This window comes from Camelus bactrianus, chromosome 16, assembly GCF_048773025.1.
Source record: "Camelus bactrianus isolate YW-2024 breed Bactrian camel chromosome 16, ASM4877302v1, whole genome shotgun sequence".
NCBI lineage: Eukaryota > Metazoa > Chordata > Mammalia > Artiodactyla > Camelidae > Camelus > Camelus bactrianus.
Genome location: NC_133554.1, coordinates 37,176,413 through 37,320,591, shown reverse-complemented (window position 1 = coordinate 37,320,591; position 144,179 = coordinate 37,176,413). Strand labels below are relative to the sequence as shown.

The 144,179-nt window shown below is 38.9% G+C and overlaps 4 protein-coding genes, 1 long non-coding RNA gene and 1 pseudogene across 8 annotated transcripts; 1 reads left to right on the top strand and 5 right to left on the bottom strand.

Moving 5' to 3' along the window:
• Window positions 1–12,236: 12,236 nt before the first annotated feature.
• On the bottom strand, window positions 12,237–17,970 carry COPRS (coordinator of PRMT5 and differentiation stimulator). Its single transcript, XM_074343078.1, has 4 exons — window positions 17,763–17,970; window positions 15,516–15,582; window positions 13,159–13,380; window positions 12,237–12,664 (listed from the first exon to the last, which is right to left on the bottom strand). Exons 1-4 carry the CDS (start codon window positions 17,859–17,861, stop codon window positions 12,495–12,497), a joined length of 558 nt encoding a protein of 185 aa, XP_074199179.1. The 5' UTR covers window positions 17,862–17,970; the 3' UTR covers window positions 12,237–12,494.
• A 1,310-nt stretch (window positions 17,971–19,280) lies between these two features.
• Window positions 19,281–41,044, bottom strand: UTP6 (UTP6 small subunit processome component). 2 transcript variants are annotated; one of them, XM_010958309.3, is made up of 19 exons: window positions 40,983–41,044; window positions 39,255–39,339; window positions 35,943–35,984; window positions 35,615–35,707; window positions 34,875–34,922; window positions 34,355–34,418; window positions 32,871–32,989; window positions 30,942–31,019; window positions 30,085–30,166; window positions 29,537–29,618; window positions 28,556–28,740; window positions 27,805–27,884; window positions 27,399–27,476; window positions 26,607–26,786; window positions 25,679–25,759; window positions 25,364–25,473; window positions 24,522–24,588; window positions 22,228–22,300; window positions 19,281–21,277 (listed from the first exon to the last, which is right to left on the bottom strand). In XM_010958309.3, the coding sequence occupies exons 6-19, from the start codon at window positions 34,380–34,382 to the stop codon at window positions 21,120–21,122; spliced, it is 1,401 nt and encodes a 466-aa protein (XP_010956611.2). In that variant the 5' UTR covers window positions 34,383–34,418; window positions 34,875–34,922; window positions 35,615–35,707; window positions 35,943–35,984; window positions 39,255–39,339; window positions 40,983–41,044; the 3' UTR covers window positions 19,281–21,119. The 2 variants fall into 2 exon arrangements, with proteins under 2 accessions (XP_010956611.2, XP_010956610.2); XM_010958308.3 differs by having other exon boundaries at window positions 40,827–41,029.
• A 15,605-nt stretch (window positions 41,045–56,649) lies between these two features.
• On the bottom strand, window positions 56,650–58,395 carry LOC141573528 (small ribosomal subunit protein eS24-like; annotated as a pseudogene).
• A 6,218-nt stretch (window positions 58,396–64,613) lies between these two features.
• SUZ12 (SUZ12 polycomb repressive complex 2 subunit) lies at window positions 64,614–103,119 on the top strand. Of its 2 annotated transcripts, XM_045519072.2 has the most exons (16): window positions 64,615–65,133; window positions 67,447–67,493; window positions 67,578–67,642; window positions 71,475–71,543; window positions 80,219–80,268; window positions 83,955–84,040; window positions 85,665–85,896; window positions 87,341–87,434; window positions 91,625–91,730; window positions 95,259–95,436; window positions 96,899–96,990; window positions 97,212–97,355; window positions 97,816–97,973; window positions 98,367–98,565; window positions 99,028–99,107; window positions 100,764–103,119. In XM_045519072.2, exons 1-16 carry the CDS (start codon window positions 64,860–64,862, stop codon window positions 101,107–101,109), a joined length of 2,220 nt encoding a protein of 739 aa, XP_045375028.2. In that variant the 5' UTR covers window positions 64,615–64,859; the 3' UTR covers window positions 101,110–103,119. The 2 variants fall into 2 exon arrangements, with proteins under 2 accessions (XP_074199177.1, XP_045375028.2); XM_074343076.1 differs by lacking the exon at window positions 71,475–71,543 and having other exon boundaries at window positions 64,614–65,133.
• Window positions 100,099–107,509, bottom strand: LOC141573623 (uncharacterized). Of its 2 annotated transcripts, XR_012499532.1 has the most exons (3): window positions 107,498–107,509; window positions 106,978–107,012; window positions 100,099–100,439 (listed from the first exon to the last, which is right to left on the bottom strand). It is a non-coding gene; the product is annotated as an uncharacterized LOC141573623 (long non-coding RNA). The 2 variants fall into 2 exon arrangements; XR_012499530.1 differs by lacking the exon at window positions 107,498–107,509 and having other exon boundaries at window positions 106,978–107,159.
• Window positions 107,510–108,823: 1,314 nt separating this feature from the next.
• Window positions 108,824–141,121, bottom strand: CRLF3 (cytokine receptor like factor 3). Its single transcript, XM_074343077.1, has 8 exons — window positions 140,911–141,121; window positions 129,183–129,390; window positions 126,185–126,272; window positions 124,501–124,678; window positions 122,362–122,584; window positions 121,503–121,635; window positions 111,300–111,412; window positions 108,824–110,284 (listed from the first exon to the last, which is right to left on the bottom strand). Exons 1-8 carry the CDS (start codon window positions 141,025–141,027, stop codon window positions 110,028–110,030), a joined length of 1,317 nt encoding a protein of 438 aa, XP_074199178.1. The 5' UTR covers window positions 141,028–141,121; the 3' UTR covers window positions 108,824–110,027.
• Window positions 141,122–144,179: the final 3,058 nt, after the last annotated feature.

The window sequence follows — 144,179 nt, the reverse complement described above, 5'->3', positions numbered from 1 at the left end:
AAGGCACCCAGTGAGCTTGAAGAAAGGGTTAAGAAATAGAGGCCAAAGAGGAAGGGAAAGCAGGAACCCGGAGAGGATGTGGAAGCTGGCTTTCTCCCCGAGGATCTGTGCCAAAGCCAAGCCATCTTAAGCACCAGTTTCCAAGGCCTGGGAGAGTGCGTGAACGCTGGTCCGGTCAAGGTGGAGAATAGAACGCGGAACTTCCTGTGAAGCTGGGCCCCATCTCCAGCACGAGAGTGGGCTAGAAATAAACTCCTGCTCCCCTCAGAGGAGCCAGGAGAATTGCCCATGCTAAACGCTGGAAATGGGTGGAAAGAAAAAAAAGAAAGAAAAACTTTTACCCTCAAAATTCTTTAACCACAAGCCAACTCTTATGTGTAAATTCACAGAGAGCGAGCAAAAAAATCCTCAAACTGATTGAGTGAAGGCTTTAAAGGGGGCAAGAGACTCAGCCATGAGAATCTCCGGGGACAGAGCACTCCAGGCAGGCAGAGGTGATTGCCAACTTAGAAGCCCTAAGGCTTGTTCCAGGAACGAGAGGGCCTGAGGGGCTGGGGCGGAGAGAGCCAAGGAGAAGTAGAAGGAGATGAAATCACGGAAGTAACAGGAGATCGCACTGGACTCTTGCTCCAAAGTGAGGGTCCATTGGAGGAGTTTGGGCAGAGGAGTAAGACGGTCTACCTTACATACGAAAAAGATCACCCTGTGGTGATGGTTGCACAACAAACATGGATGTACTTAGTGCCACTGAACTGTACACGTTAAAATGGTAAATTTTATGTTATGTATATTTTACCACAGTTTAAAAGGAAAAAAAAAAAAAGATCACCCTGTCTGCTGTGCTAAGACCACGCTGAATAGAAGCTGGGAGATCAAATAGGAAGACAGTTCAGGCATCTAGGTGAGAAATACTGGCTCCAGCAAGGACGACAGCAGGAGAAGAAGGGATGCAGTCATATTTTGGAAAGAGTTGCCAAATGTGTTGGAAAGAAGAGCCAAACAGGCCCCTGACATTGGACGTAAGGTAACAAAAAGGGGACGATCATGGTGACTCCAAGGTTTCTGGCCTGAGCAGCTGGAAAGACAAAGTTGCCATCGACTGAATAGGGAACAGGTCTGTAGGAGAACATGAGTTAAATGCTGGGTTTGTGACATCTATTAAACATTCAGGTGGAAATGGCAAGTGTTGGTGAGGATGGCGGAGCTGTTGAAAGTTTCACACACTCCTAGGGGAGTGAAAACTGGAACAAGCTTGGACAACCCTTTGGCAGTATCTACTAAATGAAGCACATGTGTAATCTGTGACCCAGTGACTCCCCTCCTAGCTATGTGTCTGATAGCAAATCTGCACGTGTGTTCACCGAAAGACGTGAGCCAGAACACTCACAGCAGCATTCTTTTTTTTTTCTATTGAAGTATAGTTGATTGACAATGTTGTGTTAGTTTTTGGTGTACAGCAGGGACTCAGTTATACACACATATGTTCTTTTTCAAAATAGTTATTACAAGCTATTGAATATAGTCACCTGTGCTGTACAGTAGGACCTTGTTGTTTTTTCTATTTTATATACGGTAGTTTGTATCTGCTAATCCCAAACTCCTAATTTATCCCTCCCCACCACCACCTTTCCCTTTTGGTAACCATAAGTTGGTTTTCTATGTCTGTGAGTCCACGGCAGGATTCTTCATAATAACCCCAAACTAGACAGAACCCATCAGCAATAGATCAGATAAATGGTGATATATTCACATAATGACATATTATTAAGCAATGCAAACCAGCAAGCTACCACTGAGCAACAGCGTGGATAAATGTCACATCAGAGACTAGAATCTTCACGAAGAACAGACTCGGACAGAAAAAGAATATGAACCATGCAGCCAATTTAAGTTTGGAAATAGATAAAATCGGTGTTCAAACAAAAATTTGTACACGAACGTTCACAGCAGCACTGTTCATGACTGCCAAACGGTGGAAGTGAGCCAATGCCCGTTAACTGATGAATGGATAAAGAAATGCAGTATCAAGACACCAAGGAATGTTATTCAGCCATAAAAAAGGGCTGAAGTCCTGACACAGGCTACAACATGGATGAACCTTGAAAACATTCTGCTAAGTTAAGGAGGCCAGACACAAAAGGCCACACATATTGTGCGCTTCCATTTATAGGAAATGTCCAGAATAGGCAAGTCCATGGAGACCGAAAGCAGGTTAGTGGTTGCCAGGGGAGGGGCCAAGGAGAATGGAGGATGGGGAGTGATTGCTAATGGGTACGCAGTTTCCTCCTGAAAATGTTCCGAAATTAGGTCGTGGTGATGGCTGCACAATATTGTGAGTGACTAATCGCCCCTGAATTGCATGCTTTAAAATGTTTAAGACGATACATTGTGTATGTATTTTACTGCAATAAATGAAAAAAGATAGAGGGTGGGGGGTATAGCTCAGTGGTAGAGTGTCTGCTCAGCAGGCATGAGGTCCTGAGTTCAAACTCCAGTATCTCCATTAATAAAAAAAATAAAAGATAAAACCAATCTTTTATCAATGGTGTTATAAGTTGGGATAGCAGTTATCTTGGGGTGGAGAGAGGGGTGAGTGATTGGGAGGACAGGGTGTCTGGGGTGCTGATAATATTCCTTTGTTTTTAAACCTCAATGGTAGTCATGTGAGTGTGTTCATTTTGTAAAGCTCTGTTGAGCAAAAGAGACAAGTACAGACAATTCTTTCAAGGTGTTTTGCTGCAGAGTGGAGCTCAGAAAGTGGGCAGGAGCTGGAGGGAGAAGTGGGATCAAGGGAGAGATAACCATGGCTTTTGTGCACACGAGAATGATCTAGAAAGGGAGGGGGAAATAGATGAGGGAGGGAAGGTAGGTGAGAATTGCTTACGCGGTTCCTGAGCGAGGGAGAGGAGATCAGATCTCCTGCGTGAGTGGGGGTTCTGCAGTGAGTCTGTCTAGAGTAACAAGCAGGAAGCTGATCACACGGGTGTCAGTGGGTGAGGAGAGCAGTGGAGAGTCTGCGGAAGTTCACTCTGGGTTTATTATCAGGGTTACTGCCCCCGATTTACTGACGAGCAATCTGAGACTCGGAGAGAAAAGAAGATTGCTCATGATCGGACAGCTGGGGCCAGGAGTGGAGCCCAGGTCTCCCTGACGCCAGGTGCGCGACCCCACACCCCAAGTGCAAGTCCGCCTCTCGGCTATGCAAAGAAGCACTTTTGATTGTTTGCCCTGAAACAACATCTCAAACGTTTAGGAGTCGCACCCTCAGCTTCTAAGGGTTCTGGGATTCGAGGAACAAGTCTGTTCTGTCTTGTGGATGCGCCTTATCATATAGAGGACTTCACTTCGTCCCCTTGTCGGCCTCCATCTTTCCCAGCTGAAGAATTCTAAGTGTGGAGCTTGCCCTGATGGTAAGAGCTCTTCATCACGCCATCCTCTGGCCTTTCTCCAGTTCTATTACGTCTTTCTTGGAATGCAGAGGCCATAACAGAAACCACAGTGGCAACCATTTTGAAGAGCCTTTTGCAGGGACAAGGGCCCCATTTATACATTCAAACCGATGGTCAGCGAGCCTGCGGTTTGCCCAAGGTCACACAGAGTGTCAGCAATAGAGGAGAATTCCAATTGCTGCGCTCTCTCCCCCACACCCAACTGCCTGCATGCAGGACTCGGAGGGGCCCGTGTCATCAGTCAGGGCACATTCAGCAGCAAGAGACCGGGAGCGGGAAAGTCACATCCAATTGGCTTAAAGCAGTAAGAAGGATTTATTGAGTTACATAACCACAAGTCCTAAAGCAGGCAGGCTTCTGGGTTGGTCAACAGGGACTCGGAGATGTCATCATGGTCCCAGTTTCGTTCTGTCTTGCCACCCACAGAGGCTGTGCTGGGCTGAATGGCAGCCCCCAAAAGATAGGTCTCCCTCCTGACCCTTGGACCTGTGAATGTGACCTTATCTGAAAGAAAGGTCTTTGTAAATGCAATTAAGTTAAGGATCTTGCGACGGATCATCCTGGATGACCTGGCTGGGCCCTACATCCAATGACAAGTATCCTTATAAGAGACAGAAAAGGAGAAGACAGGTGAGCAGCGACAAGCCCAGGATGCCAGCAGCTGCCAGAGGCTGAGAGAGTGAAGGAACAGAGTCTCCCCTAGGGCCTCTGGAGGGAGCACAGCCCTGACTTGATTTTGAACTTGATTTTGAACTTCTGGACTCCAGAACTGTGAGAAAATAAATGTCTGCTGTCCTGAGCCACCAGGTTCAGGGTAATGTGTTAGGTAGGCCCAGGAGACACATATGGAGGACCAGAAATACAATTATTCAGGTCAGCTTGGGCCTGATCCCCATGCCCCACCCCTATGTCCTGGGGAAGGGTTAGCTTCCCTCAAGGTCTGCGAGCAGCACAAGAAAGGGGTGGTGGTCAAGAGGAGGGGGATGGGTGTAAGAGAGGCAACCAGAGGGTGCGCCCCAGACACCATCTGCAAGAAAGGTGCCTGAGCATCCGCTCTCTGAGGCAGAGAAAAGCAGAGGAAAGACAGAGGGTACCCCAGATGCATGATCTTCCCATGTGAAGTTCAAGGTGCAGGGCTACATAGCCCCCAGTGAGTCCTCCAAACCCTGAGAACAAAGCTGAACATCTGGAACGCGGAGCACCTTCCTCTTGAAATAGTGGATGGGAAAGGTCTTAGGCATCTACAGATCATTCACGCACAGTGGCCACTCTATCCACCTGGACGGACCGCAAGGTCATCCCAGGCTCCTCCCTCTCTCTCGCTCTACCCTTCCAGGCAAGAATCCCTGGCCCAGATCTGGCCCGGATCCCGTCGGCTCAACCTTCTATAAACAGTTCCAATCTGTCCGCCTCCCTCCATCTCCGTAGCTGTCCTCTTTGTTAGGTCCCCATCCTCTGTCACTAGATTACAGCCCCCAGACTGGCCCCATTGGCTCGAGTCTCAGCCTCTTCCTACCACTCGCCACCAGGAACTAGAAAGTTCTTCTGAAAATGAAAACTTGCCCATGTCACATTCCTGCTAAAAACGCTTCAAGCCCCTTGGCATAGATTTCAAGTACCCCTGCTTACCTGACTTCATCCCTCACCACATCTCCCAATACACAAGACCTCTCACACCTGGGGATCTTTGCACACACAGCTCCCTCTGCCCCCCCCTTGCCAGGCCAAGTCTTCCAGGACTCAGTTTCTAGACTGTGTCTTTGAGGGGCTCTCCTTGACCTCCCACCCCTTCTTCTGAGTTCCCGCCACACCCTGGGCTCACACAGTTCTCCTGTGGTGATGTAAGGGTCCGTTTGTGTGCCGTCAACTTCCCCCTAGACTCTAAGCTCCCTGAAAGCAGGAACCTGGTCCATCCTCAGTCCAAAGTACATAGCAGATGTTCGGAAATCAATTGATGGATAGAAATCAAACCTACACTGGATTCCTTTGCTTCTTCTGTAACAAAATTCATTCCAGACTATTGCCAAATCTAGGTGTTTCCAACACCAGCAGAGCAAACGTACAAGCTCAAAAGCTTAGAGTCAGATGACTTGGGTCACATCCCATTCTTGTGACCTTTGGCCAGTCTTCTTACTTCCTTGAGCCTCAGTTTCTCTTTCTATAAAATGAGAATTATAAGCCTTATTTCATTGGGAAAACCACTTAGCGTATCATCTGGCAGAGGAATGCACAACGATGTAGTTTACTTTCCTTTGCACTTACAGACACTTTGGTTGAAGTTGGCAAGCAGATATTAAGCACTTACTATGCGCCAGACTCTGGGGTAGCTGTTGAAGGTGGTTAGCAATGATGACTCTTACCCTAAATTTCACAGTAACCTTTTCTGAAAAAACGTATCTATCAAATCAGAAGTAAATCCTGCCCGTGAATTTGCAAGTGAGTTTGCCAATCAGCAGGAAACCCACTAACAGGAAGGTAACCCTGAGCCGGCTCCGCACCTCCTCCAGGGCCCCTCACTCTCCTTGTGGGTCGCGCGGAGACAGCGCGTCAATGGGTCTTTACTGCCACCTGCTGGAGAAATTCAGTAAGGCCACCAGCGGGAGCCAGGAGAAATTCAGGCGCCTGCTTTGAGTTGCCGAAACACAGGGCCGTAACTTCTTTCTATCTGCCTCATTTGTTCAAAAGCTAATGAGAAGTTTTCCGAGGAAATGGCTTTTGAAATCAAAATTACCTCACCAGAAAAGGGCAAAAAATAATAGTAAAAATAATAAAGAGAAAGAATAAAAAAGGGAAAGCCAACTGTACCTTGCCAGGGTCGGAAGATGGGAGCGTTCCTCCTGGGAAACTTCCCTCTCTGACTCAAAGGGGAGGACCAGAAAACCCTGTAAGGTGGAGAGAAATCTCTCCTTCTGAGACTGTGGCCGTGTTTTACTCCCCAGGCCATCAGCAAGGACAAATCCTGGTGAACCGTCCTCCTGCCCAACGACACCTTGCAGGATCTAGCCCCGTCCTGGAACCAGCTCAAGAGAAACTGCTGGAAGCTGGGAGGCCTTTCTTTCCAAAGGCCTTGGCTTTGCAGCCAGACTGCCTAAGTCAACAGTGCGGGAGCCAGCCGTGCTGCCTGCCTTCCTGTTACACCCTCCAACTTCTCCCGGCTCTGCCACGCTCACACACACGTGTGCACGCACGCGCGCACAGAGTCCTCTGGACACAGCGTTCTCGGTTATTTGGGTGGGGAATCTGCTCTGGGAGAACGGGGGTGCAGAATCCAGATGGACTACAGCCAGGGTGTTGGAGGTTTTTTTCTTCTTCTTTTTCCCTCTTTTTCCATATTCCAACCATCCTGTGAAAAGTTGGGCCCAAAAATGCAAACTCCGGAAAACCAAGGGCAGTGCAGATATTTACTTAGCCAATGAGTGTGCTTCCGTCTCCCTGGAAGGTGGTCTCAGATTTCCAGGCGGAAGGGGAGCCGTGCTTCTGTACATAAAGAGGGTGTTCTCTGCAGCCTCCGCAGTCAACCCACCCGGCCACCCCGGCGTCTGAGAGCAAAGCTTGGGGGAAACACCATCCACCATACCCCCTGGGGGCTCACGATGGCCAAACTGTCCCCACCATAAACACCGTACCAAACTAATGTAGGGGTGCGGCTAAAGGATACATTCCCCCAGACTTTCCCGAAGGGAAGAAGTCGTAACAGACAGAAACCTGCCAGAGCCATGAAAAATACACACACAACAAATCTGTTTGCTCGGCCACAGTACCAAAGTGGCAAGTTTTTCATGCAGATAGAAAATAAAAATGAAAAAAAAATTATCAGCACTCTGGTATTAATCAGCCTATGAGGAGACTTTCAATGCAGCATCCTCCACCTACCTGATGATCCAGCCCGTGGCCCCCAGCAATTACTCCTTCCCATCTCAGCTTCTGTTAACTTCCTATCTCCTGCATCTCAGGGGTTCAAGAAACGAAACTGTCTTCTCTGACCATCCCAATTTCTGACCCTGAGCTTCCACTTGGACCCTCTGGGGTTCTCCTCACTCCCTCAAGCAGTGCCTCACGTCATCCAATGTCCATCTTCACAGGTCCTTCTGGTCCCACAGCCCCTCTGGGTCCATCAGGTTATCTGCATGCTCAAGGTCTGGGCATCTTCTGCAAGATGGTTCTGACTGCGTAGAAGCCTAACATCTATCTCTCTCTGGGACCTAACTCCTCAGGGACACACCAGGAAGCAGAGCTCATAATTCCATCTGCTCTTAACATCTCCAGATCTCTCTCTTTTATCACCATCTTTCTTCTCCTAGCCCAGGGGATTTTTTTTTTTTTTTTTTGGCCTGGGGAAAATTCTTCCTTCCCAAATTTCTTTAAGACTTGTAATCTGTTGGCCCCAAACTCCCTAGCCTCTTTACCAGGAAAAAATTTTTTTTTTAATTTTAATTTAAAATCCCTTTTTGTAAAACAAAAGCTAGAAAAATTTCTTGGCTGTTTTCAACCCTGTCACATGCCTCCACTAAGGCAATGAGCCTGCTCGCATGGAAAGAGAGCAAGAGAGAAATAAAGGCACAGCTCAAATGTCATCCAGCCACCCGATAAACACATTTTTATTCTTGTTTCCATCACCCAAGGTTTTTAAAGTGGTCAGCTGTGGTTTCCTTCTTGGTAAATGATATTGTCTGAAAAAACACAAGAATACGAGTTTCTCTTTTCTCCTTCCTAACAGTCCCGTCGTACCTGTACTTCTCCAGCAGCCTCTGCCCACTTCTGACCGCACGCCCACCCCTCCTCCATTCCCTCAGCTTCTCTCCCATCGCTGCCCCTTCGCCACCTGGCTTGCACATTCTGAGAGAAGCTGGCCGGAATTCACCATGGTCCCCCCAGTCAAGAGAAACAAGAGCATCAGATGCATCCCCCAAATTGTGTTAGCCCGTGATGCCCATGTCCTGCACCTGCCCCAAGTCAGTACATTATCCCACACCCCAAAACACCCTCTTCAACCTTCTCCTTAAGAGATGGCCACTCCCTCTTCCTTAAAACTCTCTTCTCCTTAGATTTGGCTTGAGTAGTGCCCACACTCACCTGGCTTTCCTCCTCGGCCACTGGCCACCGCCTGCCCTTGGGATCCGAGCCTTCCAAGTTACCCTGTAACTGCTAACGCTCCCCGGGGTTCTGTCCTTGGCTTTCTGTTCCACGTGCCCTCACTGAACAATTTCAACCCCTCTCAATGCTGCAACACCTGCCAAAAGCTCAAAAATCCCCAAACAATCATGTTCCCTTTCCCCTCCTCCTCTTTCTCCTCCTCCCCTTCCTCCCTCCCTCTCCCTCCTCCATCTTTCCGCCCCTACTCGCCTTCTCCCTCTTAATTCCAGACACCTGTATGCAATTGCCTGGTGACTGCTTAACCTAGAAAATGGAAAGCCAGAGAGAGGATAAGGTTGCTAATTTCCTACATTTGAAAGAGTGTCAGGACCACAGGGCAGACCAGGACCACCAAATGGGTAGACTCCAACTCAGTAGAAGGAAGAACTTTCCAACCCATGACACTAGCCATCAGTGGTGGGTTCCTTCAGAGGTAACGAGCTCCCCGTAACCAGAAGTGAGCCAAGAAGATTCCTGCACATACTTCCAGGCTGAACTCAGCACCATCTGTGTTCTCTCCCTATTCTGAGATTGTAATTCTCAGCTCAGCATTCAGAGATTCAGATATATACTAGCTTTTTGGTTGGTTTTAGGATTTTTTTTTTTTTTGAGTACCTAAAAGTACAATTCTTTGCTACAGGATACTGGTTAGAAATCACTGTGCCATTTTCTTTTTATCCAACTATTTTTTAAATAACCATGATTTGTGATTTATCCAACAAACAATTTGTATCGCAAATTAATGTGTCATACACACACTCTAATTTTTAGAGAACAAAAAACTTGGTCATTGACTGAAGGCTTTCAGAGTAAAGCACGGTTTGCAAAGCTCACTGCTTCGGGACAGTGCTGTCTGCTCTAGTCCTATACACTGTTTTAAAAAGTAAGTCACTATTAAAATAATCCTAACTAAATCCTAAAGACCTTTTAAAGGTTCTTTTTTTTTCAATGAGTAGTTTATTTACAATGTCAGTTTCAGGTGTACAGCAAAGTAATTCAGTTATACATATATATACATATATATTTTTTGTTTTCAGACTCTTCTCCATTATATGTTATTACAAGAAATTGAATATAGTTCCGTGCACTATACAGTATGTCCTTGTTGTTTACCTACTTTACAGAGTTACATGTATCTGTTGATCCCAAACTCCTAATTTATCCCTCCCCCACCCTTTCCGCTTCAGAAAACATTGTTTTCTACGTCTGTGAGTCAACTTCTGTTTTGTAAATAAGTTTATTTATATCATTTTTTAGGTTCCACCTATAAGTGATATCATGTGATATTTGTCTTTCTCTGACTTATTTCACTTAATATGATAACCTCTGGGTTCATCCATGTTGCTGCAAATGGCATTATTTCATTTTCTTTGAATACTTTATTCTTTCTTCACCCTAGCCTGGGATGTTGTCAGTCACCCCTAAACACGGCCTGGGCAAATGCTGCTCCATAACCAAAGAAGAATGAATTTGTGCCCATATTTACTGAACATTTTCAAACCGGGCACCATGCTACGAAACAGGGAGGCTGAGGAATAAAACTGTCCTGCCTTCAAAGAGCTCACACCCTAAGGAGAGGGTTGGATCCGTAAGCCAGTGACTGCAGCGAAGGAAGGCAAGTGTGGTGATGTTTGTCAGATAGAACAGGGAAGACTGGGCAGACTGTTTCAGAATAACACCTTGTCTTGATTTTAAAAACCGTATTGCAAAATCTGTATTAAAATACCAGAAATATAAAAGCAAATTGCCATGGGGGAGGGTATAGCTCAGGTGGTAAAGCGCATGCTTAGCATGCACAAGGTCCTGGGTTCATTTCCCAGTACCTCCTCTAAACATAAATAAATAAATAAGCCTAATTACCTCCCCCCAAAAAATAAATTTAAAAAAATTTTTTAAATCTTTAAAAAAAAAAAAGCAAATTGCCACCACCACCACCATATAATCAAATTGTCTCCATCTGTCCATGTTAACCCGTATCACTTACATATGCAATTTTTTCACATTTGCAATATTAGCAGAATAGTTTTATAGTCTGTTATTTTCACTTACTGTATCATTAGTGTTTTTCCATGTCCCTACTTTTGTCCCTTACTCCCAACCTTGCTCCCCCTTGAGATAACCAGTGCTCACAGCCTGGGGAGGGCCCCTTCTACTTTCAGTTTGATTCATCCTAGAGGCACCATATCGGTACCTAAATCAAAACAATTGACTAGCGCCCCACCCCCTTTTCTTGTTCTGTCAAAACCAAATTTCGGCTGTAAAAGACATTCTAATGTCTTTAAGAGAGTATTGTTTTCTCCATCCTTGCTCCAGCAGACCCTATTCCTCTCCCACCCACTTTGCTGGAAATAATTAGGAGGAACTGCAAAGAATAGCTTTTAAAAAGCAAGAGTCCAAATTCACAACAATCCCGTGGATCATAGCAGCAGAGGCTTGTAATTTTCCTCTGTTCAGTTACTCACACACAAGTGCTTTTCTTACTATTTCCTCCTTCCCTCCCTCTGACATATAGGTAACCTCCCCACCTCATGAATTCTGCTTTTACTCAGATTCAGCTGCCTCGTAACCGCATGTGGGCCCACGGAACCTGTCAGTAACACCTCTACTTGGCCATTCTGCCATCCTCCCCAAGTCCCCAGCGGTTCTTGGCTCAGTTTCTCAAGTGCACCTTTTCATGCCAGACACTCCCTGCCTAATAGCCGTGGCGCTGGGGGCAGTAAAGCAAGAGTGGTGGGGTAATGTGGTCTATAACTGCGGAGGAACAGTGGAAGGGACCATTTCTTTAACCCTCGGACAACCTTGGCCATGAGGGCTCCTCGCGGCCAAAGCCACTGTCCTCCATCATGAGGTCCTGCCTTATTCTCACACTTCTTGTGGGGTCTTTCAAAAACAGCTTAAGTGATTTTTTATTGAAATGCTGTGGGGTTGGCTCAGATTTCAGATCGTAAACTTTTTCTTGATTCAGCTTCAATCAGGAGGCAGGGAGATAAGAAGCAATCTGTTCACCTGCCAAAGAGGCCAGGGTGACTTGGGCTGGAGCGTCACAGAGCCGCCAAGGTGCAGCCCCCAGCCCTGGCTCCAGGCTCACCCATGCATGAGGGCAAACCCCCCTGGGGAATAGGCTTCAGAGTCGTGTGTGGGTTCAGGCCACAGTTCTGCCGTTTCCTGGCTGTGTGATCTTGGAGAGGTCCAAAAATTTTGAGTTTTACTTTCCTCATCTCTAAAATGAGGAAATTTTTTGTTGTTAAATGATTTATATAAGTAGTAGTAAAGATGAGAAGATTAAATGGAAAATAGAGTTTAAAATCCTTTCATGCCAATCGAGGGTTATACAATTGCTGATTTAATTCATCTGCCATTTCGTTTTCCGCTCTGCAGAAAATCCTTGTTAACCAAGTAAATGGTCAATTTTCCATCTGACAGGAATAGAAATCAGTCATCAAGTCAGCAACGTCCCTTGGGTTCCGATCTCGGGTCAATAGGCCAGATCTACAGAAGCAAAACTAAAAAATCATTTTGTTTCACAGAGTAGTTTCGTCTCCAAGGACTTCAATCCTAAAAATCTAAGTGAGGGGCTTTAAGGGAAGAAGAAAGGCCTTGCTTAGAGGTATCTAGTTAAAAGGGGCAGGGGGAAAAAAGCCGACAAAGGCATGCTGATTTTTTTTTCTACTTTTATTTATAAAGAACACGGCTCCTCCTCCTGACACAGACACAGACATTCACACACTCCAGGAGGAGCTCACTAAAAACAACAGCAAGGGAGGCAGGGGACGGCGGACCTTACTGAAGACCAGGCTGTGTGCCCAACTCGGGGATCAGGGAATGTTTCCTTAGATGTGACATCTCACCTCAAAGAAAGGAGACCTTGATCTGGAGGGCGCCCCACCCACCCATCAGGCAAAAGCTGCACCCTCAGTCTTCTGCATCGTCAAACTGTCCCGTTTCAAAGACCATCTTGGAATAATGGGGCATCAGCGGCGGTGGATGGTGCCAGCTGGGGTCATAGATCATGTCTCCTTGCGGGGCGCAGCACACCCAAGGTCTGACCTCTTGAGAAAGGCAACCCTGGATGTCGTCAGCATCTGCAGTTTTAAAAGACAGATTAAAGGAAGGAGGGAGGGTGAAAAGGGATAGCTGAAAAATCTAGTGGACAGATCCTTGCACTTTCTTGGCTTAAACACACTCACACACAGAGTCCTTCCCTGAAGAAATGCAAGCACTTTCATTCATTCAACCCACAGTTCTGCGTCTCAGACATCAGTTCTTAGCAGCGCAGAGGAAGCAGCTAGTGGGCAGAACGCTTCTGTCTGCAGCTGCTCAATCCACGTGAAGATGTATGGAGAGAGTAACACTGGGTTGATGCTAAAACTAACCGATACATCATGTAATCAAATGCAAAACTGGCATTTGGCGCGCACCCCCTCCCATATTTAAAGAGAAGCTGTCACAGAAATTTCAGACCTGTGACAGCTATCAGGCTAAGCTCACAGATGTGGGTCCGTCTGCCTATTAAGAGGTTAATCTGGTAGGAGGGTCTCAGAACCCTGGCCAAGGGCCCCAGAAACCCCACACCTACCATATGGATTCCCCTGATCTGCTTTCAGCTCCAAGTCCCAGTCCTCGTTAAAAAGATCAGCAGCCTGTTCCTTGGGTGGGTGGCCAGACAACCCTTCTGACAGCTCCCAGGGATTCAGTTCCCCATCAGAATCTTCATCATCCACAGCAAAGCCTTCCTCTTCAGAATGGGCGCCCTCACCATGGGCAGGACTATCCTGAGGGATGCTCTGTGCTCCATTGGCTAAGAAACCGACAAAATTTTTAAAAAGTCTTTGAACAACTGGCAAACCAGAGGGGGCCTCGTTGTGTGCTTGGGAACTTTGGGGGAGACTTACTAAGAAGACAGCAGTAAAAAAGTGGACAGAGTTCTGTAGTCACCAGAGCACTTAAAAAAAAATTGTTCTGTTTACAGTTTTAGAAGTAGAGTTGATCAATTATTTTCAGTCAGATGCTTTGCCTGAAACAAGGCCATTAATTACCAGGTCTTCTAATTCACATGAGGAGTCAGGCAGCTCATACTTTCAGGCAGTTTAAATGTCAATGAGGCAAAGAGCCTCTGGCAAAGGATAAGCTTTCACATTATAGGCTTGAATTGAATTTTTGCTCTTCTGTCCCTCCCTTCATCCTCATGGAGCAGGTCAGAGGTGAGCCCAGGACAGGGATGGGAGAGGAGGGAGGAAAGCAGCTGGAGAAGCAGAACCCACTGGTCACAATTCCTCTTTCCCTGATATCAGGGAGGGGCTGGAAGGGACAGTTACTAAAGGTCTCAAAAACTGGAAGAAAAGTCTGGGGAGGGATAATGGACCTCCGAGCATATAGTGCTATGGTGATGCCACGTCAGAGCTGGGGAAAGAATCAGCCTTAGAACAGCCATGCTACTAACCCTGTGTAATGACGACACCTATAAGCTATAAAGTTCAGGACCCGGGTTCCGGAGCCCAACTACCTGGGTTCAAATCCTAGCTCTGCCAATTACCAAATGTGTGACTGAGCTGGAATTTTCTCAGCAGACTCAATAACTTCAACACAGGATGACCAGACAACCCCGCAATTCCATTCCTAAATGTGCGCCCAAAAGAAGCGAAACAGGGCTTCAAACAACACATCAACAGGAATGTTCAGGGTGGCACTGCTCACAATCGCCAAGGGGCAGAAACCACCCAAATGCCTCTCAGCTGATGAACGAGTAAACAAAATGTGCTGTCTCCGTCTGATGGAATAATTCGGCCATAAAAAGAAATGAAGTACTGACATCCGCTACAACAGGAACCCTGAAAATATTACGCTGAGTGAAGGAAGTCAGACGTAAAAGGCCACATATCATATGATCCCATGTCTAAGCAAGCCACATGTGCCTGTCCAGAATCGCTAAATCCAGAGGCACAACGCAGGTCTGTTGCAGCCAGGGGCTCATGGGAGCAGGTGATGGGGTGTGACTCCTCGTTAGGTACAGGGTTTCCTTTCGGGGTCATGAGGATGTTCTGGAACTAAACAGTGGTGGTGGCTGCACTGTACTGGGATGGTGCTAAATGCCACTGAGTTGTACACTTTTAAACTGTTAAATGGTAAATATTGTGTTATGTATCTTTTACCACAATTTTAAAAAAACGTTTTGCTCTGGAGCTCAGTTTCCTCATCTCAAATGCAGATAGGATTGCTGTGAGCATTTTAAAAGAAAAAAAGGGAAAGAAACACTTAGAACTGTGCCCGGCCCACAGGGAGTACTCGGTAAGTGGCAGGTGCTATGACTGCTTTATCCAGACCAGCTCTATGCAAGAGAACTTTCTGCAGTGACGGTCACGTACTTGCTATAATCTGTGCCACCCAACGGCTACCACGAGCTACGTGTGACTACTGTACACTTGAAATGTGGCCTGCATGACCAAGGAACTGAATTTTTCATTTTATTTCATTATCATTAACTTAGCTTTAAACAGCAGTTTATAGTGGCAATTACAGTTCCAGATCCTATCATTCCATCTTCAGAACCATCCTCTGATGTAAGTATTATTATCCCCATTTTACAGATAAAGAAAGGATAAGTAATACAAGTCCTCAAAACTCAAGCCCAGGGGTCTGACCCAGAGCTGAAAGTGAAAATAAGTTTGCCTGGCTGCAAAGCCTGTGCTTTGCCCGCAGCCCTAAGCTGTCTTCCTCGGTAGAAGGGATGGGTAAGTCCAGGACTCCCTTAAGGAAGCTCCAATACGGTTTCCAAATAAGGGTTTGGCTGAAAACCTAGGCAGAAAGGGCAACTGGGCAGCGAAGAGGACTGGCTAGAAAGAGGAAGTAAGGGACCAAGATGTCCTCTTGTTGGGACTGTCCCCCTCGTCACTTCATCTCTCCCAACACCCACCCCAGCCCCTGCCATCTACTTGCCTAGTCGGTCAGTGGCCTTCTCAGTCTCTCTCTCTTGAAAGGAAGGGTCAGCTGGGGCAGAGGCAGCCTGCGGGAAGAAGAAACCATTACCCAGGACGTGGGTATCTGGGGTACACCCAGTGTTTCAGGCCCACACCCACTCTCCCATACCCCCCACCCCCCTGCAAAGGTGAGGCTGAGGCAGGGACTCGGCAACCCACATTTCTGCTCTGTCCTGTTAACCTCCACAAGGCTGGAGGGAGAAGGGGCTCGCTTCTTCCTATTCCTGGAGGCATCACCCCTGCCACCAGGATCGCCTGCTGCCTTCCTAGAGGCCAATGAATCTAGTTTACAGTTTGCCAGCAGCTGCAGAGACAGCCTCATGGCTGGGCCCTCTCTTGAAAGGTATGTGTCACAGGCCCTCGGGACCCCTCCTCCAAGCTCAGAGACTCCCACACCCGGGGATGCTGTGGCCCCTCCTCAGAGGGCGGGATTTCAGCAGGCTGCAAAGCCTCTCCTCTGAGCCTGTACATTTCACTCATTCCAACCTTACCGCTTTGCTCCCTCAGCCCTCCAGCTGGGAGCGGTTTCCTGCAGTTGCTACTTCCATGTTCATTTTTACCTTCTCAGTTACTTAACTTTTTACCTAGTTTACAACTCTATCACACTCTCTGTCTCCTGACTGATACATGGGGATAACAGACCTTTGGTTGTTGAAGGGAAATCTTCCCCCAGGGCCAGGCATATGCTTCTAAGCTCCCATCACTCAAAAGTTCTTGAAATCCTATCACCAGTAAGACCTCTTTCTAAGTGGAATAAGAAATGTTCAAGACCTGATTTCAATCCCATTCATTAAGTGTACCTTGGGCACGTCACTTCAGCCACCATGCCTGGGTTTCCTTCTCTGGAAATTGGGGATGACTGTTCTGACCTTATAGGAGGTTGATAATGAGATAACACTTATGAAAACATCTAGCACTGAGCAGGAACAGAACATTTGTTGAATTTAAATCCAACTTTTTTGCCCCTACATCTAAACTGCACTTGGCATCTGCCCCAGTTAGCTTACGACCTAGTCATACCTGGATTTAATGAGTCAATTTAACCTCCTATAGTCAGTGACAACCCTGGTCACTACTGCTGACCAGTAGTGGGAGCTCTCACTTCCACCACTGCAGGAGCCCCTAACTGCCTTCTCACTCACCCACACTGCCCGGCCCTACACTGTTAACCACTACTCTGCTCAAAACCCTCAAAGGCCTGCACTGCTGGAGCACAAAATTCGCCATGGCATCCACACAGACCCCTCATATACCAGCAACCTATGGAGTACAGTCCTCTCTCCCAGCTCTGGGACCCAAGCTCCCAGCCATTTGCCCTGCGCTTCCTCGTCTCCACGCCTTTGCCAGGACCACCAGCCTCTCATCGTGGAGAGGAAGTGCACAAACCTTCCTGCTCCGCCCTGACAAAATCAGTCTCGACCTATCTGCATCCCAAAGTAATTTTCTTTATAAGCCTATCACTACATTTTTCAAATCTTACTTTGGTTAAGTACTTTCTTTGATGCTTAAACAAGCATTCCATTCCTCCATCCAATTAATAGGCGATGGTCCCAGGCACTATGCTAAATGCCGGGTTACCACTAAACAGAGGGTTCCTACCCTCAAGGAGCTCACTGTCTAACACGGATTACTGACTATCAACAAGGGTAGGTGATGACTGTAATAACGAACGGTCTTTGAAAAACCAGGAGATGTCTGGCAAGCAAATGAAAACAAGTTTCTGGAAACCCTGCGTCAAACGCGGCCTTTTGCTTGCAGTAAAGAGAAAAGGAGAGAACGCATGAGACATCATCTGGTGGTGCTCAGGGTTAGCCGAGCATCCCCACCAACGGACATAGATCCTTCAGGGAAAGTCCCTCTCCTCGCCACCGTCACCTGGCCTCAGTCCAGGCCACCCAGCAGCGGCCCCACCATCACCTCCCATCTAGCAAGAACGCAGAGGCGCTCCGGGGCCGGCAGCCAGCCCTCCCCGCCCGGCGCGCCCACCCACGTCCTCTGGGTGCCCCGCCCCGCAGCCCCGCGGCCCGGCCGTTTCCAGCTCGGGCGCGCGCCCAAACGGCGCTCCTCGTTCTCGCGGAGGCCCGAGGCGGGCCCGAGGTGTTTCCCCCAGTGCCGCGGCCCCTCGCCCGGCCAGCCCCGCGAGCCCCGCAACTTCCCGCCCCGGGCCGCAGGTGGTGGCCGCCCCCGGCCCCCGCGCCGCGCTCACCCCCGGGCTGGGGGGCGCCTCGCGTGCGCTCGGCAGCGGCGGACCCCGCGGCGGCTCCGCGGCCCCCAGCGCCTGGGCCCCGGCGATCTGAGGGTCCATGCCGGGCGGCCCGCTGCTCAGCGCCCAGGACGCTGCTCGGACACGTGACGCGCCGGCCTGGCTGCCAGCCCGAGGATACGCCGAGGAGGGGCCAATCAGTCCGGGGTGTTCCCGGCCGGAGGGCGGGGCACGGGGTCACGAGGAAGCCAGGGGCGGGGCGGGGCGGGGCAGGGGGCGGGGCGGAGCAGGGGGCGGAGCGCGCCCGACAGCGAAAGCCCCCTCCCTCCCTTAACGGTCCGCGAATCTGATTTTTGCAGCTCCTGCCGGGATCCCGGGGCTGGATGAATAGCTAGCTGAGTCTAGAATGCCAAGTGTTATCCTTCCCCAACCACACTGGATATGCTTCCGCTTTAAAACCTCAAATTCCTGTTAGAATAGTCAATTACCCAGGTCCACCTGATTGTGTACAAAACTCAGCTCTCTAAACTTTTCATGCTCCAACCCCATCTCACTTGTATCTCTAAATAGGTTTCTCTAAAAGTCCGGCTGGAATTGGACTATTACTCAACCCCAAATGGATGAGACAACTTGGCAGCCCCGTGATTCTCCACCTTGAGTTAATGGCAGTTCTTCAAGTTAACCCATTAGAAACCAGGGTGATCAAAACAGACTCCTACAACCTGCAGACAACCTATAGGATGATACTTGGTCACAGTGACCCTGAGCATCCTGTGTTGTGCCTGTACAGTCTCGCCTGGGCCCGTACCTTTTCACACTCAAGCCTGGCCCTCTACAACCTGAGGGCAGCAGAAGATAGGCAGGGCCTGAGCTGGGGACAAACTAGACAGCCTTCACTGCCTAAACTCCAATAACAAATCTGCTCAAGGTGTGATAACCGTGTTCATCTTTAAGTAGCAGAAAAGCTGGAAGCTGGGATCAGGCCACCATATGACAATCTGAGACATTAGAGGGCCCATTCCTTCATCTTCCTCAAAGAATGTGTTGTTTAGGCACTACATAAGGCATTTGAAAAACTGTAGCCTAACAGTTGACCCCATGAGTTAGTTTCCCCAAATCTAACCGGATCTAGGTCAACACTGTCCAGCAAAACCATATGCAACGGTGGAAATAAAAGTTCTGTAAGTTATCTGTGCTGTCCAGTATGGTAACCATGTGGCTACTGAGTACTTGAAATGTGGCCAGTGCAAATGAGAAACTGAAATATCTAATTTCAATAAGTTTAAATTCCCACATGTGGCTAGAAGCTACCATATCTAACACCGCAGCTAGGTGACCTAGCTAGATGCATTTTCACAACCTGCAATGGTGAGAACCAGACACAGGGTTGTAATGACCCCAGGGTGACCCACCTTCATAGCCTTACTTTAAGGAGCCAACCACTGACCTCATTACTAACCTCTTATGTGCAACATGTATCTCTTTACTAAAATGAAAAGAGCCCGGTAAGGATTGACAATGTTGAACTTACTGGAATTTAATGAAGAGGAGAAAGAGAAAATTTTTCTTGTTTTAAAACAAATAACATACAAACACCATTTAGGGTACAAAGGCTTATAATAAAAATGCCCTAAAACAGATTAATCTTCATAGGAGTTTAATATATAATAAAGGTAGTACTACAAATCAGCAGAGAGAAAAATGGCCACATTTAAATGGTGGTGTGGAGAACTGAGTTAACTGCTTGGGGGAAAAAACTGAGTTATCCTCAGCAAGAGGCAGGGTTCTCAACAACAAATCACACACACACATACAAAACCACTGAACCTCAAAAACCATCAGAAAAAAGAGCTGAGGGAAAACTATTTGCAATAAAGAAGAAACAAATTAAAGATTAGTATTCTTAATATACAAAAAACTCTAATAAGTTAGTAAAAAAAAGTTCAAAAAATAGTCAAACATGAAAAGACAAGATAACCAGGAAAAAATACATTAACTACACTAATACCAAAGAAATGCACTTTAAAATAATGACATACCACTTTTCACCTATTAAAATGATAAAAATAAATGTAATACCTACGGCAGGTAAGGGTGTTGACATTTTCATACAGTGTTTGAAAATATTTTCATACATTGCAAACTGGCAATACTTATCAGTATTCTTTAAAATAGTTATACTCTTTAATGCAGTAATTCTATTGTCAGATGTCTGTCTCCTAAAGAAATAACCAGGGATATGGGCAAAGATTTGCAAGAATCTTCACCAACAGCGTTAATAAGAAAAAATGAGACATGACAACGTCCAACCACAGGGTATTAGTAAAATAAGTCACGGCTCAGCTATACAATGGAACGTTATGAACATTAAATGTTTTTAAGGCTATTTAATGACATGGAAAAATAACATAATATTAAGTGAAATGTTTAACAGTAAGGAACACTGCACTGAATGCTTCTCCCAGTGATATCATCATGTTAAGTTAAGATATGCAAGTCAAATAACTGCTTCCCCTGCTCCCAAAATGCCCTTCTCTGCGCCAAGACATCCTTCACCCTGCCTCTGGAGCCCTTCTCTTTCTAACCTACCCTGTACCCCGCCCTTCTTTGTTGCTGGGCCTCTGCAATGTAAACACTTCTCTGCAGATTAGTCCCAGAGATAGAAGGCACTTTTATAAGCTCTTAATCTTCTTAAAGGACAACTTTTGCCCCAATACCCAGCATCCTTCTCTGCTGCTTCAACCAATTCAGGACATCCAACTCTGTTCCTCCAACCCCTACCTCCATCCCAAAAAGCTTCCCTTCTTTTCTACCCATCATGGGCACTCAATGAATGAATGAAATGATCTAACAGTATAAATCCAATTCTAATAAAAGAAAATCAAATTACTCAGTTTAAGTCCCAATGATGAAATCACAGATTGCTTTTATTTTCTTCTCCACATTATTCTATTCCTTGTGTATTTTCTAAAACAAATGTATACCACGTATACTTTCATAACAAGGAGAAAATTAACAAACAATTGTACTTTTTCCTCCATTTTAACAGGCCCCTAGGCCTAGATTAGAGATATTCAATGCTTGACCAGGGATTTAAAAAAGCAGCTTGGTTATCAGATTTCCATATATTTTGGAAAACACTTAGAACCCACGGTAAGCCTGGCCTCAACAATTGGCCTTTCGCCACTGAACAAGCAGTTCTCTTTTCTGGAATTAAAGATGAACACATTACAAAATTAAAGCATGTCAAGGTCAGCCATCTTGTCTGCCATCTCAGTGAAGTGCAAATGAATGCACAATACAATCTGCCCAGAGGGCTCACAATTCCATCTCACAAAGTTGGCTGGGTTCTTCCTCTCTTCACAAATGGCCAGCCTGATGCATAGCATGTTTAGCTACAAACTGCTCTGCTGACTCTCCCTGCAACATTTTCATGGCTCGCCAGTAGATCTGTCCGCAGTTCTCAGGTCTACCATGAGGGTGGTTCAATTCTTCTTTGATGTAATCCATCCAAAGATCTTTAAAGGGAACCAAAAAAATTAACTATAAACATACAACTAGATAAATGACAAGGCTTTATTAGGTAAATAGAATTATTTAATATCAACACAATGCAAGATTTCTAAGAAACAGCTTCCTGCTGTTGTTTTCCTAGAACCTTATGTGATATAATACCTCTCTGAGCTTCTTTACAGTATGATATATATCAAAGCTGTTTTTTTTGTAAGTACAAAATTTTACTTATATCATAACATTATAGTTTTTCACAAACCTAAAAATACTAAATATTTTAGAGGGAGGATTTTGCTGAGTCTCTTTCATGGCGAATATGACTTCAAGTGAGTTCACTAGAACCTTGTCGGCATGCTTAATAAAACGCGCTCGGGTTAGTAAAAATGCTATTTTCATTCATTTCACCAGAAGGTCTGCTGAAACACTGCAAAAGCTAATGTAATTTTTAAAATCTGAATTTAACAACTATACGTACCAGTTTTTGAGTCATAAGTAAACAGACTTTACATGACAAGCCCATACCCAGAAGTATGTTTCCCAAGTCCTATAAATGAGGACAGCATGACAACAGCCAATGACAGCCTTTGTCAATTAGAATCCCACTGCCCCTTTGCTATAACTCCTACATTGTGTTCTGACCTACATTATTAACCTTTTTCTCACAAACATCACATTTTTTAAGAGAATCAAACCAAGCAAATTTTCCCCTAATCCAGAGTTCTTAATAGTAGGGCCATGGATTCCTGGGCTTGTGAACTTGAAATTATCAACAAAATTATGTCTGCAAGTATTTCTGCACCGAATGAGGGAGGAAGCTAGGGGAAAATGCCAGGTTTTGTTGTCAGAGAGGGCCATGACCTGAAATCAGCTACGAAACTCTATTCTAACCGTTAACGACAGGTTACAGACCATACGTGCAAACATACTCACGTGTCTATAACTGAAGTTTACTTACCAGAATCTACAGATCCGAATTCCCTCAAAGCCCTCTCATAATACTCCCTTAAGTTCGCCATCTTGCAGGATTCCTAACAAAAATAATCAGACAGTCTTGCCTCAAAAGCCTAATTTATAACGTCTCAAATTCATTTCACCCACATTGTTGAGCAGCTACCATCTTCTGGGTAATAGAAGGGGAGGAGGGCTGGGTTTAAATGATCACAGCCTGGCTCTGAACTTCACCAGAGAAAAGTCAAATAGACTACACAGCAGAGTGAAGTAAATGTCAAACAATGATAAAAGCACTTTGCCGCCGTCACATGGAAAAAGCCTAATTAACTATCAGCTGGGGGACATGGGCAGCTCCACAGGGTAATACATGTGAAAGCTCTGAGGGAGGAGTAAGATTTAAATAAATAAAGGGGGAAGGTTCTGTTCCCTACGGCAGGGACTTCTTCCTTTGAACTCGGGCTCTGGCACACGTTAGCCATACCCACCCCCAAATTTTTTATATCAAGACAAAATATATAGAAATACTAGTTATATGAACTTCAGCAAGTTTTCTGAACCCTCTGACCTTAAAGTTTCCTCACCCGTAAAACAAGGATATCTCTTTGGGCTACTACAAGGATTAACTTAAAATGCTAATTATGCACCTAGCAGAGTAGCCAGTGCTAACTTTACAATCGATAAATGTTCATTCTTTACCTCTACAACTCTTTGTTTCATTTTCAAAGCAGATTATTATCTTCAGTTTAAAAATCTTTTTGTGTATTCCAGTTTCTCTTCGCTGAGACTACAATTTTATAAAAAGCCAACCTAACCTCTCTTACATACACATGAAAAACAGAACCACACTTTGCTAAGGACTCATCACGTGCAGGGACCTGTGCAAAGCACTTTCTATTCAGTCTCCCACTTGGCCTTGTAACCCTGACACCCCTGAAACAGGTATTACGACGTCCTTTACAGGCGAGGATATCGAGGCTTAGAACCAAGTGACGTGGCCAAGGCACCTAACTATCATGTTATTAATCCAGGCCTGGCTGCTAATTATTATGCTAGACTATCTCCTGTCCTGTAAGATAAGAACAGATAACTGACCTACACAATGACCAAAACTATGAAAATAAGAGTTCAACCTATTAATTTTTCAAGTCAAAATAATAAACACCAATCAAAATACCAAAATGAACGAGAGAAAGCAACACTGAAGTGTGGAGGAAACAAGATATACTAAGATACATGTAGATATAGATATATATATGCTGATTATCACTATAAAGAAGTAGGATAATTCTTTTAGAGGACTATCTGGCAGTACGTTAAGAGCCATTTAAAAAAGCCAGTACCTGACACAACATTGTAAAATGATTATAAATCAATAAAAAATGTTAAAAAAAAAAAAAGCCAGTACCTCCAATCCTAGAAATTAATCTCAAAAAGTAATTCGAAAGAAAAAAAAGCTACATAAACAAAAGGCTCACAGCACTGTTTTCAATATCAAAAAATACGGAAACAACTTACATGTGATGGAACAGTTAAGAGAACTACATGTTTAAAAGCAATACAACTATTAAAAATGATACCATGTAAGAACATGGGAATGTATTTACAAAATAATGGTAAGAAAAAAAGAGAGAACCTCCAAGTGTCATGTAAATCAGAAATAAAATGGTACAAAACTGTGCATATATATGTAAATGGAGGATTAAAAAAACAATAAAAATAAATATGGTTGGCTGTGTTACTATAATGGGATTATAGATGTTTGGATTTTCGTGTATTTTTTTTTAACTGACAGTTTCCTATATTTTTCCTCATTCACAAGTTCAGTTAAAAACATCCAAAATAGCGGAGGTGGGTAGAGCTCAGTGTTAGAGCACATGCTTAGCAATCCCCAGTACCTCCACTTAAAGAAAGAAACAAACAAGCCTAATTACCCTCACCAAAACAAAAACAAAAACACCTGAAACAGTTATGCATGCCTACTCTCTGCCTCTACCTCATAACCACAAACAAGACACAAACAGGGCCCTGTGGAGGCAGAGAAGTAGCACCTCACTCAACCTAGCAGGGGGGACTTCCTGTAAGAGGTGATATCTGAGTTTTCTAGTTTCCAAACATGTACCTTTCCTTCTTTGCCTGACTACCATTCCTAAAACCACATCTATGAAAAGGGGGTTGAAGGAAGGGACCAGAAATTATACTGTGTTATAATGAGAACTTTTTAAATAACAAAATGCTGCCAGAGATTAGTAACCACTAATCAATTTTCCCAGACAAGAAATACAGAGACAGAATACTCACTTGCTCCTTTTCAAACTGGATTATCTTCCTGAAAAAATCAACTGAAAATGGACGGCTTTCCTGTAAACTAAAGAAGGTGAGGGGGAACCGTTATCGTCCACAGTGATACATCCTGTGACTATAAACACCTATGCCAGGGCCTCCACGACAAGTGATTAATCAAGTCCTGGCCGCAGTTCAGTGCGGGGACTGGACCTGACCACCAGCCCCTCACCACCCTGTCTCCAGTGCCTCACTGTCCACCACCCAGTTCTCTTCCTGTTCTCTTCTTTCTCACTTTTAGAGTCTTAAGTTCCCTCTACTTCATCTCAAGGCTTTTTGAAGACCAGTAACTCCATTTCTAAGAATATATTCTAAGAAAATAATTTCCAACATGGACAAATAACATTTGTGGAGAAATGTCCATCAGAGCAGTTACCGCAGCCAAGTAAATCATTGCACATTCACAGGGTGGTATATCATAGGGCTATTTTTAATACACATTATTTATGAAGAATTGTTACTGACAGGAAAAAGGTCAGTTTAATGTTCATCAATAAAAGTGGTAGGAAATATGCAATTATAAGATAATCTCAGACATGTGAAAAACACATTTTAAAATGATATATTAAGATGGTTTTCCTCTTGATGATGGAATTACAATGAATTATTAATTACCTCTCTCTCTTTTTTAAAAAACTTTGCACAACAGGTATGAACTGCTTCCATTGTTCAAAAAAAAAAAGGAAACTTAAAAAGGCTCTTAGATTTATTCCTCCATCTATCTGTGATACATATAATCTGGGTGTGAGAGGCTAAGCACACGGTGGAGACTGGAAACAGCTGCGAATGTCTGTGGGTACCTTTTAAACACAGCTCTGGCCTTTTTGCAGCCACCACTTCGGTAAGCCCAATCCAGGTACTTCTCCTTCAGAGTGACTGAGTCGACACCCGTGACAGCTAAGATAGCTTTCTAAAATTTAGAAGAAAAAAAAAAAAGCAAGCTATGTGAGGCAATGTCTAGAGATCAAAACAAATTTTCCCAAAACCATCCCTGGCCACTCAATTAATAGTGCTTTAAAAGGAACATCTTTAGAAATTACCCTTTGAAAGCTAGCCAGCTGGCAAAACTACTCGCTCAGTCCCCACACACAAGACTTCTAACCTGGAACCTATACCTTAAAGATTGCTTCGGTGTCTTCTTGGCTTTTGGCACCTTCACTCCACTCTGCCCAAGAAATCCATAGTGGCAGACAAATCTGCTCACAATAATAAAAAAAAAAAGTTATAAAATGACAGCTTAGTGTTCTGCTCTGAAAACTACACTATAAAAACAGGTTCCTGCTATGATAATCAATATGTGAAATACGGAGTCACTCCTGGTCTGGCCTCGCCGGGACAGAACTCCCAGCGCCCAGCAGGAATGGTACGCCAGAACACAGCCTTCTGACCAAGTCACCCAAAGCAGTAGTCTCCGGTTAACTCTACTTCCCCTCTGTGGGGGAATACTGCCTGAAGTTATTATCATCAATTATCTGTTAGTTAATTAAGCAATTTACAGCCTTCAACTAGTCAGGCACACAGCTACCCAGGTCACATCTCTGCCGTCCAGGACCACAACCCAAGTACTAACTGAACTGTTCTGATCTTCTCTCACGTCTCAGCAGCACACACAATGAGCAGTCAAGTTAAAATTTTTTTCCCGCTTGAATTCCTGGAATACTTTTCTCCTGCTACTATAAAAGATTCACTGTAAAAGCTCTAAGGTTTAGTCTTTTAAACTATGAAGTTTAGAAATGTATGTGTGTTTAAAGCAGGCTTAATAAGTTCAGCTTTGGAAACACATGAAAATAATAATTCTATGAACGTTTCTCACTTATATAAATAGGGACAGAAAAGTTTACATAATTTAGCCAACTTTCAAACAAAGAATTAGCAATAGGCTAGTAAATGGAAGTAATTCTTCTACCCGTGATCCCTGAACCATCACCACAAATGCACTCTGGGGCCAGCTCTCCTCAGGCAAGTCTCCTCCTAATGAGCTTTGGCTGCAGTCTGAAGAGGTTTCCCGAATAGAATGAAACGCGAAAGACCCAACTCACAGACCTGGGGCTTCAGGTGCACAAAGGCTTCTTCAAAGAGCACGGCTGTGTCAGGGCTCTTTGAGTCGATCAGCACCCGCAGCTTCATCTGCCACATCGTCACAGAGTCTCTGAACAATTCCATCCCGGCTTCCGCCACCTCCAGAGCTTCCTTAAAGAAGTCCCGGCGCAGCAACAACTCGATCTAGGTAAGGGATCAGGTCACTGGAAGTGTAACTATGAGAGCTAAATTACCTATGTAAATGGGGACAAGTAGAGACCTCATTTGAGGCAATAAATTCAACAGCCTTTCCAAATAGGCACAAAGTGAACAATGGGGAATTTCCCCTCCATTCCCTGCTCCTATCCCCAAAGGCTGTCAGAAAACAGGGTAGAGGTGAAAAGCAGAGGGCCTAAATAATTCAGATTGAAAGTTAAATTTTTAATAAAATAGTTCACTAGAATAAACTGATACCCGCCAAACAGAATATAAAAATCAGTAAAGGTAAAAGCAGTATTTATGAGGCCTTTATTGTACCAGTGGTTAATCTGGTCCAGGCATTACATTCAGAATGTTCAGTAAAAGATGAATTCTGAGTGTTTTCCACTACACAATATTTCTCCCCTAACCGGGACAGATTTCATTTCTGCCATACACCAAACACTCCCAGCAAATTAAACACTCCCTCTATCTGTACCAATCTTTCAAATGGGCTTAGTCATAAAACTACATATTTTTAAACACATGACACCAGTGTGAGCCAATCAGAATTAAGTACACATAATTTGGCAGTGAATGTGTTCTCCATGTCCTTACCCACTGCTTGTACTGGAATTCCGGGAGAAGTTTGAGTTCGTGTGCCTTCCTGAAGGCAACCATGGTTCTTTCCAGCCTCTGAAATCAGAACATGTCTCTCAGTTCATCACAAAGATCTCAGCAGGGCCCTTTGGACTCGGACAGGAACCAAAGAACTTTTACACCTTTCTGAGAATTGAGAGAAGGGACGGAGGTGGTTTCACTTATGATTAAATGATGTGGGCAGCTACATTGGGCACAGTTCTAACCTGGTGGCCAGAACTAGGGCAAAGCAGACCATGGTCTTCAGGAGGACAGGTCACTTACAGGACAAAGAGCAGTTATACATGAAGTTCTTGGAAGCAGTCTTTCAGAAGACAAGTCACTTTCCAGTCACCCACTGTAACCATGCAACAGAAGTCATTACCTTCTCTCTGAGGAGCCGACTATTTGTCTTCTTAGCAAACCTTTCCATGCAAAAGTTGATGTAGCACTTCCACATGGCCTCTGGAAAAGTCAGCAATATTACAGTGATCAGGTCACCAGTTCTCGTAGTTGAACAATCATGATATATCTTTTCTGGGAAAGGAAAACTCCTCTGAGAAGAGTTTAAACTCGTCTGATGAAAAAAATAGGTATTCTGATTACAGCCAATCAAACACCTCAAATATAGAGCAAAAAACAACTGAGTAATGACATAAATATGAAAGTTAAAAGTCTTATCTGTTACATATCCTCTCTACCTTTATTCTCCAACATTAGAAAGCTACAAAGTAAATCTGTAAGAAAAGATAATTAAGAAACGATAATTATATACGTATGTACATGTATGATTGAAACATTATGCTGTACACCAGAAATTGACACAACATTGTAAACTGACTATACTTCAATTTAAAAAACATTTTTTAATGATAATTAAACAATCTTCCAACTTATCACTTCCTAAGTATCATTTACTTCCCCAAATAAATTAACAGAAATGCCACAGATGTAAAAGACAGTCATAAAAATCTCCATCTTTTACCATCAGAGCAGGGACAACTTGGAAAGCCAGGCACACAGTAAACGACCACAAAAAGGTTCCAGAAATCAATTCCGGTCACGGGAACAGAGGTCCTGCTTCACGCTCAGGAACACGATGACTCCTCCCCACACCTGGGCCTGGGGAAGCTCACCTGTGGGCAGCGTCTTCACCGCCTCTTCGTACACAGCACAGCACCTCTCCTCCCTGCGGCCCACCTCCGCTGCTTTAGCCTGTTTCATCACAGGTGGCTCTTCTCCTGGCTGCGACTCGATCTCTAATTCTCGCCGGGCCACATAATCCCAAGTGAAGGGGTCATCCGTGTGCAGAGCCTGAAGGCTAAAACATACTGGCATCAACCCAAGGACATGAGACTGGCCCTGTGCTCTGAAATTGTACCCAGGACACCCTTTAACAATTCCAGCACCAAAAGAGCTATTTGCCGACAGGCTCTCCAGATGTTGTCTCCCTAAATGTTGTTCATGGATCAGAGCTGTCACACACTGGTTAGTTTCAGACTGTTTCAGACATCATTCATAAATGTTAACTTGCAAGTTAGCTCTCAAAGTCAAATCAGCAGGAATATGTGACTAGATATCTAGTCCTTGAACCCTGGAGAACCTTATTATACCCAGACTTGATTTTCTCTAATAGAGGGAGCCTAATCCTCCACCAAAACCCTGAAGGTATCCAGAGAGCAAACTGATCCAAGTTCCACCTCATCTCCTATGAAAGGAAGAATGCTACTAAGGGTGAAGTACCCACAGGCAGCCTGCAAATAACTGCCAAACCACATGCTGAGACATTGTCTAAGTACCTGCAGCACTCAACTGTGAACATTCGTGAGTACAACTCTCACCAAAAGACATGCCAGGAGCGCACGAATATAGATTTTTATATAAGCTGTAGGATATATCTGTTATTGAACAAAAGCAAACTACTTCCCAAGGGAAGCCAGTGAGTCAACCTCTCCAAAAATATATTTTTTATGTACTACGATACAATAGTCCTAAAATTTAGCTTTCTTCCAAGGATTTCATGTGGTTATCTTCTTTCCCCCTTTCTAAATATCCAGCTTCAAATCCTTACCACGAACTCAAAACAGACACGTTCACCTTGCCACTACTTTACTTACTCATCATAAATTTCTCTTTGCAGATCTTTGGCAAAGTCGAACAGCTGTGCTATTGAAAGCAGTGACACATGAAATTCTGCACCTAAAATTTAAAAAGCGGGGAAGGGGAGTAAGACTCTAAAGCAGCACTTTCTTGAGGTACTGGAGTTAGTTCTGTTTTTTTATAAATTGAAACATAAGATAAAATGGGGGGAAAAATCACCCGTAGTCCTACTACACAAGTAAAGTCATTATTAATACTTGAGTATTCATAAGTGATTTAACTTTTATTCTAAGCTTATTTAGGACATAAAGGAACTTAATTACTAAATCATCTATTTCTTTCCAACTCCCCACATGAATTAAGTTCTCAAAAATGTTACCAAAATGTTCAATAAAATCCTAAGGGGAAATAAGCCTTTTCTGAAAGAAACAGGACAATATTTTCGAACAAATCAGAGTTTTGTACACATTCCAACAGAAATTGTCAAAATAATCTAAAGGTGGCCCTCATTACAAATAGAATGTTTCACTTTCCCACCATAAATAAATTTTCAAGAGATACCTACTTTTAATTATGCTTACAGCATTTTTGTAGATGATCCGTGCCAGCTCGCCCGTAAGGATTTCCTCAGCGTACTCAAGATTCCCCTAGAGAGTGTGGTATTAAACAGAACTTAACAGGAAGTGCCAGTGAGCAGGAATAGCACTAGGGTGAAAATGAACAATCCTAGACTACGTGAGCCACATGACCTCTGGGCAAATCACATCTCCCTCTCTGGGCCAGTTTCCTCACTTGTAAAATGTGCAGCTGGAACAAGATCCTCCAACTGCGGTCTCTCAGGCTCCTGGAGTGGTAGCAAGATCACACGGCTTAAGGCCTCACTCTCCATCTGGACCAGAACAGGTCAGGTTTTACATGCCGTGTTTACCCTTCTGTGCAAGATTTTATTTGGATAAAAAAGTTCAGAGCTGGAAACCACCATAACAGATGATAACAAAGTTCCTTTTTCAGCTCTATCATTCTCAAACTTCTTTCTTGGAAAGTACTCTGTCACATAAAATGTTACATAAAAAGGAAGAGAGAGGCAGCTAGGAACCATACGTTTCACAGCCTTTCTTGAGCTCCTTCAGCTCATTAACATATCATTTAATGAGATCACAAAGTATTAAAGAATAGTATTTGGCCATTCCATCAGTAATAATTTTCAAGGACCACTCCTCAATTAGTCCAAAAGTCTATTTTTAAAGCACAAAACTCCATTTTTATAACTAAGCCCATTTTAGTTAAATACACTTTAGACTTAAAGTTTCAAAATACTAAATTGGAAAGAAAGAAAAATAAATTCCGAAGATTTTCTTTGACTCCTAAGCAGGTTCGAAACACTAGATATGGTTAACAAGTGACCATACATTAGAATCTTACCACATCCATCTTGGCTTTTTCAAATTCTTGCTTTTCCTTCCTCAATTTCTCGGCGTGCATCAACTCCATCCTAAAGTACTACAGAAGGGAAATAATGAACGGAAAATCTTTGGAGATAATTTTTTTAATTAGAAATATGTAAAATGCCATTTTTTACTCCTAAGTATCAGATCTGGGGGAGTTGTGGGGAGCACTATGTTTTGTCTTGTTATGAAACCAGCTGACATTGACAAGGTGTGGATATTATTTTATGCTCTTATGACAAGCAATTTGGAGACATGAATCAAAAACCTTAAAAATGTTAATACCATTGGTCATCCCTTCACAGCTAAACAAACCATAAAGTCTAGCCCTAAACTGGTGAAGAGAAGTAACAGCTGTGTTGTAACATTCTTAATCCAGTTGAGAAGTACCTAAGCTTGTCATCTAACAATGGAAGCTTTTGCAAGTGATTTTATTTATGACCTCGTCCTTCTATGTGAAAAGGATCAACAAAGGCCAGTGGGGAATCACCTTTTAATCCCATTTAGCAATAAATAAATATATATATATATATATATATATATATATATATATATATATATATATATAAACAAAAACAAAACAAACAGATCATCATCATCATCATCATCCCACCTAGCAGTAAAGAGGCTGAGTGGCATCAAGGTGATCTACTAAACAGAAGATTATAGTATCTAGAGTCTCATAAAGTAACAGCCAAAATGTCTACAATTCAATGGAAATTCACCTGTCAACCCAGAACCAGGAAAATCTCAACCTGATCATCAAGAGACACCAACACCAAGACGACACAGATGCTGCAATTATCTGACAAGAATTTTAAGCCATGAACTTGAAGGCTGAACAATAGGAATTACCCAATCTGAACAACAGAAAGAAATAGGACAATCACACTATAAATGAGGAAGGTACAGGGACATACAGGGGGATCAAGTCTCTATACTTCATTCAAACTAGTAAAATTCTGAAACCAGCAGACTGTGATAGATTACAGATATATAGTACATACAGTACCTAGAGCAACCACTGAGAGAGCTATACAAACAGATGCGCTCAGAAACATCACAGATGAATCAAAATGGAACTGTAAGCAAAGTTCCAGTAGCCCACAGGAAGACAGGAAAAACAAAATAGTGAAATGTAAACAGAGGGATAAAACAGAAAACAAAAAATTAAATGGCAGATTTAAGTCCTACTACATTGATGGTGGGAAATAGTGGGTAACATTAAGGAGGCAGCGTGAAGGAGAGCTCTGTGGTGACAGAACAATCTTGCACCTTTACTGAAGGGCGGTTACACAAATCTACACATCTAAGAAAAAGAAATGACAAAGAACTACATATACACATGAGACCAATGTCAATTTCCTGGCTTTTTTATTATAATTTTATAAAATATAATCACTAAGGAAACTGAGAAAAGGGTATGCAGGACCTCACTGTACTATCTTTATAACTTCTTGGGAATCTATAATTATTTCAAAATAAAAATCAATGACAAATATGTAATACCAAGTTATACAAAAGAGAAACTAACACATGATTAACTTGTACTATAGAGCTGAACTCATCCCAAATTTTCAATTCTTTGAATTCTAATTCTAATTTAATACTTTGAATTCTATGTTACAAGGCATTAAAATGACAAGTTAAAAAAAAAAATGTTTATACCCTTTAAACCAGTAATTCTGCTTCCAGGAATCTATCATAAGGAAATAATCCCAAAATACCTTAAAGTCAACATCTACCACTGGCCAAGAAGTACCCTCCTGGCCCCTCTTCCCCAGCAGCACACCTACAAATCCCTAGCCTCCATCAGTCGAAGTCTTTCTTAACTTGGTAAAGATATATGCCCTCAGAGGACCAAACTGAAACATCGGTCTCTCATGTTCTGTGCACACACACTCACTTCTTGGTAAAGTTTTGGGCACTCTGGATGAAAGCGCAGAGCCCGGAGAAATAGTTGTCTTGCACTTTCTGAAGACAAGCGATCTTCCATTTCCCATTTGGCTGCCATAATCCACAAAGCTGTAAGTGAAAAACATCAGACTTCTTTTCAATAAAGTCATTAAGTCAGGTAAGAAAAGACCAATGCTCCAACTGGGAGACCCAGAGATTGTTTTTTTTTTTAAATCTTACTGAAAAAGGAAAGGATGGAGAGAGGGAGTTTTTAATGGTTATCTGTAAAGTACTGTTGCTTTATGTAAAATTAGAAAGTGTTCTAAAGCAAACAGGTAAATGTTAACACCTGTAGGTACTTATCTGCCCGTTACTCTATTTCATCAGATCTAAGGTCAACATCATTGTTAAGTCACACACAAAATTTGAAAGTGTTAAAATGCTGGAAAAAGACTGTGTACCTTAGAGTCAATGAAATAAAATTATTTTGCTCTTTTCTCTGTACTTGAAGTAGTTGATAGTTACTTTTTTTCAAATGACTCAATTTTAAAAGTAAAAATTTTATTGTACTTACTGGGAATAAAGGCTTTAAAAAAAAAAACAACTTTGTCCTTCTACATGAGAAATTAACCTTGAGTTAACATTCTAGCTATTTCCCTAGGAACTTCATAAAGGTCAGCTATTATCAGGCAAAACTGTTACTGGTAAAAATGATCTATGATTGGTAACCATATCTGGACTAGGAGAGCTATGAATGGAAGAGAGCCACTGCTTTGGGCTTTCTTGAGCATGTGACTCCTGAAATTGAGCACAGTCCACAGGTACAATACCTGGAAACTAATACATCCATGGGTCTTCTAAGCCAGAGTGGCACCTCTGCCCACTTGTGTGATCTCACACCCTCCCACCTGAGACAAGCCTTGGAACTGCTGAGAGTACTGTGCTCAAGAAACACAACTAGTGCCATTCAGCTGTGTCCTTCTGCATTAACCAGTGCCAGATGTAGCTGATCTTGAGTCCTGTGTAATGTAAACCTAATACTTGAGAACAGAACCTTAAGCACCTCCTCTATAAAACAGCGTATCACTCACACAGTATTCATAAGACAAGTCTTTCTCTTGTAAAACATGAGTTCTACTCTGTGCCAATCACTCTTGTAAAATCTATATTAATAGTTTCCCTTTTAAGTTTCTGAAACCCTCAGATCTGACTGCCTCCAAATAGAATGCCCCTCAAAGGACTGAAGGGTTTCTTGTACCATCAACTAAAAAGAAACAGTCCTCCTCATCCACAGATAAAATACCTCACACAGTAACTAGTACACAGTAGGCAGCGATGAACTCAGAGGCAGCTATTCAGGAATAAAAGTTGCTGAGGCCAAGTGTCTATGCTCAAGTTCTCAAAATTATTCTTTTAGATTTAGCAAAATAAATTCCAAAATAGCTGGAGCCTACAAAAAAGATACAAAAAGAACTGACAAGGATTTCACCATACCTGGCTTGTTTGAATGAATGGCCAACATGGCAGAGAATACCTTGCTAAGTTGAACTTTGGTAGCCTGCAAAAGAAGAAGAAAAACTTCTACTTCCCGCACAGCTAAGTCACTGCTATTAATCTCCAAGAGACCTGGACTGTACCCTCACCAACTATAAAATCCAGTGAGGCGACGTCTGCTATCGCTAGGAACATATAAACAAATACAGACACACTCCTAATTTTCTTCTACCTAAACCACTATGCATAAACTTTTTAAATATCTAAAAAAATCTTTCAACTTTACTGAACAAATACACAGAAAGATTATTTTCTTTCCAACTGATGTGGAAGCTATTTACATATTTATTCAGATATGCAAATATTGCTATATTGAAATTCAGCCTTCTTGGGCCCTTTTCCCATTTGTTAACCCTGAATCTTTGGAGAAAATACAGAGTTTAGTAATCGAGTATGAGGCTTAAAAGGCAGACTAATAAAAGCAGAGAGAGGGAGCAAGAAACAGCTACCCAATACTCACCCACTTCTTACAAAAGACTATATAAGACAGCCAGAGTTGAACATCATCCTACAAGAAAAGCAATGTAGTAAGGTGGCTGAATTTGAATCTTATATATAATATACCTTTACACTCATTCATTTAATTAGAATCAGAGGTGGATTTCAGAAATTCCAATGTGTTATACTACATCCCTCAGCCTATGAGGCTGTTCCTCACCAGGGCCTCAGATCTCTTAACCCCGACAGTTCCTTCTGCCCCTCAACTGCCGCCTACTAAGCTCTAAGACAAAATCTGTTGTCTATCCAACTTGTTCAATGCACTTCTTAAGTGGTCTCAACCAGGGGCAGCAAATTAAAATTTGTCATTCCCAAGAATCCTAAGTACTTTCCATATAATATATCCCAGTCCCAGGACCAAATTTGAAGAAAACCAAGTTACTGGGGTGCTGCCTTATCTTCCTCCACCAAGTCCTCGGGCTACTTTATTTAGAGATATATCCAAACAAATCCCAGACAATTTTCTGATCCTTAAATACATATCAAATCCACTGTTTTCAGCATCATCCTCACAGAACAACTCTAAGGTAATGAGATCAATTTTCTTAACAGTTTGATAAGTGGTTTGCGAGTAATGATACTATCATTAGAATAAGCACTGAGATACCCAAGAATCCACAACTGCACATTTGAATATCCAACTCATAATATGTAATACACATCTTCACATCTCTTACAGCTAAGGACACTCTGATCACTCACCTTCCACTTGGCTGAAGCACGTCGGAAAACACCTCGTACCCGGTGTACAATAGAATCCTCAATCTCATCTTTCTTAAATGAATACCCAATGCGCTGAAAAGGGACATTAAAAAAAAAAAGCCTCAATTTAATCACATTTATCCAAACAGCAGTCCCGCTTGATCTCTAAACAGTACTGACAGAGAAAGCAGAGAATTACAAATATCATCGTGAGCACACCACCACACAATTATCAATGCCAAATCCTTCCCAAACCCAACTTCCAGCTTACAGAATCACACTATTCAATTCTGTATTTTTTCCAACTTCCAGAAAATCATCTACTTACAACTCTTCTTCTCTGGATCAGCTCCAAAAGATTAATTTCATACTAAGAAAGAAAAAGATACAAAGAAAGAGAAAACAAGAAAAATTATAACCATTTATACAGAGGAAATGCATTTAGTTAAAATCATAAAGTAAATAAAAATCAAGAATATAAAAATGAAAGATAATTTGCTATCAAGAAGCCTAATTTACAGTAAATGTCTAGCATTCACTAAAAATTCACCTTACATCTGCAAAACTTACCAATATACACATTAGCTAGCATACAAACATCTTAGATACAAAGAAAGCACGTTACTAAAACTGTAAGACCTGTAAGATCTACCATATCAATCTAACTTCCCAGTCTACAACAGTGTGTTCAAACTTTTAGTAAATTAATGACTCCAAACTTTTAGCTGATGCACAAGCAAATAAAGCAGAGAAACGGGGTTGTACTAGCTGAAACAGGGTGTCTAATGTGCTCTTCCTACCTTCCCCTGTAAAGGACCAGAGAACCTCTAAGGCTCTCCAGAAACCATTACTACAGAATTCCTCTCTAAGCCTGAAGACTATTAGAGACAGAAAGCACAGAACCTTACCAGACCCTATACTTCATTTTAAAACTGTCTAATGAAATATTTCAAGCATACAGAACACCCACGCAGCTACCACACAGCTACGTCAAAGCCTACATTTTACTATACTTACTTCAAAACTTTTTTAGAAATAAAACATTTCAAATAAATGTTTGAACATGCACCATGTCTGATTCCTGTCTTCTCCTTCCCCAGAGGAAATGACTATCTTTTTACTTTTCTCTTTTTTTTTTTTTTTTTTTATTGACATATAGTCAGTCACAGTGTGTCAATTTCTGGTGAACAGCACAATATTCCAGTCATGCATATACATATATATATTCATTTTCATATTTTTAATTAAAGGTTATCATAAGATACTGAACATAGTTCCCTGCACTAGACAGAAGAAACTTTTTTAAAATCTATTTTTATATATAGTGGGTAACATTTGTAAATCTCAAACTCCCAAATTAATCCCTTCTCAACCCTTTCCCCAATAGGAAATGACTATTTTGACTCTGTTATCATTCCCAAGCATGACTCTGAACTTTATTAAAATACTGTCTTGAATGCTTTTAAACTTGTAAAAATTATTCTGTACCCATCACTCCATATTTTTACTCAACATTATGACTTTTGATATATCCCTGTTGTCACAAGGAATTCAAGTCTATTCATTTTAACTGCTGTATAGTATTTCATTATATGAATGTACATTTTACCTGCCCTTTCTCCTGCTGGTGCATATTTGTTTTAAATTTTCCTATTACAAAAAGCTTCATTTAATATTCTTGTATGTATCTTCTTGGGGATATATCCAGGGACTCTACCAGGGTGCACACCCACTTTCACCACTCACATGTAAGCTCAAGGCCATGGTTTTTGTCCGCCTTTTTATTGTTGTACCCCATTGGATTGGATCAGTGCCATGCACACAGTAGGTACCCAATATACACTGTATGATTGAATGAATGAAATTGCTGGGTCAGAGTACACACATTTTCAACTTTATGGGACATTACCAAATTGTTCTTCAAAGTGGTAGTACAAATTACATACTGATAATATGAGTCTGTTAATATGATGGATATCATAGTAGTACTGCACCCTGGTTTTAACTGATATTTATCTGATTACTAATGAGGCTAGCATCTTTCCATACGTTTATCAATGAATGACGTTTCCCCTTTGTCAACTGCATGTTCCTACTTCTCCAGTTGTTTTCACTTTCTTTCCACTTGTCATTTCTTCTTGACTAGTAGTTCTTTACATATTCTAGATTCTAACTATATGTACTGCAAATATTTTGTGGCTTGTCTTTTTACATTATTTACAGTGCCTTTCTTGCACAGAAATTTTTACCTTTAACACAGTCAAATCAATCTTCTTTTTCGTGGTTTGTGCTTTCACAGTCTTATTCATTTTAAGAAAACTTTCCCTACCTGAAGTCGTTCTTTCATATTTTTTTTTTGCAGAAGAGGTTAAGTTTTCCCCCTACATTCAGCTATTCAATTCAACAAGAATTTATATTTGCATGAGGAAGGGATCTAATTTTATTTTTTCAATGTGGTAACTAGAACCTCAATTTAAAATGCCACTTTTATGTCTCATAGCAAATTTATATGATTGTATGCAGGCACAGGGGGGTATATGTAAGAGAATGTGTGTATGTGTGTTTTTATACATATTTACTTCAATTTGCTCTCTAAAACTAAACAATCAACCTAATCCACACACAGCTCTTCAAACATATGAAGAGTGAACTTATCTGCCACTTCTGAAGTCTCCTAAAGTTACACATCTCTATTTCCTTCAATGATTCCTCCCAGAACAAGGTTTACATCCTGGCTGCCTTCTAGCCAACCTCTCAAAGTCCTTCTTAAAATGTCATCCTGAGCCTAACACAATGCTCCAGACACAGTCTGATAAGTGCAAAACACTATTTTTCAAACCAGCATCTTCTGGGTGCCTACTGTTTGCAATGTCCTCTGCTCAGTTAACTTACCCAACACTGTATTTTGTTAATGTAATCATTTAGGTTATATATTTTGGCACAATATCCTTCTTGACCTATTCTGAGCTAGCAATCTACTATGAGCAGTAGGACCTCTTTCAAACACACAATTCTTAGCCAGGTCTCATACATCATTTGTTCAGTTGGGTTTTTTTCATCTAAGCTCAGAAACTTTAGTCTTACAATACTTATTAGTGTTAAAGTATAAGACTTGTAACATCTTGTTATTGGGTTCTTTCGGAATCCTGATTTTTTTGTCCAACATATTACTTACTCTCCTTCATCTGAAATTTGATCTAGCATGTATATTTTATTTTCACTTAAATCCTCTATTCATTCACAGAACTGAAGAATCTTGCAGCATACCTCTTTCTAAACTGACAGACTTGCAGGCACATAAGTATTAACTTCCCAACCATTTACTATTATCAAACTCACTCTCCTTTACTTTTCCCTGCTAGACAAAATCTATCAAATCTCTTGCTGAAATCCTGATACACCATATTTGGCAGTCTCTGATTTACTAACCTAACCCTATAGGGGAAAAAAAGCTCATTTTGTCAAGGACCAAAGCCTTAGTGGAGCAATGCTATTCCCAAATCACCTCTATCCCTGTTCAAAAATTATCTATCTAATCATCAGTTCTAGAATTTCATAGAAAACTGACATCAAGCTCACCATTTCATTACGGACTTTAAATTTGTGAAGAGATTAAAAAGCAATAAAATTATTCACTTACCTGAACATAATTGATGAAGTCTTCCTTAAAAAGAGTTCTACGCTGTATTCTGTATTCTAGATCTGAAGCCTTCTTAATGATAGCCCTGAGGAGAAAGTCATTTAAAATGTTAACACTTGAAATGCACAGAAGTCAAATAACCTTGGGATTTTTTAAGTTTATTTTTAATATATTTAAAACAGATATTCACCATAACATATAATTCCCAAATAATTATCCTTCATAAGCAAGTACATATTCTCTTACATGATTATTTTTGTGTGTGTGTGTTTTATTATTATAGTTGATTTATAATATTAGATTAGTTTCAGGTACTTCTACATTCTTAAGGTCATCCAGGCGTATTTTAAAACTTTCATGAAAACCACCTTAATTGCCAGAACCACTGACATTCCTACCAACAAAGCAAGTGTTAAGTAGTAAACATTTATGTGTGGTATTAGTAAAGATTTCTCTTCCTCCGAATTCAGGTCACATAGGTTTTAATAATCAAATTTCTTTCCTAAATTCCTCTTACTTCTAAATTTTCAACATGTAGATAAAAAATTAAAAAACCTAGAGTGTATCAACCTTTATTATTACTACGAAGGGCTTATGGGAGAAGACTCACTGTATTTAGCTAAGGAATGAACACACAATATGTGTATGTCAGGAGACTTTAAAGCAAGATGTTCAAGACCAGTAACTGTCTCCAATTAATGGTAACAATAATAATATTTACTGAACAATTATTAAGGACTCCACAATGCTATATGGTGTGTCCTTAACAAACATTTCCTTTGAGGTTCCTGCCTGAGCATCAACAATATGAGTTTATCAATCGTACAGTATAAAGTTTACACATATTCTTTAAAGGCTGTATATACGTATATACGAGTATATATGAGTGTTATCACAAGGGACTTGTACTGTCTAGCTATATTTCTAAAAAGTTTAAAATTTGCACAATTACTATATTTGATATTCCTTTGATAATCAGGGGATCACAGCGCTACATTTGCAGTCATTTTAAAATGAAGAAACAGCCACAAAAAATCATTAAAAACTATTAAGTTAATTTTAACACACTACTGAATGACAACTATATACTGGACGTTGTTGGCTAAGTCCTGGGGAAGAACACGAAACTGAAACGGCCCCATCTTCAAGCCTTGTTAGAAAGATGTATCTAACTCCTCCTGGGCTCCCTCGGCATCTGTTCGCATCTCTAGAGCAGTACACTCTATTTCAATCACCGCGCTGTAACCAAAAAATTTCATGCGCCTGTCTTGCCCACCATAGACAGGGCAGTTAGCTCCTGACGGGCAGGGATCCTGGTTTCGTCACCTTTACAGTCTCAAGACCTGGCTCCATGGAAAGCTGTCAGTATGTTTGGGGGTGGGGAGATGTAAATGGACAGATAACCTTGCAATGAATGAGAAATTAATTTTGGCCATCATCAAAATCGGGAAATGGGCTTCTGCCCAAAATAAAAACAACCCGAGTGCCCCCCACCTCTGCCCCCCGCCACACACACAACCCTCAACCTCCCCTCTGCCCGCCCCAGCTCTTCCTCTTCCTCTGCTCTCTCACTTAATCTCAGCGCGACTGAACAGTCCAATGCGCTCCAGCTGTTCCAATTCGGGGAGTCGATCTTCTATGCGTTCCTGAATTATCTCCGCCATGAGGTCCAAACTCTACTACCCAGGGTAGATGCTCTCACCACAGACACGCGCAGGAAGCGCCCACCTTCTATTCCGGAGACCCAGCCTCAACGCTCCCACGTGCTGACGTAAAGTGTGTCCTAGGTCCCGCCTTTTCCGCTTCCGCCGCCTCCGCCGCTGAACAAGGCCCTCTGGCTCCTGCGGCCGCTGTCTCCTCCCGGTGGCTGACTGTGGGGTTGCAGGTAGGACTCCGCCTCGCCAGAGGACACAAGAGGACAGGAGTAGAGGGGGCGGGGCTATGATGGGGGCGGGGCTACCTGCGCGTGAGGATAGACCTGCGTATCCGAAAAGCACCCCTGGGTCTAGAGGGGTTACTTGAAGGAGGCAGGAAGTGAATTTTCTGCAAGGTATTGTCTCCTTTTATTCAGCTCCCATCCCACTTCCTCGCTTTCCAACTCCAACAACCAAAAATCAAACAAACAAAAAAACAAAACAAGGAGGAAGGATAGAGTATATCGTACAATTATGGTAAACATTTCAGAAAGTCGTCATGAAAATCGTAGGAGGAGTTAAATCTGATCAGGCTAAGCTGTCTTTGCTTTTGACTAGATTTAGTAAAGCAATGTGGTAATACTGGTTTTTCACGCGCCAATGAGAATTTCTAATTAGCTGATTAATTTTTAAGTGGGGAAACATTTTTATTATTTAAAGAATAATACTGGATTTGTAGACAAGATCTTTCAAAACATGGCCCTGGGTATCAGGAACTATGGGGGTTTTTTTTGAGAAGGGGATCTTAGTATTGAGAAGTTTGGGAGTTACCCAAATAAAAATCAATAAGATAAAGACCCTCCTTGAATCATTGCCCAAGCAACTTAGCATTTCTAAGAGAACGACAGAAAACCTAGCTTGAAAATGACATTGTTGGTATAATTACTAAACCTAAAATATTAAGTATATGACTCAATTCTTTTTAAGTTCTGGAAGATGATTTTAAAAAGAAACCCAAAGGAGGAGTTCTTGCTAGACCTGTTTATTTCAACATTGGCATTAGTACCTTCATCCTCTGTGTGATTTATGAAAGGGGAATATAGGTTTAGCAATTAACCAGGTTCCACTCCTGTGCCTTTCCTTTCTTTCTTTCTTTTTTTTTTTTTTCTTTCACATTTTATCCCACTAGTCTCAGAATTGAGGCAAAGGCTGGCTTAAGCTTCAGCATTTCTTGTTTATCTCAGCTGTAAGACATGAGGGAAGTGGAGGAAATAACAGATGTAAAACAAAGGTGGAATTTCTTTGTAATAGGACAATCTCTGGGGGGCTGTGTAAACAGTAAAAGTGGGGATGATAAGGTCCATGTGGGCAGGGGATTTTTGTTTGTTTTGTCTACTTAGATACCTGGGAGCTTAGAACAGTGCCTAAAATGTAATAAGCACACAGTAATAAAAAGCATGACAATAAGGAAAGATACTTACTAAATCTCTTTAGGTACAAAAGAGTCAGCATGCTCTGAGAGATTATAATCTTTCATTTCAAGGCAAATATGATGGATTACTACATCAAATCAACCCAACTGTAAATACTTTCCTCCTTTATTTTCAAATTTAGCTTCTTTGTTTCTCTCGCTCTAGGAATTGTCATAATGGTAATGGCAAAGCCTTCTTTTGCATTTCATAATAACACCTATCATTTATCTAGGACTTATTATGTGCACTGTTCTAAATTTTTTATATATTAACTCACCTCCTATTGCAAATATTTTAAAATATCAACCCAAGAAAGAGCTCTTGAAAAGGTAAAAACTACCTAATGGAGAAAACCCAATACAACAGAAAAAGCTATGTTTGAGTAATGCCCACTGGGTCTCAGAATCCTTAGCTGAGCACACCTTCTAATTAAGGAACCCGAGGGTCTGAGAAAAAGTACTCGAGTCTGAAGCTCTAAGGTGTATCTCAGAAAGCTTGACATGTCTTGTAGTCTTTCATTTGACCTTTAAAATTCACATGAATATCAAATACTGACTGGGAGGGGCACAAGGGAGCCTTCTGGGTGCTGGAAATTTCTATATTTGATCTAAGGGGTCATTATATGGATGTATGCATATGTAAATATTCATCCATTGACGTATTCACTTAATATTCATGCACTTTATGAAAGTTATACTTTAAAAGAAAAAATAATAATAACCAGGCCTTCTCTTTGAGGATCTCATCCTCTTTTAGAGCTTTAACTATTTTTATGTATGTCAGGGTCAAACTATTGAAACACACACAAAAGACCAAAGCCTTCTACCTCTCCAAAAGAGTTTGTTCGAATTTTACATTCTAGCCTACAATATATTAGTATTTGAATACAAATCATTGTGATTTTTTTCCAGCTTATCAAGAAAGATTAATCCCAGAAAGAGGATGTACCCTGCTCACCCCATGTTAGAGAAACCCATGGCTCTGTTGCAGTACTCACGAGCCAGTTTGGAAAGTAGTACAGAGGGGTCTCCATCGGGGTCCCAAGACAATCTTTTAAGGAATCTGACAGATAAACAGTAGTCAGATGTTTGCAAAGCAAGTTAAAATTTCCATTATGGCCTTCAAATTACTGAAATGTAAACTTCAAAGTAAACTTGAACTTTTCCTTAGAATATTCATTGTCACATCTGCAAGTTCACCAACAGCTCAGTGGTTAAAAACAGCAGGAAAAGAAACGCTTCTTTTTACTACTGTGATGATGATGATGGTGATGATGCCAATGATGCAAAGAGATGTACCTAATTTCAGTGATAATGAGACACCTGGAATCCTATCCCCCTTCCTTGTTCAAAGTCCGTTGCCTGCGTCTCCCACACAGAGAGCCCTGGTAGACTTCAAAGTCAGAGCAGAAGTGATAGACACAGTCTGGTCTTTGATGCCTAAGAACACGGGATCCCTCAGTATGATGCGAATGCCTAGCATCTGTACTTTTCAAACCTTTCATGTTATCTCACGTTGCTGACAACAAAAGCTGAAAAGTTTGAGGTGACACGTTACACACATTAAAATATTTGGAACCGGGAACTTTTCATTTCTTGTTCTATTATATCTAGCTTCTTTTTACTTTGCAAACCACACTGGATAGTAAATTACTTCTGGCATGCAGCCTTGTCAGCTTGCCAAATTTCAACTGGAGCAAGTTTTTACAGCCAGACTAATAAGCCCTGAAAATTAGGAGGTAAGTATAATGGAAATAATGACATGGTCTTTAACTGCAGGAGAATAGAATGACAACGTGAGATTCCAATAGATTCTACTTTTCAAAGTTTTTTTTACTCTAATGAAATCTTTTTTTAAAAATTTACGTTATACTAGTTCAAAACACATGTGAATGAGAAGAGTTTCGTTTAATTGGTAAAAAGCATTTTTGTGGGGTTTTTTCCCCCTGTGGCTTAAGTTATTGCTTTTTGCAAACTCAGGAAAAAAAAAAAAGGTAGAATATGGTGGTTTGGGGATAACAACCTACTATTAAAACAAACTGCCATCTTGAAAAAACATGTTCTGAAATGATTGGCTTCCAGGATGGGGCCTGGTGATTGTTTGTGTATGAATACATTTCATCAAAGCCATAGCTGATTAGCTAGCTACATCAACTTTTTTCCAGTTTGCCCCCAATCCAGATAGAAACCCAGTCCCTGCTAAGTAACTTTCAGAGCTTTATGGAACAAGTCTTCAAAATGTGGGAAATTAGTACCACATTTAATTTTTATCACTGAAACAAACAGGTGGTATCTGTTGTATCCATTTCCCTAAATTTAACTCTTACATCCATTCCCATTCACAATTTCCAAATGACAAGGAAAATTCTTTTTTCCCTTCTTGTTCTGCCTTCCAATTAGATCTGGACTGATTAACTTCACCACTACTTGCTCAGTCCCAAATTGTTTAAGCAAAAAAGAGGTTTGGAGTTATGTTGTGTGTGTGTGTTTTAACTATATGAAAATAATATGGTCTTGCTCCAAAAATGCCAGGCTTCTTAGTGTTCCTCAACCATACTGGGCTATTTTATATTTCTATTAACACACACTATTCCCTGTGCCTAGGATGTCTTTTGTCACCTTTGGCAAATTTAGTTCATGGAGGAAAAAAAAGGAAGCCAGCCCTTAATGCCCCACCATCCCACCATCATTACTAATTTGTACACTTACTAATATACACTTATATAAAGGGCTTAGTCCAAACCATAACCACAAGCCTTATGTGGCTGTTGAGTACTTGAAATTTGGCTAGAGCAACTGAAAAACTGAATTTGTAATGCCATTTGATTAATTTAAATTTAAATTGCCACATGTGACTTCTGTATTTATAGCATGAATCCCTAACTGTCCCCTGAACGCCAGTATACCCAATTACCTACTCAATATCTCCACTTGGAGATCTTACTAATTTCAAAATTAGTATGTCCAGAGGGAGGGTATAATTCAGTGGTAGAGTGTGTGCCTAGCACGCACGAGGTCCTGGGTTCGATCCCCATTACCTCCATTAAAATAAATAAATAAATAACCTAAATACCTACCACCACCCCCCAAAAAAACCCCCAAATGTCAAAGTTAGTATGTCCAAAACCAACATGCTGGTGTTCTCCCCCAAAATCTGCTCTGGCTATAATCTTCTCAATCTTGACAATTCCATTCTTCCGGTTTCTCAAGCCAAAACAACTCCACATCTAATTTGTCAGCAATCCTCTCTGTTCTACAAAATACGGCCAGAATATGACCTGTCCCCATTCTTGCTACTGCAGAGTTCCTGGCGCACACTGCCATCATCCCCTATCTGGATTATTGCAAAAGCCTCCAACTGGTCTCCCTGCTTTTCACCTGGCTCTCTTGAGCCTATTCCTAACAGGAATCTATTCTTAAAAGCAGCCAGTGTTCTTTTGTTAGAATCTTAAAGTCAGACCACATCACTCCTCTTCTCAAAGCCCTGCAGTGGCTTCTTGACTCAGAGTAAAACCTAAAACCCTTTCACATGCCTACAAACTTCACACCGTCAGGTGCCCTGCCCCTCCCTTTCCTCTCTGACCTCCTTATTTCCAACTCCTCCCTAGTTTCCTCCACTCCAGACACATTAGCTTCCTTGGTATCCCTCCACATGGCCATGCAGGGTCTTTGCACTGGCTCCTCTCTCTGCCTGGAATTCTCTTCCCCAGGTGAACTCTTGGCTCAGTCCCTCACCTTCTTCTGATCTTTCTCAAATATCACTCTCTCCGGGAGGACTTTCATATCTAAAATTGCAGCTCCTACCCTCCAACAATCCTTACTCTACATTCTTGCTCTTTTTCCTTCCATATCACTGATCACCATCTGACATAGTGCAGTAGTGTTTATTATTTGTCTCTCTTCCAGCTTACACTGAAACATAAGCTCCATGGAGCTGAAATGGTTTGCTGCTCAATCTCCAGAGTTAATCATGCACATAGTAAATGCTCATTACATATTTGTGGAATAAATGAATGAATATTTGTGTGGTTGTACATCTACCCTTTATAATACTAGGACTTCCATGACAGAGAGAATTAATATTTTATTTGTCTTTGAAGTCCCTAAAACCTAGCATTGGAAAACATTAGATACTCAATAAACATCCACTGAAAAGAAACAACTCTACATTACACATAATGCCTGTTACAAGAGTCACTCACGGAGCTTAATATGCCCAAAACCCTTCCTGAAGGAAACTCATCTACCCACAGCTACATTTTTCTTACCTCCTGACTCTGGGCAATCTGACACTACTGATCAGGCCACACGGAAGCTCAAGGACCACCTGTAATATACCCTGGGCATGAAAAGATGAATTGAACTAACTTAACTATCCTTCTTTGGACTCTGAATTAAAATGTAAAGAGCAAATTCCTTGATGGTAACATATGAGTTAAAACCAAAGAGAATCCATGAATTAGAGGTAGGAGTTTGAGGAGCCTGGCAAAGCAAAGTTATAAGGAAGCAGAAACTGAGTACGTAGAAACTATGAGATGTAGAAAAGGTGTACAGGGTAAAATGGAACGGCAGCAAGAACACAGTACCAAAGAGAAAATGGAGAGTCACAGAATCACATTATTGAGAGTTCCCTGGGGTGAGGTCCCACAAACTCCTACAACTGAAGTCCCGTTTGGAACTGTTTTGAGTCCAGTCCTCTGGAAGATCTGTGCCCCTTTCTTGCATTGTGTCAACTCACTAGTGCCCAATTGCTTGAGGTGCCTTAAGACATAGTCTCTGTTGACAACCCTCACCCCCAACTAAAATACCATTCTTGGTTCCTACAGTTGCTGTCACCTGTAGAAGAGGGAGGGTATCGCATTGTCATCTTTTCTACCAAATGATACATTTGAGATGTTCTTCAAAGCCTTAGGCAATTGGCCCTTTGAGCTTTGAACATTTATGGTGAAGCACAGGGACAAATATTCTCTTTGGAGCCATTTGGTTTCTGTTAAAGTCACACTGCCACGGAAGCTAGAATCCACTTGTACAATGTGAATATACCTTGCTTTAAACAGACTTGAAACTCTGGATTCACAGCAGTAGATGATTATGTGGTCACTTTTAACAATCTTTTATTTATTTATTTTTATCACAAGAGTAATATATTGTTAGAAATTCAAACACTGTATTCTTTTAAAAAGTGGGATTTATGAACCACAAGAGCCACAAACCTCAGGTTCCCTTGCTACGTTTTAGTGAATCTCGTTGGCTTGGGAAAACACAAAGCACCCAGGGAAAAGGGCTTTTGGCTTCAAAAACTTGGTCATAATCTTTCTCTTTTTCCTTCTCCATTAGTAGCCCTCCCCTAGGGGTCCAAACAGCTGCCACTACCCAGAGGAAGCCAGCTATTTGAAAATGCACTCACTCCTTTGCTTAAGGGGCAGTGGGGGCATAACTGTTAAGGCCACCAGCTTTATTTTGAGTACATTTTGGCAGTATCTACCAACATTTTAAACATGCATGTGTAAGGCCCAGCTATTCCAACATGTACAAATCTATCCTACAGAAACACTTACAAAAGTGCACTAGCATATACAAGAGTGGTCACTGAAGCAATGCTTGTAATAGAAACATTGAAAAGATCCTAAATTGTCTATCCGGGAAGTGGCTAAATAAATTATAGTACATCCATACAATGGTATGATGTGCAACTATTAGGGATAATGAGGGGGGTGGGGAATAGCTCACTGGTAGAGCGCATGCTTGGCATGCACAAGGTCCTGGGTTCAATCCCCAGTACATCCATTAAATTAATTAATTAATTCACTCATTCATTAAATAAAAAGGCAAGTTGCAGAATAGTAGATATTGTATACTCCATTTTAAATGTGTGTATTGTGATATGAGCAAAATAAAAAGCTAGGAGACTTGCCCACCAACCCATTAGTTATCTCTGAGAAGTGGAATGGGGACTTTATGTCTTACTATATTGTCGAATGATATAACAAAGGTGTATTATTTTTGTAATTTTCATTTAAGTTAAACATTTCAATAGCGAGAAAAGAAAAATGAAATAAGAGGCTTTAGAATCAAACTCTGGTTCAAATCCCAGCTCCACCATCTTTTTCGGGTTAGCTGGGACATGAAAATGAAAACTTACTTTATCTTCACTTCTGATTGACACTTGAGAGCAATTGCTTGAAATACCTCAATTTTTAGTTTACACAGTGTGTTTTTAAACATCAGAGAAGATTCTGCCTTGAGAAACTGATGATACGTTTTTCATATGAGGACCACTTTTTGTAAGGTGAATGATTTCCCACCCTAATGTTATCTGTTTGCTAATAAGATACCCATAATAAATAGGGCATATTCTGTCTCTTTCAAAAATCCTGCTCTCTTTTCTCCCCTTCTCACCCTAAGCCTCCACAACCTGGGAGCTGTCCAGGTACAAATTAACATTTAAAAAGCTCTCTGGTTGTTCACACAAGCAGCTCTATTGTTGCTGTCTCCTTTACAGCTTTGGTCTGCTCAAAAACCCACATTCAAATCTGATCACATCCACTCCAGCCCTTCAGCACACAGGTATTGTGGTGGAGAGGCCGCTTTTGGCTACAAACCCCTTTATTCATTCTAAAATAACTTCATTCATCAGGTCCATTGAACAACTAGTTTGTGTCCATCACAGACTTTTACAAAGCATCTTTGCCTACCTTGTCACTAATCCTTACCGAAACTCTGTGGGTGGGTGAAGCTTCCTTTCACGTAGGAGTGAACCAAGGTTCCAAAGGGTGAAGTGACTTGCCCAAGTTCACACAGCTAGTAAGTGGGGAGGCTAGCTTGAAAATCTAGGCTTCGGGGTTACTAAAGGCCACTAACGATTCCTTATCGTTTTCTTTCTCTGTCTCTCTCTGTCTCTCTGTCTCTCTGTCTCTCCCCCCCTCCCCCCTTTTAAACCAACTAGTTTTAAAAGCCAAATACTACTTTAAAACACGTAAAGAGAAACAGCCTTCCCCTACCCTACCCGTTCCTTCTCTCCTATTACCGCGCCCCTGTGTAGCCCACGTGCAAGTTTTTCAGCTATGTCTACTGGTTTACCCCCAGATTCTGTGCAAATGCATGGGTGGTGTGTTGCACAGATTTAACCACGATGTAACTAAAATGCCACTCTACTGTCCATTCCCTCGGCTCCTTTATACTTGGTTCCCGGGGTCACCCACCCCGCCCAGGTTGGAAACTCTGTTGAGTCTCCTCTCTGCGCTCACTCCAGCACCCCGTTGCAGTAACTAGCCCGGCCAGGGCCAAGGGACCACCACCCTGGGGGCTGAGCGATCGGCCTCCCCGGCTCGCCTCGGCCTCACCACAGACCCGTCGCCGGCTGCGGATCGGGGTCCAGGCGGTGGTCTGTGTCTAAGAGCGAGGATCGGGCAGGGTCGAGGGCCGGGGTCGCAGGCGAGGGTCGGGGTTGGAGGGAGCGAAGGTCAGGATCGGGGCCGAGGGCCGGGGCCAGGGGACCAGGTTCAGAGTCGGGGTGGAGGGGCGGCCGGGCGCGGCACTGGAGGCGGGCACAGGGAGCAAGCGAGGCGGAGCGGGGCCCGCAGCGTGCGCCTCCCCGCCCGGCCGCCGTGGCCCTCGAGGGGCTCCTGCCGGCCGTCGGGAGGCGGCCGCGTCGCCGCCGGCGCGGGGCGGGCACCGGAGCCTCAGCTTTCCCGGCCGCCGCCACTCGGCCCGAAGACCTCTCCTGAGCTCGGGTTCGAGGGTAGCAACCCTGCCCCGTCCTCGGGATGGGAAGGTCCACAGTCCCGCAGCTTTGCTCCAAATAACCGCTCCTCCACGCCCTCCAATGTTCTCTTCTGGTCCCCTTGGTATGTTCTTTATCACACTGAGGGGGTCCAAGACTTGAGCCGTTTCGGAGAGAAATTTCCTGTTTATGGAGGGGGGCGGTCTGTTTCCCATTCAGTGTGATGTATCTTCTTACTGGCCTCCCACCAACTCTGTCCCCTTTCCTCCACACACACTCATCCTCCCCAAACTGTCTTCACAACTATAGGTTAAATCAACTTTTAATTTACATTATTATAAATTTGAAAATACTTTTCCCAACGGATCTGTGTAATACACTGTGATTATATCGCCTGTCTAGTCCCTAGGGTTAATCATTGTCTCAGTTCTTTGTTAAGCTTCCTTTCATTCATTTTTCCCAAATGTTCTGCCCAAACTGTAAGTCCCTATTCATTCAGACTCATCAGGTCATCTATTTTGTTTTTTCTCGGGAATATTCCTTCCATTCCAATCTTAACTCTTGCTCATGAGGCCAATTCCACAGTTGTCGTTCTGGGATTTCCCTTCATCATCATCCTGGGAATTTTCCTTATTTTTTTGTATGAGTCCCCTGTGTCCTAGATTCCATGTCTTGTTTTTGTCTCTTATTTTGATGCAGCATATCTTGTGGTAGCTTCCTGAGAAACAGTGTAAAGGAGGTAATTTTTTTTTGAGATCTTGCATGTGTGAAAATAGCTTTATTTGACCTCCTCGTTTAATTGAAGTGATTATTTGTCTGGGTATGTAATTCTAGATTGGAATTCATTTTTCCTTATAACTATGAATTATCTTCTAGCTTCCAATATTATTGCCAAGAAGTCTAATGAAATTCTTACCTTTGTACATGGCCCATATTCCTTTGTATATTACTCTATTTTTATTATTTCTGGAAGCTTTGATTATCTTCTCTCTTTGATGTTCTGAAAAGCACAATAATATGCCTTGATGTACATCTTTTCGTTCAATGTGTTAGACACTCAGAGGCCCTTTCAATTTAGAAACTCTTGTCCTTCAGTTCTGGAAAATTTCTTGCTTAATTTTTTTTTCTCACATTTCTCATTAGCTCTCTCCCTTCCACACACATGTACTCCGCCCCACTCATCTCCATACATCTTTTCTGTTCTTACTTTCTCAAATTTCTGTTACCTGTACATCAGAAAAACTCCAAATAATTCTAATTCTCTCATCTTTTCTCTTCCGCTTCCCATCTCTTTTTTTTCTACTGTCTGCAAATTTCCTTGACTCCATTTTCCAAACTTTTCATTACCCCTTTGTCAATTTTGCTTTCTAAACAAGGGTGTGCTAGTAAATGTCTAACAACCATCTCTCCAAAGGGACAGGGAAAGCATTGATTAATAGTGCTTGCCCATTTCCATAGTGTAAATATTTCCACCATAGCTGATTTCATGGTACCAACATTATACCACTGATGCAGAGTTGGAAAGAGAAGCACAGTAGTACATCGTGTTAGTATTTCTACCATATAGATACAGTAGACAATCTCAAGAGCATAGGTAATAATAAAATGTTAATAAAATAATTTGGAAGTGATGAGTTTTGAGTATTACTTTTATCTTTAATATATCTTTCATTGTAACTTTATATAACCTAATTTTTAATAACAACTGTGTTTAACAAATGGCTTGCAAAATTGCTCAAGATTCACCAGTTGGCTCTTGCAAGCTAGTCTGAGCCAGCTTCTGCAAATTATTGCTTCAAAATGAAAAACCGTGGTCTCTAACGTAATAAAATTAAATCAGAGTAATCTTCCCAAAGCAGCTCTGATCACATCACTCCCTTGAGTGAAACCCTTTATTGCTTCTCTGCCTTCTGAAACTCTCAACAATCAAGGCTCAGTTCACATTACACCTTTCTTATTTGTTCATCAAACAAATATTGAACAGATATCTACTATGGGCAAGATTTTAAACAAAAGAAGCTAAGGATACAAAGATGAATAATATACATTTCCCTTCTTTGATGTTCTCCCAGTGAGTAAGAGAAGCAGAAACTTAAATAGATCCTATTGAATGTGATAAGTACCTTTTAAAAGGTATGTACAAACTACTATAGGAATGCCTAGCGAATGACTAATTCAGCCTGGGGGATCTGCCAAGAAAAAACTTGTTTTTCCTTGTTTTCTAGGTCTACTAGTAGGTTGGGGTTTTTTTTATTAAGCATTATATACTTTTCTCATCACAAGCCCTAAAGGTAAAGTGGAGTTTTCATTATGAAGTCTTTTTTTTTTTTTTTAAACTACAAGAGATGTCCTCTTAGTCCATTCTTAGATGTCCAAAATAAACTGCTGGTTAATTCAAATGTTAATTAATGTTAAGTTAAATGTAAAACTTTTAGACTGAACTAATAGAGGATTTCTTTAAGCTATCAATGTATAGGAAAAGTAGGAATATTAAAGTCTGTGATGCTAAGTTTCTGGAGGATATTTACAAGTATGAATAGAAGAAATGTCATAGAAATATGTAGCACATGAATGGAAGTAATATGGCCGTGGATGAAACATCCCTGAAAGTTGTAACTGAGCCATAAGAAGCTTCCCAGAAATCACATACATAGAATTTCACAGGATCAACTCCCCTTTCTGACCCAAAATGTTTGAGGCTATGATCTTGTTCCAGACTAACAAAAACTAATCCAGTAGACTCTTCTAATTGTATAGAGAAATAGGCCCAGAAAGTTGAAGTGATTTTTCTAAGGCTATATAGATGTTGGTTGAACTAGGATTAGAGAAGCTAGGTGTCTTGGCTCCCACTTCTTTTCCACTAAAAACTATAGATATTTACCTAGGGGCAAGCTCTGATGTCCGCCAAGCAGCACTGAAGCAACTTCATGTGGATATGTTCATTTTTTGTTAATCAGTACAACAAATACTTATTGAATGCCTACTCTATGATAGACTTTAGAGATGCACGGATGAATTAGACTTTAGCTAACAAGATAGACAAGCACATATACTATGGGTAATTCAGTCTACATGGGAAGTCTAGGGGACATTTTCATGTCAGAGATGACATCTGAGTTAAAATGATAAGTGTGCAGAACTTTGATGAGGGAATGGGGGAAGGCATTCCAAACATATTGTGACAGTGTGGAAATGTTCATGGAATAATGCTGAAACTAGCATGACTGGAGAGCAGGCAGTATGGCCAGGAATGAAGGTAGGGGGGAACTCTTGTTTCTGCAAGACCTTTTCCTGAGAAATTAGGGATATTTATTAACTTTGCAAAAGGTTCTATCATAGTATTGTTTGAAACAAGAGTCAGTAGCTTAGTTACTTGAAAAAGTCTTCAAGACTCACGACTTTCCAAACTACTTGCTATATGCCATCCTCTGCCATATTTCTCTCTGAAATACTTCTGAATTCACAGTGTCAGGAAACACTCAGAATAAAACAAATTTCCCAACTTTATTTGGGGGTTTTATGGTGAATTCATTCTCTCAGTTCAAGATATATTCTGTTGTCCTTTCTTGTGCTCAGACACTTGAGTAAAATTTTAAGATTTCTAAGAAATGAAAAGTAGCTTCTAATGAGAAAATAAAAGGAACTCTGATTTAATTGAGTATATAGCAACATAATTAGAATCAGAAAAATATAATTGCTGTTACAGTTTTCCAGGAGCCCCTAAAGCAAGAAACCTGAAACAGGCCCCTTATGATGGGGACTCACGTTAAAGTAAAGAGTGAGCTCTGCCAGGAAAGAGGCAAGATAGTGAATATAGTTCCCTGTGCTATACAGAAGAAACTTGTTGTTGATCTGTTTTATATATAGTAGTTAATATTTGCAAATCTCGAACTCTCAATTTATCCCTTCCCATCTCCTTTCCCCACCGGTAACTATGAGTTTGTTTGCTATGTCTGTGAGTCTGTTTCTGTTTTGTAGATAAGTTCATTAGTGTCTTCTTTATTCTTTTTTTAGATTCCACATATGAGTGATATCATATAGTATTTTTTCTTTCTCTTTCTCTTTCTGCCTTACTTCACTTAGAATGACGACCTCCTGGTCCATCTATGTTGTTGTAAATGGCATTATTTTATTATTTTTATGGCTGAGTAGTATTCCGTTGTATAAATATACCACAGCTTCTTTATCCAGTCACCTGTTGATGGACATTTAGGTTGTTTCCATGTCTTGGCTATTGTATAAAATGTTGCTATGAACATTAGGATGCATGTATCTTTTTGAATTGGAGTTCCCTCCATATATATGCCCAGGAGTGGGATTGCTGGATCATATGGTAAGTCTATTTTTAATTTTTTGAGGAATTTCCATACTGTTTTCTGTAATGGCTGCACCAAACTACATTCCCACCAACAATGTAGGAGGGTTCCCTTTTCTCCACACCCTCTCCAGCATTTATTGTTTGTGGACTTTAGAATGATGGCCATTCTGACTGGTGTGAGGTGATACCTCATTGTAGTTTTGATTTGTATTTCTCTGATAATTAGTGATATTGAGCATTTTTTCATGTCCCTATTGGCCATTTGTGTGTCTTCACTGGAGAATTGTTTGTTTAGGTCTTCTGCCCATTTTTGGATTGGATTGTTTGTTTATTTGTTTGTTTTTGTTATTAAATTCTATCAGCTGTTTTTTTATATTCCAGAAATTAAGCCTTTGTCAGTCACATCATTTGCAAATATTTTCTCCCATTCCATAGGTTGTCGTTTTGTTTTGCTTATGGTTTCCTCTGCTGTGCAAAAGCTTATAAGTTTAATTAGGTCCCATTTGTTAATTTTTGCTTTTATTTCTATTACCTGGGTAGACTGCCCTAGGAGAACATTGCTAAGATTTATGTCAGAAAATGTTTTGCCTATGTTTTCTTCTGGGAGGTTTATAGTGTCTTGTCCCACCCTTCCGTTTACTCCAAGATTTGGTTGTCACCTCTCTCCTCCCTAACATTTCAGGATTCCTGGGAAAATCAAATTAGTTCTTTTTGCCAAAATGTCGTGACAGTTGTTAAACACATAAGTAATTGTATTAACAACACCAACTGGGGCCCCTTGGAGTAAGTGCTCGGGAAAGAGAGAGAGATTGAAAAGAATATGACACCTCTCAGTAAAAAGCAAACAAATTTTAAAAAGAATTAGAGTCAGAGATACCAGTATGAACTCATGTTTAGCTTAATAGAGATAACAGACACAGAAATAATTACAGATCTGTGTGTATGCACATATTAGCATACAGACATATTTCCTAGCTCTGACCACTGAGGGCCTAGAAGAAATGACACCTCAGAAGCTATGAGCACACCCAGCACCCACATCTTGGTTTCTCTATCATTTCATCATAGGAAGAGGAACCAGAGCTCTTTGGAGAAATGGCTGATCTAGGACTGGGGTAGGGAATATACAAGATGAGTCTGGCACTTCTCGTAGTACGAGAAAGTAATAAGTTGCTAAAATAAAAACAAAACAAAACACAATGATGGGGCCAAAGGGACAGAGGAGCCAACTAAATGATCTCCCAATGGCCAAAGCAGAAACAATTTGAACAAAATAAATAATGCAGTATTGGATATAGCCCAAAGCATCAAATAAATATCCATAGATCTATAGTGATACAAATTAATGATTGAGTAAACACAGATATGAGGGAAAAGAGAAAAATCCCCTGTGCAGAAGAACTGTAGATAGCTTACAAAGCTACTCCTCCATTAAGGAGGTGGAGCTAAATTCACCATCACGATCTCCATCACCACGTCTGAGTGTAGGCTACATGTGGGGACTAGCTTCCAAAGAGTATAGCATGGAAAGGAGAGAAAAAAGTAACTTAACAGTGGAGAAGCCTGTCAAATACTAAGTTGGTCTGGTGATTAAGGCTGACATCATCAATGACAATCATGATGACAGTATGTACTCTGGATACGCTGTGTTGAGAATGGCATTTCACCTCTGGGATCTTCCTTCCCAAAACCCGTAACCCCCTCTAACTATTAGAAAAACATCAGACAAATCCAAATCGAGGAACTTTCTACAAAATACCAGTACTTTTAAAAACTATCAAGGTTATCAAAAAAAAAAAAAAAAAAAGGAAAGTCTGAGAAACCATCACAGGTCACACAGACCAGAGGAGACTAAGGACCAAAGTAATGGGTATCTTGGATAATAGATAGATAGACAGACAGACAGACAGACAGACAGACAGACATAGATAGTTAACCTTGTACCCAACAGAAAATATACATATTATTTAAACATCCACAGAACATTAAAAATAATTGACTATTTGGGACTCTGAAAAAAAAATCTCAACAAAATCCCAAAAGCAATTTATACAGGCCTTTTTTGCTTTCTTACTATATTGCAAAACAGATTAATAGGAGATCGATTGAATAAATTATTGAATTTTTTTAAAGGCCTAATAATCATATTTTTGAACAGGCCTTTCTATGGGTGATTCTGACTGCTCAGATCTTTTTGTACTCTTGGCATTTTCTGGATATTTTTGTCTTAATTTGTGAAAGAGGATTTTTACATTCTTGCATGGGAAGCGCAATATAAAATTTCCTGTTTTATTTTATTTCCCTTTCTAACTATTGTGCAGTTCACCTTCTTATTGGACATTCTTCTACATCATTTGACTTTTTTAAGTTTTTAGTTTATTAATCCTCTCATGAAAATTTTGCACAGTCACCACACATACAGTCACTGCAGAATCTTCGCTCCTTCTGTTGTCCAATCTCCAGCTCACTCCTTTTGGCCAGCACCAACACTGGCCTTTGCGGTCCCCCTGACGGTCTTCATCCTGTTCTTCCGTTCCTTTCACTGTTTCCTTGAGGTCTTTTTCTTCTCATACAGGCCACGTCTTGCAAGCCTGTGTTTGAGTTCATTTTTCTTTGCAAAATCCAAGGAATCGTAAATCACGCCAAAGCCAGTTGTCTTGCTACCACCAAAATGAGTTCTGAATCTGAATACAAAGATGACATCTGGAGTGGTCTTGTACATTTTGGCTAGTTTTTCCCAAGTTTATGCCTTAGGTACTGTTGCCTTCCCAGGGTGAAGGACATAAGTGACCATTTGTTTCTGCTGTCGGTTGGTTGGTCATGAACTTCCTGGTCCGGATAGTTACGGTGTCATTCATGATGGCGGCTGATCTTCAAGCAGCCAGGGAGGAAAAGAGGCATTTGACAATTTTAGAGCTGAATTTGTAACCCCTTTCTGCTCCACTGGAGAAAAGATAATACTACTTGCATTTTGTTTATTGAACATTCAGGAATCAAAAGTGGAACCCAAGTTTTATAATTTTATAGAAAAGGAACATTAGCATGAATTTAACTTTGGTATAGTGCACTGGAAGCTGACCTCTATGATTTTCTTAGAATTAAAGAACTGGGATAACTTGAACAATAACCTAAACGAATGTTTCTTGATTTTTTTTCTCCATATCTAAGTTGATTTATTTTTTAAATTCCTATACCCTTACCCCTGAAACCCATGTCTCTCTGTCTCTAGGGAGATGTGCCTTCAGAACTCTGACATATAGAAGACTGTCTATCTCTTCTTAAATCCACTGATAAAGAACTTTATTTTCAGTGATTATAGTGTAAAAACGACAGATAGCTTTGTTTTTGCTTTCCAAAAAGAAAATTAGAATGTTGAACATGATTTTCCCACATTACTCGTGATCTACCTTCAACTTCCAGGGATTCTGTTATGAACAAAAATCATTGGTCTAAATCAATCCTTAATTTTATATTAGAGAAAATGAAGACCAGAGAACTTAAATAACTTTCTCAAACTCATGATGTAAAATAATGACCAAGTCAAGTCTTGATTGATGGTACAATGCTTTTTCCTGTTTGTTGCAAAGTCGAACTTGAGGGGAAAAAAAAAGATTTTAGAAATAGAGCCAGAAGCATTTCTCTCCTTTGAAGAAAACTCTTGGAAGAGTGCTCTCTGAAGAAAGCCCAACCAAATTAAAATCCCTTGGGTTCTGTATGTTAACGTGTTCCTTTTTATCTTGATGTAAAGTAGAAGCCCTACTCCTCCAATCAGTCTCTTTACTTACAGTGACTCTGTGACAGGAAATGGTTACAGAACTCTGAAATCTATTGTCAATGCTTTTATAATCTCAAGGAATTTCTTCCAGGCACGTAGCATATGAACGAGAACTACCCCAGTGGCAACATATAAGCTCTGTGTTGTTCTATCAAAAACAGCTGTTAAATCATTCTGTGCTCTTCAGGGCACCTCTCTTATTCAGCTCAGCTGTGAAGGGTGGCAGCTTTCTTGAACTAGTCATTGTCAGAATCCTCCATGCCAAAAATCAAGTTCGAGTGCTAAGAATCGCAGGGAATGGGGACTGACAAAGACTTTCAATGGATTCACAGCAAGTTTCCAATCACTACAGGGTCCAAGAGAAAATCTTCCTACAGATTAAGGTTAAGAGGTAGGAAGCCATGAGTATGAAGGAAAAAAAGTAGTTCAACCAGGAGGAACAGCAGCGTTTCCCCAGGAACTAGTTCCACTGAAGGGTATGCAGCCAGAAACAAAATCCTAGGTAGAGTAAGGTGGGTGAGGACCTTTTTTTGAATGAAGTACATGAACTATCCTAAAGAACACTGAATTTATAAGCTAAGAGACTTCCACAAACGTTAAGCCCTACAGATTCTCTCAACATACACTTAAACCTCTTATGTGGTCTTAGCAAATTAAACTCTGGAACTTAGTTTCCTCAGGGGTATAAAAAGAGGCTTAAACTCGATAAGTTTCCTCTAGCTATCACATTTGTTTTCATATAATAATTTATAAGCTGTAATTGCTAAATATATCCTTCAAACAAAAAAATCATATCATGGAAATAAGAACAATATTTGTAAAAACAACAACTAGCTAAAAATAAAGGCCTGTATCTCTTAATTTGTTCTGATTAACAGCAGCAGTCAGCCATTGTAAAATAAAGGTGAACTTATAAACTTGAAATGGAAATCCAGATTATAGCAGTATCGTGGAAGTGGTATATAGCTAGTTATGTTGACAAGACTTATGAAGAACAGCGACAAAGTAATGGTCTTTTTTCCTCAGAAGATGAAGGAAACTTTTAGTTTGAAAACAGTTCACACACCCAAAAAAAAAAAAAAAGAAAGAAAACAGTTCACACAAAGATAAAAGGTAATAATAGCAAGGCGGTTTTTTTTTCTGGGCAGGGCATGTGTGAGATACACAAGGATTTTTTTCATCTATATTTCATTACCATTAAATAAAGTAATCTTCATTATTTTTATTTTTTAATATTTGATTTATTTATTATTGTATTATTTAATTATTTTATTTTGGCAGGGAGAAGGGGAGGTAATTAGGTTTATTTCTTTTTAGAGGAGGTATTGAGGATTGAACCCAGGCCTTCGTGCATGGTAAGCAAGCACTCTACCACTGAGCTATACCTTCTGCCTATCCTACTCTTATTTTTAATGCTGTTGAATTTTGAGGTGAATATAGCCCAGAATCCATTATTAGTGCCATTTCAGCTCATTGTTTCTCATTATCAGACTCGGGAAGGTAGCAGAGTGTCACGGTGGGGGTGGGGTTCAAAAAGTATTTTTTCAGCAAGTAGAACCATTATATTCAGACAAATGATATAACAGATAAAAGCAGAACAGTTCTGATTAAAGATGAATGGCGAAGCAGAGCCCCCACCATTTCCCTGAGGTAGCTTTTTGAAACTCTGGGGCTTCCAAGATGACAGGCTGGATACCTTTATTGTACGGGAAAAACGCATGGGGTTTTGTGTCTCCTGTAACTGGGTTCAAATCTCAGCTCCCCCACTGACAAGCTATGGGATGGTGAGAGAGTTACTTAATCTTGCTGAAATTCAGTTACATGGGTATGAGGTTAACAACAGTAACTAACATCACTGCTTATGATTGTTGTATGGGTCGAATGCTCAATAAACATCAATTCACTTCCGCTTTTGTTTAAAATTAAACATAAAACAACATGCCCCATAGTTTTAAAAAATGGGCATAGTAGCTGTCTCTGGATGTAGGCCTTACAAAATTCAGTTTTAGATATTTCCAATTTGTCTCAGGTGGTTTTTCCTCCCTCAAGTTATTAGTGTCAAGTTTCTTGTCCCAGGAGGTCTAACTATGCCTTACTATGACCCTTATTACATCTAGTTAAATTCAGGTAAACACACACACACACACACACACACACACAATCAGTGGTTTATTATGAAAACCCCATAATACACAGTTAATGTTCCGTGGTTCTCACATTTTTCTTTTCTAGACAAAGGAAACAGAAATGGGCAAAGTTTTGATTTTAAATTTCAAGTAGAACTGTTAAAAGTGTTTTCCTCACACTAACTTTTATTGGGAAGATTATTACTATTTTTACTTTGGAGGCCATTCCTTTTTAAAAATCTAATTTGGTCTATATAGCTCAGAACTCATCAGCAAATAGAACTTTCTAGTTCCCTCAAAGCATGACTTGAACGTATTTTTTTCTGATATAGCTTTTGTTGGCTTCTTTTCATAGACTCAGCGCTCAGTCTTAAGGTGATGGGAGTGGAGGATAGACGCATGTGTACAAGTGAAAAGGAAAATTGATACCTAGGTGATTTTTCAGCAAATGCATTCGATACTGATGATTATTCATTCCAGTGCATCAGAAGCAGTATTTACTGATCTTTTTGACCTAGAAGTGACCTGTGCAATATTTGATATCTCTAAGACTCTCTAGTTTCACGACATGATGGTCAAGAGTAAGGGCTCTGGAAACAGACTGGGTTAGAATACCAGCTCCTTTACTTACCTTGTGCAAGTTACTTAACAAGGCTTGCTTTGTTTCCTCTTCTATGAAATGGGAATAATAATAGTTATCTACATTAGAGGGTTGGTGGGAGGACTGGATGAGTTGGAATTGTTACAGACTTAAAATACTACCTGGCACATAGCAAGTGTGTAATTATCATTACCAATATTTATATTTATGCACTGGTGTCCACCCTTATTCATTAGAACTCATTGTATGAGCTCCTGTTCTATGCCAGGCACAGTGGTAGACACCTCAGTTGTTAAGACAAATCACCCAGATCCCTGCCCCCAAGAGCTTACAGCCAAGAAGAAAGAAAAAGACTTGGTGTTATGATACACAGGTTGTTAACCTGAATCAAATTCAGGGACTCTATGAATTTAGATGAGGGGGGGAAACTTACATCTTTTTGTACATTAACCTCTAACTGAAATTTAGCATCTCCTTCAACTAAGATAGGTGACCAATCATAGTAGTGTTTGCAGTGCTTGCAGCTTTGTTTCCAAGAGAAATTACAGATATTTCCATATCACATTCCACACCTTGCAGGTATCTCAAAATATATAATATTTACCCTTATCACTGCTTTAAAATTATGATAGTCATCAGACTGACCTGCTGCTAGATCTTATTCAAAAAGCACCTATAGTAATACATCACAACTTTTTTCCCCCCTATTTGGGTAATGATTATTGGTTTCCTCTATAATCTAATAAATTTTACATTTGTACATTTTTAAAAGAAGCCTCCATAGGCTTCATCAGACTGCCAAAGGTGTACATGGCGCAAGAAAGGTTAAAAGTCCCAGCACAGACGTCTGTGTAAGGTCAAGTGGGGGCACTGACAAAAGAGGGCACAATAGGGAGGGGTACAAGGTGATTTTTAAGAAGGGAAGAGAAGCTAAGTCGTCCTCAGTTTTTAAAACAAACTTAAAAAACAGTCAACTTGAGGTACTAAGGAAAACTTTATTCTGATTGCAAAAGCACATAGAAATTAAAGTTTAAAAAACTGGGTCAGGGAGAGGGCAATAGCTCAATGGTAGAGTGCGTGCTTAGTATGCACGAGGTCCTGGGTTCAATCCCCAGTATCTCCATTTTTTAAAAGAAAATCGTTTTAAAAAATAAATTGAAACATTAAAAACTGGGTCCACGTCACAACTCTGCCACTAAATGAGCAAGTCACTTAACCTCTCTGAGCCAATTTTCTCTTCTGTGAAAAGAAAATTATGCCAGTTTCATAGGATCACTAGGACAAAGTGAGGTAATATACATAAAAGCATACTGATAACTATAAAAGTTAAAACAATGGCTATTCTTCTATCTTTGCACACATGTTGTCCTGTGCTAGGAAATATAAAAGAAATGGATAGTCGCCTTTGCTTTTTAGGAGTTTACCAATTCCAGATATGCATGAAGGCAAAAATAAACAAAACCCTAGAAAGCAATTCAAATTCAGTGTGAGGTAGGGGACTAAACATATCCATGTCATTGACAGTGAATTGGCATCACAAGTCTTAAAAACAGTTGCCACAGCCATCAAAAATAACAACCCTAAATTAAGAAGCTGGCCACAGAAGTGACCAACTCTGAGGTGATCTATAAACATTTTACCTGTAGAAAGTAATCTGATTCTTAGACTGTAATATAACCAACATAACCTCTCAATTATTTCTAATTTGTGCAAGGTAATAAGGATTTTTTTTTTTTTAGTATTCTACATATATTCTCTACAAAGAAGAATACAAAAAGTGAGAATCTGTTACTATGCCTGCCCCATAGCATGGTTGGCTTTGAGTCTCATGACCAGTACTGGTTAGCTACTGCACATTAAAACCATGTGCATGCTGAAGGCTAGAACGCTACCATGGCATTCCTAAAGGAGATATGCTTTAATAGCATCCCAATTCTTTTCGTTCCATTACTCTATTCATCAAAGATTTATAAAAACCTGTGACTTGATCTTTTTCTTTGTACCTGTTCCCCTCCTCCCCCTAAAAGGAAAAAACCCTGTGTAAATGTTGAAGACTGGTAATCTTGACAGTTATATTTACTGTTAATTAATAAATTAGCATTCTGTTTTACAACTTGCCATTTTCTGATTTGCTTAGTGCGCTCTAATTCTCCAGACCCTGACTGAATTGATGAAACTTCATTTTATAACCCTGTAAAGCTAAAGATGAGCCATTTACCAAGATCTGAAACCCCACAAGTCTCTAGAGGTGGCATTCATCAGAGAAGGCTTACTTCAGAAATCTGAAAAGCCTCTCTTTTTGTAGGGAAAACTAAAAAAAAAAAAAAAATACAGCGTACAGAGCAGCATAACAAACCAGAGAGCATTCTGAACTTTTTGTCTGACTAAAGATATAGACTGTATTTAAAAATCAGCAACAGGTATACCTAATTTCAGATGTGTTCCTGAAGAGCCGAATTTTATACTACATGCATCATTTGTAGAGCTCACTATCAAATGCTTTGATACAATCAGCACTTGGGATATTTAAATAACCATTCCAAAGATGCTTGCTTTGTAAACAGTGTTTTGAAGTCAACTTATAAAGGACCCAAAGCAGGCATTTAAAAAATGTCATTGAAAGTAGGAAATGGTTGTGTTTATAGCTTGGGATTTTTGAAGATAATGTTTCATTTTAATGTAATACAACATCACAGGATTTGAATTGGAAGAACATCCTTGGAGACCATCTTGTCCAACCTGAAATTCACATCTTGAAGAGTACCAACTCAACTCCAAACCAGTCCGCACCAGAAAACGGATTCGGGCCTATGCAGCTATCTTTTTAAGCGAGACGGGCAAAACACCGGATTCCCTCTCCAGTTTTCGAGAGCAAAATGAGTAGGTTCTCAAGAAGGGTGTAAGTACTTCTAAGAAACCATCCAGTCTATTCCTTTGACCATCCCTATGGTGTCTGGGGATCATAAATGCCTAGGTTTTGCTTCCAACACGCTGAGAAGCCACAGTCTCTCTAGCAACGATCCTGAAGTCTCTGCACCTACAGAAAATAGTTTCCTTCATTTTACAGGACACTCCTGCGCCCTATAAATCGCTCCCTTTGGTGGAGCCCGGTCGCGTCCTAGAGCAGCAGCCGCACCCCCTTGGCTGCCCCGAGTCCTCTCCAGGGCTCGCTGGGTGGGATTCGGCCAAGGGTGGCTCGAGGCACGTGGCGACGAGGGGACCGGGGACGCGATCCCCGCCCCACGAGCCCTCAGATGGGCAGCGACCCGACCAACCCCCTGGCAGGCCCCTTCCTGGGAAGTTAGAGACTCGAAGAGCGGTCGTGGATTTCAGTTCATTTAACAGGCCCCTCGCCCCCCACCCCCATTCCTCAGAGACCCGCCTCTCCTCAGGGGTCCTGTATCCCCCCGGGGGTGGCGACTGACGACGCTCAGAAGGCGAGAAACCGCTCCCTAAGCCGCTCGCTGGGTCCCTCTCTCCCCACAATGCACCGGGGCCAGCAGGAAGGCCGCTCCGACCCCTAATTTTCCCGCGAATTCAGTTCAAAGAGGCGGCCGGGCCCGCGATCGGCAGCGCGCACGGGCCAACCAAGCCGCGCCTCCGCGAGAAGCGCCTCCGCGTGACTGACGGGGGAATCCGCGGGCCAACGGGCTGGGCGGCCGGGCGGCGCGCGCTCCCGCCGGCCAATCAGGGCGCCGGGCGGGGGAAGTGGGCGGAGCGAGGCCAGGCTAGGGTGAGCGGTCTCCCGAGCAGAGCGGGGCTCTCTGGAGGAGACACTTTTTTTTACCTCCCTCCTTCCCTCCTCTCCTCCTCCCTTCCCTTCCCCTCTCCTCCCCTCTCTCCTCCTTCCCCCCTCGGTCCGCCGGAGCCTGCTGGGGCGAGCGGTTGGTATTGCAGGCGCTTACTCTCCGGGGCCGCCCGGCGGGTAGCTGGCGGGGGGAGGAGGCAGGAACCGCGATGGCGCCTCAGAAGCACGGCGGTGGGGGAGGGGGCGGCTCGGGGCCCAGCGCGGGGTCCGGGGGAGGCGGCTTCGGGGGTTCGGCGGCGGTGGCGGCGGCGACGGCGTCGGGCGGCAAATCCGGCGGCGGGGGCTGTGGAGGCGGCGGCAGTTACTCGGCCTCCTCCTCCTCCTCCGCGGCGGCAGCGGCGGGGGCCGCGGTGTTACCGGTGAAGAAGCCGAAAATGGAGCACGTCCAGGCTGACCACGAGCTTTTCCTCCAGGCCTTTGAGAGTAAGTGCGTTTCAGGCTCTGAAGGCAGGAACCCCCACTCTTCCAGCCTCAGGGGGCCAGGACACTCGTGCTGGGTTCCCCTTCCTCCCCGGGAGTCGATTTGATTCGGGAGTGGAGGGCGAAATTGAGGGGGCCGGTCCCTCTTCGTGGGTTACGGCTCCAGGGGCCCTAAGTCTAGGGCCTTCTGGGGGAGGTGGGCTAGGGGGTCCAGGTGAGGTTCTTGCTTCCCGGAAGATTTACAGGCGAGCGGAGGCAGTGGGGCCCCACGTTAAGAGCAGGCTTCTTTTAGATGAGGAGGTCACAGTTGGACTGTACAGTTGGGTCTGCAGTCACATCCCAGGATTAGTTCTTGATTTCTTTCATGCCTTCCGTACTCAAGAAGTGCAAGGGTGTCGGTTGTAGGTTTGAAGGAGCAAAATTAAGCTCTAGAAGAGAGGAGTGCAGTAAAATCGACGAAATTGTAATTAATCTGAAATGTCTTCGCACCAACTTGGTGCTGCTTGTTAACATGGCACCTTTTGATGCTCTGAACCTTTCAAATTTGTCTACCCATTTCGTGGATACGTAAACTGAGACAGGCAGTGTGTAAGCATCTCACTTCTCTCGAGACGATCTCAGAAGTCAGCCCGTCGTACTTGTTTTAATTTCGGGCCATTTTTCTTATGTCACTTTCTGTTTTTAAGGTCTGTTTCGAGGGCTTAAAACTACCGCTTAATTTGGAAAGGAGGGCAAGGTGTCTGGAAACGAACAATAGAATTTATAAGAAACATCATGATTATAAGTAATGTGAACTGTTCTTTAGTGAATATTACCTGCTGATTGTTTTCCTTTTTGCGTTTGTGTGGATATTGTCGTTTGAATGATATTTAGTAGCTAAATACCTTACAGAAACTTGAATAAACTCATCCCTACCACCCAATGTCTTTACAATTTTCCGTGGCATATGTTAAGGGCATGGTATCAGCTGTTCTTGGAAAGATGTATTACATTGTTTAATACCCTTCTTTCATTCTAATTAATGCTTCATGAAATTCTAATTGGAATTTAATACAAGGAATTTCAGTTTTTATTGAAATGAATATTGAATCTGCTTGAGAGAGAGTCACATTATTCTTGCTTTTGCTTAATATACTTTGAAAAATCTGGAGAGGCTTTAAATTGGAAATATGGTGAAGAACTGAAGGACAGAGATGACGATAAACCTACATATTTGTAGCCCTTCTAAAATATCTCATCTCCTTTTAGTTTATTTGAAACTAAAACTAAACTAACTGAAGACTAAGTGGAAAATTTTAAAATTCTTTCTAAATGTTAAGACAAATCTTCCAAGAAAGTTTTAGCTATTCTGCTTTCTGATGAGTCTACTTTGGAGAGCTGAACTGTCATTAAGAGTTAGATTTGATCACAAAACAACTTGATTCTTCTCTAATGTTGATCTTGGTTTCAGAGAAGTTTAAGTGCTTTGATGTATTAACTAATATAGTTAGTCATATTAGGTCTTTTTGATACTGCTTTATTTAAAGAAACGTGATTCTGAGGTACTATAGTATTTGTATATAAAATATTTTCTATGTATAACTTAAGTCCCTTATAACAAGTTTTAACTAAACAACATTAAAAACACTTTGGGAATCTATTATTTTAAAAATAGATGTTGAGGTAGTATTTACATATTGAGATAATATTTACATTGAGCCAAACAGGTAGAAACTTCAACTATAACTAGACACAGTCATTAAAAATTTTAGCTACAATTTGTGTCTTAGATTTCTTTCAATACTGACTTCCATCACATCTGAATTAGAATGTCTATCTAGGTAACGGTTTTATCCTGTTTTGGCTGACTAATGTACAAACTTTTGAAAAGGCCAGTTAAAAAGTGAAAATCTCATTTTGTTATTTGGCATCAATAAGTAGTTCTTTTTCTGAATCCAGCTACCTCATTTCAGCTACTTTTTGGAAGGAGATGGGTTATAAATAGTTTAAATTAGCTAAGTTAAATGAATATAGCGACTTTTCAGTTCTGCATACAGACCAGTTTAAAAATAGCTACCTTAGAAATTCAAGGCTTAAGAACAAGATTGTAGAAAACTTTAAAGATGTTGATGCATTTTGTGAATGTATGCTGTAGATTGAATTTCTTTTGATGTAATTGTACATAGTAATTTTCTTGAAGTAGATATTCAGTACGTGATTCTGTATCAGGTGATTGGGTTATATAGGTTATAACACGGGCTGGGTTGGTATTTTCTTGACAACTTAAGTAATGAGTAAATATAGGTGATATTTGGATTTTGTTTTCCTGTTACCTAGAACCAACGCAGATCTATAGATTTCTTCGAACTCGAAATCTTATAGCGGTAAGTGAGCAACAAAATTCATCAGTATTATTTTTTTCCTAGCATTTCACCTATTTAATTTTAATATTTTAACTTTTTTTATAGCCAATATTTTTGCATAGAACTCTTACTTACATGTCTCATCGAAACTCCAGAACAAACATCAAAAGGTACATTTTATGAATCTTATTTCAAGTTGATCAAACCATGTTAAAAATTTGTTTTAAAGTTCTATTTCTAATGAAGGATTAAATATGAAAACTGAGGTAAAAGAGTGACTGATTGAATTGGTTGCAAAGTGATTTTTAATAATACCATTTTTGTAAATCCTGGTTTATTGCCAGTTTTTTCCTAATAGAAATGGTTTGGTAGTGAAGTAAGTGATTTTACTGACTTATGTTTTTACTCTGTGTTAATAGTTATTTTCAATTTTGGTAGAAGTTGAGAATGTAAATATTTTTACTAAAGGACTCAGGGGAACCATCTTTGATACATAAATTTATATGTTCTAACAGTAATGAATTCCCTTCTATGATGATAGATTCAGAAAGTCTCATTTTATATCTCTGGTGGTGGTCTTATTAAAGGGGAAATACTTTTGAAGTCAGTAGAATGAATGTCCTTAAAAAATTCTTAATCATCCAGTCTTAAAGTGGAGTCTGGAGGTGTCGGGGAGCTTATTTTTGGTTTGTAACATTTAGCCATATGTAATTATGGAATGCTAGTTTCTTGTTCTGCACACATGATTATTTATTGAGCATATCAAGTGAACAACTTTAAATTTAAAGGAGAGAACTTCTGCTAAGAATTTGGTATTGTTACAGTCTTGACTTAGTAAAACTGTTAAGCTATTATAGTAAACTTTGAAACTAGACTCCTTTGGAGATTCCTACTGTTTACTAAGTAAGCATTATGTTTTCTATAACAAGACATAGTTTAGCTTTGTAGATATATCTAGGTGTATTTTGAAGGATTGAAACGTTTAAACTATTTGTCTTCTGGTAATCTTTCTGAATCTAAAGAGAGCAAGCATTGCATTAAATGGGTGAAACCTGCCAAGTGCCTAAATAGCTAAGAAGAAGGTGATAGATTAGGCAGCAGAATAAAATACTGAATGTTTTGAACTATGCCAAGCAAGGTTCAGGAAACTTTTTCTGTAAAGGACCAGATAGTAAATATTCTAGGCTTTGTGGTACAGGAAACAGAATTGAGGATATTCGGTAGCATGTATGTACTTATACAAAAAAAGAAAACAAATGTTCACAGATTTCTAATTGAAGAAATTCACAATATAATATTTGAGTACAATGTTTTATAATACAGGCCTACTAGTGAGAAATGTGGGGTTCTTTTTATTTTTGCAGGGTTGGGGGGTAACATTTAGCTTAATTGGGATTTAGAGTTAGTGTTCTCCATCATCATATCAATTGCAAATTTTTATCTGTAAAAACCATCCTTAGCTCATGGGCTGTACAAAAACAGACAGCAGGCTAGATTTGACCCAGTCTGTAATTTGCAGACCCTTAATTTATTCTACAAAACTAGGAGAATTTGATTAAGTAGTAAAGTTTTTCCTTTAGTATTTTTAATATAGAGGATCACTTATCTAGAATGCTGCCTGATTTTAATTTAAAAGTGATAAAGTGTTCTCCAAAAAAATTTGAGTTATTCCATAAGTGAATTTAAAATATATACATTTAATCTCTAAATTCATCACTTTCACACCATGTTTATTAGACTATTTGACTGTCTCGTTGTAAGATACATTTCTGTTGTCTGCTAATGGGTGGAGGCAATTTTAAAAGCTCGGTAGTAGAAATGAACTTTCTTAATTTATTGCTCTTTAGGTAAAAACTTGTCTTTGGGACAGTTTTGAAGCAGTTTGCCATCCAAGAAACATACACATTCCATTTAATTTATTTTCATACAAAAATGCATTAGGATCACTTAATTCTTTTGTTGTATGCCTTGCCTATGTAAGACATTAAGACTGATTTTTAACAAATTGTACCACAACTTGTATCTTCAAATGAGTTGTCATTTTTGGAGTAGTTGGTGCTTTTGGAAGGTAGTTAATTTAGCCCAGTGATTGTGGTCTTTGCTTAAAATGCTTTGGAACTCCTTTTGTACTGTTACAACAACATAATATTCATTGTTGGAATAAAATCACTCTTTTTGAGGTTACACACAAGGTGTAACAATTCTGGTATATTTGTTAAACTCACCTTTTACTTTTGTTGCATTTCATGGAAGTATTCAAATTCTGTAGGTTGACACTAGTGCAGTGGAAATACTGGTGAGGAGAAGGGCATCTTTTATTGACTCCATTATACTAGGTTTCATGTAAGCTGTTTCTGAATCCTCTCCCCAAAATTTCCTGAAGTTGAATATTTAGAATATTCTCCTTTTTGATAAACTTTTGATAACTATTTCCCTTGTTAAATCTGAGCTATAGTAGCAGTACCTTTGTAAAGAACAGAATTAACTGATGTTGGGAGGTGGGGCTGCTTTTGTGTAGTTGCTTTTATAGTTTGTTTTGTTTTTCCTAAGAAATGCTGAGTTGCCTGTATGATCTTAACCTATTTCAAATGTTTGTTAATATTCACTTTTCCTGTGTACAACTCCATAATGTTGGAAAAGATGAAACTTGTGACCTACAGTCTGAACTTTTCTTCCTACATACAGGATTTCTTCTTACTCTACAGAAAAATAAACATATTGTTCTTAAAAGTTTTCAGTAACTTTACAACCCTTCTCAGTAGTACATTTCAGTATTTATACTGAAAAGGTCTTTGTAACTGGCCTAAAAGAATCCTCAATTTTTCATCTTTCTTCTCTTATCTGTGGAGATTGAAAATGTATTGCCATCCTTCATAAAGAACTTCTTACTGTGCTTTATTAGATGTAAGTTTAATATTGATGTTTTTGGTAACTCTAAAGGTAAAGAAAGAAGCTTTTTTAAAAAAGATCTTTTGTTAATGGAGGCTATTTATTCACCTGAAATAGAGATTGTATCAATTCTGCTCTTTCTATCAGTATTTTATGGCAATATATTTACAGTAACATTTCTCTACTGATTATTTTTATAGTAATAGAATATAATAGCTATTTTTGAGGAATGAGCATGTTAGTAATTTCTAGTATCTGAATTCAGTCTTTACAAATTAATGTGAAATAGGTGAATCTTTTCAAGTTCTAAATTTGAAGAGAATATATGAGTATAGATGGAAATATTTGATTCCAGTTAACATGTTATATTTGGGTCTAGATTTTCAGCCACTAGGACATAATAGATCACTTTAAAAAGTAAGATGAGATTGTTTTAGAATCCATTCATTCTAAAATTGCTTGGTGGGGGTGTGGTTATTAATTTAAGTTTCTACTTTGGAAAATCACTTTTTTCTCTTAAACTTGTCAAGTTAAAAGCTGATAATGTTAAAATTTTATTTTTTTTAGCTTTTATTAACTTCACACATTTTGTACTTTCATACTTGTCAGTGTCCTTAATAGAAGTATGAATGTTTAAAAGTATACATAATTTGCATTTGTTTGGCTCGAGTCCAACAGATGCTTGAATACCTACCAAATAAAAGGCAGTATGCCAAGCACATGTGGTTTTGCTTGAAGAAAGCCAGTCTCTGCCCTTCAGGAGCTTATAATCTAGTAGAAATAAAGTATTTATTCAAGTTTCACATTTAGGAGACGTTAAGTGTCAAAATAAAAATAAACCAAGTGCCGTAGGTAGGGAGAAATCACTCTGGTTTGGGAATAATTACAAAAGGTTTCGTGGAAAAGTTAGCGTTTGAGATGGGACGTGAAGGCTTGTCTGCTGTATTTTAACATACACTGTCTCAGTATTTTTTTTTATGGCTAACGATCCATAATTTATCTTATTAAAAATAAAATCAGATTTCCATCTTGCCTATTGCAGTGACAATAAAGTGTAACCTGTTTGTTTTTCCCAGTTGAGAAGTGATTATTTTGTTTATCTGTTTCTTCCAGGAAAACATTTAAAGTTGATGATATGTTATCAAAAGTAGAGAAAATGAAAGGAGAGCAAGAATCTCATAGGTAAGATAACTTATCAGTTTGACATTAAGTGACATAACTTGAGGAAAGAGGAAAAATTATAGTGATCATTTTCCTAGTAATTATCTCAATATTGTAAGGAGTTAGAGGGAACCTAAGAGGTCAGTTGGCCCAAACCTGTACACAAATCAGGGTTACTTCTTCTGTACTTCCCTGGCAGAGAATCAATCCTTAAGCCTTATCTTTTTCATCTCCAGTGCTGGAAACTCATTGTTTTCTAAGGCAGTTCTGTTCATCATTGTTTTTCTCTATTACAAACTGCCTGCTTGTTGAATCAAAGTTACTCTAACTTCTGCAGTTGGTATTAATCCTTCTGCCTCATCTAAGGAAGAATGGAGACTCATTTTTATGGTATACTTACTATATACTGGGTGTTATGCTTAACAATATCGCACCTTTTCTAAGTAAGCATCTTCAAATATGAGAGAAGCTTTTTTTTTCCATCTTGTCCTTCCTCTTATTTACATCCTTCAGATGAAATATTCCTAACTTTATTTTATATTTGAAATACGTTTATCACGTGATAGTTTCAGAAACCTGGCCCTTTGGACAGAATCTTATTTTGTATGTTTTCAAATGTAGCACTGTGAAACTAATCCCTGAATATTCTGACTCACCTATTATCTGCCTGGGCTAGACAGTATGCTTCCATTCCTAGACAGTATGCTTCCATTTATTATTTGATGTGTAAACTAAAAAAAGTTGAATATTACTCTAAAGAGAAATAGAAACTTGGGTGGTATTTGTTTATTCATTGACTACTTTTAGGGAGAGTATAAAACTAAAAATATTAGATTTTTTTTTAATGGAATAGGAAAAATTGCCACATGGATTTTTCTTTTTCTCTTGAAATTTTAAATCATGTATTACCAATTTAGATAGGATATACACAATTTAATGATGCATAATTTATAGTTTTTCATTTTTGTGATTGGTATAAGATGTCATTTCTGTAGTTGCTTTCAAATTTGGCTTTTCAACTATTTGTTACTTGAATTTTTAAAATCACATTTAAAAATTTTTGTATCTTGCAATCTTGTCGGACTGAAGTATAGTTTATATTTCCGTATCTAGGCAATTCTGACTTGTAAATAAGCTTTGATAGTATATTCTAGAAGCTGAGATCCCAAATCTTTACTTAATCTATTACTGCCCAGAATGCCTTACAATATGAGTATATATGGACTAAACTGGGTACCCTCTAGGGTATCCCCAGTGTATGCACACTCTGTTCTTTGCTTGCATTTCTCTTCCTTTGTCTGTTCGCCTACACTAGCCAGAGCTCTTGGGATCCTCAGGGTCTTTTTTACTTAAGTATAAGCTATAATCAGAACTTGATCTGACATCCTCACTTCTTTTCTCCTGAACACCTTAATACTTTGCCCTCCAAGTCTTTAGGGGCTAATGTGAGAAGGAAGAATAAACCAAGAAGAAGAAAACTTGACCCTTCATCTTCCCCATCAAGGTTTTACCTTCATCACTACTAAATCCTACCACTATCTCATTATGACGTTGGTTTTGATAAATACTATAGAACTTCCCTTAGAGTATGTGTTGTGAGGAAGGTAGATTATACTGATCCGTTCTCTGAATAATCATTCATCCAATAAGTATGTTCCTTTTGACCCAGTGGGCTCAACAGCTAGGCCACTACTACAACAGGGCTGTTGTTAGTCAATTCATAGAAACATCGGAAGGTTGTATGGAATTCCTGCTTATAATTTTAAATAACAACTTTTTCAGTCTTTAGGATCCAGCTGGGACCAGTGAGTTGGCCATTTCAACCCCCCCAAGATCTTTTTTTTTTTTTAAACAGACCTAACTCTGTTGGAGCTGACCATGCTTACTTAATACCCAACGAGGCACTTTAGGCCCAGAGGTATTGAGTTACTGTAGTAGGTGCTTCGACTCCCCTAAGATCTTTATGAATGTCTCATTGTTGCTCCCAGAGTCACTAAACTTAATTGGGAAATTGCTTCATTTTAAGTTTACCCCCAAGGCCCTATATTACTAAATTCATTCAATGTATTTCTCATCTCAAATGAGGCATAATTCTGTTGTTCTCCTAAACTTATCACATAGGATTGTAAGAAGTTCCCTAGACACCGGTATATAATGCCAGCACTATAAAACTTCTCTTGTAAAACCTGTGGTCAAATTCTCTTATGAGAGAACAAAATAAATCTTTGTTATTCCATGACATTAAGTAACAGAAGTTAAGCTCTTAAATCATGTACAAAGAAAGTCTCCATCTATGTTTTTATTCTGTACCATCTCAAACATAGTGATCTTGTTCAGTTTAATTGGATCCTGGATCTGTTCGACAGCTGCAGTCTGGGAGTCTTCTACTGGAGCTCATGTTCTTTAAGTAGTTCCACAGTTGTAATGTATATGTCCACTCTCAAACCCAATGTATTTCATCCTCCAAAGTTCTAGGAGACTGTAAGATACCCAAAAATACCGTAGTGCTACAGCCCAAAAGTTAGAACAATCAAATACCTAGCCTATTTATGACAGTTGTAGTGGCTTAGAAATGAAACCAAATTCCCAGCATTGTCTGCACAAACTGTAGTTGGTGTTTCGGGATTTTTTTTTTTTTTTAATACTCTACTTGTCACAAATAATGGCAGCAATTTATTAGGGGAAGGAGCTGAGAGAAAGAAATATGGGACATTTCATGGTTTTCACTTCTTTACGGTGTCAGTCAATTCATGACCAGACTGCAAGATCAGAATTGCATTTGTAACCCTAAAACTCAACAATAATGCTCACCATCTGTGAAGATTGTTTCTTTTCTTGAACAGTGGCTTCTGAAAACTCCACAACAATTAGCAAATTTTAGAAATTCGTAGTGGTCATGTCTATAGTCTCCCAAGTTTTTCCTGATGTTTCTACTTGCTTTTTTTGGTGTGGTTACGTGTGTTTAAAATACATTTATTTTCTTTTTAGAGTATCTGATATAATGCCTTATATTCTATCCTCTCCGTCTCTTGCATCTGGCATGCCAATTTTTTGTGGGTTTTAAATTTATTTTGAGTTTTGATGAAGCACAGTGGTTTATTGGAGTAAATCTGATCTCTTTGTAGTTTTCCATTCTAGCAGGATCCCAGAGGTCTCTTGGGCTGTTAATCCTACGAATTTTGAAATTCTTTAGCCATAACTCCTGACTTCTAGGTGCATCTCCACTGACTGAAAGGCAGCATGAAAAGATTTCCAAATTGGAATGGCTTCCAAAAGTATGTCGTATCGTAAAATTAGAAGCACTTCCACTTAATCATTTTCTACTCCTGTTCCACTGTTAGTAGCTGGAGAAATCCCCTCAAAAGATATTTTCAAGCTTATGTTTTAGGTAGGTTGATAAAGTAAAGTGCCTTTCATCACTTTTTTTTGTTGTTGTTTTTGAATAGTAATCTTTCGAATTAGTAGTCTTCCTATTCTTACCTTTTTGTAGTATAACAAAATCTGAATCTATTTTTTTCTGGAATTCCCATTTCCTTAGTGTACCATGCCACAGAGAATGTACTGAGTCCTGGGGGATATGATGAAGACCTTGTCTTTATGGAGCTAATTGGAAATTAGAAGAAAAAGACATAATTGTATAATAAATATAAGTGCTGGGAAGGAAAAGTACACATAGGGAAACCGGGGGTTTATAAAAGCAGGAGAATCAACTCTTGAGATGTTTGAGATGTTGGATTTGGGAATAGTGATGTTCAATGAGGGCTTTGCTGAAGAAAGGAACTAAGATTTGGGAGCTGAGTATAGGAGTAAAATGGGGAAAGAGGGTGAGCAAATAGGCGAGATTCTAAAGGGAATGTTACACATAACATCATTTGAGGCCAGAGTAGCTGAGTAGAGAGTAGGGAGAGTGACATTTGATGAGGCTGCGACAGATGGTCATGACCAGATAATGCAGAGCTTTTTAGACTGTTTAAGATACTGGTCTTTGTCCTAAGAAAGCCATAAATTAATGTATCTATTAATGTAATAAATATATATAAGTATATTGCATTAATAGTGTTTCCCCAGCCTTCTCTTTTGTGTATTTAGCTGCATTTTTAAAACTTCAGGCCGCTTGCTTCTTGTGTTGATTGTGTCTTTCCCACCATAAGATCTGATGTCTTCCTCCCCTTTCTCTTTTTTTTTTTTTTTTAAAACAACCCTGTCTTGACTATAAGTTTTGAAGTTATTTTCAAATCAGCACCTTTTCAAACTTATTTTAGTTGTTCCTTTTTCAGAACCTGGGCCATAAATTTCTTTGTATGTATCTACTTCTGAAGGTATCATTCACCAGTGAAGGCCTTATCATTCACCACCGAACATAAAAGATTCTTAAAATCTAAGTGTTTAAGAACAAATTTTTTAAATGTTCCTTCTTGTATAATCTTTGGGTTTACAATAATTTCTTTATATTTTGTCTATAATATTGCTGGAAGGTGATTTCACTTATATGTAATGGACTCCCGTGCCTCATTCAACTTTATCTTCTCACTACAAAGGTCTGAACCTCAAAAGAGACACTGGATTCCAGAATAATGGACTTGACGCAGTCACCAGTTCCTCAGCTTTATATGTCATAGCATTAAATGTAATAGTGTAGATGCCAAATAACTTATCAAATTTGTCTTGTTTTGAGGTGATACAGCCATGGTCCTAGAAATGAAGCCTTATTCCTGCACTGTCAAATTAATGTATACAAATTAGAAGCACTGTCTTAGTCTCTTTCCTGCATAAAAATGTTGGTCCCTCAGAGGGTACTGGCTATTCTTAAAATTTGAGTTTCCTGCATGAACCTCATCTCAAAATGTTAGTCTGTTAAGAATTTAAATTTACTTAAACTCACTCTGTGAACTACTTTAGAATTGTCAGATGCTTGTGCTTGGAACCTCATCCCCAGATTTCACATTCCCCCTCTAGTTTCCCATTGCTATCTTGCTTGCTTCCTAAGAAGATTCAGATAGGGAACACACAAAGATGAACCAAATTCTTATCTGGTATCTCATCCTGATCGTCTAAGCTAGATCCTGGGCTGTTTAAGACCAAATAGGTCAGATCAGTCCTACATATTTCTTTCTTCCCCACTTCTGATCCAGCTTAACCAGTTAAGATGTGGATACAGTAGCCACAAGAGGGAAGCGGGTAAATCAGGAAGGAAAAGAAAACTGACCTTTTTACTTGGACTAAGCCACCTGTGGGAGGGAACAACTAGGCCTCATTGTTACATTTTATTCTGGGTACCTATCAGAGAGTTTACTTTTAGGAGGGGGGGAGGGGAAATTGCATAGCAAATCACACTTCCAGAGTTATTTTTTTAAGTTGGTTAACTGAAATTTGAAATTCCTTTTCTCAATGTTGTAATGATGGCTGAATGTGCTTGCCATCTCATTTAATTTATAATGTACTGTTTAAAACTGTCTCAAACCATCCTGTGAAGGTGAAGGACCTTTTTATTTGTTTTTAATTTCCAGTATTTTGTGGATGAATACTTTTGTAAATATACTGACCACATACTTGGATGCTATGGCAATGCTTAATTTCTGTTAAGTGTTTGTAAAGTCTTATTCTCAATTTCTTACATGTTGTGGAATGGTAACACTTTCCCCAGTGATCTCAGTGTGCAGACCATGTTTTAAGGAATACTGAAATATTTTCTGGGGTAGATCAATGCAAGATATTTCTGTCATTTCACAGTTGGAACTTAGAATCACATTTCCTGTAAAAGCAATGTAAATAATATTATAGGTTCTATGGTATAATGGGTCCTGATCCCTGACCTTAAAAATCTTATTACTCTAGGGAGGACATTATTATCCTTATGAAAAGCATTTTTTAAAAAAACACCTTTATTGTGGTATAATACCTATATAGTAAACTACACATTTCAGATGTACAATTTGATGAGTTTTGATGTATACACCCGTGAAACCACCACAATCAAGATAGCTAGCATTTCCATCACTCCCCAAGAGGTGCAAATTTTGAACTCCTGATTTATCCTTTCCCACCCCCTTTCCCCTCTGGTAACCATAAGTTTGTTCTCTCTGTCTGTGAGTCTGTTTCTGTTTTGTAGATATGTTCATTTGTGTCTTTTTTTTTTTTTTTTAAGAGTCCAAATATAAGCGATATATGGTATTTTTCTTTGTCTTTCTGGCTTACTTCACTTAGAATGACAATTTCCAGGTCCATCCATGTTGCTGCAAATGGCATTATTTTATTCTCGAAAAGCATTTTTTGAGTGCCTTTCTGTAAGACACTACTAGGTGCTAGGGACACTGATAATAGTAAGATGTCAGAAGAGAATGTATGTGAAAAAATTGTGACAAAAAAGTTGTAAATTCAAATGCTTATGAAGGAAGTTAAGCTCTGGGATGGTTGGGGATGGAGTCTTTGTGGAAGAAGGAGAAAGTGTTTTGATGGATTATTAATTTCTCAAAGCTTCACAATCTTGAGAGGTCATTTCCTCATTTTATAGATACTAGGTCACAGCTAATAACTGAATCCAGAATTCAAACTACGATTTTCTGGGTCTGTTTTATCATTCTATCCTACTTTCCTATATAAGGCTGTAGTGGAAATAAGAAGAAATGGGAGCGGTATTATTGACAGCAGTTAGACAAAAGATTTGGCAGTTGGGGACCGATTAGAAAATTTGGAGAAAGGAATGATGAATACAAAATGGTGTTTTAAGAAAATTTAACCTAGCCTTAGTATGTAGTTTTAACTGAAGCAACCAAGAGTAGGATAGATTGGTTGTGACTAATGGGTTATCTTCTAACATGTGGAAATTAGAATATTTCTCTCTTTCAGTTTTGTTCTGGAGTTTCACTAATTCTGCATTGTAAGGTTACATTTATGGAATAATTTTTATAGGAAAATACTAGTTATCTTTTAGTAAAATGGCATGTAGATTGTAGATACACTTTTTAAAAGTCAACTTGAGGCATAATTAACATTCAGTAAAATACACCCACCTTAAGTATATAGTTTGGGTTTTGACAAACGTATACACTTGTATAACCATAATCACAGTCAAGATACAGAACATTTTCATCAGCTTGAAAAAGTCCTTTGAGTTCCTTTATAGTTGATCCCCTTAATGTACTGTTTTTTGGAGGGGGGTGTGAATTATATGCAAATTCCCTCTTTTTAGTCACGTGACAGCTGTTACAATTAAGATAAGAAACCCTACAAATTCCTTCATGCCTTCTTTGTAGTCAACCCTCCCTCTCTTCATTCCTGATATGCTTTAAAAATATATCTGATTCATGTAATATATACACGAGAAAGCGAGTCATATACATGAATTACCTGTTTTAAAGAATCCCATTGTATACATTTTTATTTTCTTGATACTTAAGTTACAGTTGTTATTCTTAGTTTTTCCTTTATGTTTATGCTTTCTAACTCTGCTTGGACCCTTTTTCCCCAGTCATTTTGTTGTCTACTGATATCCTAGCATACTTTTCTTAGTCCTATTCTAGAAATGCCCTTCAAGGCCCCCATCCTGTATTTTTTTTTAGCATACACTTGCATAGATTACCTCACTAAGAAGACAGAGGCATCCTCACATCTTCGGTTGAAGTATCTCATTTACCTCGTATTTCTCTAAGAAAAAAGTCCTGGGCAAAGTTACAAAGCTAACCTATTTATAAAATGTCCTCATTTCCAATCATTACTTGCTCCTTAATGCTCTCTTGCCTCTAAGTCTTTGTATAACTCTTTTCCTCTGATTATAAGAATGCCTATATTATAAGCGTCATTTTTTAAAAGGCAAAAAACATATTCTTTATTGATCTTTATTACCCTTTAACCTCCATTTACTTTCATTCTTTACACTAGTAAATTTCTTGAGTAAGGGATCAGTACTGCTTCCCTTTTCCCAACATCTGTTCTCTGTAGCCCTCTATAACCTGATGTCTGTGGCAGAAACTATGTTCTGGAAAGTTAGGAATGGCTCCTGATCAGTGGCTCTTTTCCAGTTTAAAGGTGCTACAAAAGCCTGTTGATGTTTTTGTTTATTCTATCCCATCTTAAGTAGTTTTTCCTTTGTTACAGATATTTTTCAGAACAAAACGATCACCATAGTTTATGCTTCCTTTTCATTGCTTCTGAAATTAAAAGTGAAAATGACGTTGAAACAGTAAATTACAAATCTATAGATTTGTGATTGTGTATTTCAACCTTAATTGAAATAGGAAGTGATGGTTCTGCATCATTTGATAGGAGGATGAAATCCCATAGCTTGAAAATATTCAAACACTTTTGCATGGATTCAGTAACTCTTAACAAAATCTTCTTGAGGAGTAGAAAGGGAAACCTGCCCCCGTTTTGTAAGCAGAACACTAGAGCACAGTAAATTATCTTGCCTTTTATTGGTGGTCTGGTTTTTTTTCCTTCCTTACTACTTTGTATTTTTGTTTTTATTTGTGTGTGTGTGTTTTTAATATGTATAGCCACACTGTTTTGAATGTCATTTAACAGGGAAAGCATTAAGTCATGGGCCTGAAGAGAAGAATAAGACAGTAATTTAATTAATATAATAATTTATTTATAAATTAACTGAAGTAGCTTTGATTTCATTGTTATATTTTAAAGTTTAGGTTATTTTTTATTACAGAACATTAAAGTGATAAAAATTTTTTGTTTGTTCTGTTTAGCTTATCAGCTCATCTGCAGCTTACATTTACTGGTTTCTTCCACAAAAATGGTATGTACTTAAACATAATTGGCATTCTAACAACAAACAAAACATCTTTGTGAATGTAAAAAAAATTATTTTTTGTGTGTGTAAATTTATAAAATTATATTTAATGGACAAGATGTTGATTCTGATCATTTAATTTCTCTTTAGTGGACTTCTCGAGAAATTTCTGTTACTGCTTTATGTGGTCAATGATGGGAGGTGAATGATGTAATTTGCGACTTATTAAACTTTAAAAGTAGTAGTTTTAAATTTTAGTGTGTGTAGAAACATTCTGACAGTTTGAAATATGTAGGCCTGGTCCCTACAAGGACTCAGATATAGTAGGGTTCGGTGGAGCTTAGGAGTCTTCATTTTAATAAAGCAGCAAAGTGATTTAGAAGTAGGTCGTCTGAAGAATGAGTTTTAAGAAACTCTGCCTTATAAAAGCTTTTAAAAGTTGTAAATAGACCTTAAACATAAGATTGCACTCATAGCCTGGCTTCCTTATTATTTTCTTGCTATCCATTTGAGTTTTAAATAGATTCTTAAATTGTTAAATTAATCAGTGCTGTGTGGGATCATTTTTGAAGTTAAATGTTAGCTTCATCTGGCTCATCTCTAAATAGATAAATTCTTGGTCTTACCGCTAAACCATACCTTTTAGGGCTCTAACTATTGCTATTAAAAAAAGCTGTGTAATGTTATCTTACCCAACTCAGAACCATCATCTTTCCATAGATCACAGGTAGAATGCAATGGTAAAGTCTTTTAATGATTTCTTAGGTTTTTGTCATTTTTTATTTCCAATGGTTTTTGAACTTTACCAAGACTAATTATGAGAATTTTAATTAATTGCCTTAGAACATGGAATTAGGTGAAGAGTCTCCCGAGTAGAATCCTTTCTACATAAACATTCTTGAGTGTTTTTTCTAATAAAATAATGAAACACCTGAAACAGCCACTGTTACTAGTGGGGATATATCAATATGTTAGATATTATACAAAGAAAATGATATAGTCTTAAATGTTACTTCATTAAAAGAGGTGAAAGCACACTGAAGTTTTAATTGGTTTCAGCATGGATAAAATGCCACTAGGCTTGTCCATCTTAAGTTTGTGTGTGAATCTTTTAATTATCATGCAATGGAATAAAAACCTTTGTAAGAAATAGGTCAGATTGGTCATCCTTCGTATTGTTCAATAAGAAACAAGATTTAATAATAAAATGATTATATTAGAATAGTTTGATAACTAATGAGGTTTTTAATGTAAGGAATTTGAAGCTTGGTCATATCTGTATTAGTAGATAATGTAACTTTTCTTCTAGTTTTGCCTAAGATCTAGTCTTTTGAGGGGGGGGTCCACTTTTTTTACATGGAAGTAACCTGAGTAGCACCTTCATGTGTTTTTTTTTTCCCCTAAATCATTTTTTCTAATCATTCATCATACTTGCTTTTCTGTGGTACTTACAAGGTGCATGGACTCTAATACTTTAGCAGATTATCATCTGAATTTTATAGGTTTCTTAGCCCTTTGCTGTCATGGACTTTATAAAACATATATAAAGTATTTGTCACTGAAATTAATGGATGTTAATTGAATATTTACTAATTAGTATTAAATAATATTTGATTAATTAATAGTAATAGAATTTACTTGAATTAATTAGTTGAAATTAATTTGAATGTGGTGTAATAAACTTTTTTCCCGTCTACATGACAAAAAAGTTCAAAAATTGCTTAAATTCACTTCGTTTTTATTTTTTATTTTTTGATATTATAAAGTAAATGAGAAAGTAAACTCTGTCGATACTTCTATTTCCAGAAAATAATTTCCCATTGTAACTTTGAAATTAGTGGAAGTTGGAAAGAAGCAGATATATTGCCTCTCTTGTCTGTTAAAGGTATACTTGTAGTTTTTTTTTTTTTTTAAAGAAATAGTATTTTTAAGAAACCAGGACGAAAAGCAACATCAGGATCCCTAAAATCTGATTATTCTTTTGTTTTTAAATGGAGGCTTTTTTTAGCAGTTACTACGTGAAACTACTTAGAATGAATATACAAAGATTATTAGGGTACTGTTTTCATGGTGAGTATTGTTCAGAGAATTTTTGTTACTGCATTTTAGACTTTTAGTTATTTTTTGTTACACTAAGTTATTTTTATCCTGAATATATGTAATTCAAGAGACTGACTTAGATGTATTTTATGTATACACCCTGAGTAAGAAGGATGTTTTTAAGTAGAAAAAAGTGATGTCTAAAATCTCAGAACAAAATTTATTTTATTTCTGTGTTTATGTATTTATCTCTAACATATATTATTGAAATTTAATGATGAATGAATGATTAAATATTTAAAGTTTTAGACTATTAGTTGAAATCGAGTAAAGACAAGTTGTAGGGGAGCATTGTGGAACCTTAATTTGCAGAAGCCTTTGTTAGTTAATTGATACAGAGAGTATTACTTAAACTTAAGATTCCTAAACTTTATAAACCAAGAGATTCCCCTAGGTGGTAAATAATATCTTGATTTTTGCTATCTCTTCTAGGCTTTAGAAAAATTCTAGGGGAAAGGTCAAAAAAGAGCTGTCTTTCTTATGAAATGATAATGTAATGTTTATATTATGTAACTTTTATGTTTAATATTTTTTCAAATTCACTTCTTAAATCCCTTTGGTTACAAATTTTGGTCAAATCAAAGAACTTTTTAGTTTAATATGTGTTCAAAATGAAATATGTAAAATAGTAACCAATTCAATTTAAATGTTTTGGGATTTTTTTTTTTTGCTTTTTCACTCAGTTTTCATTTTTTTTGAGTTTTGTCCATGTTTACACACATAATTATACTTCATTCATTTGCATTGCTATTTAATAGTAATCCATTGTAGGAATATACCACAATTTACTCACCCATTCTTTTGGTTATGGATATCTGCCTTGCTTCTAGAGTAAAATTCCTAACCTCAAGATAGGCTTACACAGTTTTTAAATATTTAGGGTAACCATATAATTTGTTGTCGAAACTCAGACACATTTGAGAGTGAAAGGAAATGGTGCTAATAATTACACCAGGACAACAGGCATAAACCATTTTTTATGTTACCCTATAAATACTGAATATTATCCTAGGATTTCTTAATCAGCCCCCTAAGGTGAAGACTGAGGCACTGAAATCCAATCCTGCTTAACTGATGGTTCACATTTCAGTGCCGTTAGCATCTGTAAATTTATCTTTAAGTAATTTTCCTAATAGATTTTGGGAGAAGGAAGAAAAATTTAAATGTTTATTTTTTGTGTTACTGCTCATGAATTTATTTCGTTTGTGCTTTCCACCAAGAAGCTTTAACTGTATTTGTCAAAGATACTTTTGACTAGAAGTTTATTCTTTTCTTATCATAAATGTTAAATCTATAGCAGAAGTAACTTTTTAGTATTAATTAAAATAACTAATTTTTAAAATTCATCTTATTTGAATAAAAAAAATCAATATGTAGGAAGGTGATTATAATTGAAAGGTTTATTTAAATGACTATTATATATAAAGGCTTTTAAAGCATTTGCTGCAAATTTGGAACTGATTTTGGGGAAAAGGAATGCGTGAATTTTTGAGAGAGCTTCATTAGAGGAAGTCTTTTTTGTTCGAAATTGACTTAGGAAAACGAGTACTTTTTTTAAAAAATAGATTTTAAAGTGTTGATTTTCTATTTAGATAAGCCATCACAAAATTCAGAAAATGAACAAAATTCTGTTACCCTGGAAGTCCTGCTTGTGAAAGTTTGCCACAAAAAAAGAAAGGTAACATGTAAAATGATATTGGTAGATTAAATGGAATATTTTTCATTGAATATGTTTATCTGTATGTATTATATTTTTAAACTTTAAAAGCTTTTCAATATGTTGATGGCTGAATTGTAAAACTGATAATCTCTTTTGTCAACCTCTCATATTTTCATGTTTTTTTTTTCTAGCTTGGCTACAGATATCTGCATAAAATATTTATGCTATAAGAGTCTTGACAGTGAAAGGAAAAAGCTATCTTTTAGCATCTTAGGACATAAATGCAATTGCTTCCCTGCCAGTCCAGTCTCTTAGCTTATTTTTTTAGCTATTTGTACACATTGAAATTTTAAATAAGGGTTAAGAGAAAGTTTTCCCAAAAGGATTATCTTGCAAGACCACTCTCAAAGAGATTCTGTTATTAATATTATCAGCCATTAACTTATTAATACACTGCTTCAAATTTTTATTTGTAAGGTGAAATCATTTCACCCTAGAAACAAGTATTACGGTTGTTAAATTTCTTAGGCAACCCACCAAAGCCACCAGACACACTTTTAAGTAGCCTCAAGTCCTTGGGTATTTTAAGAGTAGAAATGACCTGTATAGAGGTTCCTATTACTAATTAATGCTCTTCCAAAATCCTAGTAAGGTGATACAGTGCTTGAAAACTGCTAGAGCATTGGTATGCAGTAGACTAAGGTGATGGGAGACAGCAGGTGTAAGTATATGTTAAAAACTAAAGTTAATTAATATCACTCCCCACTCCCACCCAACTCCCCTAACAATTAGTGATATGAAAATTCTTCAAGATGTATTATTATTTGGGCAAAAAAATGTGAATATAATTATAGTATGTTCCTTTTTGTGTTTCAGAAAAATAATAGACATAAGTATTTTCTTCAAGGGATATACCCAACCAATAGCTAATATTAGTCATTTCTGGAATGTAAGACCTGGGCAGTGGGGGAGATGTGTAGTTTTCTCACTTTATACTCTTTTGTAGAGCAGAATTTTAAGACCATAAGCATGTATTCTGTTAGTTTTCAAAAAGCTACCTGAAATATGTACTATATTTTAATATTATGAAGGTCTTCTGCATCTTCCAATTTTTCAACGTTGCTCTTCCAGCATTATTCTAGTTATATAATTACCAACATTACTCATGATTAATATTACTTCTAATAAACAACATATTTAAATACATGGATTTACTATATCATAATGTTGACAGTGGACTTACTGTAATCATCTTTTTTTATTCTAATGATCCTATCAGTTATTTTGTTAAAATAGAATATTTAAGGGAAAGTATTAATTTACATGAGTGTAACATTTTAAGCATGGTTTTAATTAATTTATTTCTAATTTAAAACTTTAAAATAACATCAGCTAAATATTGGATGCACTGTCTCATTATTTTCATTATATTGAGGAAATTCTCAATTGTGTTAATATTTGAAGGATAGTTGATCCAATTTTTTTTGCTTCATCACAGTTTTCAGACCTGTGCTTAGAATTTTAGCATACCATTTCGCAATCGTGACTTTTACTGTATTTTCTGTAGCTGTGATTAGAGGTTTTATTGTAATTTTTATAATTGTATATGTGTAAGTAAGTATAATAATCTTTGCTTTTGCAGGATGTAAGTTGTCCAATAAGGCAAGTTCCTACAGGTAAAAAGCAGGTGCCTTTGAATCCTGACCTCAATCAAACAAAACCTGGAAATTTCCCGTCCCTTGCAGTTTCCAGTAATGAATTTGAACCTAGTAACAGCCATATGGTGAAGTCTTACTCATTGCTATTTAGAGTGACTCGTCCAGGAAGAAGAGAGTTTAATGGAATGATTAATGGAGAAACCAATGAAAATATTGGTAATTTTTATTTTAATAATTTTATTAGATTTTGTCATTAGAGATTAAAGTGATCAGTGATTGAACTAGTACATCTTCATAGTATTCATAATTGTACAAACTTTCTGAGTTATTTTAATAATTATTTAAATCTTTGCCTTTCCAAGGGGAAAAATGGTGCAGAACTAGAGATAATTGCATATGTTCTAATAGCATGGTTTTTATTTGCAAATCTCTTTTTTATTCCCCCTTTGTTTATGGGGAGGTAATTAGGTTTGTTTGTTTGTTTGTTTGTTTGTTTGTTTGTTTAAATGAGGTACTGGGGATTGAACCCAGCACCTCATACATGCTAAGCATGCACCCTACCACTGAGATATGCCCCCCCCCCCCCTGCAAATCTCTAATAGTCTAAAGAGATAATTCATTTTATGGTAGATTGGCCTGGCTCTTAGACTACTGACTATTGTGCTGTACTAGGTATTTAACCTGTAAAGTTCTCATTATTGTGTGATAAAACATTTCATGTAGTAAAAATACATATATATTGAACACTGGATGGAAAGGACTAGTGTTTAAATTAGTCTCTCAGCACACAGTGAATTCATTTCCCCCATTCCTAACATTTTATTGTGAAAAATTTCAGTCAAAAGAACAGTCAGAACAGTCAAAAGAATTTGGTTGTGACCACCTAAGTGTTCCCACCACTTAGATTCTGCAATTCATATTTTATTTCATATTTACCATGTATCTACCCTATCCTCCCAACAGTTCTGAATTCACCTGTGAGGTAATCATTCAAACAACATATAGGTGCTGGGGACGCAAAGATGATTAAAAAATCCAGTCCTGGGGGGAGGGTGTGGCTCAAGTGGTAGAGCACATGCTTAGCATGCGCAGGGTCCTGGGTTCAATCCCCAGTACCTCCTCTAAAAATAAATAAACAAAACCAAATTACCTTCCCCTAAAAAAAATAAATAAATAAATAAATAAATCCAGTCCTGTCTTCCAAAGGCTCACAACCTAGAGTACGGAGATAAATATACAATTTAACTGCGGCTAAATGCTATGTGGTACAATAGAGGTCTATGTGGAGTTTAGTAGAGAAGCACCTTGGAAGAAATAATCTCTGAGTCTTGAAGTATCCTTTGAAGTTCGGGAAAAGAAACCAGGAATGAGGAGGATTTTTTTTCTCCTTGCCTAGCAAGGAAAATCATTCTGAACAGAAAATGACATTTGCAAAAATGGTGGGGTTAATGACAATGAATGTCAAGAAGTAAGGATATACACATATGGTAAAAACATAAAATTGAAGAGTGTTAAGTCTGGTATCACTTTATTGCAACTTAAATATATTTGTACTTCATTTGGGATAAAGGTAGTATGTTATGTGAAGGGGCCATATATATCATAAATATGGTGTTTTTGCTTGAATATTTGATTCATGAGAAATGTTTGTCAAATTCAGATGTCAATGAAGAACTTCCAGCTAGAAGAAAACGAAATCGTGAAGATGGGGAAAAGACATTTGTTGCACAAATGACAGTATTTGATAAAAACAGGTAATGTTGATGGACAACCAAGGCTCCCATAATGAATTTTAAGAAATGTTTTTATTTTAAAGCAGCATGTAAGTGGTGATACTGTTTCTATGCCTTTGTTTCTCTTTATTATGGGTGAAAAAACATTTTCAAATACTAAATTTTTCTCTTTATCACATAGGAAGCAGTAAACACAGATGAGGAACTATTTGGTTCAGTTAAGATTGTTCATTTGACAAGTATTTTCTGAATGTCTGCTCTTTGTCAGACACTGTTCTAGGCAGTGAGAAGGCAACAAAACCCCTGCCCTCATGGAGCTTAATTCCTAATGGAGGGAACAGACACCACCTCCCAAAAATTACATCAACTAATGTCACTTAGTGGGAGTCCTGTGAGGAAAAATAAAGAACAAATAGTGGTTTCATAGAGAAAGCCTCTGGGAGAACATCGTATTTGAGGAGGAGACCAGAATGAAGTGGGCCCTGTGCAAATCTCTATATTTTCTAGAGTTACGGAAGAAGTTGTGTGTATCACTGTGTGGCTCTGTGTGCATTTGGCACGGTAGCAAGGAACACTTGGATTTATAATCACTGATGCAGTTTTCATTTGGTAATTAAGCATCTTAGTGCCAATAAAAGAACCTCTAGGAAGCAAATGCAGCATTCTTTTTTTTGACAGGGTTGGAGGATGAAACCTGTAACGTGCCATTATTTCTTGTCCCAGGCTGCTTACTGGTAGTTTAACACAAGTTCACTGTCGGTCAGGTATAGGACAAAGAGCCAAGAAAAGCAACTAATGCATTTCTCCTACTCTTTAAAAATTAGATTATTACTTTAATGTAACCCACTTACTAGCCACCAGGTAAAGAAAGTTATGGGGCCTTTAATGGGAAAGCAAAGATGATTAAGAATAATGCCATAAAATTTGCTACCATACTGTCATAGGATACATCATTTAATGCCACTTAATGTACCAGCAGAAACCATTATGTTTTTTTTTTTTAAGTCAGAAATTTGAATGTGGACCAAAAAGTTAAATGGGAAAAAAACAGAAAAAAATGTACTAGGGAGAAGGAATTAGGATGTTGCACACTGGGCTTCATCAATGTTGGTAAATGTTCTATTTTAGGCAGTTTGGGGGGAGAGATACATTATATTCTTTTAAGATTTCTTTCTATAGTAACATATTCCTTGTACATTAAAAAACAAAAACAAAACCCTTTTTATTTAATGAAAAAAAAATACCAAGAAGAAACATGGGAGGATGTTCCCCCAACTTATTTTGAATTTTCCAAACCTGTGAAAAGGTTGAAAGAACAATACAGGTAATTAATACCCATGTACCCTGTACCTAGATTCATTGGTTGATAACATTTTACCACATTTGCTTTATTTATAAGTGTGTGTTTTTGTGACAGATGATTTGAAGGTTAGATAGTGACACTGGATTTCATTCCTTAATCCTGAACACTTCAGCATGTATCTCCTAAGAACAGGGACATTTCCCTCCATAACAACAATACACCTGCCATACGTGATTCAGAAACTACTTTCTCTCTCCAATTGGCCAGGAAATTTAACGTGATTCAGAAAGTACTTTCTCTCTCCAGTTGCCCTGATAATGTCCTTTACTGTTCCTGGCTCCTCCCATCAAGGATTGTGATCTGTAGCTAGTTATCAGTTGCCATCTGTTCAGTCTCCTTCAATTTGAAATAGTTTTTCAGTCCCTCTCCCCTTTTTTTTTTTCCTCCCCTCCATTTTGTGCTTTATTGACGACATTTTAAGTACAGGCCTGTAGTTTTGCAGAAAGTCTTTCAGTTTGGACTTTTGTGATTGTTTCCTTATGATTAGATTCAGGTTAAACGTTTTGGGCAGGAACAGTAATTGGTGATACGTTCTCTGTACTTGTCACAGACACAGCTAATAATAGGTTTGTTTACTTGGTTAAGGTGGTGTTCGTCATATTTCTCCATTGTAGTAACATGGTACCTTTTCACTTTAATTAATTAGTATGCAATCTCGGTAATAATTAATATGTGAAACTAGATAAATGTCCTTTTTCTCCCAGCAGCCTTTTACTCAGTAGTTTAGCATCCACTGATGATTCTTCCTTGAATAAATTATTTTATGGCTGTTGCCAAATGGTAACTTTCTATCATTTCTTCTATGTTTATTGGTATTTTTCTGTGAAGAGCATTCCTTCTCTCAACATTTTTTTTTAACAGTATGGATTAACAAATTCCACTTTTTTTCAATCTGTTTTAATCCATTCATGTTGCTAGTTTAATGCTCAAATTGTCCTAAATTTGGTTAGGATGATCCCTCTGAGGAGGCTCCTATGTCCCTTTGACTTACTTATTTTTTGTTTTTACTTATTTTCTGGAGTATTCTAGATATTTCAGGCTTTACGTTCTTTTCCTGCTTCTGCCCTGGAATTGTCCATTTCTTCAAGGAATCTTGGTTCCTTTTAGTAGAGGAAAAGTATTTGCAAGCCAAGATCTGAGGCGTTAGATGATTAAAAATTATTTTTATAAACTCAGAGAAGTTAAAGTATACTGAAAGAATAACCAAAATTCAAAAGCCGTATCAAAAAAGTATGAAATATTGAGTGAAATAAAAAACCTTGTGAAAATAAAAAAGCCATTATAAGCCAAGTCAAAATGAAAATGACAAGTCAGGAGAAAATTAATTTCAACTTACAATATATAGATAGATGTCTCATTCCTCTAATATAAAAAGATCATACTAATTAAAAAGAAAAACACCACAGACCAATAGAAGAATGAGCATGGGATATCATAGAAGTGTTCACAAGGAAGGAAAATGTATGGTTTTTAAACAACTGAAAGGTAAAACATCTGAATATAAAAGTACACTGTGACATCATTTGTTCACTTACCAGTTTGACAGAGATCAAAAAACTTGATAAACCACTGTTGATGAGGCTGTGGGGAAAAGGGCTTCTTCACACATGACAAGCAGGAGAGTAAATTGGATTATAGCTGTCAGGTGTACATAATAAGCTAGCATATTATGTAGCCATGCAGACATGCATGAGGAAAGGTTTTCATTTTAGAAGTATACCGATATATTACTTACTCAGATTTAAAAAATCAGCTTTAAAAATACTAAGTTGAACAGCTTTGCTGATACTCTATTGAAGTAGAGTGCATTCACGTAGCACAGCACAAAGACAAAAATTCTCAAGTCAAAATCGTTTGGTATTAAGAGTCAGACTTCGGCGACAGACTACCTGGATTCAGCTGCTAGCTCTGACTACTTACTGTCATCTTAAAGCAAGTTACTTAACCCTCTATGCCTCAGATTCCTCTTCTGAAAAATGGAGTAATAGCATCTACTTCACAGAGTTGTTGGGAAGATTAAATGAACCACATAGTGTTTAAAATAGTGCCTGGCACATAGTAAGCACTCAATAAATGTTAGCTAATATCACCTAACAGAATTTCTCTAAGACTGATGGAGAGAAGCCAGATTCTTAATATACATATAATCATTGAGTATGGTTGAAGAATGGTATTTAGGTTAGTAGTGTTACTAGTGTTTAATGGTATGGAGAAAATAATATAAACTATATATATACACACACAAATATGTACACACACAATAAAACTATACTGTGAGTATGGGTATAATTTAATTGATTCTTTGATTCAACCAGTATTTCATTTATTCATTCACCCATGAAATGTTTATTGAGCACCTATATGTGCCAGGTGCCCCCAAGATCTTGTAGTTACAAGTCATCATTATAATCATCAATTAGTTTACTGGTCAAGTATAAAAGTCAAGAATTCTAGTTCAGGCATTTACAATAGTTAAAGATAACAGAGACGTAGTTCCCTAAGGCAAGTATTGTAACACTGTTGTTATCCCATTTTTAAAAGTATAAAGCCTGCACACATGCTTTATACTTAATGTTTAAAACTTAACAAGTTTTAAGACCTTAGGCATATTTACTTTAAATGTTCAAAGTTATATCTGAGTAGCTACAGTAATGAAATAATTCTAGTAATAGTACAAATCATTAAAATTGCTTTTGTAGGAATGGAGCATAGGTATATTTTTAAATCTTGTTGGGTATGTAAGCTAGTTTATAAATTTAATGCTTTTTAGAATAAATCTAAAGATGTAGAATTTGTGTACTTACAATAATACACAGGTTACTTTAAAGTGTATGTGTTTGTCTAACAGGCGCTTACAGCTTTTAGATGGGGAATATGAAGTAGCCATGCAGGAAATGGAAGAATGTCCAATAAGCAAGAAAAGAGCAACATGGGAGACTATTCTTGATGGGAAGGTATGGACTACTTAGAAGACTGAGCACGTTATAGTTATGAACTCCCATTTTTGACTGATGTTTTCTTCCCCAAATGCAAATTCATGTTGGAAGTAAAGAGCCCTTTTTAAACATACTTTGAAAAACACAAGTGAAAATTATCTAGTCAGAGTATTTAATGGAAGGCATCATCCTTGGAGCCAGACTGCCAGGTTCAAATCTCCACTCCTAGCTATGTGGCATCTGGCAGATTACTTAATCTTGTGTGTCTCTGTTTTCTCATCTGTAAAACAAGGCATAGAATTGATGGATTAAATGAACTAATTAATGAAAGATGCTTAACACCGTGCCTGGCATAAAATAAGTGCTCAATAAATGTTAACTGATATTTTAAATCCCATTCATAGTAATAGCAGGTAACATTTGAGACTAGTAATAAATTTATCAGGAAATACGCAAATCTTAGATGAAGCAGTCTTAACTCTTCTAAGAGACTTTAAAAAAATAGACATACATTTCTTGGATAGGCAGACTCAACAGAATATCAGTGTCATTTATTTCTAAATGTATTAGAGCTGTGTACCAGCACAAGCAAAATCCTGATTTTTTTTTAGGCCTTAAAAATTAGTCTCAAGTTAACCTAAAACAGTATGTAATAATACTAAGGAAACTTACGAGAACGTTTTCTGAGACCCTTTATTTAGCAGACAATAGAACATACTATAAAGTTAAAAGAACTTAAAATTTATGTTATAAGCATAGGAATAGATAAGCACATCACTGAAGCATAGTCTTGAAATAGTTTCCTGTACATTTTGAATTAGTCTGTGATAAAATTGGCATTCAATCTGTATGGGAAAGATAAATTGTTCATTACCTATGTGACAGAATTGGCCTCTAGCCATCTGGAAATAAACTAAGGCCTAATAAATTCCAGAAGGCACATAAATGTAAATGTAAAAAATAACACTACATAACTTCAGAAAAAAACATAGGTGAATATTAATATAATCTTGCTATGAGAAAAGCCCTTTTAGTATAATGCTTAAACTAGAAAGCATAAAATAAAAATGACTAAAGTGAATCATTTCTATACTGCAGAAATCTAAAGTTAAGATCAAATGATGTACTGGAGCAAATATTTTTAACATACAAAAGGCTAATATGAATATGCAGTTAAATAAGAAAAAGATAAGCAATCTGTAATTAGAAAAATGTAACCATGTGTAAAGGACAGTCTGGCAGTTCTTAAAGCAACAAATATAGATGTCCAGTAAGCTTTTAAAAAAATACTCACCTTACTAGTATTCAAAGACATGCCAACAGACTCAGAGATTTTACTTTTGACTACCAGATTGAGAGTTTCTAGTTGGAGATGTGAGGACACATATTCTCAAATAATGCTTTAATGTAAGAATAAGTTGGTACAGCCTTACTGCAGGGCAGACTGGCAATATGGATAAAAATTTTAATTGTGTATATAATTAACAATTCATTCTATATACCAATTTCCATTCTACAGTTTTGTCACAGGGTAGTAACTGGTTAACTGAAAAGATGTAGGTAACAGGTCTTGTCAAATTTTTAAATAGCTAAAAATAGGAAACATCTTAAATCTTAAGAAGATAACCATTAAAAAGAACAATACTTTGACAAGAAGATTTCCATGATATTTAATTTTTACATAATACATACACCCATTTTTTCTAAAATTAATCATATTAGTGGTTACCTCTAGGTGGGTGGGATTTTTAAATATTTCTTTATACTTACCTATAGTATTGGAATTTTCTGCAGCTATTTATTGTCTTTATGTTTTAAATTTCTTATTTAAAGTTTGTTAAGCTTATCCATGAGAAAGTAAGAATTATATATCTGAGTTCTTGGGTTTTCCCAACAAACTGAGGCAGTGTGAAATGGGCATCCTTTTAAGTCAGGTCATATAGATTCACATTTTTATTACTTTTATTTTAAATAAATGTCCCATAATTTACTAAACCATTGTCACTTTAATGGATAATTCAGTTATTTAATTTTTTTTTAACGTGTTCAAAAATGTAGTGAGTATACCTGTAGTACATGTATCGTTTTCATTGCAGGTATTTTTTTTTTCATTGATGTATAGTCAGTTACAATGTGTCAGTTTCTGGTTTACAGCATAATGTCCCAGTCATGCATGTAGATATACATATATTCATTTTGATATTCTTTCATTAAAGGTTATTACGAGATACTGAATATAGTTCCCTGTGCTGTACAGGAGAAATTTGTTTTTTATCTGTTTTTATATGTAGTGGTTGATCTTTCATTGCAAGTATTTTTATAAGAAAAATTCCTAGAGGTGGACTCACTGTGTCAAAATTGGTTTATGTGATTACATTTTCACCTCATTCCAATCTAAAGTTACAGTTTTAAGAGAACTACTTGTAATAAAGATGTAGGAGTTCAGGCTTGTATAGCAGTAAAATAAGTAGGAGCCCATTGAAGTTTTCTATAAAAGGGAGTAGCATGAAAGCAGTGTTTGAGAAGATTGTTTGATCTTCCGGATACAGATAGAGAAGTAAAAATTAGAAGCAGGGAGAGCAGCTGAGATACTACAGTAATAAGGTAGTAAGGCTTTATAGTTGGTGATTGTATAAGAAGCAAAAGCAAAAATAGGGGTCAAATGTAATTCTGAAATTTTTGGTTTAGGGTCACTAGTAGAATGATAATACTTGAAACAAAAATAACTGTACTTGGGGAGGAAAGAAAAGAACAGATGTCTAAACATACTTTAGTTCAAGGTGACCTTGATATCCAAGTGGCAGTGTCCATGAGGCAGTTGGAGATACATGGGTTTAGAGCTCAAGTATAAAGAATGGAGAATCAATTTGGGATTATCAGCCTAATACGTAAATCTTTGGGGATGGGTAGAGATTGGGGCATATGGCTAAATGTTAGCTAGGAATTAAGGAGACCAAGAGAAGAGTCGTTGTGTAAGTGATTAGAGGTAGAGGAGGAAAGCCAAGATAGTTCACTGTCCCAAAACCCAAAGAGAAGCAAGGGCAGTCATCAGTGAAGCTGAGGGAAGTCAAGGAAAATAACTAGTTTCTATAACCATTCAGTTTACACAAAGAAAGTAATTGGTCATCTAAGAGAGGGTGCAAATTGGCAGGTTTGGTGTACCACAGTTTTCTAATTTTTTTAAAGTTTATTGGTTAGCAACAAATAAAAATGGGAATATTTGTCATGGGAACTTGGATTTATGGCTTCTTACAAAATCTGAAAATCTGGCTGTGCTGGGCCAGTGTTTGTACAGAGCAGCAGTTCAGCAGTAGCCAGTAAGTGGCTGCCTCTTAGACAGCCTGAGTCCCCCAGCACTACTGTCTCTGCTGAGCCATACATTGACTTTATTTGCTTGGCCATCCCTCTAGGCATTTGGGGTTTTTAAGGAAGAATCTGTGATTTAACTCAAATCGACATTAACTTACCATAATTTTTTTTTATTCCTAGTTTCTTTCAGTTCATTATTTGGAATCTTCACTCTTTTTCATGTTTTTTCTTTTTTAGAGGCTGCCTCCATTTGAAACATTTTCTCAGGGACCTACATTGCAGTTCACTCTTCGTTGGACAGGAGAGACCAATGATAAATCTACAGCTCCTATCGCCAAGCCTCTTGCCACTAGAAATTCAGAGAGCCTCCATCAAGAAAACAAGCCTGGCTCAGTTAAACCTACTCAAACTATTGGTAAGAAAATATTACTGTCAAAATAATACTTTGCAGAATTAGGACTTAGGCTTTAGATTAATTTGCTTGTCTTTTGCTCCAGTAATTCTTTGGGAAATACTATTTGATTTATTAAACAGACAATAAAGTATTAATCCTATATTAAATATAAAGTTTTGTGTTGAGATGCTAATCCACAGTTCTTTATTCAAAACCTACTTGTGCCAAATGTATGTGAGAATTTGGGGGTGTTTTTGGTTTTTATAAGCATGGTATAGTATGCAGTACATGTGCTGTGTATCATACAACACCTCCAGATGAGGTCTTACAGCTTTATGTCAATTTAGGACAAGTCTTTCCACTAAATAAATTTGTCTCAAACTCATGAGAAAGTTACTGGTTTTCAGAGCTTTTTAGATTTTGGAATTAAGTCTATAAAAGGCTTTGGAACTGTAAGCTTTTTAAAATTCACGTAAGAATTTGTGTATGTTATACAACTGACTTTAGTATTTCAGAGTGTTTGTACAAATTTAGGGCTGGAAGAGGATCATCATAACCTAAATTTTACTAGGTTACAATTTTTCAGTAAATTTTTAAGAGGGAAAAACATTTACAAATTGTGGCAGAGTTCACCCGGCTAGGTTAAGGCTCAGGTTGTAGTATTCTTTCATTTTGTATCTGCCTGATAGGAACACTGTCCTTGACCTGAGAGCATTCATGTGTTTATATCTAACTCTGTGTAAAGAAGGCAGAAAGCTTAAGATAGCTGTCTTTGACATTATCCACTCATGTCTGTTAATTATGTGTAGGTTAGTAAGAGTCAGATTCAAGAGATACAAGAAATGACCCATGTCACGGGAAAGATTTCCCAAGTAAATTGGTCTGGGCACTTAAAATATTCTGTGTCCAGTCAAATAGATAAAAGAGTTTTAAAGAAACTGAGAAGAAATGTTTTATACACATACGAAATGGTTACTTTTGTCAGGGAAAATAAAATTTTTAAGTCTGTAAAGTAATACACCAAAATTATTAGCAATGATTCTCTTTTGGATTTAGGGTGATATTAATACAATTGTTTTTATTTAATTTCTGTTAAACCAGCATTTAGTGGATGTGTGCTCACTGCTCTGCACTGGGAATACAAAGACCAATCAAAATCACACTCTCACCTCAAAGTGCTTAAGACATCACAGTGACTGCATATAATCACTTGGGGTTATTTTTATAATGTTTTAGGACATAGGTAGTGGTTTTTAAAGGAAAAAAAATGGTTCCTGCCAATAAAGGCCTTAATATCTGATGAGGGGTGCTGATTAAGGAGATTGTTTCCATGAACATCAGTTGAGGATTAGAAGAGAAATTGTGTTAAATACCATAAGAAGAATTTTGCGAAACCTTTAATGTTTAATTGTTTTCATAAGATACATTATTTTACTTTTTAGAAGCAAGTATTTTCATTAAATATTAAAGTCTATGTTTTCAGCTGTTAAAGAATCATTGACTACGGATCTGCAAACAAGAAAAGAAAAAGATACTTCAAATGAAAACCGACAAAAATTAAGAATATTTTATCAGGTAAATATAGCTGAACCTTTTTTAAGTAATGATGAGATGCCTTTGTTTTGCATGTTTCATCTGAAATATTTTGGCATATTTTAATAAAAACAATGCCTCTGATTTGATTTTCCTTTTATATTGTTTTAACTATTTTTAAAGGTGATATTGAAACAAAATATGTTGAGATATGTAAGTTGGAGATTTGCTGTTTGGTTTTTGTTTTTTTGTTATTTTTAAAGTTCCTTTATAACAACAATACAAGACAGCAAACTGAAGCAAGAGATGACCTGCATTGCCCGTGGTGCACTCTGAACTGCCGCAAACTTTACAGCTTGCTCAAGCATCTGAAGCTCTGCCACAGCAGGTTCATCTTCAATTATGTTGTGAGTAACTTCTCATTTTTTCTTCCTAATAATACATTATACAATATTAAGACAATTTGACTTTCAGAAATTGTACTTCATGCAAAATACCAAAGTTTCTTCATTTGATGGACTGCTGTGAATTACAGTGAATGATACACAGTTTACATATATTTGCATAAGGTACCTATACTGACTCACATAATCCTCACACTAGCTCTCTGAATTAAGCAGTAATTTCCTTATCCTTGCTCAGACAGGAAATAATTTGTACAAAGTTACCAAGCCAGTAGATGTCTCAGCCAGGATTTTAACACAGATCTTTCTGGCTTCCTGTTCACCATGCTGGAATGCCTGGCTTAGTTTTCAAAACATTAAGAACTCACAAATACTTTTTAATTAATTAAATTTGAGGGATAGGTATTTAGGGTAAGATAATTAATATTTTCTTTTCCTAAACCCCTTGCCATTTTTGTTACAGTATCATCCAAAAGGTGCTAGGATAGATGTTTCTATCAACGAGTGTTATGATGGCTCCTATGCAGGAAATCCTCAGGATATTCATCGCCAACCTGGATTTGCTTTTAGTCGCAATGGACCAGTAAAGAGAACACCTATCACACACATTCTTGTGTGCAGGTAGGTAAAAAGGTCATACAACAAAAGTTTATTCTCTGATTTATTGATGATGTCGGAGGAATAAAAGGGAGCCAGACAAAGGTACTATTTAGGTGGGAGTCCTAATTTCAGTATTAGCTGAGTCTCCCGGGCTGGTATACTACTTTATAACCCTCCTGGCTCCTGTTTCTGCAGAGGTTTTCTCACTTCCTCCTTACAGCTTATTGCTGTGGTGTTAATGTCACTACTGCTCTAGTGGTCAGGGGGATTAGAGAAGTCTCCCAGTGGAGGTTTCTGGGTGCATAACTAGGTAGAATCCTGTAAGAGAGGAATGTACTCTATTTGGGTGGTGTGAAATATAAAGAACCCTCTCCATGTTACTGAATTTATTACATCAAGCTTTCTTTTCATTAGGCCAAAACGAACAAAAGCAAGCATGTCTGAATTTCTTGAATCTGAAGATGGAGAAGTGGAACAGCAACGAACATACAGCAGTGGACACAATCGTCTGTATTTCCATAGTGACACTTGTTTACCTCTCCGTCCACAAGAAATGGAAGTAGATAGTGAAGATGAAAAAGATCCTGAATGGCTAAGAGAAAAGACCATTACTGTAATTATTATTATTGTATCATAATATTATTGACAGTGATTTTAGAATTTTATGATTAAATGACTTTTATTTAAAAACTAATAATTATTTAATAAGAATTAAACTTTTGATTTAATGTAAAGGAACTTTTTCTAAATTAAGGGATTTAGGAATCCACAGTTTATATACTTGTGTCATTTTACTAGTTACCAACTAAAGGAAATACTAATTTTACTGTGATTTTTGTATTTTTTTTTAAATTTTATTTATAGGTAACTTTCATAATTTAGAATTTCCTTTTTAAAATTACTACTTAAATAGACATTGTTTTTAATAAACATTACCACTGTGCTGTTATAAATAAGTTGTGGAATTTTTAATTGCAAAAAAATTCTATTTTTGACAATCTCACAATTTGTTCTTAGAAGTACCTATTATATTTATTCTGTATTTAATAGATATTTTTTCTTTCCTTTTATAAAGCAAATTGAGGAATTTTCTGATGTTAATGAAGGAGAGAAAGAAGTGATGAAACTCTGGAATCTCCATGTCATGAAGCATGGGTAGGGTATTTCTAAATTCAAATATTCCATTTCCTTTATGCTCTTTTTGCTGCTTCACATTCTATAAATCTACCTGTGTTAGAATCTTATGTAAAATTCTGTTAATTTAGATGTAACATTCCTAAATATGCTAATTCAAGAATTACATTTGCATAAAGAAATATGGTGATCCTCAAAGAATGTATAAGGAAGGTGCTAGCTATAACAGCAGAGTTTTATTTAATGAGCACCCCCTCCTTTTTTTTTTAATAACACCATTTTCATTCCTTTAATTGCTAGGGAATACAAAAATAACATGCCACATTCTCCACACCTGGAAATCCTGAAAACTCTCACACTTAATTACTACAGTTTTTTTTAATTGCTTAATTATTCAGAATAAAATATAAACAGCTTTTCTGGTTTCTTACTACTGCTTCATAAAGGTCAAGGTTAGAACAGTCCTTATTTCTCTTGCCTTTGTGGTTAAAGCATTGTTTTTCCTGCAGATCTGCCTCCTTCTCTGTATGAACTATTCCCCTGTCAGTACACGTGTTTTCCTTCTCTACCTTCATTAGTGTTAGATCCTCAGAGGCGTTCCTGTACAGCACAAGTATTTAAGGTTTTTTCATTTCTGATAAGTGAAATAAATGGGAGGGGGCACTTTTGTTTCTTTATTCTTGGGGAGTGAAGAGGAGTTCGTCCAGATGTTTGGGTGCATGGTCTATAGCCTTTTTTTGTTAACTGCCTTGAGCTAAGAATAGTCTTCACATTTTTATGGGTTGTAAAAAAGAAAAAAGAGGAAGATGACAGAGATCACATATGGCTTGTAAAGACTGAAATATTTACTATCTAGCCTTTTACAGAAAATGTTTGCCTGGTCCCTGGTCTAGTTGTAAAACCCAGTTAAAGTAAACCCATGAATAAAGTATGTATGTGGAGGCTTGGCTGAAATCTGTTTTTCCTTTTGTTCAGATACGCCAGTTTCAAGATAGAATTTTGGTCAAATTACTTAAAATTGAGTTCTGTTTTAATTCCTTGATCTAAATCTGTTAGCATAACAACTATTAGGTTCATTATATACTGGCATTATAAAGTGGCAGGTAGTTGGTAAACAATTTGGAATTTTTCAAATCTGCAGGCAAGACTTACAGACTCTGTTGGACTCTCAGTTTCAGTGGGTAACTGAGCAGCCTTCTCCTGTTGGGTTTAATTTGGTTGTCTCAAATTTTATTCATTGTATATGCACCCTTTTTGCTTTCCACCGAAACAGTCATGCTGACCACATTTGTTGTGACATCTTCATTTTTTCAAAGGTTTACCATGAACTGAAAATGTAGACAAACACTGCTTCTAAAATAGGAAAGAGAGAATAGTTAGTATTATATAGTTTATGAGAAGTGGTGCTGGCAAGTGAAAATATTTTAATTGCTGTATGTAATTTCATTAGGGAAAACAGAAATGACATCTGTTTTAGCTCTATTAAATCTCTCTGAATTTCTAAAATGGTAAGCTCATTCAGGTGGTTGAATTTCAGATTCACTATAGTTTTACTAAGTTAAATCATCATTTATGGATTTGGATATAGTCTTACTGTTCTTTAATGGTTATCACTGTTGTGTTTGACAGAAATGCTTTGTATTGCTATTGATGTTTTGTGTTGTTTTTATTAAATAGGTTTATTGCTGACAATCAAATGAATCATGCCTGTATGCTGTTTGTAGAAAACTATGGACAGAAAATAATTAAGAAGAATTTATGTCGAAACTTCATGCTTCATCTAGTCAGCATGCATGACTTTAATCTCATTAGCATAATGTCAATAGATAAAGCTGTTACCAAGCTCCGTGAAATGCAACAAAAATTAGAAAAAGGAGAATCTGCTTCCCCTGCAAATGAAGAAATCACTGAAGAACAAAATGGAACAGCAAATGGATTTAGTGAAATTAACTCAAAAGAGAAAGCTTTGGAAACAGATGGTGTCTCAGGGGTTTCAAAACAGAGCAAAAAACAAAAACTCTGAAAAGAAAAGGTCTAACCCATGTTATGGACAAACACTGAAATTTCATTCTAGGGAATTCAGTCTCTAGGAAGAGTTTTGTTTTGTTTTTAATCATAGGTTCCAAACAGGCACTGTCAGATGAAGTAAATGATTTCAACAAGGATATTTTTATCAGGGTTCTACTTGACTTCATTATGCAGCATTACATGTGTATCAGTTTTATTGATGTCATTAAAACATTCTCAAGTTTGAGCATGAAAAGCAATACTTCAAAGAAAGTATTTTTAACTTCAACAGTTGTCTTATGAAATATATTGAATTGATAATCTAGAACTTATTTCATATACTTAAATTTTTTTTTTGCATTTGTGACTGGCTGTTTTTCTACTTTGTAATTGTGAGACATTTTCTTGGGGAGGGAATTGGAATGTGGTTCCCTTTTTTAAAAATTGGAGATTTTTGTGAAATTATGTTGCATTACTGTTTGCAGTCAAACCTTGATCCTTGATTTTGAAATCATTTATCAATTTGGATTGAAAAATTACAACATAAGATATTTACATTATGTAAATTCATCTTAAAATTTAAAAGTAGCACTTCTTCATCTTATGCCTGTTTGAGAACATGTTAATTTTTCATTGTTGACAGTGAAGTGTCATGGTGGTTTATAAGGTTACTGACCATTTATTTTTATGTGGATAATTTTAGTGCATTGCTCACCCAGTATATTTTTTTAAACTTGAACGTTTTGCTGTTTTTGTTTTTTTTTTTTTCCTTTCCCAATTAGGTAATCACATGGAAAATTCAGCTGTCCACATCTCTTCATTAGGATTGTAAACCAAGGGAAGAACGAGTTTGAGATTTTTTAAGATGCCACTTTCGAGGGAGGAAATGTTCTATAAAAATGAACCGGAAAAATGTTCTAACTTTTTTTTCTTTGCAAGGATGTCTTTGTAATGTATTTCATGATTAGAATATCCAATACAGATAAGCTGACTTGAATCGTTTTGAGCAATTTTGCCCTGTGTTATATGTGTTTTATGCACATATTTGCAGTTGGATTTTCTCCAACAGAAAGTGGTTTCACTACTGGCACATTACCAAGCACCAATAGATTTTTATTCCAACTCCAAGCACTGTGGTTGAGTAACATCACCTCAATTTTTTATTATCCTTAAAGATAATTGCATTTTCATATTCTTTATTTATAAAGGATCAATGCTGCTGTAAATACAGGTATTTTTAATTTTTTTATTTCATTCCACCACCATCAGATGCAGTTCCCTGTTTTGTTTAATGAAGGGATATATAAGCTTTCTAATGGTGTCTTCAGAAATTTATAAAATGTAAATACTGATTTGGTCTTTAAGATGTGTTTAACTGTGAGACTATTTAACTAATAGTGTGGATGTGATTTGTCATCCAGTATTAAGTTCTTAGTCATTGATTTTTGTGTTTAAAAAAATAGGAAAGAGGGAAACTGCAGCTTTCATTACAGACTCCTTGATTGGTAAGCTCTCCAAATGATGAGTTAGAGTAAACTCTGATTATGCCTCTGGATAGTGGATTTTGAGCAATTCTCTCGGGCTTTAATTTGCTAAAGCTGTGCACATATGTAAAAAAAAAAAAGATAGATTATTTTAGGGGAGATGTAGGTGTAGAATTATTGCTTATGTCATTTCTTAAGCAGTTATGCTCTTAATGCTTAAAAGAAGGCTAGCATTGTTTGCACAAAAAGTTGGTGATTCCCTCCCCCAAATAGTAATGAAATTACTTCTGTTGAGTAAACTTTTTATGTCATCTTATAATAAAAGCTGAAAAAGTCCCTTTGTTTCTATTTATAAAAAAAAAAGCTTTTCTATATGTACCCTTGATAAGAGATTTTGAAGAAATCATGTAAGATGATAAAGCATTTGAATGGTACAGTAGATGTAAAAAAAAATTCAGTTTAAAAAGAACGTTTGTTTTTACATTAAATGTTTATTTGAAATCAAATGATTTTGTACATAAAGTTCAATAATATAAAAGCTGTATTCTGTTTTGGTTTTGTTTTTTATTATTATGCATTGTTAATATGTGCACAAAAATTTTGGCTTAGGATAGTAAGGATCCAGAAAAAATAATACACCCTTTGGTCAGAGCTGTAGTTCAGAATAATGTCAATATTAGTTAATGTAACAGCTATCCATCTTTTGGGTATGCGTTTTTTTTGTTATTTTCTTTGAATTTATCTTGGCCTTCAAAAAGCCCATAAAAACTAAATTAAAAAGTAAACAAAAAGCCCATACAAAAGATAATTATAAAGTGATATCTTGTATAATAAAAATATACTACAATTCTGTGAGGTCAGTAGTTGTACAGAAGTGTTGCCGATTCCACTGTTCTCGCTTTATGTACTGGTTTTTTTGTACTTTGCTTTATGTACAAGCTTGTTGCTTGTACATGTTGCTGTGTATTTGAGCTGAGTGCCCCTCTGCTTCTGAAGCTAACTTTCTTTTAAGCATCTGCTTCCTGTTCATTATACTGCTAAGTCAGTCGCACTGGCTTTAGTACTGCCTCACGGTCTCAGTTGGTGCTCAGATATTTGGTCGCATGAACTGAAGGCTTTACATGCCATGCTAAGTGTTTGGATTTCAGGCAATAGGAAGTATTTGGAGATTTACTGCCAGATAGGACACCACCAATTTGTTACCGGTGAGCCATGGTTACAAGAATTTGGGAGGGGAGAAGCACTACATAGGGAGAGTCACTAGGATGCTATGGAAATCCAGGTGAAATTTCCAACTAGAACACTGCCTGTCATGAAGTGCCCAAGAAGTAATCACTGAGTGGTGGTTCAGTGTGAAGGAATGAAAATGTACTAATATGCAGTGACAAAGCCAAGAGAGGAGAGTTTCAAAAAAGAAGCAGTAGTCCTGTAACAGAAAAGTAAGATGGTAACTTTAAGGGATTTAAGTGATAGAAAACAGCTTTAATGAGTTTAGTAAATGGAAGATGAGTTGGAGAAATTTATCATGAAGAATATGTAAAAATGAGGCCACAGCAAGAGTGGGACAAAGGAAGGATCAGGGCGAGTGGATGGGAAGGTTGATTTTAGACTAAAGAAAACAGATCAAAGATATAAGTCGCCAGAAAAAGGAAGGAATGAGATCAAAGACATGGATTCAGCTTGCTAAAGATGAAAGTTTGCTGATAATACTGTTGGTTAAAAAAAAAAATGGGGAAATGGGGACTCAAGACATTTCTGGTGGAAAAATAAATTAGAACCTCTGGAGAGAGCAATTTGGTACTTTCTATTAAAATCATGATGCATTTAACCTTTTTGCCCTAACAATTCCATCCTTAGGAATTTATCCAACAAATGGGAACATACATAAGCTGACAAATTGTTACCTCTGTTGAAAATAGATTAGACACAAGTCATGAGTAGGAGACTAGTTAACTTATCATAGTCCATATAGGTAGAATACTATACACCCATTAAAAAGGGATCAGGAAGGTTTGTTGTAAACCAACGTGGAACAAATTCTAAGATAAAAGGTACAGAATAGTTTTTAGTATGCTTCTATTTTTTTTAAACAGATTGAAAAATTAATGTGCCCATATTTGCTTGGGATATAGAGTATGACAGAAGCAGCTACACCTGCATGTTCTCTGCACAGTCTTATGATCCAGTTTTTGGAGGCTCTTCTGTACTTCTTCGTATGTGCTACTTTATACAAGCATATGGTTGATTTTTATACAGAGGTAAAAATGCACTCAAGTACATTCTTAGACAAACAAGATTGTTACTTAAATGTCACATGGATGAGTCACATTATAAAGCTAGCTCTAGAGAACAGGGCTGCTACCTCCTGAAGTACTGTAGTTTTTTACCTGTTGTCTTTTCCCATTTCTGACCATCCTAACCATGTGGCAAAAGCTTCCACCAGGGGCCACTGGCAGGTCACCAACTCTATATTTGCGTCCACGCTACTCCACCCTTTTTCAGAGCCCAAATAGGTTCCATCTGCTCTAGCATGCTGCCACTAGCAGCCATTCTTTCTCTCATCGACTGAATGTGTGCAAGCACTTGTCCCAAGCTCTGGGAATGAGAAGTTGAGTAAGACTAAAATCCTGTTTCAACGATTCTCCCAGCCCTCATGTCAAAACTACAGTCACATCACTTCTTCCTTCTCCTGTCCCTAAACAAGCATGTATCTCTTGACTAGAATTAATTGCTTATTACTCCAGAGAAAGGGTGAAATTATACAGGTATCAGAATAAGCTTTTTATATTTTGGGACAAATTTATGAATCACCTAGTAAAAGTACTCAGACTGTAACAGGAGTCCATAAAGCTTATCTTTCTTCACTAATCCAACTAAGATTTTCTTCTGAGTGCATTCTGTCTAAATTATACCGATTTCTTTTTATTTAAGGGGTGGGGGGCTGGGTCTTCTGTGAGGCCCTATAGGAAAAGGACCATGGTTGCCATGTGGGTAATTAGGCTTAAGGAGCTTTATTTATTTATTACCTATTGATCACCTAATACGGTCTTTTCCTTAGCTAGGCATGAGGATACAAAGACAAACAAACCAGACATTGTACCTGTCCTCATGAATCGAATTCCAGAGAGGGAGACATTCACTTATGCTTTAGTAAGCCGCGTTCCAAAGTGTCTAATCTCCAACTGGTGTCCTGGGGACATCGGGTAGTGTGGTGGAAGAACTGATAGCTGGTAAGCTTGGACCTGAATGCCGACTATGGTGCTTGTGCAACTACAAAACTCATAACCACACTGAGTTTGTTTCCTTAACTGTAAAGTAGGATTAAAATGCCTTCTTCAACAAGGGACCTAGCACAGTGCCCTGCTCTTGGACAGCATCGCTGCTTCCTCCCCTACAACCATATAGTTTTGCCAACTTCAATCCTCCACTCCCATCTCTGAAGAAAAAAATCATATGCTAAATTGTAGAAGTCTGCTCCCTCTTCCACAAGTTATTTTAAGAACATGGAGAAGTCCTCCCTGACTTCAGACTATGCTACAAAGCTACAGTAATCAAAATAGTATGGTACTGGCATAAAAAACAGACACATAGATCAATGGAATCAAATATTCCAGAAATTAACCCACGCACTTATGATCAATTAATCTATGACAAAGGAGGCAAGAATACACAATGGAGAAAAGCCAGTCTCTTCAATAAGTGATGCTGGGAAAACTGGACAGCTACCTGTAAAAGACTGAAATTAGAACATTCTCTAACACCATATACGAAAATAAAACTCAAAATGGACTTAAATGTAAGACCAGATTCTATAAAACTAGAGGAAAACACAGAACACTTTCAGACATAAATCACAGCAATATATTTTTTGAACCAGCTCCTGGAGTAATGGAAATAAAAGCAAAAATAAACAAATGGGATCTAATTAAACTTAAAAAGCTTTTGCACAGCCCAGGATACCAACAACAAAATGGAAAGACAACCCACAGAATGGGAGAAAATATTTGTAAATGATGTGACTGACAAGGGACTACTTTCCAAAATATACAAACAGCTCATACACCTTAATACTAAAACAAAACAAAACAAAAAAGCAACCCAATCCAAAAATGGGCAGAAGACCTAAACAAGCAATTCCCCAGTGAAGACATACAAATGGCCAATAGGCACATGAAAAAATGCTCAGCATCTCTAATTGTCAGAGACATGCACGCAAACCAAAACTGTGAGATACCACCTCACACCAGCCAGAATGGCCATCATTAAAAAGTTTACAAATGATTAATGCTGGAGAGGGTGTGGAGAAAGGGAACCCTCCCTCACTGTGGGTGGGAATGTAAATTGGTGCAGCCGCTATGGAGGATGGTGTGGAGGTTCATTAAAATACTAAAAACACTTACCATGTGATCCAGTAACCCCACTCCTGGGCATATACCTGGAGAAAAATATAATTCAAAAAGACATATGCACCCCAATTTCATAGCAGCACTATTTGCAATAGCCAACATATGGAAAACAACCCAAATGACCATCAACAGATGACTGGATAAAGACAATGTGGTATACATCTTAAAAAAAAAAAAAAAAAAAAAAAAAAAAAAAAAAAAAAGCTTCACTGATATCAATTAAATCATAATTTTTGCTATTTTTAAAAGCTCTCTGGGAAATTCCAATGTGTAGCCAGGGTTGAGAATAACTGCTATAGAAGATACAAAAGCTCAAGAAACTTATAACCTAGTGGGTTTAAAGCAGGTATCACAAACTCATAAACCCATGGGGTCAGCAGTTAAATGAGCTATGCAGCTGAGTATTATACCAACCTAGGAAGACAGAATAAAGAGAAGATACCAGTCTTCCAAAAAGAAAAAACATACAACCAAAAAAAAAAAAAGAAGAAAAAAAAAAGAAAAAACAACTTACAAATGTACAGGCATCAGAATGGCATTGACTTTTCCTAGAAGACAACAGTGCAATACATTCAAATTCTGAGGGGAAACAATCTCCAACCTAGAATTCTTCATGAGTCACAGTAGGATATAGAATAAAGAGATTTTCAGACCTCTATTTTTCAAACAATTCACTCTTGGGGCACCCTTTCTCAGGAAGTGGAGGAAGTGCTCCACTAAAATGAACAAATAATAAAGGAATAATCCAAGAAAGAGGAAGACATGGGATATTGGAAACAGGAGATGCAACAGTGGATTTGAGCTGGGCAAACTATCCGTTCTGGCTGATTTACATATGTGTGGACAGTTCTGAACCAGTTTAGAGATACCCAAGTGTGTTGCCATCAATGACAGTTATCACGAAAGTTTGTTCTTAAATAATTGAATCAATCTCACATCTTGAACTAAACCCTTCATACTTAACAGAGGAGTTAGAAGCTTACTCTGCTCCCCTCTACAGCGAAACCCCTCAAGAGCTCTATTTACCTTTCGTCTCTCTTTACTCTATTTTTTGTTTTGATACTAAAATCTATTACATAGCTTCAGAATTTATGCTTCTCCAGAGAGACTAAGTAGCATAATTTCCCTATTCCTCCTCCTAAGTACAACTAAAAGCCCTAGAAAAAAAATATAAAACAAACATAAGGAGGCTCTGACAAATGGCCAAGGGACCACAAAACCCAAGGAACCCAATATTCCAACACTGTATGTTCCTTGGTTCCATTCTTGTCATGTGTATCCCAGACCTGGGGCTGAAGAAGCCAGCAACCTGGAAATGCCAACAGGCACAGACAAAAAAAGCCTGCTCTCTGTAGCCAAAGGACCCAGAAAGGGGCAGCCTAGCAAGACAGAAACTGACAGGCGACCACCACTCCACTCCAGCCAGACACCATCATACAGGGCCCAGTGGTGGTGGTCACAAAAAGACCTGTCCAAACCAGAACTTGTGACGGTGACCTTATTTGGAAAAGGGGTCTTTGCAGGTATAAAGATACTGAGATGAGATCATCCTGAATTATTTGGGTGGGTTCTAAATCCAAGATAAGCGTCCTTGTAAGAGATGGAAGGAGAGGCAGAGACTGGAGTTAGGCAGCAGGTCAAGGAATGCCTGGGGCTACCAGAAGCTGGCAAAGGCGAGGAAGAATTCTCCCTTAGACCCTTTGGAGGGAGTACAGTCTTGCCAACATACACATGTTATGTATGAATATATACCTTATTATTTATATATGGATCCTTCCACTTAAAAGTCAAGATTAAATAGGGATTAATCAAATCTTATGAAAGAAAAAATACACACATACAACTTTAAGGTTTTTATTTTGTTTCAGACAGCTGGATGAGGCAGCTACATTCTAGCACATCTTCTTAACAATCACTAAACAAGTGAAAAAGAGCTCACTTACTATATATATAAAAAGGCAAGGAAAAAAGTCATGATTGTCTAACAGGGAATCTGGATTCCCAAATAAATTATCTTACAAAAATATCAAACTTGCTTTTCCACTATTCTATGTTAAAAAAGAAAAAAAAAATTCACATTCAAGAAAAAGATCTTAGGCTGGTAATATAGCAAGTTAAGATAATCATTTTCACATACTAAGTGAGTTCTTCAAATAAATATTTTAAACCAATTTAAGTCTTCTAAAACATAGGTCAAGTATTTACCCTGTATTTGTTTGCTCCACTGAAAGACCATTTATGAAACTGACAGGAAAATGGGACTGCAGCTGAGAGCCCCTGGGGAGCAACACACACGTCACCGAGGCTGGATGTGCACCTGGGACGTGGCTAACGCTGCTGTGCATCCTACTTCCACGAGCAGTCTTCCCCTCTGCCAGTCCTCTAGCCTGTCATCAAACTGCAAGGAAAGAACAAAACAAAGTACTTTGCCTCTTGTAGACACTTGCTCAGTTGTTTTTAAAAATGCAAAAATGATCATGCTTTTGGGACTTAAAGATTCCTGAACATGAGATAAAATTCAATACTGCTTACAAATCCCTGAATACGGACAGAAGATTCGACACTCATGTGGAGAACACACCAGTGAGTGCATATTACAACGTACATGGCAGCCACGTTCTGCCGGCTCTAGTCTGGCTGTTTTATTCTACAGTCTTACTTGGCACTGGACCTTTAAAAGATGGAGATTTAATAAAATAATGTTATGTCACATTTTTCTGTTCTTATAACCAACTTTAAAAAGAAGTACAGTGGAAGGCGTAGGGCTTTCTGTCTGTATCTCCTTTAAGAGTCAATTTGATCTTTACGATGTGATAGTCTGAGTAACACTATGCTGAAACATAAAATGGACTGCGTTATGGTTTGTCCACAATATTCAAGCCTCTTATTGTGAAAATATTCCAAAATAAATCCAGTAAACAATTTCTGTCTCCAATGGCTTAACTGAGAGATGAATCTAACCATTTTTTAAATCAGCAACAATTAAACTGGGCTGAGAACAGCTACATGACACCCCTGCACCCCAAAGCCAGTCATCCGGGAAGCTAGAACACCAGCACCTTCCACCCAGGATAGAAAAACGAGCATCCAAAGTAAAGGGAACCACAAGACTGATCGAGCGACCAATCAAACACCACTTCTCTGTTATTCGAGCTAATCGTTACTCGAAGCTTGAAGTTTCCGCCTTCGTTATTATTGGTGGATCCTAGAGTCACAGCTTCAATGTCAAATGTGACAGTGGACCCAGAAGTAACTGCGGGCAACTGATTAGTCATTTCTTTTCCATTTACAAAAACTGCACCTAAAATGTTAAGGTAAAGAGTCACTTAACATGTGAGCAATAACCAAGAATGGAAACAAGATTCAAGATTATTGTGGTAACACAACTAATTTCCTAATTCAGATAAAGAAAACATTTTGGAATACCAATGGGTCACAGATAAAGCAGTTAAATATGTTAATTAACCCCCACCCCAAGGCAGGAGAAAAAAGTTAAAGCTTTAAAACATTTTAGAGTTCTAGTCCAGGGTTCCATTCCACTCTTTTAGAATAGACACCATGAGTCTCTCACATGGGTGGCGTCAAAAGAAACTTGACTCCATTACAAAAGCATATCCTGTGGGGGGCAGGGTATAGCTCAAGCAGTAGAGCGCATGCTTAGCATGCACGAGGTTCTAGGTTCAATCCCCTGTACCTCCTCCAAACATAAATAAGTGAATAAACCTAATTACCCCCCTCATAAAACAAAAACAAACAAACAAATCACACACTGTGGAACAGCAATCTTGCCTACTGCTGACCCACGGCATAAAACATGAACACATCTTGATAATGACTTTTTAAAGTGTGATTACTGCAAAGTAAGAGACCAAACAACGCTACAGATATACATCAAGTTAAGTAAACCCTCTCCCAAGTTCCCTAATTGATGCTGAATTTATGTTCTCCAGTCTATGCTGACTTCAGATGACCTGGGCATACAGAATCCAAGGGCAAATTGCCGGGTGAAAACCCCAGCTCCATCACCTCCAAACTGCGTGAGTTGAAGCCAGCTACTTCATCTCCCTGTGGCTCAGTTTTCACCAGCTATCAAATGGATCTAACACTACTACTCCCTTCAAAAAAGTCATTAAAAGGACTGAATAACGTATTATTTTAAAGGATTCAGAATAATGTCTGATATATAGTAGCCACACAGATATGCCAGTAAGACCTAAACTTTTTCATCTTCTGCTGTAAATGATACTGAGACTGATTCAAACCTCCCTACGGTCATTCATATACATCAACGAGAAAGGCAGTTATTTCTCTCTTACCGTTTGTACTAATGCACACGGCTTGATCCCGCTGCAGAGAGTCATATCCATTCTGTTTTTCTGCACACACGCCTATACTGTCTCTTCTGTCTGGTTGTCCCACAGTTTCAACTCTGTCCGTAAAGTAGAAAGGTCATTTAATCTCTTCTCTGTTTTTAGCATGATATCTAACAGTTAAGAAGCTTAAAAAGAGCAATCTCATCACAGCTGCTCTTAAGAATGGCTAACACTGACTCAGCACTTCCTAAATTCGGGATACTGTTCTAAAACTTTACATCTACTTATCTGTCTAGTTATGAATCATCTCATTCAATTCACATAGCAACCCATGAGGTAGGGGCTATTGTTTTCATACCCATTTTACACAGGAGGAAACTGAGGCACAAAGGAAAAACAAAACAAAGAAAAGGCAAAATAAACTGAAGCTGAGCACCTGGCTGAGTGGAACTAGGAAGGAACTCAGGCCCTCTGACAGCAGAGTCCGTGTCAACTGTTCACAGCAATGACAGCGCATTATTATTTTATGTTCTGGCCCCAACATGTAGAAAACTTGTCACATTTGCCATTATAATGAATGTGACCAATGGTGCCATCACCTAAACCTTCAATATGAGAGTCTATGCAATGATTAGATTCCTGTTTGTCAAGAATTTAAAAACAGATATTATCCTCTTTTTAAAAAAGAGATTATGGATGTATTTTGGTTGAAGTTCATATGTAGAAAGTTTAAGCATTTCCTTTCATGTTTTAGTCTCAATACATCATCAGGTACTCCAGAAATAGGAAACTTAGATATAGAGGTCAATCTATATCCCTATTACCAAGGTCATCTTTCCCTCCATTCTAGAAAGCCAGACAGAAGAACAAAAATCAGCAAGGACAGAAAAAGAAAAATTAGCAAGGAGCAGCATGTAGCTTCACCAAGGAAAGATGTGATTATTTACACTCAACGTGGCCTCAAAATGTCTTCTGTAGTAAAAGGGCAAAAGCTGCAGGTTCCTAATAAACACGTGGATGGGTTTTTTAAGTCATTTCACTTCGAACTCAGCAATATAAAGAAGTATGGGTGTGGGATTAAGAGGTACAGACAATTATGTACAGAATAAGCTACAAGGATATATTGTGCAACACGAGGAATCTAGTCAATATTTTATAATAACTATAAATGGAGTGTAATCTTTAGAAATTGTGAATCACTATATAGTACACCTATATATTACTATATAGTATAGTAATTCATATACTATTGTAGTCTATCCTTCAATTAAAAAAATAAAGTAAAAAAAAACAATAAATGATATTCATAGACAAGAGAAGAAAAAAAGATTAAGCATAGGGAGGAGGTGACATCAGCCACAAAACAGAACAGTAAGTCCCAGGACACGTTCTACCACAGAAATACCATTTTTAAAATGTTATACAGACCAAAATACCTTTATGAGATTTCCAGAATCCAGTTTAAAAATTCCAAAGGGAAAAAAAAAAGTTCCAAAGGGACACAAAGCTAAAAACAGCTGCACTGAAACAAATGAGCAGAGTCATTTCACTTTCCCCATGTCAGCCCCTGTCCCAGGCTACCGCAGCTAAACGCCAGGCAAGAACGCCCCAGCTCCTGACTTCTCCTTCTGGAAGGAGACACAGGAGCGGAGTGTGCAGCAAGCATTCCAGCTCTCTGGAGGGCCGCCCGAAGGACTGGTTTCTGTCATGCCTCATTTGGAGCTCTGATGGACCTGGCACTGTATGGCTGCCTGAGTGCTGCTTAGACCAAAGAAGAGTGAGGGGCAGCATCCTGCAGCCGGTGCAGCTCGGCACGGAAGAGAGAGAGAAGAGGAAAACGTGTTCTGGTGTGCCGGCTCTTCATAGGGCTGCTCATCTGTCTCACTTGATGCAGAGCCAACATACTCTGGCCCCTGAGAACGACAGAGCAAGGCAGCTTGCGGCTGTAGTACCGGAGAATGTGCAGTGCCACAAACAGACAGCAGAGGGCGCAAGAGATCACAAGCTCTTGAAAAATCAGCGAGGCTCTCAGAAATTGTACACACAAGCCCAGGAAGGTCACATTCCTCTCCAGAACAGTTCAGAGTCCCCCGCCCAGCATGCCATCTTTAGCTGAGCTCATCTGTGAGGATCTTATTCTCTATGAAGCTAGGCTATAAAGACTGGGAGAGGTGGCAGGTTTTTGGGGTTTTTTTTTCATATTTGCAGATTCCAACACAAAATTATGAAACTTAAAAAATAGGCAAATTTGGCCCAGAGAAAAAATAGAAAAGATCTTCATTAAAGTATCCTAATGAAATGGAGATATGTATATGAATCATCTGACAAACAATTCAAATAAACCATCATAAAGATGCTCTCCAGGCTTAAGAAAAGGAGGCATGAAAAAACAAGTTTCTTCTGTAGAGCACAGGGAACTATATTCAATAACTTATAATAATCTTTAATGAAAATGAATATACGTATATATATGCATGACTGGGACACTGTGCTGTACACCAGAAATTGACACATTGTAGCTGACTGTACTTCAATTTAAAAAAAAAGAAAGAAAAGGAAGCGTGAACAAAATTAGAATACCAACAACGAAAGTTTTTTAAATAACTAAAAGAAATTTTGGAACTCAAGAGTATAATAAATGAATTGAAAAATTCATGAGAGGGATTCAGTATCACACTTAATGAAGCAGAAGAAAGAAACATCAAACTTGAAACTCAATTGTTCAAAATAACCCAATTAGAAGAACAAAAAAATTTTAAAGAGTGAAAAGAGTCTAAAAGACTTACAGAAGAAGAGATCACGGGTTTAAAGAAATAATGGGTGAAATTTTCCCAAAATGGGGGATGGAAATGGACATTCAGATTCAAGAAACTCCAAACAGGATGAACCCAAAAAATCACACTGAAACACATTATAATTAAATTGTCAAAAGTCAGAGACTCTTCACAAATGCCAGTATCGTAAAAGTTAAAAGATACAGAGAAAAGGTATCAGATTAAGAGAGACTAAGAGACACAGGAACTGAATATAACACATAAACTAAGATTTTTTTTTCTGTAAAGAACATTAATTGGAACAACTAAATCTGATAAGGTCTGTAGGTTAGATAATAGTACATTAATGCTAATTTTCTGATTTTGAAAATCTGTTTTTATGAAATGCTCACTGAAAATTATTTGGAAAAAAAAAAAAGAAAATGATGAAACAAAAATAGTACTGGGAAATCTGTGTGAAGAGTATTTGGAAATTCTTTGTACTATTCTTGCAATTCTTCCCTAAGTCTGAAATTATGTTTATAAAGATTTTAAAAACACACAAAATACTTTAAGGATAAATATACATATATATAGAGACAGAGACAGAGAGACATGGGAAACACAAGATAACCTGAATTTTAACTTTCATATTCCTAATATTTTGTTTCTCTAAAAAGTAAAAACATGCTAATAGTATTAATTCTACATGGAGGACAGCAGTTACTTCCTTCACTGTTGTGTAATGAAGAATTTGGTTTGCCTTGATCCTGGGAGGTAACCTCTAAACCAGGAGTGTCTCTGTTACTCATGCTGGGCCCCTCAGGGCACACCAGATAGTTTACGCTCATGAGGTGCTCATGGTGGGCCCCTAGATAGCTTATGCTAACAAGATGACTCAGTACGAGAGCAGGCTGCCCCAGAAAGAACAGTCATGTGACCAGAGGGTTGAGGCTTTCAGCCCAGTCTCCTAGGAGGGTCTGGGAGGTGTGCATTGAGTCAGATGGGGATGAGTTAATCAGCCATGTCTCCATAATAAAATCTCAATAAAAACTCTGGACACCAAAGCTTGAGTGAGCATTCCCGGTTTGCAATACTCCTGAGTACTGCCCTGCCAAAAGGCCGTGCATCCCTGAGACGCACACTTTGAGTCTGGAATCCTTCTAGACCTCGCCCTACGAGTCCCTCCCTTTGGCAGGTTCTGATTTGTATCCTTTTGCTATAGTGAAACTGTAATCATTAGTGATGTGTTTTCCTAAGTTCTGTGACTCATCCTAGCAAATTATAAAACCTGAGGGTGGGTCATGGGAACCCCAGAATTTGCAGCCATCTATGCAGTTAGAAGTGAGGGTGGGCCTTGGGGACCCCAGGAACTTGCAGCTGGTATCTGAAATGAGGGCAGTCTTTTGCAGCACTCTACTCTTGACCTTGAGTTTGACCAGCTCATTGCTAGTATACATTTTTGTCCATAATTAAACTTTGTACATGAATAATTAATTCAAATAAAATTTCTTGAAATTAACTAAAAGTTAAAACTCAAGGAGTAAGAAAAAAAAATCCTGGGGTGAAGGAAAAAAACTCCTTATTTGAATAAATCACAAAATTGTTCCTAAAAGCAGCCTGCATGAAAACAGCATTGAATAAAGAATATATATGTATAACTGAATCACTTTGCTGTACACCAGAAACTAATACAACACTGTAAATCAACTACACTTCAATTAAAAAAAATGTACAGTAATCAAAACAGTATGGTACTCCCACAAAAACAGACACATAGATCAATGGAACAGGATAGAAAGCCCAGAAATAAACCCATGTACTTATGGTCAATTAATCTACAACAAAGCAGTCAAAAATTTACAGTGGAAAAAAGCCAATCTCTTCAATTAAGTGGTGCTGGGAAAACTGGATGGCTACATGTAAAAGAATGAAATAAGAACAATCTCTATAACACCATACACAAAAATAAGCACAAAATGGATTAAAGACTTAAATATAAGACCAGATACTATAAAACTCCTAGAGGAAAACACGGGCAGAGTACTCTTTGACATAAATCACAGCAGTATTTTTTTTGGATCTGCCATGATTTACTGCCTAGTTGTGTCTTAGGAAGCCTTGACACCTAATTTGGAATTTGAGTTTTCTGTCTTTCTTAGTTTCGTTGAAAAAGCACTCACCCCCCACAACCTTATTTCTTCAAAAAGTTTACAGAGGTGGAAAAATTCAGGACCAAAGTGCATCTACTGGTTCCCCATGTTCCCATCTCTCTTTTGAACTGACTCTAATCAAGCTTTCACCTCCACAGCTCCCCTGGAACTTCATGTCAGGGTCACCAATCAACGTCCACGCGGCAAACCCAAAGGTCAACTCTCAGTCCTTTTCTCACCTGTTGGGTCAGCAGCATTGGACACAAGTGATCACTACCTCCTCTTAGAAACACTCCCTTTGCTTGGCTTCCAGAACACCGCGGTCTCCCAGTTCTCCTGTCCACCTCACATGCTGCTCATCCACAGAATCCCCTGATGGTACTTTCTTTCCTCCCCAAATGCTGAATGTTAGGAGTTCTCCAATGCTGTCTACCTACACCCATTCCCGGGCTGATCTCATCCAGTCTCATACTCATCTGTATGCCAAAAACCCTCAAATTAATTATCTCCAGGCTGACCCTCTCCGCTGAACTCCAGATTTGTATCTCCGACTGTCTACTCCACATCTTCACTTACACATCTGGTGAGGAACTCAAATTAATTTGTGGAAGAACTGATATTCACCCAGAAATATGCTCCTGGTAAGACCTTACCCACCTCAGTAAATGACACTTCTACCCTAAGTTACTCAGTCCAAAAATTCAACTTTCTCAATACCCCACAACGAACCCTTCAGTAAATCCCATAAGTTCCTCTTTCAAAATAAATCCAGATTCTGACCACTTATCATTGCCTCCATTGCTCCGTCCTGGTGCAAGCCAACATTAGCTGTCAGGAATACTAATACTGGAATGCTGAATACAGTTTCTCCTTGTTTCTGGCCATACTTTGGCTCCTCCTCTCCAGCCTCCTAACTGGTCCTCTCCCTGCCTTACCTGTACGGCGCTACACACTATTTCCCACCCAGCAGCCAAAATGACTTGTAAAACAAATGTCAGATTACGTCATTCACTCGCTCCATACCCTCCAACGGCCTCCAATCTCACTCCAAGTTCCAGCAGAGTCCTGCAGGGCTAGACTGTCAGGATTTGAATCTTAGCACATCACTATTAACAATCTCTACAAGTTGCTTACTCTTTCTACATCTCAATTTCCTCCTCTATAAACTGTGTCTACCTCATGAGGTTGTAATGAGGATTTATAGGCGTCAACTCATTTAAGTGCTTACGAACTAATACGCAGTGGGGCTCAACAAAGGTTAGCTGGCTTTTCCTATTTTGTATAAGTCTAGCTTGACTCATGAATTCATGAAGAGAAATGCAGAGCGTGACCCCCAAGACTATGAAACATAAATCTGACTTGGTTTTACCTGGTGAAGACTTTTGTTGCGAAAAAAAAAAAAGAAGAAAAAGATCTCTGTATGTCCTCCTTGCAAATGGGCACAAGTGAGCTCTGAGGGGGCAATTCTTTGAAGAATTAAAGAAGAAATATACACAGCCTGTCCACAACAAGATCCTACTTTTCTGGGGTTCTCTCTGACTCTACGCCTGTCTCTGTTAGCCCCGTTCAGACTCATTACTTGCTATTCTTTGTCACTTTTCTCCTCCATCTCTAAAAACAAACCAAAAGCTACACTATAGAATCTTAAAGGAGATCTACTTACAAACCAGCTGTCTTACCTCACCCAAGTCTGTAATAAAGGGTCTGTGGGGGAAAACGTCTGTCTGACAACATTGTCCCACGCCTGTAATAAGAGCCAAGCTTCAACCTGAAAGGACTACAGAGAGGCGAGTGGCAAATACAAAGCTCCCGCCAAGCTGTACTCTCCCTGGGACAGCACAATCTGTCTCAATATAAGGAGAAACGGATAAGGTTTCAAAGACCCTAGTCACAAACAAATTAACTTCTTAACCCTAGCTGAGACTATGCCCTGGTGGGATTTTTGAGAAAAGATCAAGTTAGACTGAGTTTGTTTTTTTAAAATATGAGAAGCTAGTAATTGGTATGGAAGATACAGCTGGTAATGATGGAGACCAATTGTGTGTAGGAAAGAAAGATCTCCTCAAGCTTACATTCACTCAATGTGAATGCTTCACCAAGAGCAAGCATTAAACTTAATTCACATATTCCAAGAACCCCTCTAACAGCTACCAACCATGGCACGTCTAAGATAAAGCCCCCAAATTCTTGGATACTTCTCTCATCAAGAAGTAGGGTGTATGTCCCTCCCTGGGATCTGGACTCTGACTGGTTGAGCAACAGAATATGGTAGAAATGACACAATGTCAGTTTCCAGGCTTAGACTTTAAGAAATTGGAGCTTCCACTTCCTATCTCTTGGGATGCTCATTCTTGGAACCCGGCCACCATGCTGTGAGGGGTACCAAGGACCAGAATCAACCTGCCAGTTGTGCGAGTGAGTCATCTTGGAAACAGACCCACCACCCCTAGTCAAACTTCCCCAGTAACACCACATAAGCAGAGATGAGCTGCCCTCGCCAGTCTCTGCAAACGGCAGCTTCCTGAGCTAAATAAATGACCGAGGTTGTTTAAAGCCTGTGAGTTTGGGGACGGTTTGCTACCCAACAACAGGTAACTGGAACATTACTTTTTTATATTCTTGGGAGGAAAAAGTTAGTGATATCAAATAGCTAGCCTACTGCCCCGTGGTTTCCCGCCTCATGTTACTTGGGAAAGGCAGGGCAGCACGGTGCTTAAGAGCGCAGACTGCAGGGCTAGATGGCCGGGGTCTGAATACCAACACGCCAGCGACTCTCTCTGCGCTTTGGTTTCCTCATGTGCAGAAGGCAGGCAGCACCCTCTTAGGCTGCCAGGATTAAGGAAGGCTGTTAGAAGGGAAGCTGTTTTAAAGAAAGGAGGTGGCAGAGAAGAGAAGGTAAAGATATGGTTTAAAAAACAGTAAGATCGGGAAATCTCAGAAGCAAGGAAAGGGGAGGAAGGCAGGAATGTTCAGACATGAAAGCAGGGAGAGGGAGGCCCGGAGTGGGAGGCTGCTATCAGACCTGGGCACCACACGAGACTGGGCTCAGAGACTATTAAGAGCCAGCCAGTAACAGGCTTCTCTGGCGTCAGCAGCTCTAAGCATTCCAGAAACTTCAGCAGAGATAGACTGGGCTGAGCAACAGGCAGGAGTATAATCTCCCTTGTGACTAGGAGGCCCTCAAATACCCTCAAAAAGCTGAATAAAGTTTACCTTTAATCAAGTGGACCCATCTGCCCCTGCCTCGTGCATGAAGGTGTCCCCCCACCACCAGTCACACCTTAGCTGCTGATGTCTGAAATTCCTTTATACAAGGAAGAAAACATTTTCATTCCACATTCAAAGGAAAAATGACAAAAATGCAAAGGTCTGGCTGAGACAATACTGAGCTTAACCAAGTTTCAGTTAATCACCCTGCCAAGTGGGGCCCCGTCAGGCATTTCTGGAGGAGGAGGGAGGAACTAATGGTTTATTCAGGCCGACTAAGTGTCAGGCCACAGTCCACAGATAGTACGTGGATGTAAATCAACTTGTGTAATTTCCAATGTCGTAATCAATAAACAGCTACTGAGTGACTCAAGAAGCAAGCCTAAGTCAGTCATCTATCAGACCCTGTGTTCACAGAGGAAGAATTAAAAGTAGAGGAGCATCAGTTCACCATCACTGGTGCATAAAAGTCACAGAAGAGGGAAAAGGAAAAGGGCTGAGGATACAGCAGCAGAGAAAGCGTCCATTTCCACATTAACTACAGTCACGTTACCTCCCCCAGGAAAATGACAAACAAGAAGCAGTATGGTTGACGCAACGTTGTAAACTGACTATACTTCAATTTAAAAATTAAAGCCAAATTAAAAAAAATAAAAGCAATATAGACCCTGTGATTAAAATCCCTGGAGAGAGACTGCCTGGGTTTTAAATCCTAGCTTTACCATTTACTAAATATGTGACACTGGGTAAATGACTTCACTTCTCTGTGCCTCCGTATCCTCATCCCTAAAATGGGTAACTACACCTATTTCATTGGGTTACTGTGATACTCAAGTGAGTTAAGTAAGGAAAGTGCATTTTAGGACGTTACCTGGCACAAAGCACATGCAATTCAAACATTAACTGCAATTAACAGTAAACACAATTTAAACATTAACTGCAATTATTATTACTATGATTACTATTCTTATTATGGTGTGATATCTGGCCTGAATCTATTAACTCAAGAAGCCCTATTGTGACGCAGAAGCACCCTGTTCTCAGGAGATGCACTAATGGGAGTATTTCTATAAACAAGAGACAGAAGCAGGGAAGGGGTGCCTTCGCACAGAAAACTCTTGACTACCCGGGGAATAATTAAGTAAACATTAGGTACTAGACTCCTTATTTCTCTCTATTTGTTGATATTTTTCTGGCTATTAAGTCATTCTTTCTTCATTACGTAAGGGGTGGGAGGAGGTGTTAAAAATGAGACAGAGAGTAAACTAGTGCCTTCTGACCATGCTGACAGTTCACATGACTTGGCTGGTGGAGAACATGGCAACATGAGCTCAGAAAAAACTTCCAGATACTCTCCATGCCTTACACGATAAGGACCTGAGAACAAGAGGAACATGGAGCAAGCATTCACAATAAAATCCCATGATCTCACGACTTAAAAATCAGAGGAGAGTTTGCTCCGCTGAGGTGAGAATGGCAAGCTTTACTTTTCCAAATCAAAACTGGGCTTTCGTTTCTAGGAAGAGCTATTCAGTGATACAACCATAGATAGAGAATACATCTCAGACAACATGAAAACAAAAACAAAAACAAAAAAAAGGAAAATTTTCTAATAGTTAACAGAAAGATAACTGGTGGTAGGGGAGGCTTGCTTTCAGTTTTATTTTAGAGAGAATTATATATGCACATATAGTATGTTTACACTGATAGGATATTTCTCATTGACACCTGGTCTACTGAGTCACCAAGAAAAAAAAAAAACTAGGGGGAGGGGGGAACGCTGAATTTTTAAGATTGACTTCCGACCGGTATTCTATTTACCAAGAAGAAGACCTAAACATAGTGAGTACATACTAGGTACCAGGCAGAGGCGAAGCATTTTATACACATTTCTCAGTCCATGCTCATAATAACACTATGAATACATATGAGAAAAGTGAAGCCAACAGAAATAAGGCAATCTCCCCAAGGTAACACTGCCCAGAAATGATGGAATAAACTGAGGACTGCTTGGATCCGAGGCTCACGTACGCTCTGTGCACTTCACTATACTGCCTCAGGCGTGACAGACTGATCTGTTAATATGCACTTGCCTGAATGTTAACGTCTGCCCACAGAAGTACGTTGGGGCGCTGGAGTAGAGAACACCGGAGGATTCGGAGTCATTCCGGAGCGCTATATTTCTCCGACTGCTCAGACTGTACCCCTCAAAGCCAGCTGTCCACTCTTTTTAAAAAGTAAGGATATTGAAAATTGTTAGACACTTTTGGTGGAATACCTTCAATACAGACACATTAAAATAAAACTTGGATGTCAAATACGCTACACTTAGGGGTCATGAGCAAGTTCAATAAAGGAAAATATTCAGTGACAGAGTGTCATGGTTAATCCTACAAATCACAAAGATTTTAGTCTCTTCCTGCACATGTTTGGCAAGGAAGATCAAAGAAGGGTTACCTCCTACCTAATAAAATCACATTGGAGCTGACTCCAACCTGATTAAGTACTAAGTAACAAGTGAGTCTAAATCTTTTTAAAAATATAGGAGAGATCAATTTCCAATCATAAGGCTTTTTTTTTTTAAAAAAAGCCTCTACTAAGAGAAGAGGGGACAAATAAAAGCTTCGACCAAGATATATATTGCAAGTTTCGGTCAAATATTGCAGTCTTCTAGCGCAATACTTATAATCTTTTTGGTTTTAGGGAATGCTTATAATCAATCCTTATAATCCTCTCTGGCATCATTTTGGGACTCTTGAGCTAAGAACTGATGCAAATGTCTCAGAATTAACACAAAGTAATCTGAGCAGGACGTGAAAGACACATTTCATGTTATTCTCATCAATTCACGGTTGATCCTTAGGAAAAAGGGCTGTCCAGGTGCTGCCTATAGCGCAGAATACAAGTGTTCTTATACAGGTAAGCTTCAGGAGTGCGAAGGCAACAGCGTACCGTGAGGCACCAGCGTGGAGTGACCTGTCTGGGGGACGCTCCAAGGACTCCACTCCTGCCGGCCGTCTCCTCGGGCGCAGACTCTGAACTGGTAATCCACGTTGGGGTCTATGTGCAACACTATGAACTCAGTTTCGGAGCCCACATACACGTCCTCAAAATGATTTGAAGTACATTTACGGAACTGGAGCCTGTAATCTTGGGCTGTAAAGTCGTCATCTACCTAAGGAGAAAGGCTTTATGTTAGGTAAAAGTCGGAGAGTAACTTCCCTCAACATCACTACTTAAGGACTTTGAATGGGGGCATGTGCGGCCAAGCGTACAGGCGCATGTGCTGCGTACGGGCTGTACTCAGGAAGGTCATAGGAAATACGCCACCATTACTACCCTTCTTTTCCTAATTGAGCCATGTGTTTTATAATCCCAGTCTGAAAAGAAAATGTCTATCTCCTTTGAAGAAATGGCATGTTTTCTATACAATTATGCCAAAGATAAGACATTCAAAATTCAAACACAAGTATCCCACAGCTACATCATTCATACAACCGAGAGAGTTTATTAACATCTATAACATACAAAGGACGCCTAAAAATTAATAGAAGATGGTGGGGTGGAGGGATAATTTGGGAATTTGGGATTTGCAGACACTAACTACTATATGTAAAATACATAAACAACAAGGTCTTACTGGATAGCACAGGGAACTGTATTCAGTATCTTGTTATAGCCTATGATGAAAAAGAATATAAAAAGGAATATATATATATATATATATATATGTATAACTGAACTACTACGTTGTACACCAGAAATTAACACATTGTAAACTGACTACACTTCAATTAAAAAGTAAAAAAGAAAAAATTAATAAAAGACAAACCACCCAATAGGAAAGTGGGCAGACACGAATAAGCATTCTATAGAATAAGAAACACAGGCAGCCAAAAATAAATGAAATTATTCAACTTAATTTATGGGATGGAAAATGCAATTTAAAAATAAAACCACAACAAGATACTATATCGACAAAAACAAATTCTGACAATGCCAACAAGCATTGGTCAGGATGCAGAGTAAGAGGAACTCTCACACTGCTGGGAGAAGGTGCTCTGGTACGATCACTCTGGGAAGTGTTTGGTATTTCCCAGCAGAGTATAGATCCAATACTCTTAGGACTTCATAATTTCATAGCTAGGTATATACTTTATTTTTTATTTTTATTTTTTATTTACTTTTTTATTTTGGGGGGAGGTAATTAGGTTTTTATTTATTTATCTTTAATGGAGGTACCGGGAATTGAACCCAGGACCTCATGCATGCTAGGCATGCACTCTGCCACTGAGCTGTATGCTCCCCTAGGTACATACTTTAGAAAAAAAATCTTAAATGTGTATACAAGGAAACATGAATAATGATGCTTATAGCGAAAAGACAACAACAACAACAACAACAAAAAACCTGAAAACTGTAGGTCCACTGGTAGGCAAAAGAATGAAAATGGAATAAGTCTTCAAAAGCATCTCTACTTCTTTCTTCTATACCAAGGCTGCGTTTTTTAAAAATCCCATTTATCCCATTTAAGAAAATAGCTCCCAGAAGCTGACTATCCACCTGTTAACAATATATCTGTCAAGAGCCAAGACACTAGACTCATTTGGACATGGATTCTATCTAAACTATGGTCACTTACATACATAATACAACTGAATACACAAAATTGTTGGCAATGCTGAGAGTGCAAAAAAAAAATCACACTTTAGGAATTTTAGTTCAGAGGTATCAATTCAGAATTGAACAGAAAAATGTCAGACACACAATATTCACGATGACATTCTGACTTTACTAACACACAGAAATGGGGGCGATCCTTATCTCACCAAGAGTTAAGTTTGGGAAATATGTGGTGAGAAACCACATTCTGACAGAGAGATTTTTATAAGTACCTTCAAAACTGTTTATCTCAAAACTGGAAGCGCTACCTCAGTTCAAGTTCCCCGTGACTAGTTGTAAAGCAAAAGGAAGTTTCATTTATGAAGAGAAGAAGATATTCAAAGGAAATTAATAAAAACATAATCATGTGGGCCCCCAAATCTCAAACCCATCCCGCTGAAGCCACTTCTATGATTCTGAATTGCATACCTTACACCATCGTACGATGATGCCTCCAGGTTTCTCTATCAATTCTTCTATCTGCACCGGTGGGCGAGATGCTACCGTTCCATGCTTGAAAATGTGGTCCTTCACTATGTTAAGAATTGAGTCATCCAACTGAGCAGATAAACAAGGCACATCAACCAGCAAAGGCACTTCTGGTAAGCTGAGGAAACAAAGCTCTTGTGCTTATGAGGCTTTTAATGGAGAGTTAAAAATACAAGGGAGGGGGGAGGAGGGTGAGAAGGGATAAACTGGGAGTTTGAGGTTTGCAGATACTGACTGGTATATATAAAACAGATAAACAGGTTTATACTGTATAGCACAGGGAAATACATTCAATATCTTGTAGTAGCTTACAGTGAAAAGAATATGAAAATGAATATATGTATGTTCATGTATGACTGAAGCAGTGTGCTGTACACCAGAAATTGACACAACATTGTAAACTGACTATACCTCAATTAAAAAAAAAAACAAAAACAAGGGAGTCTAACCTTTAAAAATTCTGAATCACTATGTTGTACACCTGAGACGTATATAATAGTGTATATCAAGTATACCTCAATTAAAAAAAACATAACAAGGTTAGGGAAAAAGACTAAAAATACTGCTTTTCTAGAAGACAAAATATGTTCAGTATATAGTGACGGGCTTTATGTAAATTTATAACTCAAGAGGTTGATTATTTTGAATGCAACAACACTCATGTGGATATCTAATTTCTGGTATACTTGTTAAAAGATATCTGTCACATTAATTTTTATCCACAGATCCCAGGCTGTGTTAACAGGTGAAAATGCCTCATCCTAGTTGTGTTGCCTTGTTTGTTTGTTTGTTTGTTTGTTTGTTTGTTTTTAGCAATCAAAATGGAGTGACAGTGCCACATACATTCCTGTCTTTCATTCTTAAGATCTGTAGGGATATACAGCAATGCCATGAATGCACTGCCAAAAAATGTTTTTCTCTATTTCTTAATGAATTACTTTGCTTTGACTTCTCCTATATTTAAAAACAGAAATGCACCATTTTCAAAAACTTTGATCTGGGCCATAAGACTAAGGAATGTCTAACAGTACAATCTGATTCTGACTGCTTTTCTAAAATCTTTAAAGAGTTTTGTGGTTGAAACTAGAAGACATCTTAATCACATTCAGTATTCTTTTAGAACACTTTAAGTTTTGTTGCTGGTAACTTTGCTGAAGAGCTTTGTTTTTCAATACACTCTTTAAAAAAAACTTAAAAAAATAACAAGGAATATTTTAGATCAGTCACACTATAATGATGCAACAATGCTAATGGAAGTGGGGGCTGTGCAAGATGCTATGTAAAGATTCTCCTCCCAAATGAATAAGAAAAAATTGGTGGGACAGCAATTGTCAACTTTATACCAAAAGATCTGGTTTACTGAGCTGTGACTGTTTTGATGATATGTTCAGAATTTTAAAAATTTAACCATTTTCTTACACATAAGGATTGAAGAACACCTGCAGTAATTCTATACCAAAGATTACCACCACCACTATTTCATACTAATAATACTGGAACTGAGCAGGGAAACCTTCAAAAATATATTCTTTCTATCTCTCTTAATCAGAATTTTTAACAGAGGAGAAAAGAAAGAAAAAGAAAAGCAGACAGTTTAAGCCCAAGAGACGATAACTCTTTTTACCTGTCCAGCTGGATGTGTGAGGCCTTCTTGGCAAAGCTCCACAGTTTTTCATTCTCCTTTCCTACACCCCCCAGAATGGCGATCTCACCTGCAGTCAGAAACAAGAGAGCAAGTCCAGCGAAAGCTGGTCACGTTATAAAGTAATCAACACAGCCCCTGTTCTAGGTGGGTCTCTGGTTCTCTTGAAAACCACTCCTAAGTGATGTCACAAATTCTCCAAAAGTAAATGTGGAAACTATTTCAGAAGTGACTTTAACGTTACACACAAGGGGAGAAGGGATATGCAATGCCAAGACCATGCCAGAGATGAAAGACTCTACACAAGGAAATCTGGTTTGTGAACCCATTTTATGCAAGGCACAAGTCCCAGGGACCTCTTCCCATCCCCTCTACAGAACCTTTACTAACTCTAGTAGGAGTCAGCGCAAATATTACCCTGACACGGTCAGTAGGGTGAAGGGTCATATAAAGGAAACACTATATAAAGGAATAAAAAAAAAAAAAAAAAAAAAGACTGACGTCTCTGTCCATCCACAGCCCTGAAGAACACTACCAGAGCTGTTTTCCATCTCAATGTGCCCTGGAGCCACTCGAGTTTTTCTGAGACCACATGACATGCTCTTCTCCCTCACCAAAAGGAAAACAGAGACACACTGAACGCTGCCTCAAAATCCTCAAAATTCCATAAATAAGTTTTTAGCCCTTGGGAAGGGAGGGGAGGAAAAAGTAAGAAATTTGAAATATTTCTGAAGTATACAAAAAAAAAAAATTCTAGCATCAGATGCTGTTACAAACATGTATGTGCCTCAAAGGATTTATTTCCTAAAATAAAAACACTGGTCAGCCCTCATGGGTAGACACTCTTGACCTGTGCTGAACTGTCACTGGGTTTGTTTCCAAATGCTAAGCCCCCAGGGAAAGACATTCTGCAGTTGTGCTAAAAAGAATTTTCTCAAAGGCACTGTTATGGTCAGTGGCAAATAAACACTTTTCCTTGAAGATAAGACAAAAGTGCATTTAGCATGTAAAGATAACACTAGAGCCATAGTCTATTTTTATTATTATTTTTAAAATTTTATTTATTTATTTTTAAATGGAGGTACTAGGGATTGAACCTAGGACTCCGTGCATGCTAAGCACGTGCTCTACCACTGAGGTATACCCTCTTCCACCTAGTGCCATAGTCTAAGTGAGACTAAAAAGGGGACTAACTTCCAGTTGGACTGACAGACCTGGGAGCCACGCACATTGTATCCTAAGCCGCTCACAGAACTCAATGCAGAATGGATGGTATGTGGTCTCCCTCCCTGGATCCTCTCCCTACCTGCCTTTTAAAGGTTGGCAGCCCTCAGAGCTCTACCTTCTGTTCCCTTCTCTTCTCATACTGAAAAGAAGTTTCTCAACACCATCTCTTGATGATTGTATTTATTCCCATGGATTCAGATGGGATGTACACACCATTCATTGCCATACTGACATCTCCAGGTGTGACCTTTCTCCTGAGCATCACACCCACATTCCCAGCATCTGGCATCTTCAGCACCTCAAACTCAACAAGCCCCAAACCAACTGTCTAACTACCCACCTTCTTCCTTCGTTTCCTGTATATATACAGGTGTGGTGTCAGTAAATGGCACCATTCACTCACTGATCATCTAAAATCAGACAGCTTTGGGTCATCCTAAATCCTGCCCTTTCTCCTCCATCCTATAACCAGGCAATCCCCAATAATCAACACTTACTGCTCAGTAAAATCACCAATAATTCTATCTCCAAAAAATCTTACAGCCAGCTCTGCTTCATCTTCACCTGCATCACTCCCCACCCAGATTCCCGCCACAACTTTCTAATCAGCTATTCTGCTTCTTCACAACCTCTAATACAGCCTCTGAACGGTAGGCAGTGTCACGTTTTAAAAATGCAAATCTGGGGGGTGGGAAGGGACTGGGATTTCAAAATGTAGAATAGATAAACAAGATTGTACTGTGTAGCACAGGGAAATATATACAGGATCTTGTGGTGGCTCACAGCCAGAGAATGTGACAATGGATGTATGTATGTTCATGTATAACTGAAAAACTGTGCTCTACCCTGGAATTTGACACAGCATTGTAAAATGACTATAACTCAATAAAAAATATTTGAAAAAAATGCAAATCTGACTGTGTAATTCTGCTGCCTCAAATACCTCAACACATCCCAGATACACTCTTCACTTCACTCGGGACTATTTCTGCTTCCAGTCGCACTTTCTTTTACCTCCTTTTCCTCCTTTGTCTGCTTGATAAATTTCCTAAGACTCAGTGGAACTCCTCCTACGGAAAGCGATTCTATACTGTTCCAGAGTTGAGCACCTCCTTTTCTGTGCTCCCACAAGGTCTTAGATCTCTCTCATCATGTATGCCTCTCTCACTGCGCTGTGAACCTGAAAGGGCAGGACTATTACCTTCTTATTTAATGTACCTGACAAAGACCTACGGGAGGGAAGGAAGGAACAGAGGTAGACGTGAAGGCAGGAAGGAACCAAGGCAAGAACTGGACACACTTTAACCAAAACAACTGACTAAGGAACAGAACCACCACAATTTGAGGAGTAAACACCAACCCTACTCCTTAACCTTCTAAAAGGAACAATGAAATTAAATTCAATAAACCATCAACACTTTGAAAAATATGTGAACAGACTCAAAATGATGGTAAAATTGCTGTGTTCACAAGTAAATGAGATATTAGCATAGAACCATTTGAGAAAAATCATTTACTCCTCCTTACTTTGTAAATGATTATAATTAGCACATTAATGGCACTTACCACTTTGTAAACGATTATAATTAGCACAATGATGGCACTTAACCCTAGGAGACCTCACTGTGCACCTGTCATCCTATATTACAAACTGCCCCAAGGTACGAACAGCCCAAGCACCCTGCAGACAGCCGGAAGCCTGCTGGCACCCTGAGAAAGCAGCAAAGGGGCAAAGGGCTCCCCAGACTCCCACCTTCTTGGACTAAGTCTTCTGCAGTGTTGACGCCGTGCTCAATCAGCTTCTGGCAGTCATCTAGTGGTTTAATGGTCTCCTGTTCAATGGTGTCCACCTCTTGCAAAAGGGTCACCAATCGCTCATCCAGGAGCTTCCCAAGGGTTCCCTTTAAATCATTAAAATGCTGTTTGAGGACATCTCTTGTCTGGGATGCACTCTCTCTGATCTGAAAAGAAAGAACATAAAAACTCAGAATGAGAATCTCTGGAAAAGGCTAATCCACAGGCATCAATGCATAATAATCTCAAGGCACTGCACAATCATCACCTTCTATTTATTGATAAACCAGATGTGAGTCATCTGTGCGCATATGCAGAACTGCAGTAGAACTGGCCCTCAGGTGAGACGGGATGGGTCCCCTCATTCACAGACGATGTCAGTTTGGTGAAGTTAATTAAGTACGCCATGCCTCAACTCCCTTATTTGTCAAATGAGTATACTAATGCTCACCTCATGGAGCTGCTGTGAGGGTTAAATAAACACAACCTATGTACTGCACTTGGTAAAGTAACTGGCACATCGGTGTTCTCAATAAATAAATGTAGAAGTAAGTAGTATCTACACAAAGTAGCTCTTAGAAATAGTATGTTTCAGTTCAAAAAAAATTTTATATTAAGCAGGGATTAAAATTCATTCTATTTTAAAGAAGTAAAGAATGGTAGACTAAAAAGCCATAGTATAAAAAACACACACACACACAAAAGGACTAAAGGCCCTTATTATGCTAAAAGAAAACTGAGAATTTATTTAAAATCCACAAGGCTCATAAAAGGCAGAAAATGTTCAGGAAAACACACCTCTGGGACAATGACTTCATCCTTTTTGAGTCACGGTCCTCTCTGTGAATCTCAATGAGAAGTTTATACACCTTCTTCCCAGAAAAATGAATAATCCCTAACTAAAAGAAATGTATTCAATTTCAGAGATTACAAATGCCCTCAAATCTCAACCATGGCTTGCCCGGAGCAGTAATTCTGAAACTTGGTTTGCAGAGGAATCACAATAACTGCCTGTTATAATTCAGATTGCAGGGCTCCACTCAGAACCAGCTTGGAGAAGGGGCCAGAGGAGTGTATGGACAGAGTTCTTATTCACAAGCACTCTTGTGATTTTGTAGCCCATGTTTTGAGAAACACTACCCTAGGTCCACCGAGCCCAGATTAAGAATTGCTGTTCTAGGACATGACAGGAAAATCTTTACAACTCACAACTATTTTGAAAACAAATCAGTTGCCCGTACAGACACTAGATTTTTTTTTTTAAGGAATACAGATAACACACAATTCCCTTTTTCTCACAGGGAAATTCTAACTTCAAGACAAACATTCAGTTGAATTAAAGCAAACACATATTCTATTTTGCAGATATTATATTAGTTTCCTATGACATGTTATGTTTACCACCCTGCCCCTTTGCTAACTTGACCTTAGCAAGAGTATCTGAAGTCCAAGAAAAATCCACCAAGAAAAGAACACATCAAAACACGGATAAAGCAGAATATTTCAACAGTTAAGAGAAATTTAGAAAGCTTCCTTTTTATTCTCTAACACTAAATTTAAAAAGCAGAATGCAAAATTGTTTTCCAGAAATATTCTCAACCATGCAAAAACAAAAGATGTCCATGCTAAGGACTACAAAGATACACAAGGGAACAAAAGGATGGGGAGGGGGTGTTAATTGGCTGGGGTGGGCAGATAAAGAATTTTTTCTCCTTTTGACACAAATGTAAGTTACAATGGTATGTGTGCAGTAAGAGAGTTCCTCTAATTATGAAGAAAAAGAGAAATCCTAATTTAAGTTTAATTGTTCACTAGTCTCTGTAGACTTGCTCAAGAACTTCTAAATCCAAGTCAAAATTTTAAAAACGCTGGGGGTAAACTCAAAATGTATTTGATTTGGTGTATCATTCAACTGTGGGATTCCTGAGAGCAGCACCTAGCAAATACATGTTGTTTAATAAAATTAAGTTAACCATGTATGCCTTTAAGACCTTTTAAAAAGAACCAGGGAGACAATGAGGTGTGATTTGGATACATCACCTGAAACATTGTTAGAAATGCAGATGCTCAGGCCCCACCCAGAACCACTAGATCAGAACCTGCATCGGAAGTAAGATCCCCAGGTGACTCATACAGACCTTACAGGCACAAGAATAAGTGAAGACAACATGTCAAACGCTGAACTACAGATCGCACCCCCACCACCGAGAGGAAACTCTGCAGTCCAGAGCTATACCAGCGAGGTCCCGCCTGGCTCCTTAACGGACGCTGCACACACAGGAAGTGCACTGGTTAGGTAAAGTCAGTTTCCTCTTTAGAAAGAATTCAAAAGCTCCTTCAGCTGCTGCAGAGCCTCACTCCGTTTTGTTTTTGTTTCAGAACCTCAGAAGAAAAATAAAAAAAAAAAAGGAAGTGTGTGAACACACAGCAGTAAATGGGCCAGTGAAGGGAGAAACTGTTTCTAAATCCAGTTCCTATAATTTCATTGTTAATCTGAGCCATTTGGGTTCACAGATTCCTGACCACCGCTGTTTCAAACTTGACACTACCTTGGCATCATTTTCTTCCCTGAAATAGTTCATAATGCAAAGCCACAGTCACCTTTAATCCAATCATGCAACTAATCAAGATCATCTGCTTGGCTTTGATGAAAGTAATTGTAAAATGCGGTCTTCACTGCTGAGTGAATTTCTTTGTGTCTGATGTGGTACCAGGGTCCAGTGTGCTCCCTGTTAGCTCAATAAAGTTGCCCAATAACTCTGAGAGGCGAGTCTGTATTGTCTACGTTGAAGAAGGCAAGGCTCAAAGAAGTCGAATACCTTCCCCACAGCTTCCCAGTGCCAGAAACAGTCTGACTCCAAGGACCAAGGGCTTTCCCCTGCACCAAGCTGTTTAGTACTGACAGACCCCATTTTAAAGAGTTCCAGTAAACTGGTAACTTCTGTATTGGCTGAGGACACTTCCTGCTGTAACATGTATTTCTTGCCCTTGCATAAAGAATCCTGTGATAGACAATGGGGCAGGGCAAAACAACCGTGAAGGTGTGTAACAAAGTATACTTAAGAAGAATACAAATGACACACAAGGCCTCAAAAAAGGAAACTGTAATATACATTGTTTATGTTAGTTAATAATATTCAGAACTGAAACCTCTACTGTAACAGACCATTAAAATGTACATACAAAATTTCCACTACAGTTGACTCTAATTCCAAAGCAATTGCATTTCTTAGGTTTTGACATGAGGACAGGTTTCCCCAAATGCCAAAAAATCAAGTTTATACATGAATCCTAAGCCATGCAAAAGCCTATTAAATATATACTTCACAGCTCTCCAAAGCAACAGTGACTGATACATTTTCCTCTAGAGGTCAGCTACTAAAATGTCACAAAATCTATGTAGGATCTGATTTTAAGACATCTCTGGTCTTAAGTGGCAATATACATTTGCTCTATTTATAACAGTAATATAACGTGTGTTTCAGGAAATTAAGTAACTGGATCTCCACTACTGCCTCCAAAACATGCATTTTCATGACTTTATAGAAGAAAGGAATTTTTATCCTCCAAGTTTACTCTAAGAATTTATTTTCCCAATTGCTTTGCTTATCAGAAACTAAAACTATTTTTAAATTAGAGACTGACTTTAAACACTATTACTATTAGCTAACAAGAACACAGGAATCAAAAATTAAAGACAAGCGGGGAGAGTATAGCTCAAGTGGTAGAGTACATGCTTAGCATACACAAAGTCCTGAGTTCAATCCCCAGTACCTCCTCTAAGAATAAATAAATAAATAAACCTAATTACCTCCCTGCAAAAAAATTTTTAAAATTCAAAAAAAAAAATTAGGCAAAGTAAAGATACAAAATAGTCAACTGAAATTGAAGAAGCTAACCAAAATATTTCTTCTCGGTTCGTATGAAATGTACTGCATTAGCTATTTGTCTTCACACTGACACTAAGACATTAGTCATTAAAAGTAATAATAATGGCAAAAATAACAATACAGGAACAGTACCATCTACTGAACACTTACTGTGTTATACCCATGGTCTCACTTAAACTCTACCACAACCCTATGAAGAAATCATCTGCATGTGAGTGGCATAGGAGTCAGATGAACTTGCCCACATCACAAAGCTGGTCAAGTGGCAGAGAATTTGAATTGTCGGATTCACGGATGAACTCACAAGCCTTGCTACATTTCCTTCTTGTCTCTCTTACAGTAAGGCTTTTTTTTTTTTTTTTAATGCTTATTTGAAAACTTTCAAGAAGAAACTCTTTATTATAGGATTCGGCAGTCTGTTACATCACTGACCACCAACGAACCACGAGCCACGGCTCCTGGTACTCAGCCTCACAGAGACCTCTCTCCTAGAACACAGGCTGGGCTGGGGCCTGGCAGTGCAGTCCCTCGTGCACAGTTACAGAGAGGCACTGATGCTGTGCCAGTCCCAGGCCTCTGCCTTAAGAGAACCTGGCAACTTCCGCTTCTGCACTTTGTGGGGTCATTAGGCCCCACGAAAGCAGCATGCTTATCTTTCTTGAGAGAAAAAGTGGGAGGCGGAGAAGAGTGTGAGGGGCAGGAGGAAGAGAGACTGGCATCCAGGCCCACCCATGCCAGCGGTCCAGTTGAGTCCTGCTACCACATAAGGCTCCAAACAGGGAAGTGAACATTCTATCTTGAACATTCCAGCCTCAGCTGCCATCTGACTGCAATTACATGAGAGGTGCCAGCAAAATCCAGGGAACTGCCCAACTGAGCCCCAGTCAATCCCAGAATACTAAACAAGTCATTGCTTTTTAAGCCATTATGCTTTGGCATAGTTTATTATGTAGCAACAAATAACCAAGCCGTATGACAAAACAAATGTTTAATTCTTGATTACCTGCATCACTGAATAGGTGCATATAAGCAAGACCACAAACAAGCTAAAATGAAAGTCTGCAAAATCACACCCACAGCATTCATAGAGGCACTCATCTAATATTTATGAAGGTCTAGTATGTGCCAGGAATTGTGGTCAGAAAGATGAATAAGGCATGATCCTGACCTCAAAAAACTGTCAGTCTAGTAAAGGAGATAGTTGCAAGCAGACGTAACTAAAATTAAAACTACTGAATTCTTATACAAGTGGGACAGCCACAAACAGCCATCAGAGCTCAAAAAGGTTATTTTGCTGGGAAAGAAAGTAGGAGATAGTTAAAGAATAAGTTGCCACTTGGAGAAGTAGGGGAGGTCACCTTGAATAACGACAGTATTTGGTGGTATTATTATTATGGTTAACATTTATTAAGCAGTTCGTATGTCCCAAGCATTGGGCTAAACATTTTAAATACAGTGAAACATTTTAAGTACATTTCTCATTTTAATGCCCACATTGGCCAAGTAAAGTAGGTACTACTGTCACTGTATAGATAGGAAAATGAGGGGTCAGGAAAGTTAAGTTTTCTCAAGTTCTCATGACAGGAACAAGCAGGAATTAAGAGTAATAACTGCAAATAAAAGTGATCCATGAATACCCCTCAGTAGTACAAGCCTGTCCTACTTTGTTTAGCTTTTTAGATCACAAACTAACCATATTATTTACCAGATGTCTAGTAACAAGAATATTCTTCTCTATTAAAATTATATATACATTACACTCTACATTGAAAAACCTTTGTCTACACAGAGAGAAATTGGGTACCTCTGTGACACACACTTTTCAACGAACATCCCTGAGTTTAACATGATTGATTCCAAATGCTTGCTTTAACTCCCTTTTATATCCTACTATATTTCAAGTGGGGTTTGGACTCAACAAGCAGCAGCTTTCAGAGTGTTGTATTTAAAGACAATTTGTGAAAAGATTTGTTCGAGAAAAGATAATCGAATAGCCAGCGTAAACATGCAGTCCTTTGCACACAAATACACGTGCAGCTTTCTTCCCCTTTGGTGGTTATTCAGTTTTGCTTGTAGAGCTTTGCTTCCAGTATTTTGGCATTTCTGAGTCACGTATCAGCACACCACCAACAAATGCTCCCTAAGCACCTATGTGATAGACGATGCACCTCTGCATTAAAAATTAGACCATACATGGGAAATGTTTCATAAAACATGCTTACGATATAATGTTAACAACAACAACAAAAAGCCCAGATACGAAGTTGCATATACAGTAATCTTTCAATTTGGCAAAATAATATGTTTAGAAGGATACACCAAAATGTTAACAGTGGTTGTCTGTAAGAAGTAGAATTATGGGTTATTCTCAAACTATTTCATCTGTTCTTGGCTCTCCCCAGCCCTAGATTTAATCTCTTCTCAGGACGCTATAATAGGGACATTTTAATTACCACTGCAGTAACAAATTATTTTCAAACAGATTTTTGGACTGTTTTGAAAACGGGTATCAGAAGGGGAAGTGGGAGATAAAAGAAGCAATAATAGCTTTCTTTGCTGAGCTACTAAGACTTCCTGCCCTGGTTTTCTGAAATAACTTTTTTTTTCCCCTGCTGAGTCCTCTATCTGTTCCGGTCTTTAACTAGCATGGTATGTGTTTTCAAATCCTGTAGGAGTAACAATCTACAGAGAACCTGGTATCGTGCATTAGAAATATCAAGATTCCTAATTAAAACATCAAAAAAATTATCTGCAATCAACTATTTAAAAATCCAAAACAAAATACTATGAGACACAAATGGCCACACTACAGGTGTTAAGACATACGAGGACAAGCGCTGGCTTGAGACTGTCAGTTATTCACTTGTCTGTCATTGCGTAATTAACAAACCTACGCTGTTTCAAACTGTTTTAATCTTGAGGATGAACCACAGCAATTTACAACAGCACACCTATGGTTTAAACTACAGAAACTGGTAGAGAGCTAGTGAAGCGCTACTGGTATACTCTAAGGCAGTGTGCCTCAGTTTTCAATGGGCACACACGTCACACCTGGTGATCTCGTTAAGGTGCCAATGATGATCCAGTAGGTCTAGGTGGGGCCTGATTCCTGCATTCTTCACAAGCTCTCTGGTCATAATACTACGGCTGCGGTCATGGCCCACGCTTGCAGTAGCAAGGATCAAAAGGACACCACTGGCCACAGCTGGGCAGGGTCCTAACCAAAGAGTATCTTAATTAGGTACCAAGATCTGGCCCTTTACTCTGAAAGAGCAAAGACATGCTCTTGTCCATGCCCTGAGAGACACTGGACCACACTAACGCATGAAGGCCAACACAATCATTTTATAGACTGAACAATAACTGTACACAGTCGAGAACACTAGTACTGTTGGCACCTCCAGTACCTCAAACTAATTCGCCTTTGATAATGTACAGAGATGGAGTTTCTGGACCTGTAAAAATTAAGGACTAGGCCCCAGACAGTGGCAAAGTCATCCACCTAGTGTCACTCGGTGAGACGTATCTGACTGGCCAGCTGACATCACTGACATCTTTTTTTTTTAACTGAAGTAGTCGGTTTACAACGGTGTGTCAATTTCTGGTGTACAGCATAATAGTCCAGTCATACATATACATACACATATCCATTTTCATGTTCTTTTTAATTATAGGTTACTACATGATATTGAATATAGTTTCCTGTGCTATACAGTAGAAACTTGTTTATCTATTTCATACATAGTAATTAGTATCTGCAAATCTCGAACTCCCAATTTATCCCTTCCCCCACTCCCATAACTATAAGTTTGTTTTCTATGTCTACGAGTCTGTTTCTGTTTTGTAAATAAGTTCATTTGTCTTTTTTTCTTATTTTTCAGATTCCACATACAAGTGATATCATATGGTACTTCTCTTTCTCCGGCTTTCTTCACTTAGAATGATGATCTCTAGGTCCACCCATGTTGCTGCAAATGGCATTATTTTACTATTTCTTTATTGCTGAGAAGTACTGTCTGACATCTTGATTAGCTATCTCAACTTAGAACAAGCAGGAAAGTCAACCCTATAGAAATAAACAAGTGAGAAAAAACATAATGGAAGTGAAATCTAAAAGTGAATATACAAGAATTTAGGTTTCTCCTATTTGTTTTGTTTTTAGGGGGAAGAGTAATGATTAGCCACCAAAGGAAAGAGTAAATCCATGAGAGCAGTGGTCTGTTTCCCTGATCACAGTATTTCTAGGACCTAGAACTATCTCTGACCCACAGGAGGCACCCAATACATATTTATTGAGTGAATGAACAAATGAGTATTTAAGGAGAGTGGGAGTTAACTTCTTTTGTATTTACATCTTAGTACCAAGGATTCCAGGGAGCTATAAAGAACTATTCTTAATGATTTCAACATCAGTTAGGCCAGGCTGGCTATAAACATTATCTGATTTCCTGAAGACAATGAGTATCTCTTGAGACTTTAACTTATTCCAAGAGTAAGAGTTACAGACTACCCTTCTTTCCTACATAGAACTTCCTTTTCTCTCAAGACAGAGGGTAGGGCTAAAACTTAACCACAAGAGGAGAAACTGCTACATGCTGGCAGTTGTTTTTGACAAAATGACTTAAAAGATTGTTACTCTTGTTCCTTCTAAGCTTTCACAGACATGATTTCCTAAGGGCAAATTTCATGAGAGATTTTTAAAGAGTAAGAAACAACAGCAAAGATACAAAGTATGCCAAGAGTTCTTGAAAACGTTCAACTAAGTTACCACATGACCCAGCAATGCTTGAGCATATACTAGAAGAATTGAAAACATGTCCACATGAGAACTTGTACATGAATGTTCACAGCAACATTATTCACAATAGCCAACGGCAAAAATAACCCAAGTGTCTATCAGCTGATGGTTGGATAAATAAAATGTAGTATATCCATACAAGGAGTATTACTCAGCCATAAAAAGGACTGCAGTGCTGATACACACTGCCGCATGGATGAACCCTGAAAACATTATGCCTAAGTCAAAGAAGCTAGGCACAAGGGGCCACATACAGTATGATTCCATTCATATGACATGTCAAAAATAGTCAAGTCCAAACAGAGACACAAAGTAGTTTAGTGGTTATCAGGGGCTGGGAGAATGACAGCTAACAGGTGTGGGGTTTCTTTTGCAGGTGATGAAAATGCTTTGGAATAAGTGGTGATGGATGCACAACTTTGCAAGTACACTAAAAACTCCTGAATTGTACATTTTAAGGCATGAATTTTATGGTATGTAAATTATATATCAGTAAAAAAGTCATATGCCGGGGGGAGGGTATAGCTCAGTGGTAGAGCGCCTGCTTAGCAAGCACGAAGTCCTAGTTTCAATCCCTAGCACTTAAGTTAAAAATAAATAACGTAAAACTAACTACCTCTCTCCCCCACAAAAAATATAAATAAATAAATAAAAGTTAAAAAGTCGTATGCCAAAAGGAAATAAAATCAGCAAGTAAAAAACTTACACAAAAGAACCATCCTCCTTCTTGGCTGTCTCATCCTTGCCCCATGCAAAATCTTTGACTAAAAAGCCGTATATTTCATGTAGTTACTCTGAAAATGACTGGAACCCTAAAAATATCCAAACCACTAAGCAAAAGCAGCTGCTTATTTTGATAACATTTTTGTAACAAAGACCTTTCTTAAAACGCAAGTTGACAGAGGACTTTGTCCACAAACCCAAATGTGTACCTTGCACTAGAATTAGCTTTCAGGAAGAATCAAAACTTTTAGAACGAGAAGCTGTTGTAACTGGCACAAAATACATTCCAGTTCACGAGAGCTACAGTGTAGTCAGAAGGCAGTGTCATCAAGAACCTAAGTGGAATGGATGTTCTCTTAGTGTTTTCTGTCTCAAGCCCCGAAGACAACAGGCCTCAAAAACAAAATGAAACTCCATGCCAAAGTCCACTAAATTATAGGAAAGTATGCCCTCTATTTAAGCTATCATACACAGAATTTAAAATGTAGGTTTGGACATTGAATACTAAACCGTTTAGGATGGGATCATACTGAATTATTTTTCACTCTGTTCAATAGCACACGTTCAAGATCAATTACTTAAATACTACTCCCAGGTGCTAAGTTTATTCATTTAGTTTCAACCCTACTGTTTCTTAATTGTTGATGCAGTTAAGCAATAGTCTTGCTCATATATAAGGTACCTTAACTGGTTGAAACATTAACCATATAATAAGAGACACTTCAATCTCTTTTAAAACATGTCCTAGATTGAGAACCTCTATTTCTTTTTTGTTGTTGTTGTTAGTCTTTTTTGGGGGGAGATGGTAATTAGGTTTACTAATTTATTTTTAGAGGAGGTACTGGGGATTGAACCTAGGACCTCATGCGTGCTAAGCATGCACTCCACCACTTGAGCTATACCCTCCCCCCTGAGAATCTCTATTTCAAAATAGCAGGAAAAATAATGCAGATGTTTTCAAGTGGAAATCATGATGAATGTGTTGGAAGGCCTTGAAAAGCATTTGTCAAATCAGGATCACCATACCTAGATTTTGCTCCCAGCTTTGCTGCTAAACTACAAATGATGCCTGGCCTACATTTAAAATCTACAAGAATTTTTAAAGATATAAAACCTAAAGCATGTTGAGCATCCCTAATGATGAAAATATCCAAAGGCACGGTTACCACAGCACTACTCTGCCAGTTGTACATTTTCAGATTCTACGCAGCATGGGAGTTACCGGGATGACAATACAGACTGATAACAAGTGTGATGCAGAAAACATCCTACTCAGTGATAAATGGATTCTCACTCCCTCAAATGATCCCACTCAGATGGAATCCCACTGACTAAAAAAGCATGCATTAAGCACCTGAATTAATAGTAGCTGGAGGATTATCTGTCCAGCTACACATTTGCAGTGGGGTTATATCTTTTTCTGTTTATGTTCCACGGTGTAGCAAAACCAGGTGGCTTTCCCATATCTTTGATAACCATGTCCCCAGGGAACAGATAACTGCTGTCACTTGAAGGCATATGTATCTTCTTTCAGCACTTCTCTCTTTAAATCTGTTTTTCCATTCCCCTACACTTTTGTATTTGAGCCCTCCAGGGTTTCATTTTCCTTCTTTTGCCCTTCCAACACAGCTTCACCTGAAATTCTAAACTATCTAGAATGGGATCACGCTAAATGATCTTTTAATGCATTCAAAATCACATGAGATATTAAGCGCTACTTTCAGACATTGATTCCATTCATTTAGTGTTAACCCTACAGCTACTCCATCTCTCTCTCTAGTTCTCCCCTTCCAATGTCCATTTTGCTTCCACTTTCATCTTTTCCCAGGTCACTGCCTCGCATTCCCCTCAAGCTCTCTAAAACCAGTCTCCATCCATATGGCAGGTTTTCCAAAGAATCTCCACCTCCCCCAACTCTCAATCTTCACTACCCTCTGTGACGCCCTGGGATTTTGCTCTAGTCCCTCGCGCTCCCCAACCTCGGCCCCACCCCATCCCCATCACCGCCCCACACAGTTTAGGTAACGCCCCTCACTCTCCACCCCTCAAACTTGCCTCTTTCCCTAAAGACCCCCTCCCCCCCGACCCCCGCGCAGAACCCACCTCCCGGATTCCAGACCCTGCTAGGTCTCCCTCACCTTCAGAGACCCATTCCTTCTTCCTTCAGAGTTTCCAAACGCTCCCACCCCTCGGAGCCCTCCGTTCCGTCGCCCACCGCCGGGCACCCCGCGCCCTCCCCGGGACCCGCAGCGCCCCTTCGGGCGCGGCCCTCCGACCTGCCTCCGCGCCTCCCGCAGCCCCTGCAGCCTCTGGCCCAGCTCCCGCCGGTAGCTCTGCGCCGCCTCCACGTTCTCACGGGCCTCTTGCAGCAGCAGCTCGGGCTCCAGCTCCATCGCCCCCGGGTCCGGCCGCGCGGCCGGCGGGTGCGGGCGCGGTTCCCGACTGTCCCGGGCGCCGCCGAGCGGCCCGGCACGGCCACGCGCAGGCGGAAGCGCCGCCCCGCCCCGCCCCACGGCGGCCTTGATTGACAGCTGCGCGCGACGCGCGCCCAGGTCCCAGCGCCGCCCGCGGGGCAGACTCTGCGCGTCCCAGCGCTGCTCCCGCGCACCGCCTGGCTCGCAGTGCTTCCTCGCGTGGAGTCAGGGAAAGATTGATAACACCTGACGAAGTGCTTCCCACATCTTATCTCATTCTGTTCTCACTACCAGGCCTCCTTGCACCTTCATTCCACAGAGGAGGAAACTGAGGGACAGAGAGGGGAATAAACTTTCTCCAGCTGTCGGGATTTCAACCCATATGACTCTTAAATCATCATTTTCCTGCCTCCCTAGTAAATGAGCATCCCTGCAGCAGCCGGTGTTTTAGCTTACTGTGAACCAGGCAGCACACTCAGAGGAAGCAGATAAGGGCTCGTAGTCTAATGAGTGAGCCCACACAGAGGCCTAAGCATTGACCCAGGTAGATACCTCAGTCCTGGCAGAAGTCCAGGACGGGTATTAGCAAGCTTTTTCTGTGCGGGCTAGTAGTGAAATTTGGAGTTTGGCGGGCCATGAAATTTGTGTTGTAATTTAGTAAGTAAATGGGCGTGACCATGTGCAAATAAAACTTTGGGGCACAAATTTGAATGGCACATAATTGTCACCTGTCACAAAATATTCTTTGCATCCTTTACCAACTATTTTAAAAAGTGAAAACCATTCTTAGTTCAGGGTTCATACAAAAACAAGTGGTGGGTCGGATTTGGTCCTGAGCATGGTTTGCTGCCTCCTGGCCAGGTTTATTAGAGCTGAAAATTGCCCCTGCCAGGAAACAGACAGAACAGTGATTCACCCAAGGTTACACAACGAATCTGTGCTCGAGGTTAAATCCCAGTTTTCCTGGGCCAGACTCAAGCTCTTTCTACCACATTGTTCTGTGCTAAGTAAATGACACTTGAAATTAGAAAATTGTAGAAAATGAAAGACTTTCTAGAGGAAATGGAAGAATATCTTTTTCCTGAAGTAGCTGGGCACTTAGTAGATTCTCAACAAGTATCTGTAGAATGAATCAAGTTATTAATTAAATAAAAAGGAGTAAGGAAAAGCACGCCAGGTACGACAAAACTAAGTGGTGGAGGGTACAAGGACTTGGAGATCCGCATATAAGTGGATTGTTTAAGGAAGGAGGAGCAGACCACTTTGGAGAGGTAGGACTGAATAAAATATTGGGAGATGAAGTTAAAATAAAATTAAGGGCCATAGAATTCAGGTTAAGAAGCTTTGACTTTAATGAATAGACATTACAGATTTTTTGCACACACAGTGACATTTGCAAAACAATGCTTTAGGAGGTTAAATGATAAAGAAAGGCCGGACTTGGGTCTGTGTTAGGACAAGTCAAGGGTTGGCATATGGTAAATTCTCAATAAATATGTGTTTTAGTGAAATGAATATGCATAGGACAGATGGAGGGGAGTAAGCAGGAAAAACTATACGGCATTAGTCTAGTTATGATAGGATAGTGGCTTAAATGAGGATGTTGGCCTTAAGGAGGTTTGACAGTGAAAGCAGAGGGAAAGATAGTCAAGTGGTTCAAGAGAACAAGAGGTTTCGGATGCAGAATGACTCAGTAAAAAATAGGATTTATTAAATACTCTTGAACATGGTATGTTCTGTGTGCTCTCTAAAGCTAATTGAACAGAACTGGCTCCCACTCCAGAAAGCTTTCCTACATGAAATTAAACAAAAACAAAAAAAATTTTTTTTAATTTTTCAGAAAGTCAAGATACCAAACTTAGGCTCATTCAACTTTATTTCCTTAATCTACTAACTTATGGGAGGTAGAAAATGTGTATCTAATATATCCACACTGTACAAAAAAAAGTACCACAAGGAAAGCTGAAGAAGCTCTGCAAAATCACTCCCCAGGCTTGAAATTTTTGGATTTCTTTTTAAACTGTAGAGCACAAGTTTCTAAAGAATAAATACTCTGGTCAATAACAAAGAGGAGAGGGGGAAGGTATAGCTCAAATGGTAGAGCACATGCTTAGCATGCAGGAGGTCCTGGGTTTGAGCCACAGTACCTCCTCTAAAAATAAATAAATAAATAAACCTAATTACCTCCCTCCACCCCCCCCCCCAAACACAAAAAATAACAAAGAGGAGGATTGATCTAGAGGTGGCAATGACAGAAGCCAGCAGGCCATCAGACAGGGCTTTACAGAGTTATCTCTGTGGCATCACATTAGAATTGACTTTTCAAGTGTACCCAGAGGTGAGCAGATTCAGAGGCACAGATTCCTCATGGCTAATTAGACTTATGAGAAACAAACAAAGCAACTTGGTAATTGATTTATTTATGTAAGAATTTAATTGCCAAGAAAATTGCAACAACTGGAAAACCAACTTGTAGCCAGAGAGTTGTTTGGTAAACATGGATTCAGTCCAGAATAGTTTGGTCATCTGATGAACAAAAGCTTTCTCTCTCTTCTCTCCAACTTATTCTCAGAAAGCTCCTGACTCTATGGTGCATATACTGACAATTTTTCACTCTCTTGACTCCCCTTTTTTCAGACTTAATACTGTTAACACATTCTTTAGAATCAACTGGCTACAGCCAAATAAATCTTAGAACCTAGTTTCTGAATAACAACTCATACAAGGAAATACTTTCCAGTTATCCAAAGTAATCAAGAAATCATTCTAATTTTGACTTGTATCTCTTTTTTTTAAATTGAAGTATAGTCAGTTTACAATGTTGTGTCAATTTCTGGTGTACAGCATAATATTTCAGTCATATGTATATATATATATGTATATGTATATTCTTTTTCATATTCTTTTCATTATAGGTTACTACAAGATATTGAATAAAGTTCCCTGTGCTAAACAGTAGAAACTTGTGTTTATCTATTTTATATACAGTAGTTAGTATCTACAAATCTCGAACTCCTAATTTATCCTTTTCCACCCCCTTTTCCCTCTAGTAACCATAAGTTTGTTTTCTATGTCTGTTTGTTTCTGTTTTGTAAATAAGTTAATTTGTGTTTTTTTTTAGATTCCACATA

Excerpts from the sequence above, each read along its gene's own strand:
- COPRS (XM_074343078.1), bottom strand. The coding sequence starts at position 17,861 with ATGGACCCTCAGATCGCCGGGGCCCAGGCGCTGGGGGCCGCGGAGCCG. Across the intron at positions 15,583-17,762 it reads AGGCGCCCCCCAGCCCGGGG|GCTGCCTCTGCCCCAGCTGA; the intron begins GTGAGCGCGGCG and ends TTCTTCCCGCAG. Across the intron at positions 12,665-13,158 it reads AGATCAGGGGAATCCATATG|ATGCTGACGACATCCAGGGT; the intron begins GTAGGTGTGGGG and ends TTAAAACTGCAG.
- CRLF3 (XM_074343077.1), bottom strand. The coding sequence starts at position 141,027 with ATGGAGCTGGAGCCCGAGCTGCTGCTGCAAGAGGCCCGTGAGAACGTG. Across the intron at positions 111,413-121,502 it reads GGGCAGACGTTAACATTCAG|AGTTGAAACTGTGGGACAAC; the intron begins GCAAGTGCATAT and ends CTTTACGGACAG. Across the intron at positions 110,285-111,299 it reads CGTGTGCATTAGTACAAACG|GTGCAGTTTTTGTAAATGGA; the intron begins GTAAGAGAGAAA and ends TTAACATTTTAG.
- UTP6 (XM_010958308.3), bottom strand. The coding sequence starts at position 40,918 with ATGGCGGAGATAATTCAGGAACGCATAGAAGATCGACTCCCCGAATTG. Across the intron at positions 29,619-30,084 it reads TGCTGTAAGCATAATTAAAA|GTGCAGAATTTCATGTGTCA; the intron begins GTAGGTATCTCT and ends TTTAAATTTTAG. Across the intron at positions 21,278-22,227 it reads ATTCGGATCTGTAGATTCTG|ATCTTTGGATGGATTACATC; the intron begins GTAAGTAAACTT and ends TTCCCTTTAAAG.
- SUZ12 (XM_045519072.2), top strand. The coding sequence starts at position 64,860 with ATGGCGCCTCAGAAGCACGGCGGTGGGGGAGGGGGCGGCTCGGGGCCC. Across the intron at positions 97,356-97,815 it reads GGTTCATCTTCAATTATGTT|TATCATCCAAAAGGTGCTAG; the intron begins GTGAGTAACTTC and ends TTTTTGTTACAG. Across the intron at positions 97,974-98,366 it reads ACACACATTCTTGTGTGCAG|GCCAAAACGAACAAAAGCAA; the intron begins GTAGGTAAAAAG and ends TCTTTTCATTAG.